Raw genomic sequence first — 144,179 nt, 5'->3', positions numbered from 1 at the left:
ACTGTGAGCTGGAGCTGCCTTCCAGAGGGATACATTATAGTCTGGTCAGATGCAATTGCCTGCAACTACTATTTCCTTTTCAAAAAAGTTTTGTCATCTTGATAAACTTTCATTAACAAGTCAGCCTAACTTGGGATATGTTATTTATAAGCCAGGAATTTCTCCTTTAAGGACATCTAGAGACAGATACTGAAATAATGTCAAAATAGCAATTTTCCATTGGAGATGATGAAAGTGCGTTTGCTTATGATCATTCCCCATTTCATTCCAGCAACATTCCAACTATAATTTTAATTCTCCTGTAAAGAAAATATTTTGACAACATAGAAAGACATCACTGATGTTTGAAACTTGCCTTTTCTTCCCTTTTCCTCTCGCGCTGCTGTTTTTCAAGCCGATGTGTCTTTATATTTTTTCAATATTCGTCAAAAAGTCCCTTTCTCAAGTGAGAGATGAGCAAAATGAGCCCAGAGGGAGGGAATCGGTGCAGCCCCCTCCCAGGTGGGAATAGACACTCCCTTGTATTCCCTTCCTTTGCCACCATTTTGTTCCAGCCCTGAAAATCAGCAAATGGTGGTTATTGTCTCTTTGCAGGGTATGGTTTTGTACTGGATCCATGTGCAAAGTGTAAACATGTCATCAGTCCTCATTTGCTATATCCAAAAACATTCCCCATGTCCATATTTGATTTTCAAGTGCATCTGTGCACTGATTGAAACCCTCCCAACATGCTGCTACGCAAATGCAAACCCACACATTGCTGATTTGGAATCAAATGCTCTTATGCTTCCACACTTCCATTTCAAAGTTTGCCTCAGAGTTGCAGTATGTGGCCTTTTAACACATTTTTTTCCCCTCTCACAAAGAGATCCCTGTGTTCATCGCAGGAGCCTGGTGCAGTCTTTTCCATTTTGTTCTTATTTATTCCTTGGAGCCTGCTTTTATTTTCACAGCTTATTTATCCTTTGTTTACAGCCCACATGTTCTCTTAACCAACAAAACCAATATTTAAACAAAGGAAGTAAAATGCTGAGTTATAATATAGGAATTTGCTATGGATAGAAAGTTGGATTGCAAATAGCAATACATTTTGTCATTAATGTGCAGCTTCAAAAAGGAGAGAGAAAAAGCTTATTGAGTTGCAAATTTTCTGAAAAAAGACAAATCTCTTATAAACTATGATGGAACATTTTCCTTTTAACACCCATCAGACTCTTAGTCCCAGAAAAAAAATTAAAAAAAAGGGGGGGTGGGGGGGAAGAGAAAAGTGCCAAAATGTGTAATTTTAAAGCAAGTTGTATTGCACCTAATTATTTTTTCCATCCCTCTCGATATACAGGAGTTACCTTAACTGCAAAGCTCTGTAGTACCCTTTGCCTGTCATTTTTAATCAGGTTGTTTTAGGTAATTTTTGTTATGCCCCTCATTACTGAATTGTTTATCAATAGGTGCACCAAGTGTCACTAGCTTTTCTCATCAAGCCAGGTCTGACAAAGAGCTGCAGTGCATGGGAAAGAGGCAGCTAGGTGAAACTAATGCCATAGATGTTTGATTCATTAGGAGCTTATTGTTAACGGGGATGTCTGATTGTAAAGGCTCAGTCAAGCAAAAGAGTGCAGAGTAATCAGTCGGATTTATAGTTTGCAGGGCTCAAAAAAAAAAAAAAAAAAAAAAGAAAAAAAAAGAAGAGAGAAAAAAAAAATCAACATAAACCTTTGGATATAGCAGAAACAGAAAAATCCCCTTTGGGCAGCCCTAACCTGAGACCAGCCAAATAAGGTCATGCTACATGAAGGTTGCCTGTTAGGTGATGGGAGATATAGGAGGATTACAGCCATATGGCATGGCCTATCATACCTTCTGACTTAAGATAACAAAGCCAAGCTTTGTGCTTAGCTGTTTTTGACTGACATCATCAATTTTATTTTATGTTGGTCACCTCCGGTAACAGGAAAAAATGGCCTAGGGTTGATAACACATGCCTGTTTTTTTAGTATTAAGATGCCTTACAGCCAGTTTTGCGCTGTAAAAAATTTCAAAGAATTAGTAGCTTGTTCTTCTATCAACCATCCTCCAGCAACTGTCAACTCCCCCCTCCCTTGTTTTCGGTTTGTACCTTGCAAATGAGAGACAGCCTTATTCAGAACCAGATGTAAGGCTCCTAGAGAATGAGCGTAAGCTGTTGTACTTTAAGCCTAATGGGAAGTTTTATATGCAAGGGCCTTGAACTGATTAGTATAATTCCCTCTTTAATACAGCTGTCCCTCCAGATTAAGGTAAACCAAATGTTGCAGTCAGAGATTAGTGTACCTTGCCAGTTATTAACATCCCCGGTTGCTCGCCGAGCACGTCAGACACTAATGCTGTGTATTTATTTGCCACTTCCACGCTGTAACTTGAACTTCTGCACCTGTCCAAGCATTCCAGGGAAGAGAGGGGTATTATTGGGAAGCAAAAGTTTTATACCTGTTCCACCTGTTTGGTTTTGTCACCGCCTGAGATTTTCTTTTTTTCCTGCCAAGATTGCCAGGTGGTTTAATCCGTTCCTCTGCCGGGTTTATGAAGAAAGACTTTGTCTGCTGAATTGCATGTGTTGCCCCTCGTCTGCTTTCCCCTACCGAATGCGTGCTACTCACCTAAACCAATTTATTTATTTATTTACTCACTTACCCGGCCTTCCCCTGTTTGTTGTTTTTTTTTGTGTGTGTGGTTGTGGTTTTTTTTTGTTGTTTTTTTTTTTTTTTTTCCAGAGGTTCTCTGACTGCTCTTTGTGTGCCGAGGATGCGGCTCCGGGCGGGGAGAGGCAGCACCCGCTCCTGCTGTGCTCGCATCAGCCCGCGGTGCCTCTCACCCAAGGTGGGTCACGCAGTTGTCCTCTTGCATTTGGCAGGATATCCTGTCCACCAGCTACACAGATGTCAAGGGGGACAATGTCCGGGTTATCGAGGCAAGATCTTTGCCTCCCCCCTCCACACCTGATCAGATTTTCTAGATCTAGATAAATGTACACCATAAACAGACTTAAAAAGCTTAGTGGGGTTGAGAGAGTCTTGTGCAGCATGGAGGAAATCGATAAAGTTAGGCCATGCTAAATAACTGCTCCTCAAATGCATTTAATTACTTTGGAAGGCTGTTAATTCACCTATAAGCATGAGAATCCTGGACAGGAGAAAAAGAGCCACACAGCACATAGAGGAAGATGCTGCTTAAATGGGGTTTATTTCTTTTACACAAGCAATTAATTAACCCTACAGTTTAAAAAATCATAGCAGAAAGAAAGGGTTTGCCTTTTCTAAACCAGAAATTGAGACAACTCCCCCAACAAAAAGCCCCTGCTTTCAAATACCTGCCCGCAGACCCTCTCAAGCACTGTGCTCTTCACAGGGAATGCAGCGCTGAATATCAGCTGTAGTTTTTGAAATATTGTTGCTTCCTAGCAAAGACCCTGCTAGGACTTTTTTTTTTTTAATTGAATATATTCCTTATTAAATAGATAATTGACACAAGGTCAGAAAGGGCCATTTCAGCACAGTCCCCCTAATACCAAAGTTTACCGCCGGCTGCATACTGCCTGCACGTTATGGCTTAATTGCAGATTTTTTGAAAAGACAAAAATATGTTCATATCTGAGGAATTATGTCTTGCAGCCTACTAAATATGCTAATGCAGTACTAAGCAGGGATAAAGTTCTTGCCATACCACCCAACAGTTGCGTGGGACACGCTGCCAAGTTATTGTTAATTGTAAAGCGCATGCAGGCTTTGCAATCCATCTTAATTGTCATACTTACTCCAGGTTTGGTGATAAGGCTAGATGGGCTGTTTTAAAGTGACAATGTTGACAAGGGGAAAGGGTGTGGGCCCGGGCTTGCGGTTCTGGAGGGGTTACGCGCTCTGACCTGCCGTAGGTTGATATGGACAGTCTGCAAGGGGATTTTAGTTGTCACGGGGTCCCCAGGCAGTTGAATAGAGTGACTGTCTGTCCTGCTTTTTCCTGTTAGGATCCTGACACGTGGAGCATTGATGAACTCAGCATAACGTTGAATAGGAGCTTTTTGGCAGCTGAGACACAAGGGCTAAGCTGCAGGTCAGAGATAACACTAGTGCAGATCTCCTCATGCACACAGTTAGTAGCATGCTTTCTTCCCTCCTGAGTGCAGGAAATAGCTCATGTTAAATACGTTCACTTTTCAGCTTTCCTTTCTTCTAAAACGCAGCTTGACAGATTGGGCTTTTCAGCTTCCCCCCCCTCCTCCTTATTTTTATTTTTTTTTTTTTTTCCACCACCTCTGCTTTCTACCTCAGAAATACTCCTCAGGAAGCAGGAGTTAATCTTGGTGAGGAAACGATAAGGTGATACTTGATTTTTCAGGGGAAAGCAGAAGGATATGACTGCCCGGTAACTGCAGAGAAATTTGCAGGGACGCCTTTTTTTAGGGCTTCCCTTTGCTTTTTCCTTTCTCCTCCTTAGAGCGGAGAATGGGCAGGTCTGGCTGGAGGTAGGCAAGGGGTTTAAATAGCATCGGGGGCAGGAAGGAAGTTCTGGGAAGGTACATCGATAAAAGCCGCTTCCCTGCGCTTCTCTATCAGCTCCCTGGATCAGGTGAATTGGGTCGTTCCTTTCCCAACTTTGATGCATCCTGGCTGGCACAGAAACGTGTCTTTGAAGTCGTTTTATATTCGGCCAAGTTTTTTTACGTGGTTCCCAAAGAAAGAGGGCGACCATTGTCTCCGCTAAATGATGTCAGGCCAGCATCCTGTGTACCGAGACAATGTCGAAGCCTCTATCTTGCTCTTGGCATTGCTCTTGAGGCTGCCTGGGCTGTTTGAAGTGTTTGTGTCAGCAGGCCCTGAACCTGATGGAGATCTGGGGGAGGGAGATCACTCTTAAACTGCCCTTTGCCTGTGCGTGCACACACGTGTGGTTTGTTGGGTGGTAGCGATCCTGAGGTCACCCAACTCATCATGCAGCTGCCCGGAGCCAGAATCCTCCCCAAAGTGAGTGGAACTGTGCTTGCGTTGGGCTTTGAGGTGGAGCAGCACCTCTCCATGGGAAGAGCCTGGCTGGTGAAGGGGGCTCTCCAGCAGGAGCAGGGCAGAGCCAGGATGAGACCCTATTGTGCAGGCCTGTCCGCATTACTGGATTCCTGTGCCTGTGTTTAGACTTTCCACGACTTAATTGGGCCTCTGCAGTGAATCGTTTGCAGCCAAGGGGCCAGGGCTATTGTTTGTTCCTGTGGCTATCACCACAGACAGGGAGAAGTATAGACATAAATACCGCCTTTGTTACACTCTGGATGCTCCTTTTGCTATCCTGAACGATTTCATGCTCGCTCTTGGGTGACTTCAGCAGCTTTTCCAGTAGATGCACTTCTTTCACTTTCTTGGAGAGGTGGGAAGTGCCTGGAAAAAGGACGGCAGAATCAGTTTGCATTAAACGGCCTTGTAGAACACTGCTGTTCCCTGTTTTCTGCTTCCTGTGTAAGCAAAGGGTCTGTGGGCACAGCCAGTGCCACTCAGAGCCTGGGGAACACTTCCCAGCTGCCACCGTGGGGTTGCACTTTTTTCCTGGGAAGACAGTGCCGGGAGCTCTGTGCATTTTCTTTGCTAAGCCGTGAATTCATTATGAAATTTATAGGATGAGATCTATGACTCTGCTAATACTTCCACACAGCAGTTTGGCATTTTCATTCCAGAGAGGCTTGGACAGGAGCTGAGAAGATCTGGCTTTTGTTTCCAACTCTCCTACAACTTCCTGTATGACCTTGGGCAAGTTGCTTAATCAAGCTGTCTCCAGCTTTCCTTTGTAGTAATGTTGCTCGCAAATGTTAGCAGAGTTGTGAATATGCAAGGTTGATTTGGTAGGTGACATTCAGGTACTAATTTGACACCTTGCAGAGAAAAAGCAGCCCTGTGAAACAAGAAAACTGAAGTCTCAGTATCTCACCTTGGCTTCAAATGCAGGATTCAATGAAACACCAACAGGAGCAAGAGGCTGGCTGGTCTGAACCAGAGTTAATTGCACTTAGTGCCAACCCTGGGCATAAATTTTGCTCTCAAATGGAATGGAATAAATCATGGAAAGTTATCTAAATGAAGGACAGAGAGCACGTGTAGTGACAGCATACCAGAAATACGAAGACAGGACCTGAAGATGAGGACAGAGATATCAGGGATACGGGTATGACATAGGAGGATTAGTCTGAATGTTGGGGTTGTTCAGCCTGAAGGAGGCTCTGGGGAGACCTTAGTGTCCCTTGCAGTGCCTAAAGGGGCTCCAAGAGAGCTGGAAAGGGACTTATGACAAGAACCTGGAGTAACAGGACAAAGGGAATGGCAGGTTTGGATGGGATATTGGAAAGAAATTCTTCCCTGTGAGGGTGGTGGGGCACAGGTTGCCCAGAGCAGTTGTGGCTGCCCCTGGATCCCTGGAAGTATCCAAGGGTGGACAGAGCTTGGGGCAGCCAGATCTAGCAGAAGGTGTCCCTGCCCATGGAAAGGTGTTGGGAATGAGATGGTCTGTAAGGTCTCTTCCAACTCAAGTCATTCTGTGATCCCATGAATTTCCTTGTAGGAGCAAACCTCTTGCTGGCCCTGCATGCAGAGGAGAGGGAAGCCTATGCTCTACATCCCCCAGGGAAAGGAGAACTTGTCTGAGGAGTGCAGCCCATGCAGTTCAACGCTGAGCTGTAATACAGCGACGGGAGCAGATGACTCTCGGTTTTGGGGGGGCTGAGTGATTTTCTTAGAAGTGCTGGAATGTGCACACACAGAAACTAAAATGTGCGTGAGCTACAGAAAGCTCACACCGCCTTCATTAAAGCCACGGACATCTGAGTGCCTGAAGATCTGATAGGGCTTGTTTTTTTAAAGTGGTAAAAGTATGTTATTAAAGACTAGCATATCTAGGAGCTTGATCACAGCCTGGTTTATTGGGAGTGGTAATATCTTTATTAAGCCAACAGATATAGTTGGAGGGGGAAAAAACAGACAAGGCCTCTACAGGGCTCTTGACTGTAATTAAAATAGGCTGCTTATATCTAGTTAAATAATATGTAAACTCTTAAGGCCAAATGCTGCAGCTAGTTACTATTAGTGAGAAACTGTAAACTACAAAATCCCAAACCAGGAAGTCCCATGGAGATAAAAAAATATCTAAAGAGCAGTCAGAAATGTGCCCTATATTATTGATGCTTCAAGCGGTATTAAGTTGTGAAGGGCTGGAATGTAAACAGAGTTACAGATGTCTGATGCCGTAGGTTGAATTAGGGAAGCAGGAAATGCACTCCTTCACTTGGGATGTTTGGAAAAAAACACCTTCTGCTTGGCTTTATCTGAAACAGTTAAAGGTTTGTTTAACCTACAAAATAATTCGGAGGAGAATACACCAGGCAAAGTTGTTTCTTCTATTTATAGCACCAAAAATAGGAGCTGTGCAAACCAGCATAACACGGTCCCATTTCACAGAGAGCTACGTTTTAGAAATGACCTAGTGAGAGAGGGTCACAGTAAAGGTAGGTTGTGTCACAATGGAAAAAACTACAGCTGTACACACATGTGGCTACTTGGGGTAGGGAAGCCTGATCTTAGAGAGACAATTATTGTATGTATCTTTGTAATGTAAAGCTAATGACTGTTTTCCTCCCTCGGGGTGAAGTGCAAAGGATCAGTTTTGTTTCTTAGAAGAGGGTGGGAGAACAGTCTCTATAAACCGCTCTGGTAATCCTGATACTTTATTTCCCAACCTTGAAAGCCTACAGCCTTATCTTATCTCCCTACGGTTGTTGTTACCCCTGCCAAACTCCGCTGATGGGCTGCTAACATCATTACATTTGCTTCTGATTTGGTAGGTTAAGCACAGAGCAGACATTGCCTGTTGCATGTTCTGGTGCAGGCCCTGCTTCTCTTAAATCTACCCCAAAGAGGGCAACCTGCTGCTTTGGAGGAGCGGTTTTGTTGTTGTTGTTGTTGTTGTTTCATTTGAAATAGCATTAAAAATCTCAGAACTCACTTTTGTGGGTCCAGCAGGAGGAGTGAATTGTGGTGGTGCAGGATCTGAGCTGTGTGGGGACAGGGCCTCACAGGAGGGTGATGTGCAGTGGTGGCTGGCTTGTTCCTCAGAGGCAGAATTACCCTCATGAAAGCTGGAGAGGAGCAATTTACAAGGACATGCAGTGACAGGACAAGGGGGAATGGCTTTAAAATGACAGAGGGCAAGTTTAGGTTGGATATTGGGGAGAAATTCCTCCCTGTGAGGGTGGTGAGGCCCTGGCAGAGGTTGCCCATAGAAGCAGTGGCTGCTCCTGGATCCCTGGAAGTGTCCAAGGCCAGGTTGATGGATCTTGGAATGACCTGGGATAGTGGAAGGTGTCCCTGTCCACAGCATGGGGGTTGGAATGAGATGGACTTTAGGATCCCTTCCAACCCAAACCATTCTACTATTCTGATGATGCTCTGGGACATGACAACCTCCTACTGCATTTACAATGAACAGTGGTTTGTGTTGCAGATTTCTGAGAATTTAAATTTCTCAGATCCTGCAAGTTCTATGCTGGCTGCAGCAATTTGTTATAACAGACTCACAAACCTGAAATAGTCTTTGTCCTTTTCATCGTGACTGTTGTTGGTAAACTCATATAAATGGGAAGTGCCATTTCCTTCGCATTGTTTGAAGTGTATTTGTTCAAGAAATAACTGAATAACAGTTTTCCATTTTTAAAACAGGAGACTTTTTCCCCAAGTGCCCTAACTCTAAATTAGTATTCTGGATATCCCAATGAGCCCAGAACAGTAGAGCAGCCAGGTTAAGGTCCAGGCATTAAGGTATTCTAGGAGTTCATCTTTCTCCTAATAATTAACTTTTTATTTCTTTTTTTTATTAGAAGTTTTGACTGCAATTTATTTCTTACTTCCAGCTGAAATGCTGACTTAGAAGAAAAAAGGGGTGTCAAGTCTCTGTTTCAGAACTGTTTTGTTTGGATGACACCTAGGTAACATCAGAGACACCTTTCCTGGGTGGGAGCTCTGGGGCAGAGCAGAATTCCTGTGGCAACATGGGTTTCCTGAGTTTCCCTTTTGCACACTCATTTGAATTAGTGACTTTAAAAGAAATGACTTTATTTCTTCTGTGTCTGCAGCGTGCTTTCCTCATTTTTTTTCCTCTTTATTCCTCAGTTTTTGCTATTTCATAAGCCTGAAACAATAGCAGTGTCTTGACTGATGGTAAGGGAATAGGTGAGAGTGTGGAAGATCATTATAATTAAATCATCCAACATAAAAAAAAAAAAGAACCAAAAAAAAAAAAAGGAAAAAAAAGAAAAATAAAGAAAAAGCACTGAATTTGTTTTTGTGAGCAGTGCTAGTTGCCTTGCCAGTCTGAAGCTGGCACTGTGGGTTTGCTGTAATCACTGAGCTGAGAAAAAGAGACACGGGTTTGTTTGTTTGTTTGTCATCGTGGAGTTGAGCAGGACTTAAGCACTTGAATGCACAACGCTTTTCTCTGCTGCTTCTCTGTGTTTCTGGATTCCGCATAAATTCCCCCCTTTCGATTCCTCCATTCTGTTTTTCTGACCCTCCTTAAGAATTAGGATTTATATATATATCTCATGTGAATATCAGCTTGGAAAATGTGCCTTTTTGATTTTAAAAAAGAAGTGTGATAAAAATCAATTACACCTGTGGCTCTGAGGGCTTTACTCGAGCCCTGTCTCCTAGGGGAGATGAGTGTGTGTGTGTGTTGCTTTGCTTTGGGGACATCCAAGCATCTTTCTGGCCTGTTGGTGGGTCTGTAGCAGGATGGCACCTTAGGTTTGTTGTGGCAGGTGGGCAAATGCTCAGAATCTGGATGCTGGACATGGTGCAATACGCTGTAGCGTAACATACAGACCTTTGGTTTCAACACAAAGTTGTTCAGAAATTAGGAGGAGTAATTAAACATTTAAAACGAAAGTAAACGTTTAAAAGGAAAAAAAAATGTTGTAATCAAACAAGATGACACAGAGCAATACCAAGGCAGTATTATTCCTCCCGTCTCCCAGTCCTGACTAGTGCACTTCATCACCAAAGCCAATAATCCTCTTTCACTTGGAGAGCAGATTCCAAAGGCTTGTGCTATGAAGTATTTTCAGTGTAGCTGGTGAAGATCAAATAGTGAGACCACAGAGCCTTCACCTCGTTTTGGGAGCAGGGACCCTGCCTTGCTGGGCTGCTCTGCTGCTGTGTGGAAGGTCACGCCCCTCCTGTCACACACCGGCTGTTCACTCCAGCCCTGGCTGTAAAGGCTGTGCCAGAGGCAAGGAAACTGATGGAAGGACATGTGGTGGAAAGATGTTGAGCTCTAGCATTCCTTGGCTTGCTGATGGCAAACTCCAAACTAGTACAGGCCAGCCAGAACAGCCAAAGACTCTTCTTATGTCCTTTCAAAGCCGAGCTTTAGGCACAGAGCTAGTGCTAATTGCTTGAACCCTACTGAGGTCTGAGGAGGTGGGTACAACACTGAGTACGAGTTATGGATCTCTGCTCTTCTCTTGGCTCTGCCACTTGCTCCTCGTGACTGCAAATCACATCCTCAGTGTGACGCTTTCTTTAGTTGTGTCACGCTTTTGGATCTTTGGCTGGTGAATAATTGAAAGGGAGTGTGCCACTCATTTGAGTGACAGAGCAGGCAAAGGACTCTTCTGTAAGGCAAGTGGCTATTTCCAAACCAGAGCATGAAGATCGTAGGATTATTAAGGTTGGAAGACACCTCTAAGATCATTGAGTCCCACAGTTAACCCAGCACCACCTTGTTCACCTCTGAGCCGCATCCCCTTGCACTACATCCACACACCTTTGGAACCCTTCCAGGAATGGTGATTCCCTAATTTCCCTGGGCAGCCTGCTCCAGTGCCTGAGTAATCACTTTCTGAACCTCATGCTATTGCCCATGCTTCAGTCCCAGTCAGGGGTTTTCCTCTGTCTTGCTTTCCAGCGGACCCTTCTGGGAGGAAGGAGAAAGTCTTGAGCTGTGTCACCTCCCCCAGCCGCAGAGACCGGCACGGCACATTGGCAGCGCTGCTTTGTCGTGGCCTGTGCCAGCTGCAATGATGAGGGTGGGCTGCAAGCCCCACTCACCGTGGCCTTTCCAAACTCTTGATGCTCTGGAGTTCAGGCTGCGTGGGAGTTTTGCCTGATCTCGTAGGTATGCAGTCAACATAATGTTCCAGTAAAGCTTACAAACTCGAAACAAAACTGCTTTGTACTGGAAACAGGCGAGTTCCAGCAGTAGGGAGCCTCCAGCACTCTTGTACCTCGTATTTCTTATTTACAGCCCTGGTGTTTTCTTGTTAACTCGGATAGGGCTTGGAGCAACCTGGTCTAGAGCAACGTGAGGCGAACTTCCCTCCCATTCTGGGATCCTGTGTTTCCATGAACTTGACCTTCTCACCTACTGCACACCGTGTGCAGACTTTCACCAGGTTTCCCTTCCCTGGCGCTGACTGAGGTGCTGGTTAGACCACAGAGTTCCTTAGGATGATACAGACAGTCTGAGCTCTGGAGAAACTCTCCAGAGCTACCCACCTCGCTTGACTTTACGCCTTGACGCATCTGTGAGTCAGCACAGTGGTGATACATTCTGCCAGATGCTTCCCAAGAAGAGTCGTCCTGGCCCAGAGGTTTTGGTAGTCATCCCTGACATAGACCTCAGCCAGCTTTCCACAGGGCAGTCCCATGGAGATTGCGAATGAGCCAGGATGAAGCACTTGCTTTTACACCGGCTCTTCCACTGCTGATGCTTACTGTGTCTGGGATGTCTCAGGCCATGGTGATTTCATGCTCTCATTTCCACAGTCAGACGGTTTGCTGCCCCTCCAACTGTTTGCAAGGATGTGGGTGTCTGGTGTTCCCTCTATCAGCCTCTTGCACCTTCGGTTGGCAGCCAAGCCAGTCATCCTTATTAATAGAAGGCTGGATTTCTGTGGTGAGACGTTGAGGTTGGTGTCACAGGGTGCAGCTCGGCGATAAGGACGTGAGTCTGCTGCCTTGGAGGATTGGCTGTGAGAGCTCCAACCAAGCCCAGCCTGGACATGTGAAAATGTCCCCATAGGACTCACCCTTCCAGACTCCTCCCAGGAGAAGTCTGGCAAATGTTTTAAGGTGCTGGAGTCTCCATTTAACCACCCAACAGTGTCCTGGCCAGCCCCACCGTCTTCTGCCAGCTCTGGAGATAAGCCCACAGCGGGTCAGGCGTAGGGATCATGGTGCCCCGTGTCTGGCCCCAGTAAACTGTGAGTGCCCGGGGAGATGCAGCGGATCAGGAGATGCAGATAGTGACTTTTCCCAGTCCTCCCCATTTGCAGTAGCTGTTTCCTTGTCTGTTTGGTGTGGTGTGAGCCCTACAGCCTCAGAGCATCCTTGCAGCCATTTAACAGAGATATCTCCAAGGAGCAGACCAGGGTTAGCCTTGTGCTGCCCTTGTGTTTTGCTCTTGAGATGGACCGAAGTATTTGAGTTTATTGTTTCATGACACTGGTGGGGAAAAGAGGGAAAAATATAAAACAACCAATCCTAAAGAGGAGTTCATGTCTTTAACCAATGCAGGAGGAATCATCATTTCTGGACCATTTATTATCTTGTTTTCAGAGGCCTTTCTAAAACTACCCATGAGCATGAATTATTGCATCAAGAGTGGAAATTATTAACACGCCATTAATAAATATGAATAATCATAATCAAAGGTTAAAATTGTTAACAGTCAGGGGGTTTTTTTTGCTGTTGTTTTTCTTAGCTTTTTGCCTCCCTCCTGCTGCAAGGCGGCCATCCCAGCCGGAAACCTCTGCTTTTAAAGAAGGCCTTGCTGAGGTGAAAGGAGTGGGTTTCCTAAGCCACGGGATCAAAGCAAAACCTCCCAGCCCAGCCAGCACACAGGTTTCCTCCCTCTCCCAGGTTCCTAGCTCATGTCCGGGCTGGGTGTCCAGCTCAGCCGCCCCCATGGATGCCATGAGTGCTCTCAGCTACCTCAAGACCATCTTTTTTTTTTTTTTTTTTTTTTTTTTTTTTTTTAATTTAAAAACAATTTGGTGGCTCTCCAGCCGAGTTATCTGCTGTTGCTGCAGAATATGCTGTGTGTCGGACTCCCACAGCCCAAAGCCTCTGTTTCCTTTCTGCCAGTACCTTGGTATCTGCCTTGCCCAGGAGCCTGCTGATGAAGATTTCCTGTTTGTTTTGAGTCACTGCTGGAGTGATAAATATACTTCGTCTCTCTCCTCCGAGAGGAAAGAAACCAGCTGCCCCGAACTAAAGGGAAAAATATGTCGAATTCCACCAAAGGGCCCTCTTATCACGAGGCTTCCCTGGAAGGATGAAGCAGGGTAACATGAGCTTTGACAAAGGCGCGATTTCCTTATTCAGAATGTTCCCTTTCGCCTTTTACCATCTGCCTTTGCTCCGTAACTTTAATTTTTAAAACAGGTTAGGAATAAATAAATAAATTCAACAACCTCCCCCCAGCTTTCCCCCCCATAAACTTACACTGCGGAGTAATGCTTGGCTGGATAAACAAACAATTATACTTGTGGTTTCTTGATCTGACCACAAGCTTTAAATGCTGTATTTTTGCATGAACCTATAATGCTTCTGGATAAACAATTGTGTTTATACTGTCAGGAGTATCCAGTGTGGTGTTGTGTAATTTCTATGTGCGATTACTGGGATATAGGATAAATTCCAAAAGAAAAGAAAGGAAAGGAAGATTAGATTATTAAGTCATTTTTAATAAAAACAGCATAGTTTGGAATCGCTTATAGCTTAATTTGTAATTTTAAAAGAATGCAGTGCTGGCTTTTAAGTTTCTACAATTATCTTTTCATCTCTTTTTATGCTTTTCTTTACTAGAGATGGGGCCCAACCCAAACCCTTGGATCTAAACCCAAGATCCAGGTTCAGATCTGAGTTCAGAGCTCCAGCCTCATTCCCAAAGAAGCGGAGTCGGGCCAGCGAGCTCCTGCTTGGGCTGCATTTGAATTTTGCAGCCCAGGTTCAGCAGTGTTCGATTCTCAGGAGCCACATGTGGGGCAAGTGGTGGTGGCCTTGGGGTCTTGAGGTGCCTGCAGCCCTGCAGAGCAGCCAGGTGGGGTGGCAGGGGTCACAAAAGTGCTGCAGGTCAGTGATACGAGAAAATGCTCATTAAAAATATCTCGGGGGCAGCTTTGGTCTGATCCAAACCTACCCAAGGCGAACACAACCTCTTGCCATGGCTTAGAGGAAGGTGCACTTCCAAAGAGGATTTGGAGGTTTTTTTAGATGAAATTTTTTCTAAAGGTACTGGTTTCAGCCTCATAAAAAAAGGAACAGAGCTAAGTTTTGCTTTTGATAGGTGTTTGAACTCCTGCTTATATGGGAAAAAAGTGGTGGTTTTCCTCCAGTTTTTCTACAGTTTTTGCTATATTTCTCCTTTTTTTTTTTTTTCATGTAAACGCCTTGAGCGGTGCCAAACAATATGTGCTTTTCTCTACTCACCAGCACATTCCCACTCCAACAGGCCAACCCAGCTCTCCTTTATATCACTGAGTGAAATCACATGGAACAAAAATAATTATTTTTAAGCAGTTTGAAGTATACTTTTTTTCCCGTGGTTTACCTTTACCATCCCCTAGTAAAATATAATTTCTTCTTTCACAGCAGATGAAAAAAGACCATTATAACTTTAAAGCATGAGATTATAAAAGACTGCAGCTAGTTTAGCTCTCACAGTTAGAAGTTAATTCTAAGTCACTGGAATTGAAAACATCAGTTTGCAACATTTACTGGCTTGCTATAAAAATGTATTCCCCTGTGTTATGTTAAACATGAGAAACTACACCTCGGTGTGTCCATTATTTATATATTTATTCATATCTTGCTGCTTTTGATTCAGCTATGTAACTGTATGCAAAACAGATAATTACTGGGGAACAGAATAATTTGTATTTTGAGGGGAATAAATACCCTGAAGGATTTGCTTTTGGGGAAAGAACACACTGCAAGGAAATTACATAGATTTTTGAAACAGATATGAAAACAAAACGAAACAAACAAAACAAAAAGGTGAGGAAATATGGGCCCAGCAGCTTTGACCTTACCCTGTTTGTGGTGGGGGAAGTAACTTTCCTTTCTCAGCACCCAAATCCAACTTGGAAAATGGAATGTGAAGCCCATTATTTGACGTGGCTATGTGTAAAGCAGGGTTTAATGGTAACTCTACCCAAATATCAGAACGATGTTGAGGGGCTGGCTGATCTTCATGGAGTGGTGAGATTGGGACCAACACATCCTTCTCTGTGGAAACATGCTGCTTAAGAAATACCTGCACCAAACTCGCCTCACACATGGCAATAATTTTAAAGAAAATGCCATTTTCCTCTCCCTTTTCAGCCCATGGGGTCCCTTGTGTTCACCACCCTGTGGTGCCATTGGCAGCAAGGGAACAGTCCTGGATGGGCTTCCACACAGGTAAGAACTACAGATCTCCCTCCTCCAGCTTTTTTCTCCAATTTAGCACTAGACAGTGGAAGAGAGATGCTGAAGACATTAATTTCAGCATTTCCAGTGTCAGAATTACTACTGGAAACATGGCTGAAGGACGGTATCACTGCTCATCTCTTTTTGATTTATTCAGCCCCAGCGTTTGCCTGTTCCATTCCTGTTTGGAGGAGTTCTGGCAGGAAATAAGATTTTCCCAAACTTTCCTACAGTGGGGGGTTTGTAAGCAAGTCCATGCCAAAAATGGTTGTCTGGTCATCTTAAAACTACTCAAACAGTTATGAAACCTGGGTGGTGCAAAGGGGTATTAAAGATGCTGTGTGGAGTATCCAAAGGATCCCTCTGCAAGGCCAGGTTGGATAGGGCTTGAGACAACCTCGTCTAGGGGGTGGTGTCCTTGCCCCACGGCAGGGGGTGGAATAAAGTGGTCTTTAAGGCCTCGTCCAATCCAAACCATGCTGAGATTTCATGATTCTGTGATCGGTCAACATCCTGACGCTGCCTCCGAGCATCTCCCGGGACCTAAACGAGCAGTTCATGCTTGGCTGCGGAAGGGAAATTTCTCACACACATGGGGTGAGCACTCGCTGCATCTGGCTGTTTATCTCAGGTATTTGGAAGGTCTTTGTGCTGTAGTTGTGGCCTGGTCTCTGGCACACGGATCCCACAGCACCTTGGAGAGGCTGCACCCTGGGCATTGAGGCGCAAGGAGGGGCAAAGGACATGGCTTGGGACACATGAGGAACCCATGGCAGGATGTGGGGTGACCCCCAGTTCTCCAATTCCTTGCTTAGAATGATGATTTCTTAGGGAGATGATTTCTGTGTTAGTCTTCCTCATGGGACTGTGCCTTTCCACCAAGAAAAAAATGTTAATATGAAGACACTCCACAAACAGATATAGTCACGAGTAGCAGCGCACGAAAAGCAGTTTAACACAGTGTTAAAGAAAATCGAAGTAAAAAATCTCGGTCTTAAAATCACAGCCTTAACACTTCCACCAGGACTGATCATAAGTTGTTTTTTTTTTTGTTTTTTTTTTTTTTCCTCTTTCCTTTTGGTGGAGAAGTTTTTGAAGGTATTTTTCAAACTTTCCAGTTTAGCAATGTGTTGGCTCAAATTGAAAAGAGAACTAGGCACTGGGTCACAGGCAGAATTAGGTTTGTGCTAGTGGTGGGGGCAGGTTGCTGACACAGCTACAATCAGACGAAACATTCAAAACTTCTGGCTTTGTACTTCTCAAATGCCTCTTTTAGAAAATCGCTTAAGTTGTTATTAACATCCACCACCCACCTTCCCTTTCTGGTCCTGACATTGTGTAATAATAGATAATGTTGACATATGTTCCCTGCTGGTCAGAAATACTATACTTCTGTGAAAGGTAACATTTTCAAGCAATGACAAAATGTATTTTACTTGGACAGAACATTAGTTATTGGACTAATCTCCCAATGTGGGATGTGGGGTAAAAGTTTTAACATTTTAGTTGTGGGAGAAAGTTTGTTGGGACAGTAAAAGCATCAGTATGGGGTGTGTTTAGTTTTCTCCATTTCTAGAGGTACTGGCTTGGTATCAAACTCTTGCGTCCGTAGGAATTTAAAAGAAACATTTGCAGTATGTATGAGGAACAGCTGTCTGTGTACTCCCAGCAACTTTTCAAAATGACTATTTGGACATTTTTTCCCCTGGAAGGATTAGAGAGCTAAGGAGTGTGTGCCTGTGTGTGTGTGTGTGTGTGTGTGTGTGTGTGTGTCCCCCAAGAGCACTGAAAATAATTTTTTATTTTACTGGATCAATTTTGAAATATTGAGTAATTGTAAAAAGAGCTACACTTTTGTTTCTATTTCCCACTAAACAAAGCTGTCTGAAAATAGAAAAAGAGGAAGAGACAGCAAAAGCTTCCAAACAAATATGTTGTGAAAAAAATACTTTTGAAAGTAATCTAGGGTGAGATTCTATAAAAACCTGTCTGCTTTGCATGTTACCCAGCTCAGCACAAGACTGCACAAGCCTGGGGAAATCGGGTTTTATTTTAGGTCTTCCATGGATCTCTGTGCTGGGGAAGCTGGAAATCAGTTCCTTTATTGAATCTGCTCTTTTTACGTGCTACAACAGGATCCAGAAACAATCACGGGGGGGGTCCTGTCATGTGGCAGATAAACATCTCTGGCACTGGGCTCCCTAAGATTTTTTTTTTTTTTTGCCCTGCACTAAGAAGCGGGCTGATCAGAAATGTGATTTTTCCTGTAAAATCAAGGAAGTTTTAGAGAACAACCCTCTGTCCAGCATCTACCCTGCGCCTCCCAGGCTCTGACACACCAGTCTGTGGGGAACAGGAGCTTTAACCTGCTCATCCCCAAGCTGCGAGCTGTGGTCCTGAGGACATCCTGGAAACATCCTGGGGCCTCCCAGCAAGCCCTTCCCGTATGGGAAGAGAGCTGCTGCCGTGTGGGTCCAGGATGGGGTGTCCCACGGAGCAGCTCCCCCGCCAGCTCCCCATCCATCTTCCTTCACCCATCAGGAGCATCCTGTTTGTTTTCAAACTCTCCCTGCATGTCTGTCGGGCTGCCTTGGGCTGGCTCTGTTCTCAGTTACACCCATTGATGTCAGTGGGGTTGCGTTGGTGGAATCAGGAGAAGAATTTGGCTCCTCGTCGTTTTATTCCCCCTCTCCTCTTTTTTTCCTTTTTTTTTTTTTTTTTCTGTTTGACACTGCTGAGGCTGAGCCCAGCCCACTGCCTGGCTTGTCCCGGGCTCCTGCCTCTGCTGGGGTGAGAGCTTCTCCTCTGCAGCTCCTGCTGCTTGGCACGGCTTCACTGCTTCGGATCCAATCTCGGCTCAAAACATATCTGTTCTGCTTTCTGCTTCCTCCCTCCCTCTTTGCTCACTGTAAAGCATTTTATTATCCAGACTTTATGGAAGGCTCTGTACAAAATGAAGTTGTGAGGTTATTTGTTTCGGTGCCGCCGATCCACTGGTATAAGCTACTTCCCTCCTTTAATCTTCCCCTCTTTAGATAGCACACAGGCTTTTATATCCATTAATTGTCAGAAATAAATGCTTCTTTAGCTATTACTTCCTGAAACAGAACAGCGATCTCCCTTACATACGGCTGTTTATATTATGCATAGCACAGCCCTGCCATAAGAATACATTATAAGTTTCTGTGAGACCTCGCACTCGCATTTAACAAAATTTCCAGTTTAACCTTCCTTTTTTCCAAAGTATCCAGTGGGCTACTGAGCAGCAATGCCTGCTGCGCCTCGGCTGCCACGACTCAGGAACAATCCCTGCAGAAGCCAGCAGGCATTAGAAGAAATAGAAGAGAGATAGTAGTAGGTAAGGTTAGTGGAGTTTCATGTTGCTGCTTTAAGACCTAATCATTATTAATTATTCACTTAATAGTAGAGACTTCATGTCCCAGCTGAGATTAAGACCAAATGGTGCCAGATGTAGTGCAAACACCTATTAAGTCATCGTCCCTTTATCAAACAATTTACAGTCTAAATAGACAAGACAGAGAAAAGATGGGAGATGAACAAAGAGGTGTCAGCACCGGAGACAGGAAATTGGAGGAACAGGGGCATTAGGGATAGGGAGGGAAACGAAGGCCAGAGTGTAATTTCTGGAGATAATCAGAGAAAGACCCACAACTGGGGTAAAAGCAGAGACACACTCCTCTGGAAACCCATTGTGACAGCTGAAAATGGTCCTGTTCATCACCACTGCCTGCAGGGAAAGAGGAGGTGGTGCTCATGGCCCACTTCCACCAACACATCCTGAGCTCCATCCCTGCTGACAGGGTACCTCTGAGCTAACCCAGAGGGAATTTCTGACCAGGGCTGGGGGATGTTCCCTGCAGCCTCCTCTGCAGGATGGTGACAAGGAGTGCACAAGGCTGGTGCTACCACTCTAGCTAACGCATGTCTGGAAGGAGAAATCCCCTCTGTTGGCCTTAAGGATTGCTTCTTTCTCTCCTGGTACCTTTCCCAGGCCCCTTGGTGTGTGAGCACCACCAACCCAGGCTCTCACACTCACTCACAGCTACTTACTCCTACTTACACCATTAATTTGCACCACCTTACAAATCACCTCTGGATTTGGCCCCCGGCTCAGTTCACCTCTAACAAACAGACCGATGTGCTTGGCTACAAATGGTCTGACCACTCGGGTTTGTCGCTTTGAGAGGGCTGCTTTGATTTGTGCCTGTTTCTTAAGTTTAGCTCTGTGCAGCAGCAAAGAGCTGACGACTTTTTAAAGTTCCTTAAATTCTCAAAATGCTCTACAAATGTTAACTCTCTGGCAACAAAGTATTTAGGACACTTTGCTTATGTCCTCATGAATAACTTTCGGAAAGGGTTGTGACATACTTGTACCATTATTTTGTATGGCAATTGAAGGGAAAAAAAATCTTGGAAGGATGTTTGTTTTTATTTTTCTTCTTCTGACCACTCTGTTTGGAAGAACTGCCAAGTTTGACTCTAAACTTGCAAGTATAGTAACTTTTTTTCTTTGAAACTTGGGTCTATTAATGTCTGAAGCAGCTTTTGGTTGAAAGCAATTGTTATTTCCCTGACTCTTGTGATCAATCGAAATCAATTTCATACAGAAGGTTAACAGAGAAGGTCCAAACAAATGAATCCATGTGCATTTATCTGACAGTATTTCATACACAAATAGCGAAAGCAGTACATTATCAATCCTCCGTAGTAAGAAGTATTCTTCATGTTTTTGTAAAAAGTACTTAAGAGCTGACTTTGAAGAAAGACTTTGAAAACTTGCCAAACCTTCTTTGTATTTTGAAAGTCCACATCAAGAAAGTAGTAAATAGTCATTGAGCATAGGAAAAAGGAAACTATTAGCATTGTTTTCTTTGAAAGATAAAAAGAAAAATGCAGTGCAAAACTTCATAATCTCTGAAATGTGTATTTGTTATTGGAATCAATTTAAAACAATTGTCACTATTAAGTTCATGTTAGCCTGCCTACTGAACTGTATAAAATGGTTCTGTATCTGCTGGTTTCAAGTATGTAGGTTCCCCCCTTTCCCCATCTCCTTCTAGTTTTATAGGCTTAAGCATTTCCATTTAACTGCAGAGTTAGAATTTATATGAAGGCTCTGCTTAAAGAAACCAACTTCAGCTCCCCAACTCTCTTCAGGATTTTTAAACCTATTTTCATTCCTCTAATGTAAGAAAGGATATTTATCTTTGATTTCTGTAAAGCAATAGTTCCTCAGCTTTTCCCTTTCTGAGGCCCCATTGCCATCGTGCAGAAGTTCTTTGTAATGTGTTTAGCTAAAATATCCTCTTTTTTGTTGTTGTTGTTTTTGTTTTCAAAGTAAATAGCTCCTGGGCGAAGCTTTCTCTTATTGTTAGTGTGATTTGGTGCAGCATAATTTTAAAAATTGCTGCTTGTCACCAGGAAACGTGAGACCAGGTGGTTTCCATAGGCTGAAAAAAAAAAAAAGAGAATCATGTCAGAGCAATCTTAACCACGTGTAGGGGTGGGAATATGTGCAGGCTCACGCAACATTCCACCTCTGAACAGGTACACCACATGCTTGCACCGAACACGAGAACCTTGGCATTATTTAATGACGTGTAATCAAGGGGCCAACTTGCCTTTTACCACCGCTAATGCAGGTTGTACTTATGCATATATTAATTGCAAAGCCATTAAGCTGTCCCATGTGTGAGGTAGTGCTATTGAGGAAATGCCTGTTCACTTCAGCTTCACTGAGTTCAGCACACGTCGGGCTAAAAGGGGATCCAAGCCGTGTGTAACCTGCGAGAAACAGAAGTGGAAGTTGGTACGTGGAGAAACATGTGTGTGCCATGTAGAAATGGGAGATTTCCCCCTGTTTGCCATAGAAGTGGCTGTGGGTTATAAAAGAGACGCAGCTGAGACGTTGCATGGCCGTGTGGGCATATTGGGGTCTTTGGTGGACAGCTACAAGCGCTGACCTTTTAAGAGGGATCGTGTCTTTATATAGAAAATGTATATTTGTGGATGAGATAAAGGTAGGATTACAGTAAGGATTTTTTTGGCAGGAGTTTCTGTGATTGTATTTCTTAAGAAGATAGTTGATGGATTAAACGATCATCTGAGATTTTCAGAGTTTGTAAAGACTTTCAGATTTACCAATTCATCATCTCTTGTCTCCATCTAATTATTACAAATCTGTTGCCTCTAAATATTTGTTGCTGCTGGATATTGACTCATGTCCTGCCCTAGCTTTGTTCAAAGTATCTATCCCATTTTACAACAAGCAATCAAGAAAACATAAAATAGATTAAACTGTGGTAAATGCCAAATGCAGGAAAATATCCTGCTGAAAAGTATGAGAATTTTTCATGCTTCTCTGCTTCCATTTTATTCATTGATAAAATGGATCTATTCACATTCACTTCTCTTATGACTTTTTCTTCTGTAACAAATAGTTTAAGCCTGGACCTGCTGGTGGCCTGCACGTGTCCCTTCTCCTTGTAGGGAGAGGATGACTGAAGTTTGGTGGGATGAGGTTTTGTTCTGGCCCTGCACAGGACACTCTCAATAATTCCACCCTGTAACTGAGAGCATTGTCCAAAGGAAGGAGAGAAATTTTAGAGGTTTTATTTTTCTAATAACCAGCATCGAGCAGGCACCCCCACAGCAGATGAAGAGAAACATCACATTTGTCCTCATGCCTAGAGTAGCAATGCAAATGATGATTCAGCATTTCAATTATTGTTTTTTTCCCCCTTCATGTTAAAAGGGTCTTTTTAAAGAGCATTTCCCATGTTCTCAATTGCATTGTGACGCTAAGATTTATCTGATAGCTGATTATATGCTTTATTTTTTGTTGGTGTGGACTTTGTGATATTTAGCAAGTGGCATGTAGCTTAAAATATTTTGAATTTTCTAGGCATTTGACTGAATCTGTAAGGCCAGGCCCTCATTACAAGCATTGCCTCAGCTTCATGAGCTGGATAGAAGTGGTTTGGATGTTCATACAAAGCAATAAAAGAAAAAAAATTACTTGCTTTTTTTCAGCAATGGCATTTGTCCATTTCTGCATTCCTGGTAAAAAATGTCTATAAGTAGTTCTTTTAGGGATGACTTTTGATCTAGTTGCTATTTAGCGATAATATCAAATGCTTTTTATTCTTCCAAAATGGAAAATTGATGCTGCATTATTCTACTAGTACTACCCCTGCAATAAAGTAGAAACTCACCAGCTCAAACTTTTTGGTTAGAAAGATCAAAGGGGAAGGGAGAGGGACCAGCTCTCCTCTGAGTGTTGAGCTAGATGATCCATTGGCCTCAAAGAAATCGGGACTTACACTAGTGTAATCAAACCCAGAACTTCTCAGATGGAATTTCTATAGATTTTCTCTTAATTCTTGAAACATGGAACCATAGTAATCCTCCTGCTCCTAAGGACACTCTAACTACAGCCTCGGCGACAGTCATGTTACACTGGATTGAGAAGGTGTGGTTTGCATTGCCTGTGTGAAAGTCCTAGGATAAGTGCAGCTGGAATGAGCAGAAATATGCTCATTAATATATAAACTATTGTAACTATGCCTTGTGCTTCCTAGAAACTTCCTGCCTGCATTTCTAAGGAGAAGCCCAAGTTATTCAGCAAAAATATCCTTGTCAGCGCTTCGCTTTGGTTCGCAGTTGCAAAAAAGTGCTTTTACAAAATTCGGTGTATCAGTGCAGACGATGCTGCTGTTGGGGCTCCATGTCTTTGGGAAAAGGGGTTGTATCTAAGTCCTTGGTGGGGTGTCACTGCATGGTGCATCCAGCCACCATCCCGGGCATCCACCAAATTTTGGGATGAGAGCATCTCGCTGCTGGCCCCCACCCTATCCCGCAGCCTCTGGGACATTCCTACAGCCGCTTTCCAGAGAAATCCCACGCCGGCAGGGTGACTCACATCAGAAGACATTCCAGAAAGAAGAATAATTATGCCGTTGCTGGAATTGATGTAATGGTGTTTTTCAGGATGCTTTAATAGACATGAGTGATGTTTTGGCAGGCAGTCGAAATAACCCTGGATATCTGATTGCATTACTGACTGCTACCAAGGGCATCTCTGGGGAAAGGGACATTACTTAAGGTACTTTCTCTGTATTTTTAACTCACTGGAGCTAAGTTTTAGCACAGCATAGGGTTCTTTTTCAGAAGACAGACATATTGGAGAGCTTAACCAAGACATATAACAACCCAAACTCTAAACATATACAGATTCCAAGAGACAAGTGTAAACAACCTCATAATTCCCTGGGTTATGTGCTGTTTAAAATAACATTCAGCTATGCATTCACCTCAAAAGATTGCCACTTAACGGCATTGTTTCTTTTTGTAATCTTTATTGTTTAGGTTTATTATGGCACTCATTTTTTTCCCCCCCTTTAGAAAACATAAACAATCTCCTTGTTCGCCCCGCGAGCGGGATCCTCGCGTCCTGGCAGCGCTTCCTCTGCGCCATGGCCGGCTCAAAAGATAACAACTAAGGGACTGCGTTGAACCTTCTCCTCCCAGAATTAAGTTAATTCTCCCTGCTCGTATGTGTTTTACTACCACGTTCCTCAGGATGGTGTTTCTCGTTATTAATGATTATTATCGGCGCTTAAACACATAGGCCGGAATCCTCTTGTTTAACACCCACGCGGTCCCGCCGAGGCCTCGTTGCCTTCATTTAGGCCATATATTAAAAAAAATGACAACAAAAGAAGCCCTGCACACTTATGTCCCCGGGTTGTTTTGCAGAGCCTCGTCGTTTAGCTGCTCTCTGCAGGTAAATAGGTCTTTTTCTTGGTCTGGCACGTTGATAAGCCTTCACACTTGGCTGAGCTCGAGGTGCGTTTGTGCAAAGGCAGATTGTTTTAGTTAACATAATCAGTGAACTCACTGTACTACCTGGATGTCTGGGAGAATTGCCAAGAGATTTCCCAACATTTCAATCAGAGGCAGGGGCTATAAAGCTGTCAGTTTTCTTGTAGGCCAATTTGCCTTTGCCATGGTTCTAACGTTGTGCTCATTTATAAAGAAATCAGCCCAGGTCTTTTGGGGTAATATTTTATGCTGGTTTCAATTTGAAGAAGAATGATTTCTTTTTCTTTCTTCCTCCTCTTCTTTTTATATTTTTTATTGTAGAGATACATTTTTAAAAACCATTTCCTGACACAGGGAAATGCCCCACTTTAAGATTCTGATACAATAGTAATTAAAAAAGGAATTAAATAATTAATTAATACTCCATTTTTGTTCCCAGCACTGGAGCCGAGCTCCTTTCACATATTGTACCAGCCTCAAGTAAATCTGTTCTTAAACAAAGAAATTAAGCTACTTAGGTCAAATGTTCAGAGTGATCTTGGTCTGCCTAGTAATTAGAAGCAGAGATATGTTAAACTACCTGAAAATAATTCACTTTCACAGGGAAAAAAAGTATACTTACAAGTTTATGGTTTCCAGGTCATTGTCGTCTACCCTACTTCCACCTGCCGCAATAAATTCCAGTGAAATATCTACTACTGAGTACTGAACATGGGGATTTTTTTCCCCAAGCCTTCAATATTTACCACCTTGTGCCAGATTGCATCATGCAACCTTCAGCAATGTTGTGACATTTTTTTAGTGGGTGGGATGCATGGAGCAGGGGACCACATCCGCTCGAAATTTCGTTGATGTTCCCCACAGGAAGTTTTTCAGCATTTGGCCAATTGGATGTTCTTCAAGTAAGCTGTCATTTTTAAGGCCTAAGACAACTGTTGGCTATTTTTGCAAGCTGACGATGGGAAAGGTGGACATGTTCCTTCTGCTCTGCAATGCCTCCAGCTGCAAGGAGGGGTGGTGGCAGGGGTGATGCTGAGTGCACGGACCTCTGTCAGCCTGCAGTACTCTGGTACCTGGTGCCATCAAACACATTTTTGCAAGACCATCCTCAGTAGGTTCATAATCTTGAAATTTAGGGTTCCTGAGGGTCAGCACCTCAAGAAATTGATGCAATGAAGGAGGAGGATAGTGACTCTGGGAGTTGGGAGAGATGGGGTAGGTTTAGGCTGAACATTGCTGTTGTTCAGTCTGGAGAAATCTCCGGAGAGATCCGTAAGCACCTTCTAGAACCTAAAGGTGCTGCAAGAGAGCTGGAGAGGGACTCTTTACAAGGCTTGGAGTGGCAGAATGAGGAGGAATAGCTTCATGTCAGCAGAGTACAGGTTTAGACGGGATATTAGGAAGAAATTCTTGCCTGTGAGGGTAGTGAGACCTTGGCACATATCACTCTGAGAAGCTGTGGCTGCCCCATCTCTGAAAGTGTTAAAGACCAGACTGGGTGGAGCTCTGGGAAACCTGGTCTAGTGGGAAATGTCCCTGCCCGTGGCTGACAAGTTTGGAAGGAGATGGTCTTTAAGATCCCTTCTAACCCAAACCTTCTGGGATTCTATGATCACCTGTCACGGGAGGATTTCACTCTTACCAGAAGCATATTAAGGCTTGACAAATTCACCTGTCGGAGGCTTCACGCAGCTGATTTATTTGCCAAGACAGGTGGAGAGCTGCCCGGCCTTATCTCTGAGCAAAGTGGAATGAGAAGAGGCACATTAAAGAAGTTCTGCCTCTGATTGCAAAGACAAGAGCACGACTGTTACAGCGCCGCAAATTAGCAGACGGCTTTAAACCAGCTCCCCAGCACTGAAATTAAAAGCACTTAATACAGGAATCATATTCTCTAGCTAAGGCACAACGGGACTCTGGTGAATTTAGTTTATAATGCTTCCGTGTTGTAACAGAAATTTGTCTTTTTGAGGCAATCAGGGGAGCCGCATTACAGCAGGACTTGCAAAGATTCGTGTTTGTGTCTGGCAGTTGCAAATGCATTAACTCTTTCATGTGAAACTCCTTTGCCAGTGCCATGATTCTTTCTGTGCTGAGTTCAGTGGACCTCTGAGAAATAATGTCCAGTTCCTGGTGAGTAACAAAACTGCCACATGCTCATTTCTTGAAGAGAAAAAAGGATCTTGTAATGGAATTTTATGAGTACATATATGTCAGACTGTTTACTCTTGGGGTATTTGTTGCCAATTTAACAACTAAGCTAGTCAACCTTTGGCGTTGTGGCTCAGCCACCAGCCTGATCCATGAACATTTAAATCAAGAATGCAATTTTTGGAGGATTATTATTGTCAAGGAAAAAAAAAAAAAAGTCTAACATAATTAACATTTTCCTCACACAAAGCGATGTAGACATAGAGAATCAGAGTACCAGAATCCCAGAATGGTTTGGGTGGGCAGAGACACCTCCTACTAAACCGGGACTCTCAGAGCCCCCTCCAGCCTGGCCCTTGGACACTTCCAAGGATGGGGCAGCCACAGCTTCTCTTGGCAATCTGTGCCAGGACCTTACTGCCCACATGGGGAATTTTTTTCCTAATATCCCACCTAAAACAACTCTCTTTCAGTCTGAAGACATTCCCCCTTGTCCTGTGACTCCAAATTCTTGTAGTCTCGCACCATCTTTCTTGTCCAGATACTGGATGGCCACAATCAGGTCACCCCCCAAAAGCCTTCTCTTCTTCAGGATGAAGAATCCCAGTTCCCTCAGCCTTTCCTTGCAGGACAGACTGTCAGCCTTTTTTCCCTCTCTCTCAAACGCTGGCAAACACACCACAATACCCAGCATTGTAATGAGATAGCAGAGGAACTGGCTGCCATGCTCATTACTGTTTCATTACGGGGTGATCGGGAGAGCTTTTTTCCATCAGGGCCTGATTTCTGTGTTATCAGGAAAAGGGCAAGATCTTTGATGTTTTGTAACATTCTTCAGCGCTACTAGAAAACTACTTGTTTTCTTCCTTTTCAAGGATGAATCAGTGGTTTATAATTGATCTATAGCAGATCTTTCGGATTTAACCTAAGGTCATGTATAAAATATTAAATATGGCCATTATAGGGAGTATGCTTTTTTTTAAAAAAAACAACTGTATGGGTGTTAGTCTTTATATCCTAGACAAAATCCGGCCTGGGTAATTAATTTTTTCCTACATTCATTTTCCATGCAATTTTAATTGGGTAGAATATTTTTCACTTCCAGTGCAGAGTAGAAGCGCATTGTCCTGTGCTGTGAAAGAGTTAATACATGTTGAGCCGGAGGTTGCTGCTCTTCAGTAGTAAGTGAATCTGCTACGTATGTTTGAAGAAACCAGCACAGAAAAATGCCAAATCTTGAAATAAGGTACCAAATTTGTCAGATGTTTTGGCATGCTGTAAAAGCTTAAAATTACATTAGTGGCGTCCAAGTTATCACACACATATCCTAAAAAGCAGATTTCATAGTGTTCAAATATTCAGCATGCGGCTCATCAGATTTCGTTAACCACCACTACAAAAGGGAAAGGAATCAATACATATGTAAATGTGATTCTGGTTTAAAAATCTATTTTGGGTTTTACTGTTGCCATGCTAAAAGGCATTGTAAACTGCAACAGACCCATTTCCTACGGGTTGGCTTCCCTCTGCCACCGGAGCACGTGGAGCACATGGCTCTCCAGAAGAGGAGAGCAGTGAAATGAGGGCTGGTGTTAATCATTTCCAGGAGATCTTGCTCCACGTTGAGCAGGTGCCTAGAGATGAAATCCATTTGAGAGGTTTTCCTGGACTTTGGAAATCACATAGATTGTTTAAACATTTATTATGGATTGCATAGCATGGGCAAAACATACTTTGGTTTTTGGATTAGGCAATAAGTGTTGTCATTAACACCAGGCTCTGTCTAATTTAAGAAATCTGAGTCACTTATCTGAGGCTGTGAGGTCCATTAGCAAATTTTTCTCCATCTGTGGAAGATCTTACAGGTCACCTAGAATTATACTTCTTATTTTTCTGCTCTGGAAGATCCAACCCGATTCAAAATATTCAGGAAGTCTGAAATTATATGTATAAAAAAGAGCAGACAAATAACATTTTCCCCAAGCAGTGGTCCTTGAAGTTGTTTACATTCATACGTATCGATAAAATCAAAAGCTGAGTGTTCTTCTTCATTCTCTTGTTTGTACCTTGTATTTGTTTCCTTTGAAAAGCGTTGGCACTGGAGAGAATGATGATTGAAATCCCAAAGGTGACAGAATTTGACCCAGACAGGGGGTGAGAAGTTTGTCTGGGCACAGCAAGGGAGCGAGACCCAGGAAGAGCTCAGGGGACAAGAGACACCCCAAGGGTGAAGTGCAGAAAGGTGTGGCACAGATGGGAGCTGCTCTTGGGTAATCACAAAGGATGTTAATTGCTCCAAGATGACATTTCCCCCATTGAAATTTGCTCACCTCAATGTCAGGTACAGAAACTTAAAAATAAAAATCTTTGAAAAAGCGAAGAACGTGAGGGGAATTTTAGATTGGTTTGCCAACCGATGCCTGGGAGCAGATCAAAAAGGCCATGTGGACAGACACAAGGATTTAAACCAGTTTAAGAGATAAAGAGGAGGTGAGAGAAGGCAGAGGTGAGACAGAACAGAGACATGCCCTGTGTTGGTGTAGGGAGCACAGGCTGCCTGGTTGAGTAGTGGGGTTGGGGAGAAAGAGTTCTGGTTCATGAAGGTACCTCATTGAAGGAGAGATCACTCCCAGTGCTCCCACAAAGAATTTTCCCACACTGCGGTTTTGCCCAGGAATTCATGTTCAAGAACAAGGCACTTTGTAGAAACAAAACCTCAGTGGACAAACTTCTATGCATTAAGTACAGGCAGGTTATCAGCAGGGAAAGATTTTCATAAAAATATGATCAGAGAATATGCTGCCTTTTAAGTTCATCATTGAATAGCCACAGTGGAGTTTTGGTTTGTTTATGCCCAGCATCCAAAGAGAAAGCTTCCAGAAAATCTGAGGGTAATCTGTGGGGATTTTTGCTTCATCTGTAGCTCTCCCCTTGGAATTTATTTTTTCTTGCTGTAATCTGAGTGTCACTTTAAGTCATTCAGAAATATTTATTATCTTATTAGAGGGAACTACCTTCACTGCTCCTGCAACAAGGTTTTTGGGAATCAGCCCAAAAAACCATCATGAGCAGTACTGTGCTTTGTGGACTGAAGCAATGTAAATGCAATTATACGTGATGATGCAATTTTAACCTTGCATTTAAGACAGTAACAAACATTCTGGCTTTATGGGGGTTTTGTGTGGTCTTGCATGCTCACTGATGCATTATGGCATATGTCACCTCACTGTGAAATGCCACACCATGGCACATGGCACTGAATTCTCCAGGAGTGTTGAGGAGGTGTTTCGGTGTGGAGAGTGGCCTTGCAAAGCTGCACACTGTTGGTCTTCCAGTATCAATATGGAAATGAGTGAGGAGATTCACTGACTTTGGGAAGTCAGCAGGAAATTGGTCTGTGCTGTCTCCAGTTTAGCATTGATATAGAAAAGTATTAGAGAGAGGAATGTTCAGTACCCAGTAAAGAGAAAGGGAAGCTCTCTGTCCTTAGGATCTTCCTTTCGTCTCCGCATGATTTGCAGGTGGAGTAAAGGCAGCGCAACAAGGAGGGGGCTGATGATTTCTCATCCTATGTTTTTACCACTGGGATATATTTTCTCTTTATATTTCCCCTCCCTCCACCCCAAATGCCTGAAAATCTTTTCTCATTCTGTTTTGAAACACTGATGTAGAAGGTTTGGAAAACGAAAATTTTCGATATGAAGCAATAGCCACTGAGAACTCGTTGAATATAGGAATTTTTTTTTCCTTTAATTACCACATCACATCTCCAAACTTACAATATTTCAGCTATTATGTGACTCCACCGTGACTCTATCCAGTGATTAATGTGGGATTAATAACTTTGTCCAGTGAAGGTTGGTATAAAGGAGTGACTGCTGCTGACTGTGCCCCTGTTAATGACACGTTTCCATCGTTCTGGAGAGCAAATTATTGTGTGCCTCACCTACTCAGAAACAGCTGTTCCAAGAAAAGACGGAGTATTACACTGTATCTTCAGGGACAATCTGTTTTCTGTCTGTAATTAATATATTCCGGATTGTTTGGCTACTTTGGTCAGTGCATCACAAACTGGACTATTATGCTCTTTTGAGACATCCAGTAATAGTTCCTCCTAACAGCACTGAGAGCAACCCCTGTAAATCACTGTGGGTTTGAATAACTATCCAGCTTTGCCTAAACCGTGCCAGGTTTCTGTAAGAAGTGATGAGCTATCACTGGGTAAAAAAAAAAAAAAAAAAAGAGTATCCTTGATTCACACCTCACCGGCGTAAATCCTGTTCCAATTTTAAAAGCACCTTGTTATAACAGTGTTGGACAGAGGAATTCTTGAGGCTAAGTGACATTTGCAGCCTATGATACTAGTGTATCTGTGCTGTGTATCCATCAACATTTGGCATTTAAGAAAATCTGCTCATCCTCGCATCGCCTGTTAAACACTCACTCTATTAGCAAAAAAAAAAAAAAAAAAAAAAAAATCCCCTTTGCATTTGAGTTTTTAATAAGCAAAAAAAAGGGGTCAGTGCCACCACAACAGTGTGAAATCAGCCCCAAATCATCTCAGGAATATGCACACCTTGAAGCCAAAGGTGGGTTAAAATGACTTATTTTTCTTGTCCACGAATCCATGCTGGAATAACTTGCGCTCTTTAGTGTGCACAGCTGTATTATCCCGGGGCAGTTTTTGGCTCGGTGTGAATTTACACATCTGTCAGATCGCTTGGAGATCCATAGGCAAGATGTAGTGCTGGGGAACATTGTGTGGATTTGGGATGTTTCCTGTAGGAGCTGGGAAGCGATGAAGAACGAAGGGCTCTCCTCCTCTCCTCCCCACCCATCACCCTCCGCTCCGAGGAGCAGGACAAAAGCACGTCTGTTCACAGGTGACTTTAGGCTCTGCTTTAAGACTTCATTCTTATTTCAAACCCACATTTTTTTAGTTCAAAACTGCTGATTTAAAACCGCTTGTGCAGTCCCTCCTGTTTATTCCAAATAGTGGTCCCCAAGGGGTGTTTAAATTCGTGTTAAGCACTAGAGGTTTTTCTGGTTTTTTGGAAGCACAAGCTGAGCGTCAGACTATGAATACTGAAAGCTGATCTAGGGATTCAACCACAGATCAGATTCCTCTTCTTCTAGTTTCTTTTTCCTCCCTGAAAGGAGGTTGATGTTGGATGCTATCCGGCATGTTGGTCTGTCCTCCCAGGTAACAAGTAATAGGACAAGAGGAAACAACCTCAGATTGTGGCAGGGGATGTTTAGGTTGAATATTAGAGAAAATTTCTTCACCAAAAGCACTGTCCTGCCCTGGCACACGTTGCTCAGGGCACTAGTGAAGTCCCCATCCCTGGAGGGATTTAAAAGCCTTGTGGATATGGCACCTGGGGACATGATTAGTGGTGGGCTTGGCAGTGCTGGGAGAATTGTTGGACTTGGTAGACTTTGAGGTCTTTCCTAACCTAAATGATTATATAATTCTATTCTATAATTATATATTTCTTTAGTCATTTCTATGCTGTCTTTTTTCCTGGACTACTGTCCATAGCTCAGCTCCCTAATTTTCTGTGTCTTCAAAATGAAGGGCATTTCCCCTGGCTTCTCAAGGCACTCTGCTTTATGCATGATCCTGATTTCCTCTCCAGAGCTCTTTATATCTTCTCACTGCTGTGCCATGGCCTGAGCTGGAGCCTTAAAGCCACTCAATTCCTCCACCTATCTCTGCTACCAGCTTCACAGGTGTCCTTTAGAATATTTTATTTAATTCCCTGTGGTGGTTTTACACCATTCTGGCCTCTAACTTGCATCTGAGATCTCTGCCACGTATTTTTGTGCATAATGAATTTTGGGGTACAGTTTCTGAGCTAGTACCCAAAATACCTGGGTTGCATTGTTCACAGAGCAAACCAATTGTTTAACACACAACCCCGGGATAAACCAAACAAACATAATTGTTCTTTAATTTTTATAGAGGGAGAGTGAACACAGTAGAGCAGGAGAGGGTTTTCCTTTGCAGGGTTCGAGGCTGCATCGTGTGTGTTGGCGGAGCGAGAGTCCAGGCGGACGTGCTTGCTTGGATTGGTTTTGGGGGAGGCTGTGCAGAGCTCACAGTGGAGCTGGCACAGCTTCCAGGCCTGGGGTTAAGTTGCTCAGTTTGGTTCAATTGGTAATTAATAAGAGCAATGGCCAATTTGACTTTATACCATGTGTCTGTCTGTGTGGAACCTGGCACACGCAATCCGCCTGTCTACCCGGCAAGATGGTCAGTGTATTTTCTGACATCCTGGGAGCTGAGAAGCATGTGGAGTTTTTGGTGAAGGAGAATAATCCTCCTGGCCCCTGACACAGGTTTAAAATGGTGGTTAAATGTGACTTTCAAAATGTTTCTGGAGTGCTGTTGTAGGCTCACCTCCTACAGCTTCCAGATTTTCAGCAGACAGGTCCCTCACAGTTTCAGGGCAGCATCACAGCAGTTGGGTTGTCTCGTAAACCCAGAAGGGGCCACCAACATTTTGGTGCAAGACTTCCCCCCACACCCCTCCAAAGAGGAACATCTGCTCCTTAGCATGCTGCTCATTTCCATGGCAGGACTCCAGTTGCTCTTCCAACGCAGAGCTCGGCAATAGTAGTGCTGGTGTCTGAGCCCTGGAACAAACCAAGGGGTTTGCGTGTGCTTTTGTGTGCCATGAGTTATTTCTACTGTGTGCTTATTTATAATAATGGGCATTCATTATTATGAGGGAGCCTTTTTGCTCAGGAATCATCACAGTACACGCTGTAAATGCATCCTGACAATAGTTTGCGTTTGTAGATTATGGACTCATAATACGTATTTATTTGTGTGTATAAAACTGTAATACCGAATGCATAGTAAAAAAAAAAAAAAAAAAAAAGAAAACCAACCCAAAAACAAACCTTAGGAAATTGCATGAACAGTAGTTCCATTTAAAATATCATATCTTGGCCAATTTTGTTATGTCCAAATATCCTAGTCACATTGTAGACTAACAGCTTGCCAAATTTCACTTAAAAGCACAGCCAATTTTTAAGTTACAGAAGCACAAAGAGCAGTGGAATGTTCTTTTTTAGGACTCCTCTAACTTAAACAAAAATTATAAGGTTTTTATTGTTTTGCTTAAATCCCGGGGAAAAAAAATATATTTGCTTCAACTCAGCCTGGATCACACTGCAGAGTTCAGCATTTGGCTGTCCTGCACGAGCAGAGTTTGCTACTTAAAACAAGTTGATTTGCTCCTTAGAAGTTCAAAGACCATGTAAAAGTATATCTATTAGTAAATACGAGACAGTCAGAGGAATTTTTATTAAAGGAATCTAGCTTTATTTATTTATTCCCACACCCTCCCCCCCCTCCAAGCAGAGCAGTTCTCCAATTGGACTATTAACTAGAGGTATTTTCCCTGCTGATTGCTGCTCTGAATTGGGGTCTTTTTAGAGGCTTTATCTTGCTCTTTTCAGATTGTAACAGGATACATTGTCTCACTCCCAGTGCAATAAAGAGAAAGTTCAAAAAATAATCTGAACTAAGAAATACTGACTGATTTTTTTTTTTTTTTTTCTCTTAACAGTGATGGTCAGGAACTAATATTAAAGTATCTTAAATGAAAGAAAATAATATTCAAATTGTGGACATAACCCCAAATGTTCCATGAAAGAATTGTGGGGGATTTTTTAAATTTTAACTGAGGTTTTGTTATCAGGAAAAAAAAAAAAAATCCACTTTTAAGATTTCTCATCTACATACTTAAAATCATTTTCCACTGGCATCAAAGGAACAAATGCATGGATTCATTAGAATAATTACAGAAAAAAAAAAAAAAAAAAAAAGAAAATGAAACCAGTGCATTAAAATCTTCATTTTAGCTCTGTATATTGCCTGCCATTCGGGGGGAAAACAGTTAATTAGGACAGCAAGAGGCAGCACAGACAGAAAATGCGCTGTGTGACAAAGGTGGCAGAACTCGCCAAAGATTCGGGTTGAGGGAGGAAGTTATAACCGCGTCCAAAAGGATGGCTTAAAAAATAATAAATACATATAAAAAAAAAAAATTAAAAATGTATACTTAAAAGCCCCCAGAGCAATCCCCCACCGCTTGGTTAGGATGCTCCCGAAGGGTTACGGCTGTAAAATAGTATTTATTTCTTTCTGCAGCGCAGGCGGCTGCTGCTCCCTCCCCGCTGCCCGCGCCGCCTCCAGCCCTGTGCCCCGTTCCCATTCCCGTTCCCATTCCCGTTCTTTATTCCCAGAACAGCTCCCAGCCCCCGTGGCCAATCGGGGCCGCAGCGCCGGCCCAGGACCGCGCTTGGTGCTCAGCTCCAAATGTGATTCCAGCCCTGACAGGGGGATTATAGGAAACAGATGACTTACGCTTCTAATTTGTGGCCTTAAATTGCAAACAGAATTTCAGGAGTCGAGCGGAGTAATAAATGGCAATAGAGAAAGCCACACACAGCCAAATCAGTATGTGGTGGTTGTAGGTTAAACTAAATAGGAAGAGACAGGTTATGATGGTTTAGTGTATTACAGAGAAGAAAGTCTTAAATTACTGGTGCTGAGAGGTATTGCGCTATGGCAGACAGTATTGCATTGTGTAGTCTACAGATATCACAAGCAGAACAATAAAAAAGCAGGTTTAGCATAAAACCTGTTGCTGGACAAATCTTTTTTTTCCTTCCCCTCGAAATGGAAGCGGTGTTTTATGTTTGTTTTGACCTTAACTATACGCTTGCCCCTTAACATCTGTTTTCTACTGTTGCAGTTTTTCACACCAAATTAACTGTCAGGGCTTCAGATAAAATAAAGTTGAAAATACTTCCAAATTTTTTTTTTTTTTTGGTGACTTTCAAGACTAGAAGAGTGTCCTGTTACTCTTCCTGTCCTTATCTCCCACAGGCATAAAATATATTCTGTTAAACATTTTCAAACTGTTAAAAATTAAAATGGCAGATTTTAAACTTTTTTCTCTCTCCCCCCCTCCCCTCCCCCCCCCCCGTTTTTGCTGATGACATCTCTGCCAGCCGATGCTTTTTTTGTGTGGTGGCATCGGAGTGTGTTTTGGAGGAGGTTTTTGCTCTTTCCTGCTGGATCTGCTGACTTCTTTTTTTATCATTCGTAGCTCCTGGTTCTGAAAAGCTTCAGTGTGTTTATTTAATGATGATTTGTATCAAAAGCTTGCTCCACAGTGTTAACTGGTGCATGCTCCTTGTAAGCCTTAAATTATAAAGATATATTCGTAGAGCCCAGAGTGGTCTCGGCTCTGATATGCCAATGACTAATGTGGGATTTGCTTTTTTTTTTTTTTTTTTTTTTAATCCAGTACAAGAGGGGAGGGGAGATGAGGAATATGCTTAAAGGTCTGGAGGAATTGCTGGTACCACAAAGGCATATGTCAATTGTTAGTATTTCTTAAGCCTCTTAATTTGCAGATGTATTTTAAAAAAATGGAATGAGTCTTGTCTTTAACAATATGTGATCTCTAGAGCCTCTGGAAGCTGTTAGAAAAACATTCCCACTGCACACTGAGTAACGTGCCAGTGTTATCCTACTACCCAGATAATATTGCCCTAAACTGACAACTGGCCAGACCTCCAAAGAGCATTAACCCAAAGGTTTAAAACAAGAGAGGAGAAATAAACCTTTGGCTCCCCGGTGCTTTGCATTCCCGTGCTGTACAAGACCCTAATATGTGCAACCTGTAGTCTCCATCCTGGTGATTTCCCACTCAGAGAAACCCTTCAGTGCTTCAGATCACTGTGGCAGGGCCAACGTCGACCTTTCATTCCAGAGCCTGCCTGCATTTGAATGAACATAACTGTTATTATTGCAAAATGATTATTGTTTTAAGCGGGTCTTTTGATTATCATTGAAAATGACTGGCTAAATACATTTTGATTAATCACTTGCAAAAATTATGCTTGTTTGAACTGTTTTATATTCTCAGTGGCCGTGTTCTCACTGTAGGTTGTAGCCATTTCTTTACAGATGAAGATTTTTTCCCTTTAAGTCACCTGGTGAGAAAGGAAAACAAATCTTAGTTGAAAGCTTTTGTCTGCGAGACAGACTCCTCTTTTCATCCCTATGTCCTTTAAAAAAATGCTCAATTATTGTCTGTGCCACGGAGGAAAGAATGGGGCCTACACAGGACCTGAACCTTTTCAGACAGGAGATGGCTTTTGTTTTTGCACCCCATCAACACCGCTCACCTAATTAAATCTGATATCTCTGGCTGAAGCAAAATGATTTGTTAATAGTTCTTTGGGAATTTCCTTAATGAGTTGAGATGTCTTTTGTATGGTACATGTGGGGGTATTTTGCAAATGGAGCTGAAAAAAAAAAAAAAAAGAAAAAAAAGAAGAAGAAAAAAAATATGGGGCAAAGAGAGAGGAGAAAGAGCACCAAAGCGAGGAGCAAGGTGTGGGCTGATGGCAGGTCCTGGTGGGCTGTCATTAGCCGGGGACAGGCGGCAGCAGTGCCGCGGAGGAGCCCTCCCCATCCCGCACAGCCAGGGACATCTGTCAGGGACTCGGATATTACACCTTGATCAGGCCGAGACAGTGACACCATTTTCTTTAACAAACACCAGCAGCTTTTCTTTCTCCTTTATTTTAACATTTCTCAGGGCTTGGATTCCCTTTCTTCCCCTGCTCTGCTGAGAGTAAAAGGAGCTTGTTATCTTGCTTAGATATTTTGACTGCTGATGCACTTTGGCCACTTGCCTGTGGTAACAGTGTCAAAGCATTACTTGGGATAATTGCTATATTTGCAGTCTGAAGAGTGCTCTGACTTACTGTTCAAGCGGCTGAATAAAAAATAAATTGTCATTTTGGAAGAAATCTGTGAATTACCCACCTAGTTAAAAAAGCGCACAATTTTCAAAATGTCTTTTCCCCTTGTGTTCAAGCATAATGTTATTCAGATAATTAACATTTTAATAACTCGCTTAAAATATGAGAGTGGCTTAAAAGGCTCTGGTTTCAGTAGGGTTTTGTTTTGTTTTTATTTTTAGCTTTGGGGATTAACCACTATGGGGCTCTATTTCTTCATTCTGTGCATACCCAAAAGTACCCACCGGTCCATAAAAACACCGTGAGCTTCCAGCTTGGGCTTTTCAAAGGTTGCAGGATCCAGCTCAGAGTTTTCGCCAAGTTTACTTGTCTTCCTAGTTTCACACTTTGAACTAATACTGCAAAATATCAGAGTTCTGGTAATTATGAAATAACTGTGATATTAAAAATATTAGTTAGGTTGTCAGCTGTGGCTCAGGCCATACTGCATATGGATAGCTTATGACAATTTTTTGATAGCCTTTCATTTAGTAAAGATGTGAATAATTCATATGCGCTCTTATGGCATCCATTTTCCATGTGGAAGTCGAGACTATAACAGAATTTAATTGTATGAATATGCCATAAGGAATGGCACTTTGTAACTGTGTTTGTTTTTCATTACACCTTTCTGAAATGTTTGTTGTACAATCTTCAATGTTTTTCTTTGAGAGATTAGAACAGGTACCTCGGACAGGCTTTGGTCTGGGAAAAAGTCCAGATTTCTTGTAGACTCACTGGATGTCCTTGAGCTTCCTCTGATCCGCCTTTAGCAGGGGCGCCTGGTAGGACCTGGCTGGAGCAAAGGGTAGGAATCCAAGAGCCATGGACTCCAGATCAGGTCAACACTGCCATCAGCAGCACAGGGCAAAGGCAGAAGATGATCCAAGCACCTATTGCTTCTTGTGGCCCCTTTGTTGACAAGTTTGAACCAAAACTCTAAAATAGAAAGTGAACAGAATGGAAAGATATTCTGATAGCCGGAACGGTGCTTCAAATCCTACTTATCAGGATGGACATTTTTAAAATGGCACTGGATCACTGTACCACAGCACCCAGGCAAATCATGGAATCCCAGAATGGTTTGGGTTGGAAGGGACCTCGAGGACCACCTCGTTACAACCCTCTTGCCGAGATCAAGGACATCTTCCAGTGGACCAGATTGCTCCAAGCTTGGTCTTGAATGCTTCCAGGGAGGGGGAATTTAGCAGACTAAACCTGTTGAGAAATCCGTCATTTATTATTATCTAAAGGACATCCAGCAGGAGAGACAGAATGATGAAAGGATTGAATGAACCTTTCCAATGCCCATCCTCATGCCCAAGTTAATCATCCTGGAAATTACCAGCTATCATCAGCCCTGTCACTGTTTCTCGCTTACCTGTGTTTGGTTTCAGTCCTGCTGTGTCTGGCTCCTGTCGTTTTATGGCACACTGATAAACAGCTATTGATTTAATCAAAATTACGCAGCCAGGACAGTGCTTGGCCCCAGGAAATCTTGCAGGGAAGCACCTCGTAAAATTACTCATCCTGCATTTTTCTGTTGCTCGTGGGCTTCAGCGCTCACCCGCTCTAATGCAAAGTGAAGCATACTTTGTTCTTCTGCCTCCAGATACCTTGTGTGGCTGCCTGATGCACTCTGATGTGCATTTCACCTGGCATTTGGAAGTATTTATTTAACACAGGCATGATTACTTCTCTCGCGGTGTTAATTCTGAAAAATGCTGAGCTCTTCCAAAAAGTGCTGATTGCTCTCCTGACAGACAAGGTGGCAAAGGGGAACTGTGCAGGGTCCCAGCTGATGTGGCCTGAGGCTGTTGGTGGGGAGGGCTTAATGTGCATGACAAATTTGCTGCTAATAAAATTGTTCAGGGGCCAGATTTTACTCTGGGTTATATGGATTTGAATTTGCAGCGCTTCCAGAGGGTTACTGGAAATTTCAGAGGTGGGGCGGGTCAGAATCTGGAAGCGTGTGTTTTGGGGTGTATTCTGCTCAGTGAGAGAAACACTTTATAATTGCCTTTTTCCTTTTAAAAGAACTTTTTTATTATTTTATTTTATTTTATTTTATTTTATTTTATTTTATTTTATTTTATTTTATTTTATTTTATTTTATTTTATTTTATTTTCAATCTCCTTTCCTAATCATTTACAGACTGCTTCTGTATTAAAAAATAAAAGCGAACCAAAACCACCCCATTAAAAAAAAAAAGAAAAAAAGGAAAAAAAAAAAATTAAACAACCTCTCCAAACACAAAAATCCCAAAAGTTAAATAGTATGAAAGAAAAGCTCCTTTCTGTTAAGTTAGGATCACCAGGGCTGGGATAAGCCCCTTGCAATATTATACATATTTGAAACATGAGAGTTATTGTTTTGAAGCTTTACTATGTTATTGTCCTGCTTGTCTGAGTAAGAAGTGTGTATCTCTGGTGGATGGAGGTTAGCTAAGTAAGTCATGCATAGATGGAATTTATTAAGTTTGCATGGTAGTGACAGCTGCGAGTGGGAACAGTAACTCTGAACGTGCCAGGGCTGAGAAAGGGAAGGAATTTTCATATGTGTCTTAAAGGAAAATGGCAGGGTAATGGTGAGAGCTCTTCTAATCACTCCATCTCATTACCAAGGGGGAAAGTCACTGAAATGATTTTTTTAAAGTGTAATAGTCTGCCTGAGAGCTGTCTTTGGACAAGCTCACCGGGCGGATGAGGACAGGGAAGAGTCAGGTTCTGTTAAGAACCACAGAAAATCAGCAATTTAATAAAAATCCATTCAGAAGGAGTTATAAATATACCTCACTGCAACGTAGGAACTAGTTAAGTTATCTGTTAAATTGGCTAAAAATGTTTTTTTTAAATATAGAATTCACCCCCAAATCACTTCCTAACCATCTGATCTTCAGGAGCTCCTCATGGAAACATTTTTTTTTTCCCCTTCCTTTATTTTGCATTCCCTCTCTGCCTCCTGAGATGAAACTCACCTTTGCTGCTGGATCATTAAAATGGCAGCTGTCACTTAGAGGGAGACAAATTCCAGTTGCTGGGGCTGATCCTGGCAGGGCTGTGCATGCAGAGAAAGGTCAGCCTGGCTTGTGAGAGCCAGGGATGGGCTGCCTGGGGAGCAGAGCGGACCCAGGCAGGGACGGAGGGAGAAACACTGGGAAAGGGGAAAATATTTATTAATGATGCACCTGATATTAATCCAGCCTGTCCTCCTCGTTTGTTGCTCTGGCTGTGGTGAATCAGACAAGCAAAAGAACCCGTCTGGAGCAGGGATGCTCCAACCCAAAAATAGCGAGAGGAGATATCTCCTTCCTCCCTATGCTGCCTGGAGCAGTTCCAGAGAAGAACATACTGACACAGCTCTGAAAAGTCCCTTTCAAACGCAAGATCCGTCTCCAGCACCCGTGGGGCTACCAAAATGAGAGGTGATCCCTCTGCCCCTCCTCTTCCACCCCTTTGTGCTCTTCTTCCTCTTGTCCTTACCTGGCTGCACCCAGGACCCCATCCCCGTACATCGTACGTGTCAGAAATGCCACAGGATGGGCTCTTCCAGTACATTTTCCTGTGGTTTAGGTATAAATCTGAGCAGCAGGGCATGATGTCTGCTTTGTTTCTTTAAAACAAGGCTTCTTCTTCCTTTTGTTTGATATTACATATATTTTTAATACAACACCCCTCTTCATAACTCTCAGCACCATTCAGGTTTTTGGATTTTATTTTTTTTTTTTTTTTTTTTTTTTTTTTCTTTTTTTTCTTTTTTTTTTTTTCAGGCAGATTAAAATTAATTCTAATTTTAGAGAGCTCTTTAGGTGACATCTTTTAATTTTCACCTTTTCCAGGGCTTTTGTTGCAGCCTAAAAATGAGCTTACGGTAGGTTAAATCCATGTTGTTAATGAAGCACTTTTTGCTCTCTGTTTTTTTTTTTTTATTCGTAGACCACATAGGATATGTGCTGTTGATGTGTGGGGACTTATGATTAGATGAGAATTTACCTCTGAGGAAGCTCAGATTATCACACATAAAGCATCAGAAATAGAAAAATGATGTGCACAACCATGAAAAAAACAATGGATCTTATCTTTAGTTCTTTTCCTAATCACCCTCCAGCATCACTACAGCAGTTAAGTTGCCTCAGGGCTCGCTAGGATTTATAGTTTATTAAAACATTGATAAGAGCAGCTGAGCGAGCAGTGAACTGGATGTTCGGTAAATATTAGTTTGAATTCGTGGCAGAATTTTGATCCGACGTGTTCACAGTTCTCCTGCACTTACAAAGTTCACTGCAAAATCGCTCTGCGTTGACTGGTTTGGCAAATTCTCTCAGTGTGTGATTTTTTTCCTGGTAGGGAGCTAACCCGTGTAGATCAAACAGCTCTTGCTGTGGCTGGAAACACAGTTTGAAGTTGACGTTCTGTCTGTCACATGAATTCCATATTTCACTTAATAAGTTATGCAAATGGTGGATTTCATGTTTTGCTTTTCTTTTTTGTAGTGTTGACTTTGAGTTTTGAATAACATCCAGGCTTAATAGTTTGATTAGTGAAATTAGAGAATAATTGGGAAGTGCAAATCATTGCTTTTGTGATCTGTCAGTGAATCATTTAGATGAAACTGTTCCCCGTGCCTTGTTTCCTCGTCTTATATTTTGACACTTGATGCCACATCACTCAGGGATTACCATGAGGAGTTTTCCCTTCCTTTACAGGGAAGTAAAACCAACCCCCCCACACACAATGGGAAGCCCAGAGCTGAGTGGGAATACCAGCACTACCTTAATGCTACCTAATGGATGTCACCTCCGCGGATTTATGGATCCCAGTGCATCTAAATAATGGAGGAGAAGTGATGCAATACCCTTCACCCCTCGTTCTCTGTGGCTTGCTGGCACTGGGGCTGAAAGTGTCTTCTTCTCATCCAAATTCTCTATTCGATGGGAATTTTAGCTTTCATATTTTTTTCTAGGTGTGCTCAAAGCTAAGAAATCCTGGGTCAGATTGTGTCAAAGAAGGACAAAAAATAATACAAGAATTAAACCAAAAGTTTAACTCCACATGATTTTCCTCTTAAACAACAAATGAAGACTTCTTATAAACCCCACTGTGAAGCACACAGGTACAATGGGTTGTAAAAATGATGAGTTACATTGGGTTTGCAGCATCTGCCTGGTAGAAGGAAGGCAGAAGATCGTGCCTGATGTAAATCTGAGCTCACATGTGGCCATGACCCAAGTGCCCAGCCTGCAAGGACTGTCTCTGCTCCCCAGAGCCAGGCCGTGCCAAGCTGTGCCACATCTGGACCTCACATCTGCACAGCAAAGAAACCTCCATTGCCTTCCTGAGAGCTGTTTGTAGGCTCATTAGAATAAATAAATAAAATACACGGAGGAAGAAAAACAAAAAAAAGCCTCAAATCTCAGCTGATCAGGTCTTGCTGGATAATTTAGCAAAAGCACACATATTCTGCCCATTTTAGCAGAAGGGAAGATTTTCTTCCAGGATTTTCCCGACTAAGAAAGTCTGCCGGGGCTGTGAACCAAAGGAGGAAGAAGCAGAAAAAAAACCCCAATTCATGCTTCCCTAAGTGAAATCACTTATCCCTGTTTTACCAGCCTTTATCAGAATTTGTACACTTCCTCCAATTAAATTTTTTTTTTTTTTCTTCAGGGGAGCTCGTGAGGCACTTACATAAATTCTCTTAATTTCTGAGTAATGCAGTCCTGACAATCACTTAAGACAGTGAAGTTGATACTACTGTCAGAGAAGACTCTTTTTCAAAAGAATGTTTTTATAGAATATCACTGTGACACTTCGCTTAGATGGATGTCTTTAGCAGAATTTGATTAATGTAATGTAATAAAAGAGATGCACACTAAAGTGTCTGTACATGTCTTGTTAAGTATGTTTGATTCATTATATGTAGTTCTCCTCACTTCTTTTCTCTTTCCTCAGTTCATTTTTTATCATTTCAATAATATATCTATAAATATGAAAAAGTTGGCACTTTCTTTGACATATATGGCTATTAATTCATAACTCTAAAAAATTGTATCTTTCAACTTGTCACTTTAAAGCTTGTACAGTTTATTACAGTAAGTAACCTGTGTTGGAAATTAGATTTTGAACTTTAGCAAGGAGATAAATAAGCTTGTGGACTTAGAAGTTATGGAGAAGATACCTAGATATAGTGCTAGAATAAAATTGCATGAAAAGATCACTTACTTGAAGATGATAATTTCAGAGCTCCCTGAGGATCACATTAAGATTGCATATAGGAAATGGGCTTCAGCTTGAATTCCAATAACTTTAATTCCTAGAAATGGCAATATTTCAGTTAATCCTTTTCCTTGGGTGGATGAGTCTCATTCTGTAGGACAATAATATGTATCAGCAGCATTCAATTTCACTAAATATAGGAAATTTACTTTAGAAAGACTCCTGAAAATTCTTTTCAGCCCAAGCTTTGTCTCTCCTGTTGTGGTATCAATCAATCTGAGGAAGAGAAAAACCTGGAAAATTTTAATATCTTTGCTACCAAGTGTACCATAACTTTTAAAGGGAATCAGGTTAGCTGTTTCCTGGGTGGCCAAGTAAGTCCTGGGGGAAGCAAGGATGGTCATTAATGCTTTCACGCTGTTTTGCTCTGATGGCAAAAGAGCTGCTCTGTTCCTTTTCCTAGTGAGATTTCAGCCTGCAAATTTTTCAGAGCAGGTCTGACAGGTCCAGTCCAAGGCTGGGGCACATCAGATTTGGGACTTCAGAGATTGTTCTCACTGAGGATTCTGCAGCTGGGAAGTCTTGTTTGAGAAAATGTTTCTCAGAAATTGTCCAGGATTGGGAAAGTTTCTTGAGGGGGTTAAGTAAGGTGGGAGACTCTGAGCTGGATGTCTATGGTGGTGCAGCCCAGCATATTGTCATCAGCTTTCCTGGTGTGGGGGATCTACAGGGGAGTGGGGAGGGGAACAGAGGAAGGATAGGGCCATTCTGCAAAGTTCTCTCCACCCTCCTGCCAGCAGGTTTATTTCATTTGGTCATGGCAGGGGATGGGGGACTCGGCAGGCAGAGCGAGCGAGGAGCTCAGGCTGCTGACATCCAGAGCACAGGGCATGTGAGGTGGGTGGAAACAGTGCCCTGGAGGGGCTGGCAATGGGTGTAAGGTGGGTTTGTTGGCAGCAGGAAATGCAGAAGTTGGGGCAGCTCGGGAGCGATGGGAAACCGCACAGCGCAACTGCTGCAGGATTGCAAATCACAGAGTGTCTGGGGAGCACTCGGCGAGCAGGGGAGATGTGGTGGGGAAAGATGTGTGAAATCAGAGCTCCCAAGTGAGGACAGATGGACCAGCCACAGGAAGAGGGAGGCGAGGAAGGTGGGGATGCCACAGAAGACGTGCCATTTGGTACGTGGTGGAGGAGCATTTTGCTGTTACTTTTTCTGCAGAGCGGGGATTTTATTACTAACGCTTTGCTGTGGTTTTTGTTAGACCAGGGCATGTGGCGGTGATAGCACGCATCCTCAGAATGCGGTTGTGTTAATTAAGTGCATGAAGTAAACAGGATCAAAAAAGCAGGCAGGGGGATCCACTTTTGAGAAGTGCTCAAGCTTCGGTGTTTTCTGAGGCTTTGGGGAAGTGTGTGTGGCTGCCTGGAAGCCACAGCTGATGGCAGCAGGTCTTCGAGCACCCTGCAAAAAAAAACAAAGGTAGAGTTCAAACACAAGACAGAGGCAGGGTTCTGGATGAACAATGGACCAGGAGCACCCAGATAATGTTCATGATATGGGGAAACGATGGCAACACCCCGCTGGGAAATCCTGGGAGGATTGTCATGCCCAGGAGCTGGGCAGGTGCTCTGAAGCTGATCCTCCATGACACAGTCACACCTTGAAAGATCAAGTTCCTGTTTCCCAGGTGGGGAAGATGATCCTGCCAGCACAGGAGGAGACAGGGAAGTCCTGGAACAGGGTGCCCAGAGAAGCTGTGGCTGCCACTGGATCCCTGAAAGTGTCCCAGGCAAGGTTGGATGGGGCTTTGCACAGCCTGGACCAGCAGAAAATGTCCTTGCCCATGGTCTTTGAAGTTCCTTCGAGTCATTCTGTGATTCTATGAACTTGTTGCTCAGAAGTTCCTTACTCATAGCAGTTGTTAACCAGGCAGATAAAGAAAACCCAGCAGGCTGTTCACCTTGAGCAAGCCATGTCCCAGCAGAGCCAAACCGGCTGTGTTGATTCCTGCCAGCACATTTGTCTTGGGAGAATTGTTTGTTTTATAAAACCAGATTGCCAGATCTGTACAGCAGAAGGAAAAGGGAGAAAAAACAGGTTTTGAATGAAATGGAACAAAACTTCTAAGAGTGAAGATCTCTTACCAGTGATGATCTGCAATGTCTGAGCATGAGCAGCTGGGATAGGCACCTGAAATAATGAGTGAACAGAAGGAGGTTGGACCACTGCTGTGAGAAAAAAACCCTCATGGGCTTGCTCACATCAGTTTGAACACAGCTCACCTCCATCCTGGTGTCTCTGGGGTGTTTTCATCAGAGAAGTTAATCTCATCCTTCGGGTGTTTCGGCTGTAAAATTAAGGGACATTATATGTGTTACAGAATCACAGAATACACTGAGTAGACAGGGACCCACCAGGATCATCAAGCCCAGCTCCTGGCCCTGCACAGCATCATCTCCAAAAGTCACGGAAAGTGCTCAAGAGGGTTGTCCAAACACTTCCTGGGCACTGTCAGCCTTGGTGCTGTGACCACTGCCTTGGGGAGCCTCTTCCAGTGCCCAACCACATTTGGGTGAAGAACTTTTTCCTGATGTCCAACCCAAACCTTCCCTGACACAGCTCTACCCATTCCCTCAGGCCCTGTCACTGACAACCCAGAGAAGAGATCAGTGTCTTCTCCTCCTCTTTCCCAAAACTGCACCCAATATTCAAGGTGAGGCTGCCCTAGTGCTGAATGGGACAGGGGGACATGGTTTAGTGGTGGCTTGGCAGTGCTGGGTTAATGGCTGGACTCAGTCTCAGAGGGTTTTTTCAATTTAAATGATTTAATTATTCCATTCCCTCATTGCCATGATTTGGGACAGTGAAATGACCAGTTTCTACTGTGAATCAGGCAAAGGGCTAGAATATATTCTCTAGAACATGAATCTCATCTAAGTAAGTAATTTTATTTTATGTGAATATCATGAATAACAGAGAGAGGTGTTAGGGTTCCTGCTCAGCCTAGCAGGAGGGTTATTACTGTCCCAGTAGATGTCCATGTGCAAACCTCACACTTGTCACTTGCCAGTTTAGGCTTGGCTTACAGGCTTTCATTCACCTCTTTCCTTGCTCCCAAGTGTGCTCTAGCTCTCCAGAAGTCACAGATGCCCTCACTTGGGCCTGATTGCAGGGAGGTGACTATATCAGAGCAGCTGGGCTCCTCAGTTTCTTGGATCAAGGACAGAAGGGAGGAAGGAGAGAAAGAAAGCAGACACTCATTTTTAAGGTAAAATCATCTCTGGGAGGTGGGAAAACAAAATTGGGGTTCTGCCTTGTAGTGGCTTATGAACTTTTTGTGTTTGAAAACTGGATGCTGAAACCTAAATTTCATTTTTTGTGTTGGAGAAGCTTTAGAGTGGTTGGTCTTGTGGATGTTTAGTGGTTGAGCCCTGGTCTTGCTGTTTGCTTTGGTTTCTTCAAACAAATCTCTTAAATGTATTCTTAAATAAAACAAGCAAATAAGGTTGTCTTAAGGGAATTATTGCATTTACTTGGGTGATGGTATTAGGTGTGTGCTTAATTATTCTTTTGGTACCAGCCAAAGTACACGGGTATCAGCTCTCAGAAGCTGCTCAGAGCAGCTGTCTTTGCTTTATGTTTGGGAGTGAGGACTAGTGGAGTTTATAAGAGGGAAACAAAATACTGGTGGAAAACTGTTGTACGTATAGACTGCCTTTGCACGCAGTTAGAGTTGAAGATGTTACAACCAGTTTTCAAGGTATTTTTATAGCAAGAGAAGTGTGTTTCCTTCTGAAAGATGCCTGGTCCCCAAGCAGTGCAATAAGGAGGGTATGGAAAATGCTGTGGCTGCTTCACACAAGACCCATAAATGCAACGAGTCAGGTATTTTGCCTATATGCTGAGCTGGGAGCTGAAGGAAACCTGTTAAAAACGGTTAAGCTGGCAAAATAAACCCTCTCTGCCAATTGTTCTTGAGAGCAGAGGGGGCTGAGGTGGTGTGGGGCTGGAAGGGGATGCCCAGCTGTGTCTCCAGGAAAGGGGAGGAAGGGCTGGTCTGTGCCTGTGGCCCGGGGACAGGTTGCTGAACGGTTTGAAAATGAGGAAGGGGTGTTGCAGGGTATGAAATTTCTTCTGGAAAGAAGGGTGTGTGTTGTGGTGAGAGCACGGGGAGGTCGGGCGAGAAAGCTGTAAACACCTCTCCAAGAGGGCTGTTTCCTTCCCTGTTCCCCCTGTAGCACTGGCCTCCCCTGTCATCCCCAGCAAGAAGAGAAGTGAGAACTAAAACCTCGTGCATTCGGGGCTGTTGGTGTCCCTGCTGCACCTGCTCAAGTGCTGAGCAGCAGGTGTTTGTGGCCGCACTGGTGCTCCTGCAAGGAAGGGATGAAGGGCGTGAGCCTTGGCCAGGGCGGCTGCACAATATTTGGGGAGGTGGAGAAACCTTGGGTGTTGCAGAGATGCTCTTCAGGTCCCAGCAGGGAGACCCTCGAGTGCCAAGTCTTTTCATGTGTTTCCTTGCTGTAGGCCCCAGTTTATTGCCCTGCCATCCCCTTCCTCCCCCTAGAATAAAACCCCCGTGGTTTATCAAACCTCATTTTTTCCAAGTGCCTTTCTAAGTTTAGTTTTCTCTCCTAATTGTATGCCAAGATGGGGGAAGGGGGCAAGGGGGGGAAGAAATTGGTTAATTGATTAGTAATTTAGTCTCTGGTGATATGCTTATTTAAGAAATCTGCTGGAGTTATATATGTCAAATGATTCACATGAAAACAACATCAAGTGAATCATATATAAAAATGACATAATTGCTATTAAACTTAGAAGCCATATGTGTGGCTGAGGAAATTACTGGCTTTAGCAACTCTTTTATATTTCTTCCCAAAGCCAGTTATACTCCTCTGAACAGAGAAAGCAAGTTTATGTGTAGGAAAATAGTCCCTATGAGCGTTGTTTGGAGATCTGTTAATTCAAGGAAGTAGGTGCGTATTCCAGCACTGCAGGAAAAGAATCAAAATTGGGAGTGTTGGGAAGCTGAGAAAGGGGTCTGTTGCTTCTTCTTTTTCTCATCAGTGAGATTAAATGCTGGCTCTTGCAATATGCACCATCTGAGATTTTATTGCTTTCTGTTATTTTTAGTACTAGGAGGGAGATTAAATGAAATCCGGGATTATTTCAGACAGTGTTAAACTTCTCATTGCTCATTTCTGCCATCAGGCTCGGGCTGACCCACTTGGATGGGTCACTATAGAACGTGGGCTCTCCAGACAATTAATTCCTTTACCTATATCCAGCCTTATAGGAAAGCCTCAGCAAAAGCAAATATAGCTATTATTTCAGCTACGCTTTTATTTGACATTACTCTCTTCTCAGAAGTCTGTGTGCTGAACTCCACACATGCAAAGAGTGTTTTACGTGTGGCTCAGCATCCTTGAGTCTCTGTGGGATCACAGGCTCATGTCACTTCCCTGGGTGTTTTGGAAGCTTATTTTTATTTATGTCTTTAAGGCCCCTTGAAATAAACTTCAGCTGATTTAATATTTTGCATTTCTTTATCAGGAGATTAATAAGAAGGCCGATTTTTAGGGGTTTTTTTGAGTGTGTGTTTACTTCAAATCTTTACATTAAAAAAAACCCTAGCTTGATACAGCTGACTTGCTGCTTGCTACCGATGGCTCCTTCATTTTTATTCCTTTTTATAGGGTGGTGCCTTTTCCATTAGTCACAGCCCTCGACACGTTGATATATGCGCTAAGGAAGGCTCTAGGTGCTGGTGGTGATGAATAGCTGCTGGAGCACTCTCCTGCAGTTAATCTCTGGAGGAAGGAGAAATTCTGGTCCTGCTTCTGCAGGTTGCAGAGGTCTCCCTTGTCTTCAGGGTGGGTTTTGTTGGATCACGAGCGTGCCTGCCAGCTGGTGCTGGCACAGTTTTAGCCCAGGACATTAACAAGTCCCCCTTGGTGAAGAGGAGGGGTCACTAGGCAGCTATTCAGCCCTGACAGGGTGCCTGTGTCATCGGCACTGAGGGATGGAGCATCCATTGTGGCCTGTGAGATGTGAAGGAACCCCCCTGTATTTTCTGTAACTTGTTGCCAATAAATCAGCTTTTAGAAGCCACGCATCAAAGACTACCTCAGTGCACGTCATTATAAACCATATTTTGTTATGTCTGGAGTTACATTCCCTATGTTTTGGGCACTGTGTGTCCCACGGTTTGTCCTCGGCCGCCAGCCTGGACACACATCGTGTCTCCTGCAGGCCTTTGGGCTACCCTGGCACAAACAAGTTTGTCAGGAAAACGGGGATTATACTGTCCTGAGCTGGATTTTTTTTTTTTTTTTTTTTTTTCCCCCCTGCTGCATGTCTGTCTAATCTTGCTGTGGAGTCACTGATGTCAGAGGAATGAGCTCGGGCTGGAGTGGGCAGTGAATGCGTCTGTGATGAGAATAACGATTTATTCCGTAAACATGGAGCCCTGAGCTCTGACTCAGCCCCAGCTTGGGAAACCCAAGCCTTTCCCCTTGCCTGTGCCTGCCAACCCCTTCTCTTCCCTCAGACCTTCAGCCTTTCACCAAACGCATCCTGGAAGCTCTCTCTGATGCTTATCTAGGACCGCCACTGAACTTGTCAGTCAGTAAACACAAAGGGCTTTTGTTTCAAAGAGTTAATGCAGCTGGTTTGCCTAATTATTCAAAGGAAAAGGGATGAACTACGTAGGGAGCCACAGAGTGACCAGCATTTCTAAAGAATAATCTGATTTGTTGTAAGTTTTCTAAATGGATCTGGGTGGAGAATTGGTATCAGCAGTCAAAAAACTTGTTTTTTTTTTTTTTTTTTTTTTTTATTATTTTTGATTTTGGGAGCTCTTAGTCACTTTTGTCTGAATCCAGGTTCACAGCTGACTCATTCCTTCTGCTCTTCTTCCCCTGGTGACTTTTCCATGCTGTTTCATTTTTCCCAGATAGATCTTACTGGAGTAAGGCTATGCTAACCACGCTGCAAGTAGTGAAAACAGCGTGTGATTTCCTTGGGAAGCAGAGAACATCCTCCGTGTGTGTTTCTGGGACGTGTGTCCCAGATCACATGGGGGTCTGTGCAGCAGGGAAGTGCATCAGGATAAAGTGTGGGAGAGGCAGATGTCATCAGTGTCATTGGATTTACCTCCAGCTCTGGCTAAAGAGGAAATTATGATTAAATCTGTTGCAATCTTCACTCTGGTGCTCAGTTTGGCAGTGCAGAAAACTGAAGAGGTGCTGAAGGAACCAGTGTCAGGAGCTGCTCTTGCAAACTTTGTATTTTCACCTTGTTTGGGATTGGCACACCTTTGGGATGGCTTGAGAGAGAGCAAAATGCATTTCAGAAGAGGAAAAGGGTCTCCATGTAATGAAGAGTTCAACTGAAATAAGTGTGGGGAAAAATTATTTCTTTGCATGCCAGATTTCGTGCCACTTTCAAGCTAATCCTTTCAGTTCACTTCAATACAGCCACTGAAGTAGCTTAGAAAAAGAGAGAAAAAGATCTTTGATATGCTAGATCAACCAAAGTTTAAAAAATCTCTCTTTGTATATGCCATTTATAATGCAAATCTCAAGTTGGCATTTTAGTTTCACTTACTGCCGTTACTGAAGTACCTTGGAATACAAAGGCTGGAGATGGAGGACGATCCCAAATGACAGAGAGCCTTTAATAGTTCAATAATAAGTGCAAAAAAAAAAAAAATTACATTTCCTCATTTCTGTAAATACCTTCTACCTCCATAGAGTGTGAGGCACAGGGAAAAAAGAGAATCTCACTGTACAGAGGCTGAAGCTATTGGTCTGAGTCTTCTGGGAATTTGAATTCAGCTTTGGTAGTGTGTGTCCCCAAAAGGATTTGACCCTGGCTGGGGTGTGACTTTCCTTCCACCAGGAGAAAATGTAAGTGTTAACTCTGTTTGCTCAGGCAGTGAGCAACTGGTTAAGTTTTCTTTTGGAAAGAAGCCTAATTTCTAAGAGTCGCCTTCCCAAATATATAACCTGATTTCTTTCCCCTGTGTTCCCAACATTTAAGCACTGATTAAATGTCACCAAAGATAATAGGAGAAATGCTCATGACGGCCAGGCTATTTTAAAATAGCATGGGCATGCTTAAAGCAATAAGTAATTTTGCCTCTGCTACACAGTGTGTTTAATGCATATTTAAATTAAACTGTAGACAACTTTGAGCAGGCTGGATCTGGAAATGAGTTATCTTTCTAATTGGGGATATTTTGGGATTTGCCCTACTGGATTTCGCACAGCCACTCTGCAGAAGGTGACTCTTAAATGGGCTGATTGCAGGCTCCTGTCACTCTTCAGAGCAGGGATCTTGAGATTATCTCATCTGACTTTTGAATCCTTGTATTTTGGTATTCTAGGGACAGTAGGGGAACTTGGTCTGTAGTTCATAACCCAGCCCTGTGCTCTGTTTCCAAACCAGAATTAGTCTTCCTTTTCACTCCCTGCTTGGTGCCAATGTGCCTTTGTCTCCACTGAGAAATCGCTATGGCATCAGAGCTGAAGCACAGTTCAGGGTATTTCCTGGGAGTGGAAGTGTCAAGATCATATGTTCATTTATTAATTTTCCCCCACTGTGGGTTTTTTTGGTGGTTTTTATTAACTGCAAACAGCACTTAAACCTCGGCTATAGCATGCGTTGCACTGTATCCACCAGAAGTGCCAGTCTGATTTCAAAGGTTTAGAAATGTTTCCTAGAATCTGGGAAATGATGGGTGCAAAAAAAGAAAAAAAAAGTGTCGTCTAACTAAGCTGTTACTGATTATCTGAGTGCAATGCACAGATTAAAGGCCTGATCTAAAGACCACTGGGGTCAATTGACTGAAGTGGACTTTGAATCAAGTCTTAGGAGCATTCAGTGAATGCTGTGGTGGAGGGTGCTGGAGATGAGCACAGCACAATTTCCTCTCCAACAAGCCTGAAATACTCCAGCTGAAATTCTAAAGCAGAGTTGGTTTTCTGGCTTGTATTGAAAAGCCCTAAATTTATTGCATAACAGAGTGTTTTTAATATGTAATGTGAGAAATATTCAGCTGGGAGCAGAGATTTTTTTTTTTGGTAGCATCTCAAGAATGTGACTTTCCAGGTGTAGGAATGGGCATTTCAGAGGCTTTTTTTTTTCTTTTTGGACAAAAGGGTGTTTCATCAAACTTTCTGCTCTTCAAATTTCTATGATCTAAGTACTTTAGATTACATGTTTTCCCACATGGCAGCGATTCTATTGCCTTTTTTCAGTCTGCTATGGAAAAAACTTGAGAGGGAAAAAAATATAAATAAAATATGCCCAAGCATGCAAGTCAATGATCTGTGCGTTAAGCCTATTGGCACATACAGGACAATTTTATTGCATGACCTACTGGTTAAAAACATCAAAAATATAAGTCAAGTCATTTGAAGAACTGCTGTTTAGTGAGTTAGAATGAATGAAGTCTTTATTGAGTACGCGCTTCCAGATTCATCACTGGTTCTGTTCTAGTCATGCCCTATCCTAGTCTTGACTGCCCCAGGCAGTCTTTTTGAGGCCACTTGACCTGCCAGTCATATTTCAGAAACTACTGATACGGTTCCTGATTTAGTTTAGATTCCAAACAGGCTAGCTGCGGATTACAGACTAATGACCCATCAGATGCTAAAGGCAAAGGCTTTAAGTGCTCTAGTGAATTAAGCCTCAACATTGTCTGAAGGGAAGAATTTATTATGTCATTAAACTTGATTCAATAAGTTTCATTTCTTTAGACGCATTGCACTAAGCAAGGAGTCAGGAATTAGCGGCTGGGAGAGAGAACCATTTTAATTCTCTTCAGGTAAAGCATTGGTGTTCAAGTAGAGCAGCAAGGAGATGTCATTTCGCAGGATTTTGGCTGTATTGCTAAAAACAATAGGTTGAGAAAACTCTTCATAGCTGATTAACTAACCATGGACTCCTCGAACTGGGTTCACTTGAATATATGCTTCACTTGGTAAATACACAGCAAAGTGAGGCTTGCCTGATTTGATGAGACCCTTGGTGAGGTTTCGGGGGCTTTCCATCAAATATCAAAGCCTCAGTGGTGTAAAGATATTAGTAGCAAGTTATAGATGGCACTGGGATTTAATGCAAAACTTAATACGAGCACATAATGTGATGAGTCAAATGGGGATTGCAGCCTGCCTCGGAAGACTATAACAGTGATCTGAAGGAAAAAGCCTGCATAATGCAGAGATCACTTTAAAACATAAAAAAACACCCCACAAATTAAAAAAAAAAAAATAAATAAACATTTGGTGTTTTATCTAACTGCATATGTCTCCTAGTTGTGTTACAGCAACAGGAAAAAAAAAAGTGTTTATAAATAATAACAAAGATTCTTCAGGAAAATGTTAGGATTTCTGCCTGTAGCTTTTGTCACTCGTCTCTCCCAGTATCTGAGGGAGTTTGAGTCCTTCAAGATGTTTTTATGTTGTAGAGGTGGTCACACAATCAGAAGAGAAGGGCTAGAAAATGTGATTTTACTGTCATTCTTTTGCATGAGAGAGTAAGATGGTAAGACTGTATATTTTTGTCTTAAAATTAATTTAAATGTGGTTAGATTATGATTTTAATAAATTATGGACCTTATTACAAATGTTAAGTTGCACTGAAATATTTTGAACTGTATATATTTATATGACAGTAGGTCTGGGATTAGGGTTTTTTTTATTAGATGATTTTAATCACTTTAATACAATTCGTAATCAAAGGGAGTATTTAATATTCTGGTCTTAAAATGAAAATTGACCTAATGAGCTGATTGTCTCATTCTTTAATGGAGACTATTCTTTCCCTAAAATGCAATAGCTTTTCCTTGGGAGTTAAAGAAGTGGTAAAGGTCGCTCTGATTTATGTTCATACACAGTTCTACTTTTTTCCTTTCCTCTAACACACTGGAAAGGCAAAATTCACTGCTGTGTTAAAACCACTTTCCACTGTGATCTGAATGATTAAATCCTGCAGATATGTCTGTATATACACACATTTATGAATTCATATTTATCTTTAGGTTTCTAATGAAAAACATATATAATTCAACTGACCACTGCAAGATCTTAATCTATAGGCTGGGCTTCTGAAGAACTAAAACCGGGAAATTAATACAACTCCAGGAGATTCAGCAAAACAGCCAAAGAGTTTTCCACCTTCTCCTGCTGTTAGAACATTCTTAATTAGCGTGATAGTACTGAGTAGGTGTCCCACAAGTTGTCTCAGACCAGTACGAAAGTCAGCTTTACTGGTTTGTGGTGGGTTTGGGTTTCATGCTGGTTCTGCCTGCGTGTTTTGGACAAAAAGTTCTTCTGGGAATCAAGGAAAAGGATGTACTTAGGACATACCAGCCCCAACAAAAACTCTTAAGACTTTGTGCTGGAACTTGAATGGGTGCTTCAACTGCCTGATGTTAGTAAAAGAATTTTGGAGGACTTTGCTTAGTGGTTGTACAACGAATGTTGGAGTCTTGGAAGCTGCTGCGTAGTGGTGTTGGAGTGAGCTTTTCTTCCAACCCTTGTGGTGGCATTTTTTTTCTGGGCCCAGAGTGATGTCACCTGCAGTGCTCTGCGTGGGCATCCTCAGCCTTGGTCGCCTTGTCCTTCTCCACTGAAAATGTCAGGAAGATCTCAACTGGCAGTTTGAAGATTAAACAGATTTCAGTATTGTGCTGAAAAGGCAAAATATGCTGGTTAAATATGAAAGGGTGTATATTTATCTTCAGGCGTCAGCTGTGGCATCTTGTGCTGGTTGTAAGAAAATGTTACCCCCAGCTGGTGCAGTAGGACCCTGTTTCTCAGCATACTCTCCCCATTCTGCTGCTCCTGGCCCAGTATGTGTAAAAACAGCTTGCTGGAGTTTGAATCAGGGAAAATTCACATTTATGGGACCTCCCAGATATCCATGGTGTTGTTCTTTGTAAGAAGTTCCCTCCAGGAAGGACGGGAAGAGAGGGATGAGAAATGAAAGAGGGGAATGTAGTGCCACAGGTGGCCTCAGCATGTGCTCCTTCTCCTTTTGTGAGCCAAAACTCTTGACCAGCCCTATAGCTGGTGTGGGGAAGGCCATAAACACATTAGAAGCTGCCCCTCTCTCCCCCAGAATATCTGAAAACATCCATTTCCCCCTTTTTTTTTTTTTTTTTTTTTTTTTTTTGGCGTTGATTATGAATGTGAAAACAGGGACCTGAATCCCAGGAGATCACACTCCACATCTGATGCATGCAGCCTTGGCACAATCTCCATTCGTTTTCCCAAACTACATAACAGGGATAATATTTAACCAGATTGTGGGGGTGTTAAGTGATTGTTGCCTCTGTAGAACTGTGTTTTATCATCACCCCTGTGCCTGTTCCTGGCTGATCTGGGCAACGTGTCCTTGCCTGCTGCGTGGTGTGGCCGGAAAGTGTTGTCAGGTGGATTCCTCGGTGGCAGGGATATGGGACAGGTCTGGAAGTTGGGGTAGTAGAGTATTAGCAAACAAGATGTGCAGTAAGGGAGGTTTTTCATCAGGTTTTGGCTTCATGTGCACCTTTACTTATCTTTCATGGGGAATAGATGCAATTTGAGGCTGCTGGAAAAATAATAACCCAAAATACCAGATTTTTCAATGAATACTACTTGGGTGGAGAAGTGAGCAGGCCACCTCAAAGCCTTCTTTCTCTTTTAAACCTGTCCCATTTCAAACTGCATTTAGAAATTTTAACCCAGACTTGAAATTTTTCACAACATTACAAATATTCATTTCTCCTCTATGACTGCTAAACATGTGTCCCGCAAAGGAAATGCACTGAAGGGGAAGGAGAAAATTTCTTTCCAGTTTAACGCTGTCATCACTCCGTAGCTCAGGCTCTGTCGTGCTAAGAAAACACAGAGTATAAAGATTTCTGCTAACGAATACGAATTTGACTTCTGCAAGCGATGTTGTTCTTTATGGTGTTTCTTCAGCCTGTTCTGAAGATACTATTCCAAAAATAACTTCAGGTTTGGAGTGCTTTGAAAATGATAGCTTTCAGGAAAGGAGATGAGATTCAAGTTTTCCCATTTTTATGGAAGGTGGAATTGAGGCACAAAGAGCCACAGCTGGCCAATTTTTCTTTTTTTGATGTTTGATAACAGAAAAGGGTGTACTTTTGGAAATTCAGTTTGTGTGTTGTTTGTATAGGAGAAAAGTATGGATTTACTTGGTCTCCTGTTTAAAATAGGTTCCCCCTCCCTTTTTTTTTAACTGCTTCAAATTTGTAGCATTGGGGTTTTTTTATGTATATGATTGATGTGTACGTGTATTTAGCATTTGTTTGGTAAATTTGTGTGTAGTATTTTCTATAGTTTACTGCAGCCCTTTGTTCTTGTTTCTGATTTTTTTCTACAGTGTCTTCAAATACCTAATTAAAACTTATATAGCTTTACGAAGTTGGACAGCTGGTTTAAAAAAAAAGAGGGGGGAAATCCCTCCAAAACATTAGCCAGTGTCAGGTGGGTTTCCTTTCCCAGCTGTAGCTGATAGGATTATCATCAGATCTTTGCACTGGGAGGAAAGTTAACCACAAAGACAACAAGTTACAATGACAAAATGTGTTGTTCCTTTTTGCAGTGGATGACTTTAATTTCCAAAAGGGAGTCTCAGTTACCTATTTCAGAACGCTTCACTTGGCCCCAGGTATTTCAGGTAGATTAATAGCCTGATGTAATGTGCCCAGTGTGAAATCAGTGATGCGGTGGCGTTACCTTGGATGTCGTAGGTACAAGGTACAAACTTCATATTCCTGTTTTTCCCTTGCTTGCATTCCATCTTCCACCTTTTGGTAAATTTTAAACACACATTGCACCTTGAGCAAGGTTATGATTGGGTTTGCTTGGAAAAATTAGTTCAAACCAGTCACTGACAAGGGGAAGAGGTCATTATTTTCAAGACTAGAATGAAACATCAAGCAGTTCTTTACTGAACTTTCTTCTGATTTTTTTTTAGTAAAATATCCATTAATCAGACACAGAGCTGGAGTATGACATGCATTTTGTTTATCTACACATTGAGCTTAACTATTTTTTTGCCTCGCCTGTTGCCTTTGCTTCCTGACACACCCTCCCTCATGGATGGCAATGAAGAAAGGCATTGGACTGATGGACAATTCAGTGAGCATAACATCCTCATGGCAAAGGAGTGTCTGGAAGCTTCTAGATATGGCCTTCCAACCACAGGCTGGTTTAGTGTCCACAATGTAGGTGCAAGACCATGAAATGTGGATTTGGACCTGAGTCTGTGTGATCCTTGCTCAGGGGATGTTATGGCCTGAGGGTGTTGCTCTCAGTGAACGCTGTGAGATGGTAAAGGGGCTTCACCTCACAGGGAGGGTAAGGGGTGGAGGGACTCACATTTTTAGGTGGATTTGGGTAGATGAGTAGTTTCATAATTTAGAAGTGTAACTGAAACCCTTGCATAAAATCTGACCCTCCAAAGGACCTGAGTGACTTCAGCTGGCACATGCAGTTGCAATTGGGGCGGTCAGTTTGTCTGACCCAGGGCGGGCCAGTTCAATTTCTCTGGCTGTCCCCTCCCTCTCCCCCTTGCCCCTCTGGGCAGCAGCTCAACACTGGAAATCACTTCAGAAAGTAACACTCCTAGAAGGATATTTCCATTTAAGTTCATGAGATCAAATGCTGGTTTTGATTACAAAAGAGCAAACCTATTGCCCTCCACGGGGTTGTGTTGATGTAATACAGCCATAAAAGAGCACAATTTGTTTAGCCTAGCAACAACGAAGACTAAGAGGGGTCATGATTGCTCTGTGCTTAAAAAAAAAAGGGGGATGTAAACACCAAGAAGGGTTGAGTGGTCTCAGCTAAATGACAATATTGGCACGAGAACAAACGAGTATTCAAGAGCCATAAATAAAATCTGGCCCAGATTAAGTCTTAAAATTATCTCAATTCTGGAAAAAAACTTCCCATAGAAGTTACGGGGTTGACAAAGTTAACAGGTTTTAAGATGAAGATAAGCAGTTCATGAAGTATATCCATTCAGCATTATATGACGAACTTTCCTGGGATAGCAAGGCACAAGGCTCTAACCCAGAACTGAGCAAAATCTCCTGTGTTTCTATTAGCAAAATTTAGCCAATGTTGCCTGCAGTACTTCCACTGCAGAAGATATGTTTGTGAGCCCCTTTTGCAGAGCGTGACTGAGGATGCCCAAGCTCCATTTCCCAAATAAAGTGGTGGATTTGCTTTCTTCAAAGCCTGTCATCCTTCTTGGGTACAGGTGTGCTGTATTTGATGAAGTGAAATAATTTGAGCTTTGCCCCTTTCTCTTGAGAGGCAGATGGGTTATCCTGGTATATCCCACTGGCAGGGCTGCCAAGCTCTGGCTGAGGTTAGGAAGCCACTGCTCCCTGTGTGGTGGGTGTGACCCCCAGGGTCCTCCCTGTGGGGCTGGGGCACCATGTCCACATTCGTGCCCCGCTGGGGACCTGGGAATAGATTAGACAGTTTCAACTTTTAAATTTCCTTGCTCTCTTGGGGGTGAAATATAATCCTTGCCCTAGCTCTAACACATCCTTTGTGGTTTAATTTAAATGGTGATTTTTACCGTGACATGTGATGTTCATCTGCTAACCCTTTCCCCAATATGTTCAATTTAAAGAAGCATCAAATCTCAGAGCGCGCCTCTATCTATAGACACAGAAGCGTGCTATGAGGTAGTTTACCTACTTAGGTTGGTACCTAGGAGCTTGTAAACAAATTCATAAATTTGTCATGATGATTGTAGTGTTGGCAAACACAATGGTTGATCATGTTATAAATGTTTATCAACACCCGCACTCACCCACCTGCTAAGAGGTGCTACGCTTTAATGAAATTGTTTGAATATCAAGGCTGGTTGCTAAGATACAATGTTCTTGTTACCAGGGATGTGATGCTTACAGATTTCTGTTATCAAATAATGATTAGAGATGTGCTAACCTCAAGGTGCTCGGTGCAGTGGAAGGCTTACTGAGCCACAAATTAGTAAACTGTCTGCCTGAGCAGACACTTACAGAAGGAGCACATGTGCATCAAACTTACCGAGCTGACATTTTTAAAGAAGACAAGATCTGGCAGTGTAAATGTTCCTATAGATGATGAAAGACTGTCATAGGAAATGTTTACATGATCTGTTGCCTAGCACAATGTCTTCATGCCATTTTCCCTCCCGGTGCAGAGCAGTCTTGAAATCACCAAGTCAAATAACTGCTTTCCTCTTGCTCTCTAAAAATGTCCCTTACTGCTCACCTCTTTAAATTGCACATTCACAAATTCCTATTTTCTGGGGGCCACACAAAGATGGAAACAAAGAAGTGTAAGAAAATGGCCAGCACATGGGTCTGCTGGGTAAAAGATGGCATTTGTGGGAACTGCAGTGGATCCAAGGTTGAAAGTTTGCTGTTGTTAAAACCACAGCTAGATGTTAAAGAAGACAAACATCAAATATTGATGACGTTTTCTTTTTAATGTAGGTGCTCTGAGGGCTCTGATTTGCTAATGCACTTTGTAATAAGATATAAATATTGTACTTCATTTTATTCTTTTACCAAGTGCTTTTCAGTGTTATTAATCATCAAAGAAAATAATGAACAGCACAATATAGGTGATCAAAAGGATTTTGCTCATACTGTTGCAGTGCTAAGCAACCTTTAAGAGTAATTGTTGATCTCATTATTGAATTAGGGCTCAAGGTGTGTTTGCAGTCTCTTCATTAGCATGAATTTGAGTTTAAAGCCAGTTCAGCTGAAATTATCTCAATTGTAAGTGGGGTTCATGCTTGCCTGTGAGATTCAGTGTATTTTTACATCAGCAGTAATTGTTTGTTTCAGTGTAAAGGGATGTTATTTTCCTGCTCCTGTAAGAATCCTTTTGTAGCTACTCACAAGACATTCCTATTGCTAAAAGTAAAAATCTGTTGGCAATTAAATCCAATTCAGCGCAGCTCTAGCAGAGAAGTAGACAACTTTAAAAATATAGAATTGCAAAATAATAAAAAAAAAACCAAACCAGCAATAACTTACTACGGGTATAATTCATGATATTAAGCTTTACCCTATGGATGTAAAATTCCTACTTTATAAAGTGATACAAGACTGCATCCTACAACAGGCTCTTAACATAACCCATGTTCTACCTACGCTGTGTGGGCTGTTCAGACAAATAATCGCCTTCAGCAGATGCCTTTGTCATAATGAGTGTGATAGTTTAATATTTATGGAAGAACTGCTGATTTTCAATGCCTGCTTTGCTTTAAAACCCCAAGAATAATTTTTTTTCCTGGCTCCAAGGGCTGCACAGAGATGAAATGTGGTGCAGAGTGAATGGGATGTAGAAACCTCTCCATGCCACTTACAAGGGATCGGAGTGTGTCTCCTGCAGGGAATAACCTGCACTGTGGTCCTCTCTCCTCCTGGCCCCCCAGTTTTACATATGGTGCTGCAGTGGTAAAAGAGGTTGATCTCTCAGTTAGGTAAAGCTGATGAAGTGGTGCAGAATTACTAATTTCTGTTGCTTTGGCTGAGGTGGGGAAACCTGAAATCTGGCCCTTATGGGAATGGATTTGCACCGTGGCTTGTGTTCACCTCCTGGGACAGCTGATCCCCTTTGCCTGCTCTCCCACCTGTTCCACTGCTGGTTTTCACCGAGCTGTGGACCTGCATTGAATTTTATGGCTCTGCTATAATATTTCTGACATTTTTACTTTTGTTATCACATATATTGGCCATGAAAATATAAAATATTCTCTAAAACTAAGTCCTGAGACTTCCCTTCCTTTCACCACTAGTTATCAACAAGCTGGGACTGTAGTAGCTGTGGCCACCATGGAAATGGAGATGTAGTGAAATGCCTTGAAATAACCTCAAAACACAGATGCTCACCTGGCCCTTTATGAAAATATAGACACTTTATCTTCTGCAGCTGCCTGTGAAGTGGGAGAAAAGTTGACTTTTTTTCCACTTTTTTTTTTTTTTTTTCCTTGGGTTTATTGTAATGAATGATTTACATGGCTTTAGATTATGTTGGGATATACTGTGTCAGGTGGCATGACCTGATATAACCCAACTTAATGCAACACATATGTTTAGATTGTATTACATGTGAAGCAAAATTCCCTGAGAAGCTGTCAGGAGCAGGTGATTCCTGCAAATGGAAAATATTTGCACAGTGATATTTTATACCAGTCAAAATTGAAAGGTGTGTAATACTTCAGCATGGATTTAGGGGCCTTAGCCCTGCTGACTTTGCTGGGACTGAAACTTTTTTATATGCCACTGTTCCTTTTGGAAATATGATTTAACAGCTGAAGTTGAGATGGAAATTCTGCAAAATCTTGCTTTTGTTAGAGCTGATGGAGTTGCAGTGGTGTAAGAGACTGCAAGTGAGATCCAAATCAAATGACTTGCAGCTAGCAATAAAGCAGGATGTAAGGAATTCACACAAGCAAGTCTGGATTATTATTTTCCTTTTAAAATATTGCATGCTTGATCGCTTCCCCTTTTGGAAATCAACTTGATAGGAATGTGGGCCGAAGTGCAAGGTTTACATTTCACTCCGACATGACTATGTCGAGGTACCCAGCTCTAAATTTGGAGGCTCATATGGATTTTTTTTTCTTTCCTTTTTTTTTTTCCTATTCTTTTTTTTAATTTGGTGTCAGAAATAGGAGCCTAAATTTAGGCCGCCAAGTTCATTTAAGAGTCTAAATATAAACGTTCTGCTTTTCAAAAGTGCTGAGCACCCTGCAGCTCTTGCGGGCTCCATTGAGGCTTTGTCTTGGTGTAGGATGCTGCTCCCAAATGCAGCCCGTCCCAGGGGAGGTGAAGCTCCTGGCTGTGTGCACCCTATGTTTGCACGGCCCAAAACGTGTGTCCAAGAGTCCAAAGTCAGAGAAAAGCCTGTGTGACCCTAATTGTAGGCACGTGTGGTGCCCTTCTCTGTGTGTACATTATGATAGGGTTTGATCGTGTCCTGTGCTGTGCTCACTGGTGTCTGGGAGTGTGATGTGAGCGAGGCAGGGGTTGCAGGCAGACAGATGTTCCTGTGAGGACAGAGAAACAAAAAGCCTGTGGTTTGAGAAGCCAAACATCAACACTCTGAACTTTTTCATGTGGGCTGCTCTGTGGATGAGCTGAGTTTAAAACCAAAGCATTATCACACTTCCCTTGCTGGGTGGTTTTTTACCTGTAGACTGGTCGCTGTTCATCTGTGTTGTGGATACTCCTGTTTCTACTACACCAGAGCCTTTTCCATCCTCTTGGTACTCAGAATTTCACCTCATCTTGATCAGGTTTTCTTCTACCTTTATCCTCTTTCACAGTTTCCTTTTATCCAGATATCCCCTTAACCCCACTTTTACCCAACTTCTGTCTGAAAAACACTGACAGTTTAAATTTGTGTTCACTCTGGGTACCCAGCCTGAAATCCAGGAGCAGCATTTGCAAGTGGTAAATTCTCTTACTCCTGTAGCCCTAAGCTCAGCACAAAACTCTCCCATGCTGTGTAAATGCCTTTAGAAAACCCCAAGAAAGGATAGGTTTGGCTTGTGAGAAAATATATCTCAACTTTAGAAGTTTGTGGGTTTTTGTTGTTTTTTTTTGTGTGTGTGGTTTTTGTTTGTTTGTTTGTTTGTTTTGCTTTTTTTTAAAAGAATTAAAAATTTGCACAAACTTGAGATGTAAATAAGAACAACCTGGCCAGAGGGAAATGGGTGATCCTGGACAAGAGCTACCCCCATTTCTGCTGAATCCCAAGTTCCTACTTGGAATAGTGATAGGATCTTTGGCAAGAACAAGCCTTGCTGTTATTCTGGGCAAGGCAATGCATTTCCTTTCCCCAGCCCTCATCAAAGAAATGCCTCAACTTTTTTTGAGCTGAAGTGTCTCCAAAGCATCTGTCTCTCAAACAGATACCTGGCATAGCACCGCCAGCTCAAACAGTTAAAATTGGCTAGACAAAAAGTGACTGAAATCCGTGTCTATTAGTAAGAGGAGTTTTCAGGCAAACGATTATATGTGTTGCTGCCACTGCCAATAACGCCGATATTTATTTTTGTATTATGCACAAACCTTTAAACAGGATCATCCTCGTTACAACACATCATCAGGGGCTACTCTGCACTGAGCATATGGCAGGGCTGGAGCTTGGAAAAGTGGGTAGTAGCTGGTAAACGCTGACAGCTGAGAACAGACCATTGTCACTACTCTGAGCGTGTTTGCAGTCAGGGTGCAGAGGCAGCAGTTACCTGCTTTTGAAGGCTCCAGCTTCTCCAGAAAAGATGGGAGCAGATGTCAGGAGCCTCAGATTTGGATCCGATAAGGACTTGGATCAAAATATCAAACAAAAATATTTTAGGGAAAGTTTCTGGGAGGAAGTGAGCTATATGGGGAGCATGGCTTGCCAGGCTTTTTAAAAATAAAACGTTCTCACTCTGTGTTTAGCTCTCCCACAGTTTGAAACACTTGCGGTGATCGAGCCTAGCAGCCCTTGTCAGTCTACAGTATATCATCCCCCTTCGGTTGGCTGGGAACATCTCTCCTGTAAGGGCAAAATAAAGCTGCTCATTTTGCACACATGCTTTTAAAACTATAGGCAAGGAATACCTAAATATAAAACAAGGGCACCTTGGACTGAATGCTTTCTGACCAGGGCTGTTATCGCCCTTTCCCCTTGCAGTCACACATCTGCTTCTCCTGCCTTTTCTTACACGCACCTGGAGCCTGCTGACAATCACAGGATGGTTTTGAGTTGGAAGAGACCTTAAAAATCCTCAGGCTGCAGCCCCAGGCCTTGGGCAGGCACACGGACAATGCGTGTGAGCTGCTCAGGTTCACATCGCTGTCACACCTCGCTCACTCCAAGCTCAGGAGCTCCTCCAATTAAACACTAAACCGCGGCACCACATCCACAGAGGCAGCAGGAATCTGGTGCATGGGAGGAGAGAAAGGAGCCTTCTGTGCCTTCACAGGACAGTACATTGCCCTTAGTCCTTTGTTTGCAGGAGGGGAAAGAGATTTGGGGGTCAGTGAGCGCTCTCAATTTTTTCTGTGTGTTTTCCTCGCAGAGCTACATAAGCAAATTGCCTTGGGGTAATTGTGGTAGTGTGACCAGGAGAGATTTTTTTTTTTGTGCCTTTTTAAAATTGCTGTTCATGTGATACCTAAAAATATCTGTCGTCGACTGGCTTTCTGAACTGTTCTTTTTGTTGGCACTTTGAAAAAAGTAAAATTAATGAATTAAAAAAAAGCTTATTAGTAACTGCTTCCAAGCTGAGAAATGGGCAGGTTTTTCTAGTGGTGTTTTTTTTTTTTTTTACTTGAAATTCCCTGGGTAGGGAAGACAGGATGCTTTTCAATGCATAGGTTATGAAAAAGGAGATTAGCAGACCTTCATTGAAGAACCATGAGTTATGTTAATCCATGAGTCTCTTTATGGTAATTGCAAACTAAATCAAACACCACAACTGTTGAAATGCGCTGTAGAATTTTTTTGCCAATTAACAATCAGAAACAGCAATGTTGATGTGCCTATGATAAGTCATAATATGTCAGTTTGCAAAAGCAAGTAAGTTTGCTGTTTCATGGCAAGATTTTCTTTTGTTGCTTGGTAAGGAATTGCAATGTAGCTGCTTCCCATTCACTGTGAAGAGGTAACCATCACCACTTGGTGGGCTGGGGGTCTTCTCAGGGGTGAAGAGTGCTGTTTTGGCTATAAATGTTGTGCTCAGTCTGTGAAGACATTGTAGAAAGGTTTATTCACCAAAATAAAATTCAAAATCTACCCAGCTGACGTCCCTTCATACACCAATACTTGAATACTGCCTTGCAAATTAAGATGCAACGTGGCTCATCGAGGCAGGTGATTTCACTTTTTACAACACCATAACACCCAAATACGGAATCATCTCAACCAACAGCCCCCATAAAATATTTTTTCAGGGCTATGTTTTATAGGGAACAACCGAGATGGAATGAGCACATTGCAGAACGTTGTTTTGTATACTAATTATCTCCCTCCATGGCTGCGCGGGGCGGCTCGGAGCGCCGTACCTGCTGTGCCCAACAACTCGCTCGTAGTCATGGAGTGTATGCTTCCTGTGGGCACCTGCCCGCTCTGTGCAGAGCATCACGTTGAGCCATGTCACGTTGTGTCACATCACAGATGAGATGTGACCCAGTGTAACCTGACACAGCGCAGAGCTGGCGCTGCGGCGGATCAAAACTCGGTGGAACCGCGCGGTTGTGTTTGTCAAGGGCAGAGAAATGCAGGCTGGCTCCCCCCTGAACCTGCAGGTCTGCCCTGGTTCTGTGTGGGTAGTTTGGCATATCTCTCTCTCGGATATAAATACAGGAATTTCCCTGCTTGTGCTTATTTATGGTACTTGTCATTTGGGAAACAATAATCTTCCTACTTTTTAATCTAAATTGAACTGCGGTGAGCACGCCAATAAAACACGTCACGACAAACAAAGGAAATTCTCCCTGTATTAATAATAAAATCTTTAAGATTTATCAGTCTCCCCCTCTTTCTTCCCTTTGTGTGATGCAGTCTAGAGGAACTGTTACATTTATAGATGTCTGATAAAATTTTAATAGAAGAACCCATTACCTTTGAATCTGGAGTAAAGAGTCTATATCAAAACCAGGAACGTTGAGCCTGAGCTAAATATAACTTGTTAACTTGAAGGAGCAGCCCGTGAGCTTTATAATGCTGATGGATTTACTTTACATTGCTACAAGCAGTGGGACAATTAATTTTGTAGCAGGTGAGCTGCCACCAAGGAAGAGCAAAAAGAGTTTCCAGCTACTGAGCACTGGGGTGTCGGTTGGGCTCTTTTTTGGAGGTCTTTCCCGACCTTAATGATTCTCTGAGGAGGCAGTATGAGACACCATTGAGGACAACGCCACAAAATTAACATTTTGGAGTATGCCTCCTTGATTCTGGGGTGCACTGAAGTCTAAATAATGCTCGTGCTCTTGTCAGAGGTGGGGTCTGCCATTTATTAAGTTGAGCATTGACACAAAATCTCAATACAGGGTTTATCAGCCAAATCCAGAATTACATGGTGGGGGGAAAAAATGTGCTGCTACCTTGTACCCAATGGGGATTTTTCAGAGCTGTTTGCCCTCCAACATCCAACTCTGACTTGTGGATGCTCTGCTCACCTGGCATTTAGTGCCTTCGTAATAACCTTTTAAAGGGCAGACTTCAAATTTTATGGAAATGTTGAAATAAATTTTCACTTTTTAAATTTTATTTTATATACTTAGTGGTATTTTGGGCAATTTTTTTTTCTTAACACTTAAATCTTTAGCAGAATTTTTTAACACTTCTGACACATTACTAAATGAAAATTGATGATTTTAAATACACACATGGATATATATATGTATGCATGTATATATATATGTGTGCCATAAAATAGGACCTTTTCTGTGTCATTTAGAGAAGAATCACTTTTTCCATGGGAGAAGGAGTTGCTGTTCAGGATGGATTTTAGCTGTGTAATTACTGCTGATTACTAATTAGCAGGTAGAAAAGAGCATTTTTAGTCCTAGGAACTTGCACTGTCCCGTTTCTCCTGTAGTGAGCGAGAGAAATAAAACTCTACTATTTGCTACCAATTTTTTTTTTCTCCTGTTTGACTTGAAATGTGCTATTTTCTGAGTGTTTCATTAGCAAAAAATCCAGATATTCCTCTGACAGGATGGAGTTTAAAGACTGGGTGAAAACATGAAGTCAAATGAGTCTTATCTGAATCCCTATCTCAGATGGGAGGGTTTATTACTGAGCTAATAGTGTTGTAACTAAAGTTGCACGATGTGGCAGGCTTCAGACAGAAGCTGACGACCTCTATTATGACACATCCACTTTAGAACCAAATGAAATGTAGTAAAATGTATTTAAAAATATTTCAGGAACATATGTAGCTACCGGAATCTGAAGTCCTAAATGCGTATAGCCTCTATTTCCCCACCAAAAATGAAGCTGGTAAATACAGTAACATCCTCTCTCTCCTCGAGCTGAGCTGAATTTAAACTGTGAGCTTCATTTCCACAATTCAGTGTCCAATATGCAATCTGATCACACCTCCACTTTTGTGAGTTGTAGCCATGGACTTAAATTAAATTACAAACCCTACATTGGACTGACATAAATCTGATTTTGGGCTGAACTTGAAGTGTTTGAAATACCAAATCACTACTCCCTGATCCCTAATGAGAAGTAATCAAAGAATTTAACCAGCAGTACAAACACTTACACATCACCACAGATGTAGCCAAATTGACTCAAAGTACTCTTTTTCTCTATGAAAAAATTGTGTGCAAATACGCCTTACTGACACAGACTCTTCCAGCAGAATTGCTAAAGAGGACAGAAAAAACTCTTCTGCTTTAATTCTCAAAAAGAGAATCCTAATAATTTTTACTCCCTTCCCTTCTAGAAATCTGTTTTTCACTGTTCTGTCCTGTTCTATATAAATATTAAATTGTAATAAGAAATAACCTAACCTGCCTGGATGTGACATGGACAGTCCATGATCTTGACACCCATAAATTGGCTGGGGTGCCTTTCTCCTGTCTTTTTCCCCACCAAAAAAACCCAACCCTGCCTTGGCAGCTCAGCTCCCCAAACAATCCTGCTTTATTTGACTGCCAAATTTCATTGTTGTCTCCTTGAATTTTCCACGGCAGTTCAAAATCTCAGTGCATGGGGGCAATTATGATATTATATAGCCTTGCATATGATGGTACTGACACAGAGTAAAAAAGAGAGCTAAAAATCAATAGTGCTTGTATCCTTCTGAGGAGAAGCAGGACTAAAGCTTGCCCTGGTGGGAATGTGGAAAGGTACATCCTGAATTTTAGCCTTAAGGTGATGCAAAGCGAAGGAAGCTGTCTTTTCTAATGAATTGAAGCCTTTGCCTTCTGACCCAATGAAGGAGGTTTGGTTTTTGTTGTTGTTTTTGTGGGGTTTTGTTTTGTTTCTCCTCTCTGCCTTTTTGGGGGGGGGTGTAGATGTAAGAAAACAGTTGTTATTAATGTTACTCTAGGCAACTTATTATTATTATTTTTTTTTAATTCCTGAGCAAAGGATGGATCATGCCAGCTGCTCTGGTAACTGCAGAGTGCGATTTAGGGTATTTAAAGGAGGCAACCAGACTTTGAGTCATTCTGTGGCTGCTGGAGAAGTAATTTTACACCTGATATTTAAGATAATCTGTCTACATCATGCATGTCATCTTTCTCCAGTGTGTATTTTACTGCCCAGGAAAGCTCGTGTTCCTGCCTCAGTAAAGAGCTGTGAGTTATGTTTTGTCTGATACACCTTTTTAGGACATACAGTTATTGCATGAGGGGAAAGGGATGGTGGGTGATGTGAGCAGCACTGCGGGTGCTGACTGATGCTCTTAAGGTCTCCTGTAATAAATTGTGCTGGTAAAGCTGCACCTGCTGCCAAAAAACAGTCCATGAAAACCCAATACGTGACCCCAAGAAGAAATTCTTCCCTGGCAGGGTGATGAGGCCCTGGAGGGGCTGTTGGTTCTCCATCCCTGAAAATGTCCAACCCAGGTTGGACAGGGCTTAGAGCAACCTGGTCTAGTGGAAGGTGTCCCTGCCCGTGGCAAGGAGTGGAATTGAAAGGACTTTAAGGTCCCTTCCACTTAAACTGTTCTGTGATCCTGTTTGTAAATATTCTATGAATACAATGTGCATCCAAGGGAGCTTCTAATAACTTCTGAAGCAAAGATGATGGTGATGATTGATTTATTTTCTATGCAAGGTCAGAGATTGCCATCTCTTAAAACATCTATAAAGAATCAGATCAGTATGTGAAAGACGTTAAATGTGGACTTGGTGTCTGGCTGTAGCATCTTCCACAAATGAGCAACGCTTTGGCCATTGTTTTTATCAAGGAGATATATTTTTGTCTCTGCATTGACCAGTTATAGCAGCGTCCTCTCACGCCTCCAGGCGCGCAGGCTCGCTCAGTTCTGCACTGCTACTATGAGGATCGGTCGGGGTTACAGGCGGGGCGAGTAACCTCCTCCCGGTGGGTTCTTGGTTCCCCACACCAGCGAGCGGACCTGATGGAATTGCGACTGCGGCGACGGAAAGAGTCATCTCTTTTTAGGCAGGGTAGAAGGTAATTTATTAAGGGGATTCTGGCAAGGAGCTCCACGTCAGACCACTGCTGCCCAGAGAGAGCAGAGATCAAAGCTTGACAGCCACTCATAAACGGGGGAGGGCTGACAGCGGGTCAGCCAACCAGGGAACACGGGGGTGTGACAGGGGTGTCAACCTCTGAACCATTAACAAATCACAGGAGGGTAGGAGGGGATTCCCAGGGCACCAGCCTACCACTCGACACCTCTCCTGGATCTTTCCAGAATCCAGGGAAGGGCCTTGACGTGACAGACAGGGCAACCACGAGGAGAGGGGGGGAATTGACAGGGACAGGTGCAGGGAAGGAATGACTGACATAAAATGTCTGCTTAAACAACCAACTTATAAGGGGGGAAAACTATTACAAAACACAGGGGGGTACAGTGAACTGAACCATTACAAAAATAACTTAAAAATCTTACAAAAATAACTTAATAACTCAATAAAACAACTCTCACGCCACTACAACCAGGGTTGATTTTCAGGATTTACATGATAAGTCAGGAATGTTATGGCTCTCTTTGTAGGAAAGATGAGGCTGACACACCTTGATGGTTGTTTTCTATTTTTTTTTTTTTTTTTCATTTGTTTATTTGACTGTAAGTTGGTAGAGAATTATAAATCCTGTGATTCAGGAGTTAAATTTACGGACCAAACGCACTGAATCACAGGTTCTCCATGTGCACGTATCTTTCCTTATGCACTTGCAAAATCTAAAGTCATGGGGCTCCAAAGGAAAAGTTCAGAGAAAAAAAGTTTCTGTTCCTTCTTTCTAAGTGTCCTGGATTCTGCCATCCAACTTCCCTTGAAACAGACCTCATGGTCTTGTATTTTGGTGTGGCTGCTTTGTAGTGACCTTGTTTTTGCAGAAGGTCAGGACATGTGAGTTGCAGAATGTCCATGGAGGAGAGAAGATGTGCAGAGCTCTGTGCTCTACTGGGGGAATTGTGGGAATACGTTCCCTGCTAAGGTGTCAGACCCCAGGACAGGGCATCCCAATGCTTTCAGAATCATCTTTCTGAGGAGTTCCCTCAGGGAACATGCTTAGGTGCTTGAGAATAAATAGATATCTAAAAATATATGTTCATGCCAGGTGGGATTTTTGAGATTTCACAGGTTTTGGCTGTAGGAAAGCACTTGATCTCAAGTGTCTATCTGGGATTTGCCCCTTGAAATCCAAAACCTGGACCTGGGTTCCTCATCCTGCTGCCACCTAACCTTTGGAGAGACCTTAAAGGCCTCAGATAAGAATTGTGTGCTGATGAACTGTAAGTGCTTCTGAGAACTCCAGAATTGCTCAAGCACTGCAGGCAACACCAAGCAGAGCTTCCCCTGCCTCCCTGTGTCGTGTCAGCCCAACTGGACTTCTCGGAAACCCTGAGTGGGGTGAAGGGAAGCAGATGGAGTGAAGGGAGGTTCAAACCCTTCCTTCTGAAGTGCTTCCCTGTCTGCTGTGGCTGCTCCATGGGGAAGGACATGCCTGTAAGCACGTAGGTTTGGAAAACATTGTGGGAGCACAGCTTCCACGAAGAAGGAAAGCCTATTTCTGCCCCAAATGATGCTTTATTTGAATATTTGTAGGGACCCACGTGGGGTGTTATTGTACGTCGGGCAAAGACAGCAGCACTTGAGGCACCAACTCTTGTCTCCATTGGGAAGCAGCTGTTACTACCTTTTATAAAACAAAGTGCCTGATGTATTTGCAGACAGAATTTGTGAAGACATAAAAGCGAGATGTGTCTGATGTCAGCTTTCACAATTTCAGCTCTCAGTGTCGTCTGACCTCCTGAAGACCCAGATTTTTCCACACGTTTCCTCTTATTTACAGTAGTGTGCTGACACTTAGGTGGGCATGGGGACCTAGGGAAGGAAAATGGAGGTTACATTGACAAAAAAAGTCAGGAGAAATTTGGCTCCGTAAGTTTAAGCTTTTCCTGGTGTTATGTTGTTTATTTATTTATTTCTTTTCCCCCACAACTCTTCATTTGTTAAAATGAAGTGAGAAGACCTCAAATGACAAGAAAATTAGAGAACGGGGAATTGCAAGAAGGAGGGGAAGTCAACTTTGTGTCACATTCTTTCTTTTGATTCCAGTGGAAGTATGGACTCACCTAAATGTGGAATAAGTTTGGTGAGCTCTGGACGAGTGTCCCTTGCAGAACAATCCCACAACATCAAAAAGTGTTAGGCTACTGCCAATTGTCAGTCAGGGGTGAAGGAATGAAGGGCATTTTCATAGAGCCCAATGAGGATAAAAGTTATACAGGGAATTTTCTGCTGTTATAGTCTGCTCTGGGCACGCATAGGGAGATTTTTCTCTTTAGTGTTCAAGGTAAATTTCTTGATTAACAAGGAAACTCAGTTCAGGAGAGCTGGGGGGAGGAAGAGATGAAAATGAGGAAGTTCTTTGTACAGTACCAGAAAAAAAAAAAAGTATTAACGATAATTGAAACTCACCTCCGCGAGGGCAATGAATCATCAGAAACAGCCTGTGGAAAACAAGGTTGTGCAACCTTGACCAGTGTGTGTCACTGGCTGGTGGAATTTTTAGAAAAGCAGCAGTTTGGGCTCATCGCTGTGGTTCGTGATTGCACACACCTGTTCGGCTCGGAGGTTTTGCAACCAAATTTAAAAAAAAAAAGGAAGCTGAACTTGCTGCTTCTCCTGAGCAGTGCAAAAAAGCAGAAAACCACAGCTGTTCTAGCTGTTAACAGATATCAGCAGAACACCTCCTGTTACATAATTGAGGATAACGTTTTTGTAGCATATGGGCTGAAGGTATTGTAAACTCATTAAAGCTTGAGGTGGGAAACATTCTAGCACATTTCTAGGTTTGGTATCTTTAACAAATGTTTACAATTAGAGCTCCTATAGGCAATTTATTAAATAATAAATGAAGGGAAAGCTTGAAAAAGAAGCGGAAAGTCAGGAATTTCTGTGCAGTGACACGCGAGTTGCAAGTGTAATTGTGCAAGATTGTTGCCCATTGATCTGATAACTGGTCACTTTGGGTGGCTTGAGCTGCAAGATGCAGTTTTACCGCCTGGTATGTAATCTGAGAGAAATGCAGTTTTCAGACACCCTGAAGTTACCAGAGTTGCTACCTGCTGTTTGCAAACTTCCAGCATTTGACTAAGAAAAGCCATGGAAAATTAGATGGTTACAAAGTGGATCTTGACAGCCTCTATAGTTCTGTGGATCTGATCCCTAAGAGGGAGGAGGACAGAGGTGTTTCCTGTTGCAATTCCACTGTCAGGGCAGAGGTGAATTTGGCCCATTTTTGAAAGCCCCTTTGTCAAGAAAAACTAAGTAATGTGACCAAACTTGGAGGATTAACACATGGGCTTTAGTGAGTATGGGTGGTTAAGGGCTGGAAACAGCAACAGATTTTGGGGATGCAGCTGCTGGGATTGGTGTTTCTGATGTTCTACAGCCATTCTTATTGGTTCAGGAGGCCCCACTGATCATGGTCTGTGAACTCTGGGTACGGGTCAAATCCAAATCAGGTCAGTGAATGAGTCTGGGCAGTGCAGCAGCCTAAGCATGGGAAATACTCGGTCCATGAGTGTTTTTACCAGTGAAGCTTTACCAGCTAAAAACAAAACATGATCTTAGTTTCTGCAGGAGTGACGAACTTAGCCAGGCTACAGCAACTTCTGGTATCATTTTTATTGTCCTAATGCACAACCATAAGTGATTCAACATTTACGGAGAAGTAGAAAACATCCTGTAATTTTCAGGGCATGTTGTCCCTCCAGATGAGGCTGAAGGCCAAGTTTCATCTGCTCTGTGTCCTCCCACACCTAGGGTGATCCAACAGGGCCTTGGTACCACATGGAGCGGAGAAGAAATGTGGCAAAGCCAACAGAGTGCCCTGTGATGAGTTAATACAAATCCAAATCTCTTACCTCGTGCCCTACTCTCCTCTCATGACACCACAGAGTGCTTAGAATCCATTGTCCTGGTTTGCTTTCAATGGCAGAGGAAATTTAATTTGTTTAATATGTATTTCATTTGGTTGGCATCAAAGTGACAAGAGGGCCATTGGCTGGCACGATGCAGGTTATATGAAAAACATGCTCTTGTTTTGATGTATTATTGTTAAAAGACCAAGATTTTCTTTTATGACTAAGGCTTGGCTTAAGGCTTGTCTTGTTGCTGGCTGGCTGGCATTTTCCCACAGCATAAGATGTGAGGTTATCCTAAAAAAAATCATTATCAGAACCTCTTAGATAAAACACATACTTGTTAAGGATCGTCATGATGATTTTGCAGCTATACGTCCAAAAATTGTAACTTAAGAAGCAGGCATAAATAAAAAAGAGACAAGTCTAGGATCTGACGTTCTCTCATAACTGATCCAAATATTGCTGAGCCTAGAACTTCATCCTTCTTTTTCTGAGGAATGCTAGAATAAGACCTGACCCTCAGGTACGAGCCTAGTTGTTTCCACAGGTGATTCAGAGGGAGTGGGATGTTTTCTGTTACATATGGACTGTGTAAAACTCTGCTATATTTATCCAATAACACTTGGAAACTGGAGACCTGCATTCCATCTCTCTGGGCTTTTGCCAAATTCTTAATGTGATTAACAATTTTTTTTTTTTTTTTAAACGCAATCAGATGGTCTTTAGAAACACAAATGTGTTTGAAAGATCTCTATACTGGAGAACTTATGTGAAGATACCTATATGCTCTTTTCTTTTTTTCTTTTTTTTTTTTGTCCCTACGTTGCTTACAGTTAAAATTTTTAAATTATGCATTGCATATTGTTGTTCTTCAAACTATTTGGGAAGTATCATGTTCTGGAGAAAAAAATGGGAAGTTATTGTCTTGGTTAGGGACTTACTAATTATTCAACTAGATTACTTTGAGGAAATACCCATTTCAATATAAATGCACCAAATATTTGAACTGGGTTCAAGCTATTCATCAGGGTTTTTTCTCTGCATGAATTTCAGATCCCTAACTTCAGTACAATTAGAGGTTAACCTGATCCTTTTGTTTTAATACCAATCCAAAGCAACACAGCACAGCTCTTTGCAAAGCCAGTAGAAAAAACACAATGCAAATGATAGTCTGATTGCTTTGGTAAATCTCTGGTATTCATAACAATTGAGTGTATCGAGTTCATATGTGGCATTAATTATACTGCGCCATTATGGATGGAGAGCAGCTGAAAAGGAAGGACTTGCTGGGGTGATGGGTAATCCATGGAATATTTGTGAAAATTTGGCCATGTGTGCCTGGAGTTCTGCACATCATCTGAACTCTGGCCTGATTAAAATTGGACTAATTTGATTTTTGGGGAAGCTCCTTATAAAGTTGATCTGACTGGTCATACCCTTTGGAACCACGTTCCCCAGTTTGTCTTGTTCCCAGATTCTAGGTGGTCTAGGAGCTGATTGTGTTTAATTTCAGCTTGTGTTGTTTATCCACAGGGTGGATAATGTTGGGGTGTGTTGAACACTTTTTTGTTTTGTTACAGCTTGATGTGCAGTGCTTTAATCAAGGTGTCTCCCTTACACGCTATATTCCCATCAGCATGGGTAACTCTAGGACACAAATATATTTTGGAAGAGGGTAATAAAAATTAATGTTGTCAGTGTCTGTGGAAAATGAGCACTGGATCTCCAGCTAATCAGGTTATTTCAGGCTAGTTAAGCATATTTCTGATTCCAAATTTGTTTGCATTCGTTAATGTATTTCAGTCTAAGATGCTTTATGTGATGCTTTCATGATGTTAGAGATTTTGGGAATGGGATATTTGACCTGTTCTGCAAAGAATGCATCTGTTCACTAAATCAAATTAGAAAATGTTTAATCTGTAATTTTTACTATACCATCAAGGAAAGGAGAGGGTTTTATTGGCAGTGGAAAAACTATTAAAATTTTTAGCCTTATGCAAATATGTAGAATAACTCTACATGGAGGTTTTTATTAGTGAAATAGTCCTCCCTTCACTAAAACACTTTACTAGAAAGGCAGAGGGCAAAATTGGCCAGGCATTTTAATTATCCCAAGTTTTCCATGCAAGCTCTCATCTTGTGGAGTGGGTGTTTTCTTTAATAACCTCCCAAATACCTGTAAGGTTTGAAAGCGGTAAAACTCCCTGTAAGGTTACAGAAATCCATTCCAGCCTCACCTTTGGAAGTGAAAGGTCAGTGCAAAAACATTGACTTTTCATGCATGCCGTAACTGAGACTTTTGCCTCGTCATTTCTGTTCCTTGCTTTGGAGCAAACTCACCCCCTTACACCTCCCGTAGTTCCAGAGCATTCCTGCTTAAGTGAGGGACACTCAGGTAAAATATTTGTTATTAAAGATTACCCCAGTGAGCTGTAGTCACAACAGATTGAAACTGTGCATATCGCCAGCAAAAGCCAAGGGCAGAGAGGAATTAATCCTTTTGGAAAATTAAATTGCAAATATCAGATATCCACTACAAAGAAAAACCTAGCCCTTATTTTTCAGCTAAGTTTTTTTTTCCAGGCTATAAAAAGGAGCAACTGTGTTTGTTTTCCTGAAGAATACTTCAAACCCTTTGTTGAAAGATACTGCTTAATAGTGAAATACTGGCAATTCCTGAAAATTCAGGGCTGTGGGAGAGCTGCTGCCCGTTATTTGGCTAATCTGGGCACACTGTCACACTGTTCTTTTAATAGGTGTGTTTGTGAAACCAGAATAAGGCTTGCGTGATCACTGGTGATGATATCTGATACCCAGTTTCACAGCAAACTGTGACAGTAAGGGATTGAAACAATTTTTTCCCTAAGTTATGCTGAGATTCTCACGAATCATCCTTTTGTCTGTCCCCAAAACGTGGGTGCCACTGCCTGGGTGCTGAACACTGCTGCGACTGTGTAGTCTCTGTTTCTCTATGAGAAGACAGAAACCATCTGGTCTGAAACACAGCCCCCTTTGAAAATACATATCCCATTATGTTAGCTCTGAAACAGCCTGAGCAGCTCTGCCTCTGAAGAGGAGATGGTGTCTTAACATGTTGAAAACTTTTTTTATTTATTTTTTTTTCCCTGTTACTGAGGTTGGGGGGTATGGGGAGGAATGCCAAGAATATTCTTAATTATTATGATTTTTATCCCGAATCTGTCTTGCCAATGAAATTGCTCTCACAGAGGCCATGCTTGCAGGATGACTTATTCCCTCATTTTGCAGTGGGGGGTTGTGGGTCCCCGGCGATGCCCTAGGGACTGGGATTCTGTGTGCTGGGGGTTAACCCAATCCTTTTCCAACCTTCCCTTTGTCTTCTTGTCAGTGCCAGGCAGCTCAGGCACACGAGGGCAGCAGCCTGTGTGGCTTCAGGCCACCTGTACACTCTTCCTCTTTCTCTCCATCCTCCTCCCCCCGTAGCTCGCGAGGTCCTTGTTGCTCCTGTCCCTTTGCCTCTCTCATCAGAAAAGCCACGGTGCTGCAAGGGACCTGGCCTGGGCACCTTCCTCAGCCCTGCACTTGGAGAAAAGGTCAAGCAGGCAACTAATCTGATTTGGTGTCTACTCAGCACTCACAGCTCCTTCTGCAAGGAGAGGAGGGGGAAGGTCCATGGACCCCATGTGATGCTGCAGCAAGCCTGGTGCTCTCTGGCTGGGAAATGTTCACTTCTGATCTACAGCAGCCAGTACAGAATTAGATTTACTTTGTTCCCCCTGCTTCTATTTTTTTCCTGACTGGTATTCATAGGACTAGCAAGTTATGCTGGTTAGAAAAAAAAAATTATATATAAAAACCCCCTAATGTTCTATAACTCCCGTTTAGGGAGATACAGACACAAACGGCTGTGCAGAAGTTGCTAAATGCAAATTTAGTGTTATAATTAGGTCTCCAGTATTGTTTTCCACTTTTTAAAAAGCCAGATTTGGGGGTTTTTTGTATACTTATTTGCCTTTTTGCTCCAAAGGTGCAGGTTTTGCTTAGCTTCTGCAGTAGGCCTTCTGATGACAGCAGATTTGTGAGTTTGGTTTGATAAACCGGTGCTTGGGAAGCTGATGTTCTCAGCCGTGCAGAGCTTTAAAAAAAACCCCTCACAAACCCAACAAGCACAACAACTCAACCCCCTCATTTTGAGCCCTTCATTTGGTTATGACAGGCAGCACTCGTGGTTCTTCCCTCTGAGGATGTGAAGTGCAGGCAGCCAGGAACGTATACGAGGTAACCATTACATTTAAGTCAACACAAGAACACGCCAGGAATGTTGCTGATGCTTTAAGAATGCACCTAATTAATTTAAAAGTAGTTCTGTGGGTATTTTTCTCTAACTTAACCCTGAAAGAAAATGCCATTTTCATTTTAACGGAGGTAAAAACAAAGCAGCGCTGCTCTGTTTAGGTGGGAGAGCTGCCTGATTTTCAGGGCAGGTAAGGCAGATTAATAACAGGCCACTCATAAGAAGGTTTCAGATCTCACTGTCAGAGGGTAATAATTAATGATCAAATGTTAATGGAGATGCTGGGCTGTTGATGCCATTAATTCAGCTCAGTGGAGCCAGTCCTGCCCAGGACCTGCCACAGCTGTCACTGCATTTGCTTAATTATTCCAGCGCCTTCAGGCTCTTTTTCCCTTTCTCCTGCTAACTGCAGGACAGTATGTTTCCACTGAAGCAGAATTATGAAGAACGCCCCGATTCCCGGGCACTGCCTGGCCGGCTCCACACGCAGACCTACAGGCAACAGAGGCCACCACAAAGTTAAACAAATAACCTCTCTCTGCCCCTCCACAAAGTCACTTTTTTATTTATTTTCTTTTTTTTTTTCCCCCAGAAAGAATTGGGATGATTAAAAGTAGCTCAGGACAGGAGGGTAGCGAGGCTGGAGCTGCCTCAGCATCACATCTTGGGTCTGTTTTTGGAATTGTGGATGCTTCGGTGGCCTGGGGGGTTGGAAGAGCTGCTCCATACTGGCAGTTCATTTATAGATCTCTACATATTAGTAGGGACTCCCTGCCAGCTTAGATCTGCTAGTAAATCCATAATTCCCACCAGTTTAGAGTTCCTACCTGCTGGTAGGCATCTTGGACATTCCCAAGGACTTTTATAACAAAACATCAACCAGTTCTTGGCAAAAGATTGGGCAAGAATAACTAAATTCCAGTGAATTCCCAAAATCTGGTAAGTGGTAATTTTTAGAGCAGCAGACCATGGCAGAAGATCTTGGATTAAAGGTGAAAAATTTATTGGTTAAAAGGATTTTTTTGTCAGACTTGAGGATGGAGAAATGGGAGTTTTCAGTATTTAACTCTGTATAGTCCCTTTTACACTTGAGAAAAATCCTGATCTAGTCTTTCAAGCAGATTTTCAGACTTTTTTTAAAATGTCTTGCCTCTTTTTCTGATGCAGAACCCCCTGATATTTCTCCCTATTCTTAATGGACATGTTAATTATTTTAATTGCCCTGTCTCTACCACTTCCATAAAACCCCAAAAAACCAAAAACCCTATAGCCACTCCCCCCCCCCAAAAAAAAAAAAAAAAGGCAAGCAGAAAAGTTTTTTTAATTTAATTTCTAATTCTGAGGACTACTTCATTTTAGAACTAGCCCAGTGTGCCTTGAGCTGCAAGGCTGGAATGCTTCTTGACTCACTTCCAAACTGAAGTGCTTAAAAAAATGTGAAGCACTACAACAATTTTAAATCACTCTATACACTGCATATGGTGATTTAAAATAATTGAAGCTCTTCAAATTTTTATATGCCCTTGAATTTGGAAATGATCAAGGTTCTGAGCATGTGCAATACACAATGATTTAAAATTATTAGAGCTCTTCAAATTTATCATAAGTGTTTCAGCTTGAAAGTGATAGGGAATCTGGACTTCAGCGGTGTAAAGTGATTTAAAATTATCAGAGCACTACAGATGTTATATAGGTGCTTTAATTTGGAACTGATCTCAGTTCTGGACTATACCAATGTATGGCATATTACTTTTAAAATCACTGAAGCGGTTTCATGTTTTTCCAAACCGGTTTTCTTAAAGTCAAACGTTTTTGACAATTTTAAAATGCATTTTGTTGCTAGTGGAACCCTTTTAACTGAGTATTTTACACTCCGTAATGGTAGCAGAAGTGATTGCAGACGGGGTGCAATTTGCCTCTGTGGCTTTTTTTGGGGGATCGAAGCTTCACACACGGATGCTTTGTGGCTTCACCTTCCCAACATATCTGCTGTGGAAGTGATGCAAACCTGGAGCTGGAGATCCACACAGAACTCGTGCCCACAACCCAGAGACGCAGGTTTTGCCTAAGTGTGCATAAATTAGGTAACAGCAAGTGCAAATGGGCTTTTGACCATGTTATTGGAGTTTGGGGGTGTAAATTAATGAATTAACCTGCTGCTGGTTTCACCGGGATGAGTCTGGTGTGTGTCTTGGGGATTTCTTCTCTGATGTCTTAGGAGGCTTAGGAAAAGAGGATAAAATAGTCTGAAGTCTGAAATATAGAAAAAAAGGACCTTTTAGAAGAATTATTGCTGAATTAATAGAATCATAGAATGGATTGGGATGGAAGGAACCTTCCATATCTGCTAGTTCCACCCTGTCAAAGACACGGGTACCTTCCACTAGACTTGGTTACTCCAAGTCCAACCTGGTCTTGGACATTTCCAGGGATGGAGCAGCCACAGGTCCTTTGGGCACCAATTCAGTTGAGATCAAGGAGTCTGGACTACATTATCACCTACAAGCTAAGATAATTGCATTAAAAACTCATTCTTTCAAAATAAAAATGTCATATAAATTATACTTAAAATAGTTTTTGAAGCCATTAGTGCTTCAATGCTTTGATTGTTTGGAAGAGTTGTTTGGTCCTGAGATCTTTGTGGGATGCATCTGTATCCCTTATAATCCCATTTACACTGGAGCTGAGTCTTTGGTGCTGGGATGAAGATAGGCAAGTGCTTCATGACAGCCCCCTTTTCCTTTGGGGTTGCTGTTGACAGCATTTCTGAAGATGTTTTTGTTGTGAGAGCAGTGAAGAAACCTTGTTTGCTGAAGAAGAAATAGATGTTTCTGGAAACTCGTGGTTGTTGGATCCGAGTCAGGGACTAACACAGTGATCACTGTCACTTCAGCATTGTGAATGCTCATGGAGTGGTCATTGCCCTCCTTTTCCTGCTTCTCAAATATTCCCTGATTTTCACCTAAGGCTACTGTCACAGAGGTAAAATCTCAGGTGGTTTTTTGGGTTTTTTTTCCCCTTTGATTTCCTCTTCTTGGCAAATACTTTTGTTTTGATTAAAGGGGAAGGGAAAAAAAGTCGAGTAAATGAAAATTAACTCACACACAGAAAAGAACAACCTCCATTTGAATTAAAAATTTCTAACACAGAGGAGTCATTTGACCTGTGCTCTAGTTCTCTGACTCTCCAAGTCACTGTGAGAGTAGAAATTTAACAGGATTAGGAATAAAAGATTCTAATAATAGCAAGTATTTTACATTTAGGATTATGATGGAAGATACCATCATTAACCTTAGCCCTAGGACTTGTTCTAACACCATTAACATCCTGACCTAGAGCTTAACACCATCCTATTTTCCTGGGTTGGTGAAATACTTTGTTTTTTCTTAAATTTTCCTTTTTTTTTTCTTTTTTTTTTCTTTTTTTTCCCCCCCTTATTACAAAAAGCAAGCGGAACAGTTTGTGTTTGTTTAATGTTTTAAGGTCTTTCTCTTTTGATGTTTCTCCTTTGGGATAAGAAGCTTATGATGAAAGAAGGGGAACAGTAGTCGTCGTTTTCAGGTTTAGGCGAGGGACATTTAAATGCAGGAGGTTTAGTTAGGTGGCCTATTTCTGCTGCAGATCAATGGTGTTGAGGGCTTGGCTGCCCTTTGTACTTGGAAAATCTCTTGCTAGATGTGTGAATTCAGGAACACAAAGCCATACATGGGCAGCAAAGTAACTTGCTTTGTATTAAAATATCCTCTGTGATTTTTGTCTCCAAATGGGCTGATTTGGGGTTGACAAGCTATGGGTTTTGGAGCTGAGCCAGTGTTTTGAGCGGGGTATACTTCAATTCTGTTTTTTGTTTAATTTTGTGGGGGGAAACTGAACCCAGACTTGGTGCTAGGGCCTCTCTGTGCTTTTAAGGGGTAAGGAAGTTGGGGAGAGGGATGTCTGTGTGAGGGGGAGTAGAGCAGCCATAGTTGGGTACAGCAGTGCATTCAGCACTGATTTCTACAGCATTTTTCATGTACCATATCTGATAAAAAGATATTTTAACATCAGTTCCGTCCTATGGTACGAGTAGGTAAAGCAAACAGCTTAAGAGAAGGCTGTGTAATTTATGCTCTGTCAATATTTCAGCATTTCAAACCAGCAAACTTAAGAACTTCATTCACAGCATTCACTGATATCAAGAATATTCAAGTCATGTTGACCCTTTTTTACTTTTCCACTGATTACTAGGTTTGCCAGGACTTATGTCTCTTTCTGGCAGAAGGTGTTAGGGCTTCTCAAATGGTACCAAATGCAGAGATTTTATTCCCAGCTGAAACCTGGTGTGACAGAGCATCAGAGTCCTCCCTTCCTCACCGCTGGCAAGCAGTGGCTCAGAGACAAAAGTCACTCTTACAAGTTAAATCCATCACACCCAATACACTCAGCTTTGTCCCAGGTTACTTGTCATGGGCCAGATTCACAACTGCTTGATTAAATCTAACTCATGTCTGGAGCCATATGAAGAACCCAAGTTAAGAACCCAGCTCTGCACAGTGCTCTTTTCTTGATCTCTATGAATCGCTACAAAGATTTTTGTTAACCTCAAAATTACCGACCAAAAATTTTGGGCTTATTTTTTTGTTGTTGATGTTGACCTGCTTCTCCCCACCTTGTGAGTACAGTGATGATGGCCAGTGGAGCAGAATAATTGCTCTTCAGGCATATAATGCTGTGAATAATTTGTATTTTAAACTAGATCCTGCATAGGGAGGATATAAAAGTAATTTTAATACACAAATCATCTTTAATGGATATTGTCAAAAAAATTGTGAGAACTCAACTCCTCCCCCATATTCCTATTCCATTTACAAAGTGCATGAGAAATTACAGTCTTAATAAACACAGAAAATTGACAAATTGTTGCAGCATGAAGTGAACGATGATATATGGATACCACAAATCCTTAATTAGGTGGGTTTTATTTAAAGTTGACATAACTTCCATTTTTCTAATTAATTTTTTACCTGTTCAAAGAACTTGATCTCTTTTCTAGTTGAAAGGACACGTTTCTTGTCCATTACTTTCTTTTTTCCCCCCCTCAAAAAGAGACAGAGTCCTAAAATAATATGAGGCACATTATTTTTTATACACAGTGGTAAGAGATTTGCACTTTTAATTTGACTGTGTTAAATGTTATGGAGGAAGCAGGTCACATGAGGGTGAACTGTCTTTATTGTTATCCTAATATGTTTAAAGGGAGACATTCAAGCCATACTAATTTGTGTGATAATAACACCCTCGTCTGGGCGGTCCCAAGCCGAGGAAATCACTTCATCTCATTCAGCCTTTTGCTGAGTTATATTACATGTATTACCATGCATTAGCAAGCTATGTAAATTTGCAGTCCTTTGAGTGACAGTTTATTATTATGGTGGCTCCTCATAGGTAGAGTGGTGCAGGCATCTTAAAGCAGGTTTTCCTCTTCAAAATACGCAACTTTTTTGAATCTGAAAAACGGAAAGTAACTATTTTGAAGATGGCAGTTCTTCCACTTGTGGGGGAAAGATGTCAGTTGTTATTAAGAGGGCTTCAAAGGTCTGTGACAACTGATTTTGTTTTCCAAGCTGGTCTCTGTTTCAATCTCAGCTGTGGATCGTGCCTGGTGGTTTGGCTTCCCTGGGAGAAGGGAATTGGGAAAGTGAGGAAATTCAGTCACTGGAGCCATTTTGGCCTAGTCCCTGCATGATGAACGTGTGTTTTCTCATGCAGCAGCTCCGTCCTTGCAAGAGTGTATGCTCATGGTGAAGTCAAGCCACTGAAGTTTCCCCTAAAAATCCATTGAGTGACCCTCTTGCCTGTGTGGGGGAAAAAATGGTGCAATGGCAGTGAAGCAGCATGTTGGTTCTTCTGCTTGGGTGACCGGAGAGGATATCTGACCAGAAACACCTGTAGTCCAGTTAATTGTGACATCCTTAGAAGTCTACTATGGCAGTTGTAATTCTGACAAAGCATTTCCACCTGGTTTAGCAGGGCTTGCTCATAAACTGAATTATTATCAGATGAAGACTGCTTATTTAACTTGGCTTGCAATGGTTTTTTTCCCTTTAATTTTATTCTTTTTGTATGTGAAAGTTTCAAAGGCTGACGGGCATTGTATTTCCATGAAAAACTCCAAAATTTTTCTGTAAGTTAACCTATTAAAAGGAAACAAAATAATTTATAAAATGCAAAACACCAGTCAATGCCCCCCAAAAATCCCAACAAAACCCTTAAACTCCTTCATGCCTTGTAAGCATAATATTTAACAATTCATGCTTCAAAAAAATGTCTATTAAACTATGTTTTCATGAAACTGACGTAAATTTGGTGACAATTTTCTGAAAGCTGCTACTATGTATTGTTATTTTAATATTCTTCCAGAGGCTGAGTACATCATCGCCTAGGTTAAAGAGATGTTGAATACATTCTTAAAAGTTGGCAAACTATTGAATTCACAGGTTAAAGTACTTAGGAAGTGCATGAAAAGGATCTCAAACATATCTTAGAAAATTGTGAGCTTTTTTTTTTTTTATTGTTTGAATAAACTAAACAAACTGTCCCAGGAAAAGTGCAGTGCCTAAAAATTTTATTTATATGTAGAAAATAATAAACCCAAGTCAAGAAGCAGTGACCATTGGATGAACTTCCTAGGGGGTGTTATGATCTGGTTTGTAGGAAGCATATCCATTGTCTGTTGAATTTTTTTTTTTTTTATGGTGAGAATTTTTTTTTTTTTTTTAAATAATGAAACAAAATTTATCGTCTCACAAGCTCCTGGCCCAAGTGTGTGAGTGCAGAGGAAGCAGAGGACAAGCCAGTCGTGCCCTGCTTTACTCTGCTGTGCTTCATGGGCTTCACAGCTCTGACTGTTCTGTGTGTGTGTTGCAGCAAAAAGCCCACGAACAAGCCATGGATGGAGCATTTGCCTCTTGAGTTTTTTGTGCTTGTGTTGATTTGTCACATAAATGTTATATAAATGTAGCTTTCTATGTGTTAATATTACATACTCTTGAGGTGCTTGCAGCCCCCTCAGCATTCAGAAGGATTATTTAAATATTAACTAAAAAGCAGGTTCCACCATTTTATGGCATTACCTGGTTTAACGTGAGCACATGAATTATTAATTGTCTGTCTTGTTAAGTACCAGATCAGTTCCTTTTGCTGCAGATGGGGAGAAAGAAGCATGCAATGTAGGAGCACTCTGTAAAGCAGTAGTAAAATAAAATAGTAATAAAAAAACAAGTTCAAAAGCAAATATGAGGTGTAGGCCTTGTGTGGCTTCCTGTGAAGGGCCTTTCCTCAAACTAGTTGAGCCCTCATTGCCAAGGTGCTCATCAAATAAAAGGCATAGGAGTTTGCATGTTTCCAAACTTATTTGGATGATGAGCTGAATAATTTATGCAGAGCAAACGCTGTGAAGGCCTGTGAACTTTATTTCTGCCCTATCAGTAGAAATGATTCGATCCCAGCATGGTGCATTGACAGTGGTTAGAGCTGCTTAGAGCTCATCACCTCAAGTTCCTTGAACAGAGGTGAGGGGCTCAGCTTTCCCATTGATGGTGTCTGGAAAACAGGTATCTGTCTGTTCCAAGGAAAGCATGCTGCTTGGAAATCTACAGTGTAAGGCAGGCTCTACAGTGTGAAGCAGTGTTTTGGTGTCAGTCTCTTTGGAGTGAGAGAAATCAGCCCAAAAGTGAAGAAACAAAAGGATTTTTAAATCCTTTTATAACTAGATTGCCTCTTAGACTGGTTCAAATTGTCTCCACATCATGAATAAATGTAGGTCTGTCGCAAAACTGCTGTAGCCCAGTACTGGATGTGGGGAAGTCTAGTGGTTTATGACTGGCAAAGTCCTTCATATGTACTGGAAAACACTGGGCATTTCTACTTTTCTCCTGATACATGGAAATAGAGGAACCAGGGGGATGATAAGTTTCTGCTTTCTGAAAATGAAGTGCCAGCATCATTCCAGGAAGTCAAATAGGTTTTTTTAAGGTTTTGAAAAAGCTGAGTTAAAAAGCCCTATCTCTACACAGTGGTATTGGTACATTTGACCTGAGCAAACATTTACTAGAGAGCTGTTGAAGCAGTGGAGTTCAGAGGGAAATGAAAAGTGTTCCTGGAGGGTCATTCCCAGTCAATCCTCAGTTCAGCCACTGCCCTTTCCCTTTATCTTCTGCTCACCAAACCCTTGCCTGTGCACACAAATACCTGGTGAATTGATAGTCCCCCTGTCCTCAATATTACTTTCTTGAGCTTTCCCCTTGTCATTTCATCACTTCTATCCACCCCATCCTTCCTTCCTTTTATTTTTTTTCCTTTTTTTTTTTTTTTTTTTTTATTTTTTTTAGGTGTTTTTTTAAGATTACCTTAGAGTCCCAGCTCTGTTAGAAATGGTCACTTCTTCCCCCTGTACCATTTAAAAATCACATGGAGACAAAAATTTGCAGTATTTGCTCATCAGCAGCCTGAGAGATGGAGAGCAGCTGTTCTTTTATTGTGAAAGGCAGGAAAAAAGTGAGATCAAAATATTAACTATTTTCTCAATTATATGGACAGTATTTGTTGTGACTTTTTTAGTTGCTTTTTTTTTTCCTTTCAAGTTTTTTCCGTGTTCTGAACTTTAATTTTCTTGTGGAGAAGATACACTTTTCTTTCTCCTTAGCCATTCTTGACCTATGACTCATGAATGGGGCTCTTGATTGCCCAGATGATTTTAAACCTTTGTGAGTGTGGAGCAATACTGTGTTCTCAGTGATCTGGATGGAACAAGACCTTTCTCTATCCTCACGTGAAGTTCTGTGTTTAAATCACACCATATAAAATCTACATCTCAGCAAAATCTTCAGGCTGCAGCAGTGCACAACTGCAAACTCCCCCAGGAGACCAAAGCGTCCCACAAACTGTGGCAAATTTCCCACAAAGTCCTGCAAATTGCAACAAAATTCATGGGAAAGGAGGCAGGAAGTGATTTTCCCTGCCTGGGGAGAACTGTTGTAGAGGTCTGACCTGCAGGTTCTCACAAAAGTTGTAGGGAAAAAAAAAACCCCAAACATTTTTAATGTTGCACTGTGGAATATCTCTTTTTCCTATTTCCTATTTGGAGGGGAAGCACTAAAAATCTAGTATGTGTTTTAGATGTTTATTTTTCACTGGTGTGATAGCTACAGGTACATGTACAGCAAAATGCAGCGATCCTGGATAACAGGACTGCTGCTGATTGCGCCAACCCTGTTTCACCTACAACTTGTCGACTCCCCAAAGCGGTGCTGCTTGAACCACTGCCATTTCAAATATTAGCAGAAAGCCACACATTCTTTCATGCTTCAGTTATAAAGGGAGCGTATAAATTATTTAATTGGGAGAAAGTATTGCATTAATATATTTACACTTCTAATGCATTTACAGAAACGTGCTCCTCCTCCCTTGTGAGAATAATAAAACATTGGCATAAAGTTGCACCGGAGACACGACTGCGGATTGCGAGGAGTTCTACCCAGGGAAGCAGCCCCTTTTCATCCTCTTTTAGAAGGTGGCTGCTGCATTTTTAGAGCAAGATACAGCTGCCTGCTGTACCCTTGCTGGAGCTCTGCCAGAGCCTACTTTTCCCTCAAGAAACATGTGGTTGTTATACATCCGTCTCTTTTGCCTCGCTGCTCCCTTCATCTCAAGGGCAACTGCTCTCTGCAGATCACTTGTACCCTCCCAAACTGAGTTTGGGATAATGGCCCCGTGGATGCCATGTGTCTTAATCTGATGGCCAATGTCAACTCAAAGGAATGTGTTCTCCTAAATGTCTTCTAATTTAAGTGCACTGAGGCTTTTGCACTAGTCTGGTTAACTAGCACCCAGGCTTGTGATCTGCTTAGGCTTATGTTTCACAGGTACAGCTAGAATTCTGAAATATTTTAAACCATATGCCTGTTTGCCTCAAAGAAGAGGCTCTGTTTTTTAAATTTCATTTGATCCTCTCTGGTTTTCACTTTTAGGCAATGGATTCTCAGCTGCTGCAAAAGCATTGAAATTAGAGTCCAGATTAACCACAGACTTCAAGAATAGTATCAATGCCGAGATTGGTTTTGAATGGGATGTGGGTGTTTACTAGGAATGTTCTGCTGCAAAAACCCAACTCTTGGGTTGGATAGGGATTGAGTTAATAAAGGAGTGAGCCAAAAGGACCAGGGAATACTTGTAGGCTCATGTGTGTCCAGTGCCTGTGGCCACAGTTTAGCTGTCAGAACAGAAATGTGAATAGGAAATTAATAGAGATCATGTGTGTTGTCCATACTCTTCCACAGAGCCAGTGGAGTCACCTGGCAGGGTTGTGTGATTGTGGCCAGTGGGCAGAGTGACAGCTTTCTGATGTGCTTTCCCACCTTCCTGCTATTGCAGCTCATGGAATTCCAGAGGTAAGGATTTATAAAGATGTAATGGATGTGTTGAGCTGCTCCTGGCACAAGGCTTTGGTGGAAAGGAGCTGGTATAGCTGTTTCATCAGGAAATCCTTCTCAGATCTAGGTTAGCGGTTTGGATCAAAGTTGGAAAAGAGGAGGTTAAGGGACAGGTTGGTTCCAGGTTTGGTGTCCTGACCCATTCATTTGGGAATGGAGCCCACCACTGTGCTCTGTGCTTTTGCTGCTGTGGGTTTGCAGAACTGCTCTGGTGGAATTTAGAGAAGGCTGTTAATTTCCTTTTATACTTTCCCCTACATTTCTTGTCCTGTTCTTTGCTTTCTTTGTGGCTAGACCCGGGCAGGTAAATAAGGAATGTGTTTCAAGTGTGCTGCTGGCTGCAGGAAAACCACTCAGCCTTTAATTTGTACTCTAGGTGGAATAAACTCTTCCAGTATGAATTCCATCATATATTTCTTTAAGTCAGTGCTTGTCAGAAACCAAGGCAAAGCGATTCTGTGGATTGACTGCTGAGAGCTGGAGACTTTCTCTTGCTGCCCTGACCTCAACTTTTGTTGTTGACCAAGCCCTGAGCAACCTGGTCTAGTGGAAGGTGTCCCTGCCCATGGCAGCGGTTTGGAATGAGATGAGCTTTAATGTCCCTTCCAAACCAAGTCTTTCCATGATCTGTGACAGTGCATCTGTGTTAGTACCTAAGTTCTGAGGGGACTTGCCAACAGCTCTTGGCAATTTTATTGCTCATGTTATTTTGATCACACCCATATAGCACCAAAAAGTACATATATTTACTAAAGATATTAATAAAAACTCAAAAAAAACCCACTCAAAATTAAGCCGAATTAAAACAATTAAACCATCTCTCTCTCTTGCCTGAAATTCAGTGGAAACATTTCTGATGCTGTCTTTTTAATAGAATAAAGATGTGCACTAAAGTGCAACTGGATTTATGACAGAATGACCCTCTGTTCATTTACTGTTTCCAGGAGAGCAGCAGCTTTTGGCATGCTCTTCCCAGCTTCCTGAAAGGTGTTGCAGCTCTGCCTCAGAGGTCTCATATCCAGGATAACAGTGATTTACCTTATTTACTCGAAGCTGACCTCCCCTTTAGTACACTGCTCCTTCACTTAGTCAGCTCGATGGGCGCCAGATATTGTTCTCCTGCAGGAAGTTCTTCCTGGAATTCTGCAGCAAACCAAAGGCTGAGAGAGTGGGAAAATGAGAATAAGGTCAACTTTCCCTTAGGACTAGAGAGTAGAAGAAATACACTGACACCATTTGAGACCTCCTTCCCAGAAAAATAGAAGCCACAAATACAGCCAGATTACACAAACTGATTCCAGTACATAACTAGTTCTTACCATTCCTTTTTTTTTTTTTTTCCCTGAGATGAATACCACCTAACCTGTGTTTAAAGGAAGGAGTAAAATTATTTGCGTCGAGTAAAAATGCAGTTGGAGATTTGTCTGATTTTAGTATGTAGAAACATTAATACGTACTGAGTATTACTCAATACAATCAAGAATTTGCAAAATCAGGGGCACAGCAGATAACTTGCGTAAGGCAGAGTAGCATTATTTATTTGTGCTAAGAATTGCACTTTCAGTCCAACTTCAAATAAGCAAATATTCCTGGTGGATCTTAGCTAACCACCCTCCTTGCTGACCAGGGAAAATGTGACACATCCCTGACAAGTCCCACAGTTTGAGCCATGCTGCACATGCATCAGTGACAGGCTGAAGGCATATATGTATTTTTAGGATATTTATAGTTCCTTTCACCCCACTTGGCCCCAGTTTCCAGAAATTATGAATCATCGTTTTTGATAAAACAGAAAATAGCAGCAGCGACGAAAAAGAAGTCCTCCATATTTCCTAGGAATTGTTGCTGAGAGTCAGTTTGTCAAACACGTCTCCTCTTCACATCTATCTTCACTTTCTCAAAGAGGGCCTGGAGAAAGATTTGGGTCTGCTTTTTAAGATACCGAGGTTACAGGCAAATTGCAGAACGGTGATAAAAAACCAAGATGAAGATGAGGAGGACAGGAATACTGCAGAGTTTGGGCAATAAAAAGAGACAGAGCTAAAAAGTTACCAAGGAATGTTTCAGAGAAACAAAGGATGTGGTCTTGGGGTCTCCAGAGAGTGCAGTTATTTTATTATATTCTGTTCCTATTATCACTTTTGTTTCGTTCCAGGGAGATTTTCAGTAACTTAAGGAATAGATTTTGGGGCCAGCTACGTATGCACACAACTCCTCTTGAATTCCACTGGGGTTATTTGTGGGCAACAGCGGGCAAAATGTGGCCTTTGGTGGATGATTTCTGTTGCCAGCTTGTAGTGTCACTATAGCCACACAAAAACACAAGTATTCAAAAGCAACTGCTTTAATCTGTCATTAACGTGAAAGGCTCTGAAAGTCATGCGGATGTGTTACTTACATTTTTTCCCTCAATAACTCCAATTTTGAGGCCCTATCTATCCCTTATGTGTCATAATCACAACTTTTTTATTTATTTTTTTAGTTCACTGAACCAGCAAGCACACACAGTCCCTGTAAAACAGCCACTAGCTCCCCTGTCAGGTACTGTTCCAATTTTACTTCAAATTTCCTGTTTTATGGATTCTTTTCTGAAAAACTCCTCACGGTATTCTCCAAAGAATGTGAACTTTCCTTTAAAACAGAAGAAATTGCTGTCCTGTAAATCGTATTTGGTTCAGTCCTGAGATAGTCTTTATTTTTAATCTCAACAACATTTGTTATTACCTCTTAAATGTTTTGATTCTATTTTATGTTTCTTATTAGAGTTGCTTCTTTGGATTTCTTAAAAATATATATTTTATTGTGTTCATTTAATTACATAGATGTTCTTCAGATATGAGAATAAATCTTATTTACAAACCCTTCCCTCTGCTCAGGCTGTAGTTAAAACACATGTACAGGATACCACAATTTGAAGTGTGCAAGGCATTTGTGTTTTAATTAGAATCTTAGAGGAGAAACTTGTTCACATGAATTACTAGCTGGATTTTTAGCGGGTTGTATAAATGGTGACAAATTACATCTTTGTATTCAGGGAGAGTGTGGAGTTACTTGGTGGAAATCACTACATATGTTAAATCTTCTCAGTGTCTGCTATAAATATTGAAGATATGTGGGTATGAAATTATATGAGCACCAACGACCCAAGAGTAATTAAAATATTTGATCTGCTTCTGTTTGCTGCAGAAAGGAAAAAAAAAAAAATCTGATTTTTAGACTTTCTTTAAAAGAAGAAAGAAAACAAAGTGAGGAGAAGAGAAGTAACTTCCTCTTACAGCATCAGTGTTTGTGGTGAAATAGGGCAGGGCAGATAAGGTTCAAAGTAGTTAAGGGAAATCCTTGCAAACCTTGAAGGGCAGCGCTTGGCTCATACTCTGATTTAAGTGGTGAGGAACCTGAGACACTTTCCCTGTAAAGACATGGATTTATCCCAGTGATTTTTGTGTATATTTATTCTCTACATTTGCTTTATGTACATATTTATTTTAAGCAAGAATCTGTCCTGCTGAAAAATACTTAAAATTTTCCTCCTCAAGTAAGAGATACTGCTGAAGGTGGTCCTTGTAGGTGAAATGCTAAAATTTGGGGATTGTGAAGGTCTGTGATGTCGTAGTAACATGAACTAGAGCATTGGAAGACTGTGTTTTTTCCACCAAAGAAATTATTGCCTGTCTGTGTGTTTGGTGCAGCCAGAGAAATTAAAACTGCTGGCAAGAAAGTGGCTTTTGAGAAAAATTGGGGGTTTTTTTTGATTCAGTGGAATCTGCAAAGGACACTGCATAGTTATTGGTGAACCTCTCATGCTTGGAAAAATACCCTAATATGTCTGTCTCAAATACAAGCTCTCATCTTCCAAAATGATACCTCTATTAAATTAACTTGTTTCTGTCAGCCTCTTCTTTACTTAGGGCTGCTTTCAGTGTTCCATAAAATGCCAATAATGGAGATGACTTACGTCATCTCCTTCAACGTGTGCTCTTTGATGGGTTTGTATCCCATATGTACAAGAAAGTATTTGGGTCTTCTGATTAGCTCAAAAGACTTGAGTTTTGCTTTTTGCTTGCAAGTCCTCATTACCTCCAGCTCCAGTGGTGCTGGGTATTTTCAGAGTCAAATTGAAGAGAAAAGCAGCAGCAGATACCTGCTTGCTAGGAATAAGTTTAGGCATATAAGTGTGTATGCACCTATAGAAGTAGATTCATATATATATACAATATATAAATGTATGATCCACTTTTAGTTTTTATAGCAAGTGATATGATTCTTCTTGAAGGAAATGGGAATTAGTTTCATTTCTAAGCATAAACTCAACAAGAGCTTCCACTGGTAAACTTTTATGGGAGTTGTTCCCACGGCCTTTGGACAACTTTAGGCAGCAAATCTCTACTGCTTGAGCTAGCAAATCTCTACTGCTTTAGCTCTCTTCTGAATAATTTTGACTGTGCTGAAGTGCTGTATGCCCAATATGTGGAGTTAACTGTGAGAACATGGAAATTAACTTTGCTTATGACACATTATTTTTCTAATTTCATTTTTGTCTCTCAGCTTCTTCAGACTTCCCCATGTCTGACAGAGTGCCTTTAGTGAGGAGTAAAACTTAAGGAAGTGCTTTGCATGTGCCTTAAAAAAATCTTAGGTGGTGGTAATGATATATTGAATAAAATATCAAATGAAAATTCAACAGGGACAATCTTTTCTTATTCATTTGAGCAACCTCACCTTGAGGGTAAAGGTGTCTGCCAAATTATGGTTAATGGTTTAATGCGATGAGCAGTGGAGGTGGGGCTGTGGCCTCCAGTGCACACCCTGGATGCACACAGGGATTAGAGCAAAGAACTTTTTGACTGCAGGAGGCACTGAATTAATCCCAACACCAAAGGAATTTCCCTGGACTTCTCTCTTTTTAACTTCTTGATCAATACTTGTAAACCTACTTAACGATTCTTGGTAAACCTACTTAGAGGTTCTTTTACCTTTTTGCTCCTGATAAGCTTGCCCTCTGTGTTTTCAGCAAGTTTTGTTTTCTTCAACTATTTAGGAATGTTTCCCCCTTCCACCATTCCACTAGGGAGGCAAGTGCATTTACTTCAGTATTGTCTCAGGAGCTACTGAAATTCAGAATGCAGCACTCAGCAATAACTCTAGGAGAAAAAAGAAGGAGTTTAAACTGGGAAGAACAAGTACTAGAACAGTGACTGATGTTCTGTAGGTGTGACTCTGTGAGGTGTTGGTTTTTTTTTTGTTGTGGATAAATAACTCCTGAATATTTCCATAGCAATTCCCATTGCTTGAGTAGGTCGCTTGACTCTGTGCTTTTCTGCTTTCTGGTTTGAGCGTTTAGAGACAATCTTGGCAAAACCCTTCTCCTACACTGGCTCCTCCATGAACATCTCCCTCCAGATATCATGCAGAGGAGGAAAAAAAATTGGTGCCTGGGTTTGTTTGTTGTGGTTTGGGTTCCACCACCACTCGCGCTGAGCTGAGACATGAGGCTCATCACTTTTTGAGCGCCAGGAGAAAGGAAGCTGCTGCTGCGGGGAAATCCAGGAACTTCCTCTTCCTGCTGGTCAGCCTCTTTCTTCCCGAGGTTGGCCCCTTTCCCAATGGGCTGCTAAGAGCCCAAAGCTCACTGGCTGAAATCCTGGCCTAATTAAAACCCGTGCCAAGCCTCCCATTGACTTCGAGGCTCTCGCCCAGCGCATCATCGAGTCCAAGGGCCGCCTCACTCCATTGTTTATGGGATTGTTCCGATGGCTTTTCTTGGGCGACGCTCAAACGGCTCACAGCTCTCCTCCCCTGCGGACAGGCAGCCGGCTCCAAACCCAGTTCATCATCAGGCAGCATTTTATCAGTTTTAACACAATATCTTTGTAAATTAGGCCAAAACAAGTCCCAGATTCTCAGCGGTTCCTCCGTAGCTGCAGTCTGGAAGCGTGAACTTTTCTGGATTTATTTTGTTTTGCTTGTGCGGAGAGGCTGGGAGATCCCCGTGTGATGCCTCCTGCATTGTAATTACACGCATGCAAATTTTGGCAATGGGAATACATTAAAGAGCCAGTGGAAGTGGTAGGAGGATAGAAAAGGAAAGGGTTGACTCCAGAAACTATCAGATGCGGCTTTGACAGAGCAAAAAGTATCCCAGTTCTCATATGGTACAGTACAGGTACAATGTTTATGGTGATGTAAGAATTTTGTAGGATTTTAATCTTTGGAGGTGTTGATGTGAAAAACAATTAAAAAAACCCCAAAACAACAACAACAACAAGAACTTGAAGAAATTTGTAATTAATAACTGAAAAAGTGTGTTGGTTTCTTAGAGCTTTTCTTTTTTTCCCACTTTGACTTTCATAATATGTCCGTGCTGGTTTTTTCTTTGTTTTGCTTTGGTTTCTTTTTGTGAGGAAAAGGAGTTTTTCATTTGATTAAGCCATCTACTTGAACTTGTTTAGTGCCATGTGTTATAAAAACAAAAGCAGATATAAACATAAAACAAACTATTAAGCAAGCGAAAAGAATCCTGAAATGAAACATTCAGACTTGATTTGTGAGTGGGTCACCCTGTGGTCCCTCTGACCTCAAACACAACGGCAAAACACACTCTTTAAAACCACTGGGAAGTAAACAGTGCTCTTGGCTGGTGGTGGTGAGGGACTGGGTCCTGCTCATGCCCTGAGCATCTACACTGACCTCTGCAGATCCCTTGTCAGGTTGTGTTTCCAGGTTCTTCCTCCAGGTAAAATGATTTGTAAACCTTTCAGTTTAAACCTTTTAGTTTAAACTCTTAACATTCATTTCCTACAATTGTTTTACCAAGGATTGGGAGAGAGGTGTTTGATGCGCAGCATTTGATCTGCATCAGGAGTTGTGTGCTAAGACATGTACAAGGAGTGCTTCTGAAAGAGACAGCACCAGGTCCTGCCTTCCCTGAGGATCTCTAAAGCAATTGATGGACTTTGAGATGTGCAGGAATGGTAGTACCAGTAGTACAAACCACCACCCATTCGAGAGTTGGCGTGCCCTTTGATTTCTGTGCAGGAAAGCAGGAAATCCCTTTAATTTGTCATTTACTCTTGGTCCTACAGCATGAATCTGAGCGTGCCACAGCTTTTGTAGAGTAATTTTTGAACCTTGCAGTGCAAAAAAGCAGGAGGAGGGAGCATCAGGAATTTCCCTGAAAATGAGCTTATCTCTTAAAAAAAATAAAAAAAAAAGGCAAGTGAGAGAAATTATTTCATAGATTTCATAAACAGTTCAAAGTCTCCTTCAAGACCTCTCATACTATGCATGTTTTTCATTGTTCTTTAATGAGTAAATGACCCACTAATGTGCACAAGAACATATCAGAAGCACATGGCAGTGAAGAAGTTTGGGTGATAGTAGGTTTGATCAAAGATTTTTCAAATCTGACCTCAAGTATTTGATGAAGAAGATTAACATGGAGACAATTTACCAAACAAATACAGCATTGAGAGCCAAGAGACAGGCTGAGGGAATTGGAGGCTCCAGATTGCCCACATAAAGAATATCATTAAACATAAAGAAAACAAAGCCAGGACAAATGTCTGGGATGTGGAGTCCCACGGAACAGGACTTGTGCTGCCGATTGACTCCCTTTCTATTTTTAAATGCAATTTTTAATATAACATGTAATTCTTTTCTTTTCATACCAAATAATAATAATAAGTTCTTCCTGTGACCTGGGTTCTAACCATGTTACTCTAAGCATTTAAAAAGATTTCTGGAGCAGAATTGGTTAATTAGTGCTTTGTGTTACATATGACCCAACCAGAGATAAAAAGGTTTAAAGGTCTCTTGTAACCCTGCAATGCCATTTGTAACACAAAAATAACCCCCTTTCATTACTGGCATGCCACTGTAGCAGGCAGGTTATTTTTTCCCTTCGCTGCAATGAGGGCAGCTTTCGCATCAGAAGAATTCTTGGCAAATTAATGCGCTACCTCTTGGGCTAATTAAATTAGAAAGGATCAAAAATACAGAGCAGCTTTTGTGGTGGACACAATGTTGTGCTTCATGCATCTTGCTCAGAGAGGAATTTCTGCCATTTAGCCCCTTTTTGCCTCTAGCAGCGTTCTGGACTCTCTAACACAGTCAAGTTCCTAATTTGCCTCAATGAGAGAGAATTATTAACTGATAATAAGAAAAGGAGCATTCACAGCTCCAGGCTGGGCTGTGTGGAAAAGGGTGAGCTACACAGCACCTGAAGCGCATGCAATTTTTATTAATTCCTGCCTAAAACAATGCATTCAGGAGTAAAATTGCTGTGCAAATGACAAAAACAATTATAATTTTGATTCTTCGGTTCTGAAAATATGAACGGCTTTATCTTAAATATGACTAGATTAAACTAGTAATAAGTTCGCCTCTCCTTGAGCCTACACAGAGCAGTTTTGGTTGTGGCAAGTGCATTTCATTTTGAAGCTGGTTCCACTTAAATTGATTGTTCTTGTCTTTAGAAGTATTTTTGAAAGCGAGAGAGGTGTAGTTTTTCATTTATGCCAGCGACGTGAAAGGCAAAACTGCTTTTACTCATTGCAAATAGTAATTGTGCTGCTTGGAGAGAACAATCTATGCAATAAAAGGTATTAAAGTGGATCTAGGATAATTCAAAGCAATGCAGCAAGAGTGCCCATAGATGGACATAAGGTTACAGTAGGATATTCTCATATTTTTTTATCCCAAAAGCCATTTCTTGTTAGCACAGAGAGATGCTCCCTGTCAGAGTTGGACTGGGCTGTGCCCCTCTTCCAAATGCAATTAATGGCCATGACCAAGCAAGCCTTGCTGTTCCTGCTCTTAGACAGGGGAAACATTTATTAAACCTAATGGGAGTCGGCTGGACAGGGAAAAACAGTATGAAGACCCTTCACATAAAGACATAAAGCTTAAAAAATAATTCTTTTTCCAAGAACTTCTAAACTTTCTTTGCTTTCAAGATACTGAAACCTCTGCTTGTTTTTTCCTATGCAGATACTGGTTTTCTGTGGTCAGTATTTTTGCCCACTCACTACCGTACTGGAGTCTGTAAAACTTTCCAGGCTCATCTCTACCTGCTTTGTTTTCAATTTCAAACATACATGAGTTTATATGTGTCTGAAACAGATAAATTCCAAGATTTTGAAATAGTCAGGAGGGCAGGTATTGCAAGTTCCAGCCGCTTCAGGGTAACAGTAGCTCCTGCACAAATGATTCGCATGGAGTTTGGGAATAGAGAGACTTGGATTTTCTTTTCTTTTCCAGAAAAGCAAAAGTGTGCTGTTGTAATAACTTGCATTTCATCAGCATACTCAGCATATCCTCAAATGACCTTTGCATGTATTTAATTTGGAGGGGGGGGAAAAGCATAAGTGAAAACCTGGAGTTTGTGTATTTTTTTTTTTTGGGAACACGTGAAACATGAACCAGTGTGTGGCACACGTGATTTGCGTGACTTGTGACTCTGTCTGCATTTCTATAATAATTATATTAATAATAATAGAAATACAATGAGTAACCACAGTTGTAAAGACAGTGCCTATCCTGGAAAATTTTGCGAACTGAAATATTTTGGAAGAGAAGATAGTAGAGGGAAGAAGAGCTGAGGGAGAACCAGGCTTGGCTGCAGGAAGCAGGAGAGAAGCAGTGGGGTGGGAGCAGGATAGTACCAGGTACCCAGTCCCACCCCCTGTGCTCTGCTCCTGCTCCTCATCCAAAAACTCAAAAATCTTTGGACAGACTGGAGAGAGGAGAAAAAACTCTCTGAATGAAAGGACTTAGAAACTGATCTCATGTATTCCCTATTTCTTTGAAGGAATTAAAAAAACTCGAAAAAAACAGTCCAAGAAACAGTGCAGAGAGCCCAATTATTTCAGTTAATTACTTTTGAAATAAACTATTCTTGATATGTGTAAATGCAGGAGATTATGATGCATTTTACAGCTTTTTAATTTGTTTTTTTTTCTTCTTTTTCTTCTTTTTTTTTTTTTTTTTTTAATTTGTATTAATGAAACAGTACTGATTAAACAGGCCTCATGGAACCTTTAGGACTGCCAAAAAAACCTGGAGGTGTGTGATACTGTGCTAAGAGCACTGGGCTGTGTTCTGGGGTTGTTCTTGTTTGTTTGTGTGAAGAGGAGGGGAAAATGAAACCCGGTGTTGTTTGGGGCTTGGAAGCAACCTGGTCTAGTGGAAGATGTCCCTGCCATGGGCAAGGGGCTGGAATGAGGTGGTCTTTAAGGTCCCTTTAACCCAGACCCTTCCATGATTTCCAGCTGCTCACTGAGACATCAGTGAGGCTCTTATGGTGCGCTGTGGTGGAGTATAAGTGTGAATAAAAGGCAAAATAAAATTCTAGGAAAGTAATTTCTTAACTAGAACTGAAAAAATATTTTAATCAAATCATTCAGGAGTGGGAATGATCTCTTACAAGTCTGTAGAAATCTTTTGAAATATTATTTCCTGTACACTCATGAGAGCAATCTGGTCAAAGGAAACGATGATTATGCACATAATTTAGGAAAGAGAAGAAAAACTTGGATATTTCAAGCAAAGCTGAAAGGTTTGTACTAGTCAATCATCATGAAAAGAGAAACTCCTGACTTTGCATTTATGCGTTTACATGAGATCATTTTGTGGAATAATCACTTTCTGATTCTAGACACTTACCAGGAAAATTGGGAAACTTGTGCAAAATGATGGCCTGACTGCAGTTAAATTTTATCTGAACTTCACTTTCCAGGAACTTCCACAGTGCATGGATGGTAGAGTTTTGTATCCAGGTGACTCCCAGTAGTGTAAGACTGAACAAGAAAATCTTCTCATGAAATATCCCACATACATGCAGAAAAATGAAACCCTGACTAGCTTCTGATTGCTTTTTATGGTTTGTGAGTGAAATGAGGCTTTTAGCAAAGAAACTCTTCATGAAATTTAAAGGAATAGGGATCTACCTCTACTGATCCTTTATTCCCAGATCTTCTATGCTTGGTGCTGTCTCCTTTTATGTTTGGCTCACACTGTAAGAACAGCTTCTGGGATATTTTATTACTAAGTTTTCAATGATTTAAAAAAATATCTTACACATCAGGTTACCACATGAACAAAAAGTGAAGCAGCCCCCTGAAAGCTGCAAAAGTACCACCAATATGCAAGAAATTGTCTCCATAATGCAAAATATTAGGGATTAAAAAAAAAAAAATTATGGAAGGTTATAGTGGTTTAAGTTAAAAAAAAAATTAAAAGTTTATGTGCTGATGCAACTGCATCTCCCTGTTAGTTAATTGCAATGAGGTGCTTGAGATTGTAAATGCATCCTTCCTTGGGTAAATCTTGTGAGAGAAGCAGCCTTGGGAGACTCAGGCAGGACCAAAGGCACTCAGCACTGCAGGGAGCCTGGATCTTCTTCTCCAGAGGTCACTTCCTTACCCCAAACATATGCAGACTTTCCTTGAGCAAATTTTGTTGGTGTCTGTTTGCTAAACAAATGTTGTCCTAAACACACAAACTGTTGCATGGTTTCAAAGAAGAACCAGTTTGGTACTGATGATTCACTCCCTGAGGCTCTGCCCAGGCAGAGTGATTCCCTTCTGATTTTCTTTTTCTCTCTTTTTTTTTTTTCCCTTTTTTTCTCCCATGAAATTTCATTTCCTGGCAGTTGCGACATTTCTGAGCTCTATTGTTTGCAGTGGGGACTCCCTCTTTTAGAGGCTTGTTGAAGTAAATTCAGTTGGTGGCTGGGTGTGTTGGAGACGTGGGTTTAAATTTAAGTTTTCCCTCACTTGGAGGCCAGTAACGAAAAAATGCGCTCTGAGTCTGAAAGGCTGGATCTTGTTCTGGGTGTGGGTTAATTGAGGGCCCTTATTCTCTGCATGGGGGAACTGAGGCCTTGGAATCTTGGAAAAAGGCCTGGTTGGATGGAATTCTGAGCAACCTGGTCTGGTGGAAAGTGTCCCTGCTCATGATAGAGAGGTTGGAATGAGATAAGATTTAAGGACCTTTCCAGAAGTTCTGTTTTGTTTCCAGTCCAAAGGCATTTTGGGATGATGTAAATTGCTGTAAAAGGAAATTCATTCCATAGTTCTGCTCTTGGATCCTACTGCAAAGTTCAGGATTGTGTGAGGGCTTTGCATCTGTATCTGAGCTTTGTGTATTGTTGTTCCGGCAAGGCGCTGGGGGGGAACGCTGCCGCTCTTTGGGTAGAAGTTTATCACAGGGATATTCTCCCTGCTGCTTTTTCTCGTCTTTGTTATCCTTTTGTGAAATAAAGCAGTTTGCAAGTGACACAATTTCTAGAGGAACTAAGGCGACGGAGAAAATTTTGGTGTCCTGACACCACATTTTGGATTATTTTTGACTTTTTTTTTTTTTTTTCCCTCGCCATCTCTGAAATCGCTAATAACAGATGCTTGAATTCTAGTCAAGTGAAAAATTCCAATTGATTTCAAAAGAAGTTGGATTGGATCCTAGCATCAGTTTGGCACCTATGAAAATACAAACATATGCAAGGGCCTCACTTTCAACTGCACTCAAAAACAATATTAAAAAATCCTAAACCAACAGCAAAAATTTTGAAATTACTGATTTAGAAGAAAAAATCTTTGAAATTTGCAGACATTTCCGATAGGAAATGTAAAGCATTTATAACAGTTCTGAACAAAAATTTGAATAGAGGCCATATTGTCTATTTGTCATGGAATCACCTTTGACGTTGAGATCCTACTTTTTTTGTGGATTTTATGTTCAGTACTCCTTGGTTCTGAAGGCACCACACTTTGGCTCAGGGTTCCTGTGTAGATATTTGATTTGGGTTTACTCTTGGGGTGTTCTGCTCTTGCTGGGCTCGAGCATATGGTTTGATTTTCAAGTGAAGTGACACCACTTCTTACATATGCACATTACTCATTCGCCATGCAAGTTCAATAAAATCATGGCATCTTTTATTTTTTTATTTAAAGCTGACAAAGAAGTCATACTTAAAAACCAATCTAGGAAATTACTTCATTGTCAAAATTATTTCCTCTGATCATTTCCATGCTTTAGTTTTTATATTATTCTTACTGTAGCTGTGGTGGACTTTCACCACTGGAATGAATGGGAAAATGACATCATAGTAAAATGTCATGTTTTTTCAGCTCTTAAATGGTTGAACTACAATTAATCAAAATTGGTGTGATTTTTATGAAGTGATATGACCAATAATTTAGGATTTTTAATTGCTACATGAAAAGTCTTATTTTTTTTTAAAGGCAAAGGCATAAACATTTAGGAATACTTCTTTCTTTTTTTTTTTAATAAGAACAGTACGAATTTAATATTATCATGTGACTCCAACATCAAATGTTGCCTGTGTGGTGTGAAAGGGTAAATACAATGTTGTTAAAAGATGTCTACTTTTCTTTCCACTGTCTGGGAGGGTGATGTGCATAACTCTGTGCAAAAGATAGCTTGCTTGATGTAAAGTTGCACTGAGCAGTGTATGGGATGGCAGCCTGCCAATTAGTGACCCATTTTCTAGAAACCGAGTTTGAGGCCGTGCCAACCAGTCACATACATCTTATCTTCAGCATCGTAGTGCAGCCTCGTAATTCGTGCGAAATTATGTTTGACGTTAAATTATAAACCCTTAGTGTAATAATAAAAAAAAATAAATAACCCTAAAAGCAAATTAAAAATTATGTTTTCACTGGAGCAGGTTATAAGCCCACTAGAAATGCGATATGTAGCCATCAGTCTATGGGCAAAATTCCATTTCTCAAGTGTTGCTTTTTTTTTTTTTTTTTTTTTTCATTTTTTTTTCCTTCCCTCTCTACTTAGCAAAAAAAAGCTGAAAATCAGAAAATTAAGCTTAGTTAGTGCAAAGAGGTACTTTGTTTTTTAATTTCAGCTGATGGATAAGACCCATTTTTAATTAAAAAAAAAAAAAAAAAGATGTGGTGCAAGGGGGCTATTTCTGCTACATCCTTACCTATCACAAAATCTTTAACCTTGTTCCAAAAAGTTTGGGTTTTGTAGAAAAAAAAGTAGTGAGGAGGTAAAGCAAATTCTTTCCAGATGCTGTCCTGGGACCAAAATATTTTTGTGTGATCACTGCAGTGGTCCAGTGTTGCCAGTGGCAGGTTTGGGGAGGCAAAACTTCTTTCTGCCCATTAAAATCTTGGTGATCTTTCTGTACACAATTATGAAATGTCAGTCATATAAACAAAAAATAATAAAAAGAAGACAATTAAAGTACTTCTGAACAGCCTAAGATTGTTGGCATGTAAAATTCTTCTCATTAACTAGAATTCAAGCTCCAGTGAAAACGGTTTTAGGATGCCTTCAGTGCCCAAACATATGAAAATTTATCCAAAATCACTTATAATGTGACTTTAACTTACTTTACTTCACTTTACACTTGTATCTCGAAGATTTCTTAGCACCTCTAAGTTCATACTTATCACTATCTTCTCACAAAGCTACTGAGGTGTTCATGTTTATTTATAAAGATCTGAAAAGATCTTACTCACTTTTAATTTGTTTGTTTCTAAATTGTTCCTTTGTGTGGCCATAAAGAACATACTGTGTTAACACCAAGGTTCAGAGTTCACCCATTTAAATGCCCCAGCTTGGTCCATTGCAGTCTTCTCCTTGCCTGGCGGTGCCCATCATTCCCAAATAAAGGTTGGGATAAGCTCCATTCTTTGGGGGCAGGCATGGGACAGCGCAGATTTCCATGGCACTGGCGCTCCTGAGCCTCCATGAGGTGTCAGACGCCTCTTCTCTGCATCCAAGACAAGACCTCAAAATCACTGCCAGGTAACTCCAAACAATGCTTACGCATCTTCTAGCGCCAAATTAATTCCGGCAATGGGAATTAATTTCCTAGCGTGTTTTGGGCAGGAAGAGGTGAATTAATCACTGTGGACACCACGACACCCTCCAAAGCCTACAGTTAGTCGTGGGCTCAGATTAGCATGAAACCGGTTGTAATTGGGTTCCGCTTCTTTATCATTCAAGAGCTCTTTTACATGACAACAGGATACTCACATCTCCAAGGGATACCTTTGGCACTTCCACCGCTTTCAATTCTTTGCACACCCCTGTTCATTGCTGAAACCTTGGAACCAAAGCAGGACGCAGGGAGGTCTGTCCGTCTGCTTTATTTCACCTAAGCAAACGCTGCGCTCCCTCGTTGGCACAGGAAGCATTTACAAAAGTTGTTTAAAGAGCAATTGCTCTTCTTCGCCGGGGATGCCGGTCTTTGCTCAGAATTTAAATCAGGTTTGTGGCTCAGAAGGGGAATGTGAGGCTTCTGAGCTGCGTTTATGAGCCCAGTGATGCTGATGGGCCTCAGGGAAGGAGATGTCATTGGACTGGCTGTGTGTTTAGGCTACTCTGTAGCCCCATATTGCTCTTCACTGTTAAAATTGTGTGCAAAAGAAAGAATTAGGAGATTTAAAAATGCATAATGTAAATAAGCTCTGAACACTGTCAAGTAGATGCGATTGTATTGTTGAAAGTGGAGATCCTAGAGCCATACTGGTGTAGAAAGCAGGCCCTGTGTCTCTGGCAAGAAAATTTAACCCAGATTGCAGGTCCACAAGTGGGGTCTGCACTGCCTGCACTTGTTTTTGTTGCTGCCTGTATGTTTCCTAAGTATTTAGCTATGAAGTCTCATTCTCTTTATCTGTCTTGACAGATGGAATCAGTAAATGTTACATTATCAAGTTTTATCTAAAAATGTCTCCCATTGATAGCGCATTTATATCGTGTCATAATAGCTCTTTGTACCAGAGCAAGGAGAGCTGGGAAAATCCTAACTAGTGAGTAAGCTTGCATTTTTAAAGTAGTAAAAAAGTCCTTTGTTCTATAGCATCCTATTTTTAGAGTGAACTTAATTAAAGTGAGTTAGGAATTTTGAAATCTGGAATAGGAAAAATTGGGTCATTATTAATTATTATGTATATAATAAATCCAGGGGCTGTGGTCTTTTTTCTTCACAATGCACGTATGTCTTCTCCTTCCTCACAGGCATTTTTCATTACCAGAGGAATCAACTTCCCTTCTCCAAGGCCCTGGCTTAGCAACTTGCTGAGCTGAGAATCGAGCTGTAAGCGCACAAGGAGGACTTTTTTTTGGGGAGGTTTCACTCCAGACGTTGTCAAGGGCATTTTCTGTGCTGAATTTCACATAGTGCTCTGTCAAATCCCAGTTTCTCCAATGCATCTCTGCAGCCGCATTTCCTCCTCCCAGTCCTTCAACACCTTCTCCCTCTCACCTGCTCCCTGTCAGTCTGCAGTCAAGGAATTCAGGTTTCTGTAAATGGGAAGGTGAAGCTCTCGGGGCCACGGGGACTAATAATGTCCCCAGCTCATATTATTTTCTAGTGGTGTTCATATCCCCTAATCAGTATAACTCATGTTGGTTTTCTCTCCCCTTTTTCTGCCTCTGACTCTTTTTTCAGAGTCAGCATCCCTCTTGTCAACTGTTTTTCCCGTCCTGTTTTCTTCCTCCCCATCACCCCCCAGCTCCTGTGCTCCCCTGTCAAGTCTCCGACTTGGATATTGGGGTATACTGACGTATTGTGCTTTCCCATCTACCAAATCTGCACCTCTGCTGCTGCTACACATGTACCACAACAATGTGCCCTGGGGTTGGTCAGGACAGATGTGGCCTGTCCATGTCACCTGGGCCCCTCTTTCCTTCTGAATCCCTGGGGAAGGAATTGCCCAGGTAAAGCAATGCAGAACGGCCTCGACGCAAACAGCTTAAGTGGTAATTCCTCGGCTTGGGGTAGCAAATAGGATCTTTTCCAACTTGTACCATGATTGCTATTCCTGTGTGAGCTAAAAAACTCTGAAGAATTCCAAATTACTTTCTTTATAAAAAGTTGATATAACTAGAAATGCCTTTCTACCTTTTTTTTTTTTTTTTAAGTGTAGTTTTAAAAACTCTTAAGGTTTTATTGCATCATCTTTTGAGAAATGAGGAAACACTGGGACATCAGTGATTTTTCTCTCCCCTTCTCTCAAACTTGTCTTTACATTTCACTTGGAGTTCAGTACTGTTAGAGCTTTCCACAAAAATTTCCTAAATAATTTGTTCTAACTATGCCACGTTGGTGAGAGGTTCTTCTGGTTTTACATTCATTGCTAAACTGCCAGGGCTGCACTGGTTTGTGCTATTCAATATCTGTTTTTACCCTCATAATTCTTGGATTATTCCCTGTGACATCCTGTCAAATCTCTTCAGTTTGGACTCTTGTAAATGATGCCCCTTGGGTTTCTCTGAGTGCCTACAAACAGACAGGAAATGTTCAGCAGTGATTAAAGCTCATCAATATACTCTGTCAAGTAGCTGCTGTATTTAAAACCATAGGTGGATGGATCTTAGCAGTGGAAAAATTGGTGAGGTAAAGTAATTATGATGTTTACTTCTAGGCTGCATAAGAGGACACAAATACCTACACACATGTACCTATATATTTATGAAAAAAAATGCACTTAGAAGACTAAAAATATAAAATAAAGACCAAGACCAAAAAACAAGTAGCCAAGTAACTATTTCTATTTTGCCTCATAAACCTATACTTTAGTTTAATTGTAGGTATTAATTACTATATAAATACTAGAGTGTAAAATGAGTATGTAAATAAATATAATGAAGATTTATTGCAGCCCAACATTATTGTTTTTCGCTTGAATATTTGTTTTTCCATATGTGGCATGCTGTTGGAATGCAGTAACAGGTAGGGAGGTTATTGTTATTATTATCAGCTTTCCAGTAAAAGGTAAATGGTAATTCTTTCCTAGGCCAAAATTTCCCTCTGGCAAACCCAGTTTTGAACTGCTGAGCTGAAGCTTCAAATTTATACCTTGTGGACCCAGAGAAAAGACTTGTAATCTGCTCTTACATGGCGCTAGAAGAAATCCTTCTAAAGTACCACGTGGAGATCAGCTAAGTGTTGAGGGAAAAAATGGGGGAAAAAAGTAAGAAAAGTTGGTTTTCTCTCCAAATCATGCCTAAATTTCTTGATAATTCCAGTGCTGAAGGTCATGCTTTGCACATGCAGCAGCACACTCTGTATAATGTTTACAACCTATCAACAGATATGTTGCACACTCTAAGGAATCGTGTTGAGTTTAAGAGTTTTGGTGCTCTGGTGGCAGATTTTCAAAGAAGAGGCATGTTTCTTGTCCACTTGCCTCCGCTTTGGGACTAAGAGGGCATGGCTTATTTTCAAAAAGCCTAAACTTTGCTTTGAAAGGCCTGTCCAGGAATGAGTTAGCCACAGCCCTGCCTCTAGTTAGGTTTTTTTTCTCACTTTGGAGGTTTTAAACATGGATGGAGAGGTGGTTGAAATGTAAATCATGTTGCATTTCAGGTTTCTAGAGCCTTTTGCAGCAGCCCCTTCCAGAATTGTGTGTCATCTCTGTGCTGGAGTTTGAAGCCAGCTCTGTGTTTGGGGCTGTTCTTTAATTCAGTTTCAGAACCCCATATTTTCAAACTGCTCTTAGAGCTGTTCATCTTTTCAGGCAGAAAGTAGGTGAGAGGACAAAACTGAAGTGATTGCACCCAACCTTTAAAACCAGAGCCAAATTTCAAGAGTTATTAAGTTCAATGGATGTGACTTCATGTGCCCGTTTATTTTAGTGATAGTGGCTGACAACAGACAAGATTTCGCTCTCTCAGACTCCCAAACTTTGGGATCAGGGCTTGGATTTGGTCAGGAATTCAGACCTCTCTTTTTTCTTGGTGCATTACACATACATAAAACCTCTGCCTTTTACTAAGGCCTTAAATACCTGCTGCAGACATTCCTTGCTGCCTTTAGACATCAATATTCAGTTTGCCAACCTTATTACTCCCATCTAGGCTTCACAATGAGTGCTTAGATACATTTAATTAAAATGATAGACTAGAGTTCAACCAAGAAGTGTTGAGGTAATTCCATAAGGGAAGAAATAAGATTAAACTCCAGAAGGGGCTCCCCCCTCCCTTTCCCATTTCTCCAGAATTACCATCAGCCATGAGATTATCTCCAAGGTTTCCTGGAGATGCTTAAGCCCAAAGCATGCCAGGAACATCTACCCTTCAATGGAACGATCCATCACTCATTCAAACAAACAAAACCCCTTCTGAGCCTAATATCCTTAGTGTCATCGTTAATTATAATATGCAATCATAATCATTTTGGAGGTAGACCTGGGGTTAATTTGGCCAATCAACTGCTGATCATTAACAGGGGCCTATTGAAGTGTGTGAAAATGATCCCCTGTAGTTCCTACACGTATGACGGAAGTAATACATTGTGTTCTTTCTTTCCTACAGGCTGTGTGCCAAAGCATTAGTTTTCCCAATTCACAATTACTGGATACTTTTAGCTCTTATCATTTTTTTTATGAACAGGTGGATAGGAAATCATTTTGGCATAAAATAAACAGGGAGAGGTGCTGCAATGGGTTGTCTCTGTTTTGAAGGCTCATTGCCAGCCTTTTATTTATCCTTTTTTTTTTTTTTTTAAAAATCTTTCCACTTTTCTTTTTATAGCAGGCTTTGAAATAATATGCAGGTTTGTTTTGTTGAAACAAGGAAGGGATTTTGTGGCATTCAGTTGTGTCACCCTCATTCTACCTGCGCTGACACTGTGCTGCTCCTCAGGACCTTTGCTTCATTGGACTGGTAAAAACTGATCTTAGCAAAACCCCAGAAGTAGAAAACGATGTGTCAAAATCTTGAATCTCTTCTTTTGTGTTTGAGTATCCACCTAGCATTTAGGGGCTGTTACCATAGGTATGTATATGGTACTATACCTGTAACATAAATAAATACAAAATATTTTTCCATTTCACATCACCACAGAATACACAGTTGCAAAGGCAGCGGTTTAAAATTATGAAACTTTGAAATATTCCTATGGTATTTGAGTGGATAGGCCTGCAGGATGCATCTTAATTGAATTAATTGTGTCTCCAGTGATTTGATCACCTTTAGTGAAATCACAAAGTAAGTTGTTTGTATATGAATCTATAAATTAATACAAGTGAATGTAAGAGGTCTTTTTCCAATGATAAATTAGTAAGGGGTGGCCAAAATGACTTTAATAAAAGAGCTGATTCTCAGATAGTGGGAGGCTGAATAAAATTCAATGTCTACAGCAAACATCTCTTTTTCCTGTACATAAAGAAGGATTTCTCAAATCAAGGCTGCCAATCACATTGTTTTAACTACAATGAATTGAACTAGCTCAAAGTAACAGAAGGAAAAAAAAAAATGAATGATCACATCAATTCTTTCTCTTCTCTGTTTCAGGATTATGGTCTGGTAAAAGGGATGCTGTATCTGAATTGGAACAAGGTAGTGGTATGTTTGAAAGGCAGAAAAAAGCTATAGTCAGAGGATATTTTGATTTAAAAAAACCCTTTTTACCCATGTACTAGCACTGAGGAAACATGAATGGGCACAAATGTCTATTTTTAATGAAAGAAAAAGAGTTGATTCACTCTGAGGCAGCAGTAACGTAACTTATTTTACAACAGCAAGAGCCAAGCATATGGTATTCATCATTAGCAGTAGCAACAGAAGCCGTTTCTGCGGGGCCGTGGCTGCACAGCACCGCTCCAGCGGCGAGCCCTGCCTCGCTGGGCTCCCCCTTCCTCTGCCCTGCCCTGGCACCACTCCTACTGATGCCTTTTTGGGGCTTCTGAAAAACAGAGGCCAGACAAGATTGGGAGAATAAAAGCAGATATGTTATCAAAGGGCCTTCAGGTACGTTAAGGGCAGATGAAGCCTCCCCGAGGGGCTGCACCCCAAATGGACAATGGATCACGTGTTTTTCACGCTTTTATAAGGTTTGGTCCAATTACAGCTTCAGGTAACAAAGTACCCCCAGTTTGCTCTTCCCTTCGCTCACTTTTGTTTGTACTTTTCCAGGCCTGAGACAGAGAGTTGTCCTTGATTCCCAGGCCTAGAGGGGAATTGTTTTGTCTAATCAAAATGTGAAGACAGTAGCTAGCACTGTATATGGAGTTTAGAGTTATACACCGAAGAATTTCAGGATTACAAATATGTGAAAAATATAAAAGCAAAACTCTTCTGGCATCGCTACCAGTGCCCATGGTCCCAGCATGTCATCTAAGATTCCAACCCCATCAGCTGCTCCTGCATTTGTGGCCTTCTCAGTGAAACCGGTTCCATAATTAATGGTCTTTTACCTTTGTTTGCCTCTGTTTTGTGCCACTGGTTGTGAGCTGTAATCATCTGCAGGGCTATCGGGGTATCTGAAGAAATACTATGTGACAAGAAGAGCTTTTTTATTTATTTTTCCCACCTCCTCTCAGCAATTGGCTGGGCAGCTTGGAGATGTGAATCAAAGCTGGAGCTGTCAGTGAGCAGCTTTTAAAATGTCCTTACCATTCCCCATTATCATTATGCTTACACACTACACCAGCAGCTAAGCTTTGGCTTGATAATCACAGCCATCATCTCTATCTCTCTATAGCTTTCAAAATGTTCCTCTAAAACAGAAATTCCTGGCAATGCATCAGCACGGAGACAAATGTTTAATATCCACGTTACTAATGGCAGAGCTGAGACACAGCTTGTTCTAAGTGGCCAAACCCAAGCGTGCTATGCAGTGAGAGGTCTCCACGTGGGTAGCAGCCCTGCTAGGTCCCTGTCACCCCAGCCCTTGCTGCTAACACAGCCCAACTCCTACCCCTGCAGACACCTCAGTTCACTCATTGGTGACCTTGGGTGTGCTCTCAGCAGTTACTGTGGTGCTGTGTTAAATTCCACTAGAGATGAGAGGAGTTTTATACAGCTGTTTGTGTTCAGATGTCAAGCTGGATGGCAAAATTTTTGTTGCCTTGCAGAGGACTTTGGAGTGGGGAAGACTTGCATCCTTGGCTTTACTGTATTTGTGGATACTTGGTGATGGGAGATTAGGTGCATGTAAATTATTTATGAAGGAGTAGAGTTGCTAAATTTGCACATAAACCACAAAAAAAGGTGTGCTGAGACCCTGGCACAGGGTGCCCAGAGAAGCTGTGGCTGCCTCATCCCTGGAAGTGCCCAAGGCCAGTCTGGACAGGGCTTGGAGCATCCTGGGATAGTGGAGCTGGTCCCTGCCCATGGCAGGGGGTGGGAACAGGATGAGCTTTAAGGTACCTTCCAATCCAACCTATTCAACTATTTTATAATCAATTGTAACCTTTATTACCTGTTAACAGTCTCCCTCACAACTTTTATTCTTTTGAAAAGTCACTTATTCCTCAACATCAAGCTTTTCTCTGTTCTTCTTTGTATTCATTTAAACTGAGAGAGATGAATCCAACCACGGGCTGGCCTGCGAGCACTCTATTGTTGTTGTCCTCAAAATTCCAATTCAGTTTGTACTTTGTTTTCACAAAATCCCATGGCATTGCGTAAAACATTGTTATGTCACACTGTTACTAGATTGTGTCAAATGAGGAAAAAATTGGAGGCTACCATTCATCTCAGAAAACTTTAATTAGTGGATTTCTTTATCTGTCTTAGATTACACCTTCCTCCTTGAAACTAGAAAAGTATGGAGAGCCTCATTAGTTCTGTCTCTATATTGCACTTGAGCACTGTTAGAAATATAAGTTTGTGATTGAAATGTGAGTTTTGCTTTCAGTACATTTATGTTCTAGTCTCCCCCTTCCTCCACCATCACCCAGTTTTCCATATGAAACACAATGCTTCCCTCTTTCCTTTTCTGTTAAAGGCTGGCTTGCAACGATGGTAGGATTTTGTGAATACTAATACAGGTATTTGTATTCTCTACAGGGAAGGCAACATCAGTTTTGGTCTGTAAATATGAACAGCAGTTTATGACTTCCATGAAATATTGGAGGAATGCAGAGATGAGAAGTTTAGTAGTATGGTAAGAAAGCCAAAATCTGAACAATGCTTCAAAGACTTTTAAAATAAATCTTTATGTTGGTGTTGACAAAACTGAAGTAATGCCATTTGAGACAGATTTTTCCATTGAGAGGCAATTTCAAAAGCACAATTATATTCATATTTGGCCAAAGTGGTGTCCTATCTAAGGCCACCTAGATGCAGAGCAAGCTGAATTAATGTGCCAGCCTCTATCCAGAGCCGAGGGACCTCCGTTGCTTCCAAGGAATATTTTCCTGTCACATGCAAACTTGTAGAAGAGCTGATGATTTATTCCATAGTAAAAAAACCTCCCAGGTACTCTGAGATTTAAAATAAATAAATAAAATCTGTGCTTCTGCTTTGGACTATTTTGCTCACCAAAATTTGGGTATCTGCTTGGCTGAGGCAAATCATTAGCCCTTGTCTGAGACCAAGGCCTTAACCAAATTAATAGTTTAGGGTAAAATGTAGGTGGTGTTTTTTTGTTTGGTTGGGTTTTTTTTGTTTGGTTTGTTTTGTTTTTTTCTTTTTTTTTTTTTTTATGATAGGTTATTTTTTTTTTTTCATTCCCTTTGAAAATTTTTCCAGTCTTTGTAAAAATTTGTGAGAAAACTGAACTGACTCAGTTTTCCACTTGAAAAGGAAGATGTGATGGGTCCAGCCTCTGTGATCAGGTGATGCTGAATGCCCATCTAGGACAACCCTTGTCCTGTGATCCGCCAAATAAAGAGGTAACTTTTTCCCGTCAGCCCCATGGCTTGCAGAAAAGCAGAAGCTGTTAAGATAATCAATGAGACTGGAACATGGTAGAAGGCTGAGGAAACAAAATGTGGGAAGAAGAAAAAGAATTTCCCTTGCAATTCTAAGGATTTCCGTCTTCACTTGCACCTCGTGGGGAGAGGAGGAGGAGGGTGATTAGAGCAGGTGGCTCTGCTCTGCCCTTTTATTCCCTGGGGAGGAGGGGATGCAGCATCATGGACCTTCAGGCTTGTGGCTGTTCTGGGATGGTCTGAGCACTTTAGAGGTTTGGTAGGAGCGAATTTTTACCAGTTTCTGTTGCCAAGCTGCGCACCACAAATGTGTCTGTAAGCCCTGAGAAATAAATATGACTGCAGCTTTGTTTATAAGTGGCATAAAAACAACAGAGACAGCCAGTCAACCAGCTTTTATAAATTATAGTTTTAAACTGAAAACATAATTTGAGGTCAAGAATGTTGCTCTGATTTCCAGGAATGTTTTTTCTTTTAATTCCCTGATTTTTACCTCTTCCTCCTTCATGCACTTTTAACCATATTCAAAGAGGAAATAAATGAGGAATAAGGAGTACTATTCTTTGAGGGAAAAAGATGAGGATTTCAGACTAAATTGTAGGGTATTTTAGCTCTTTGAGCAACTTCATGTTTTCCTGAGGTAAAAAGTGTTCAGCCCTTCAGATTTTTATTGTTGCATTTTGGGACTTCAGCAGCAGATGTGCTTGTGAGCAGTCAAAATGACCTTTGCAGCACATTGGGGAACACAGATTTTAAATCAATCATTTAAATTAAAAAAAAAAAAAAAAAAAAAAAAAAACAGCAACAAAAAAAACCCCTAACAATTCCACTACTGCTGGAAAATTCTCCCAAAGTGAAAGGTGCAGGGCTTGCATTGCTGATATTGGTAGTAGATACAGGAATTTGTATGAACTTCTAGTAATTAATCTCAACTGTTTATTTAAATAGAACAATATTTGCTTTTTCTGTTTATCATGCAGATGTCCTCTCTTTAGTTTTTGTGGTTTTTTTTTTTTTTCTTTTCTTTTTAAGCTTTTAAGGCTTTTTATTGCTGCCTAATCCCTTTAAATGTACCGTATATCACATTTATGAAATGTATGGGTACCAGAGAGAAGCAGACAACTTTGTTTTTTAAACAAAGACCCCAGGATAAGGGGCAATGTTTTTCCCCTCACAGGTGATGGAGTACGTACAAAGAATGCAGCGGATAATGGCAGTCCTGTCCTCTGAACAGATGGTGATGGTCCTGTTGCTAGGATAAGGTCTGAAGAATTTAGTTTTTAATTCCACATTATTTGCCTCAGTGCCATGAATATCCCTAGGTTTCCTCAGGCAAAAATACAACAAATACACAGAAAGAGAAAGAAAAGTGACATGCGGATAGAAAAGGAGACAGAGCACGGGAAAGGACTGGAGCCAGGTCAATAGAAGCTTTTGGGAAAATGTCTGCTCAGCTGTCTGCAATCACCTGGGTTTGAAAGGCAGGCAGGAAGGAAGATTGGTTTGGCATGAGAACGAGGCCTTTGATGCTTTAGATACCACAGAGAAAAATACGCATTTCTTCCCATTAGAAGTCTGTTGACTTTCCTAATTAAGATAAACATGTTTCTGAAGAAGTTAGCTCTCACAGTACTACATTTGTAAAAACAACCATGCTTTTAAAATATATACACAGACAAGGACGTGTGCCAAGAACTAGTGCTGGTGTGGTCTTACAAATCACTTTACAGGAATATTTTTAAATCATTGCTTTATTTAAAAGTGAGCGGATTTCATTCCCTCCAGTCAATTAAATATCTAATTTCAACTCAAGTAGATAATAACCAAAGTATTTTTATATAAATGAATGAACAGTTAGAAAACTGTTAAACACACAGCCCTCAAGCATGAAAAATATATTCGTTTAACTGTTTTATTCTTTTATGACTAATTTACTACAGAGATTTTTGCACTTACATCATTTTCAGTTTTGGCACTGAGGGAAAGAAATCTTATTTAAAAAAATTAATTCAGATTGAAATTCTCAAGGTTCCCTGTGCCACCTGAATTATTCCATCAACCATATTAAGGATGTGGTGGATGGTGCTGGTGGAGTTGCGATTTTTCCACAACGGCAGTTTTGAGAAAAAAACCCCAAACCGTGAAAACTTCCAGTGAGCCAGTCTCCACAACAAAACGCATGTCAAAAGTAAAAAAAAACTGTTGAATTTATAAAAGGACTCAGTGTCTGTAAAATGTACAATACCTGAAGTTTGGGGGATTAATTGCAATATTTTCCCCTTTCTAGGTGCCTGCACAAAGCCATACTGTATTAAGTGATTTAAAGGAGCCCCGTATCAGATGCTGTGGGATTGGTGAGTGTCTGGTTCAAATTGTTGATTTTTCCTCCATAGTGATTCTGGTAATTGGGGTGTGATCCAGGCCATCCTCGTTACCATTTATCACACAACAGTGTAGTGAGAAGGAAATTGCATGGTGCAAACATCTCATATTTTGTGCTTAAAAATAAGTTGAGGAAAATTTAGATGAGATTATATAGGACAGAAAATGCACTGTGTACCAAAATACATCATATATGTTATTTATATGTGTGTGTTTATGCATATAAATAAATCATGTTTTGTCCCTGAAAATAGACAGAATTTAATTTTATCAGTAAAAGGATGTTATGTTTCAGAAAGGATTTCAAAACCAGCTCATTTGGAACAGAAATTTTCCTGGTCTTCAAGCAGTTTCTGTTTTCATTATCTATCCAGAAATATTATTAAGTAAGATAAAGTAGATCAGAATTTATTGATATACAGTTCTCTGGGTATCACATTGTCTTGGAACATGAAACACAGCAAGAAAATATTCACTGACACTCTCACCATATATTCTATTTCAAAGCACTCCTTTATTTTTACCTCAAATTTTGGTGAAATTGGTGATTGGTTCATAAACTTTCTTCTCCCTCATCTTCATCATCTTGAAAAGTATTCAACCAGCTTGTTGAATATTTGTTTTCTTACTTATCACCTCTAGATGTTACCTGGCTGTTCTCAATTCTCTATTTTTTCATGGCATAGTCACTTGTTCTACCACAATCAGAGGATTAATATAGAATTTTGCTTAATATTAGATGTTCATCAGAGGGATGTCTTGTGTGCAGATAACATCTGATTACCCGAGGGACACAACTCCAACCTCTACGTGTCTTGGCGAGGCTGCTGAGTAGATGCATTTTTCAATTTACTGTACAAAATGAGGAGGTGAATTTGGTTCACAGCCCTTCATGTGTAAATAAATAGAGATACCTCTGGAACTTGATCGGAGATGAAAGAAACCATTTCCGTCGGAGAGCGGGAGAAGCGGTTTCCCATGCCGCGTGCTCTGGGGTGCACACAGAAGCCTTTGTGGCTCATCTTGTTTATCCTTCATATTCTGAGCAGGAGTCAGACACATGCCTTAAGATGGGGTATTGTGTCACTTCTGATATTGTTCTTTTTCTGGAGTTTGTGTTCTTTCCTCAAATGCTGGCTGTTCTTTTAGAAGCGAGTGTGAAGAAGGACGCGCATGATATTCTTCTCGATTCCTGGTTCATAAAGTATCATACTCTATGGTCATTTCAGACTGTTGGAATGGAATCCAGATTAGAAAATACTATATGTTTTAGTCTCGTTACAATGGTACATGAATATCCTTAAAAAACGAGTTTTCTTTGCTTTCTAATCTTAGACCACTTTTTTTTAATACAAAAGTAAAAGGTGCCAGTGGCACAGCTACCTCACGTAATGAAACACATAGATTTCTCTTCTACTTATTTTATTTCTCGCATTCATCATTCATATTTAATGCCACAGGCATTTGACTTCCTAATTCCCTATATTGAATTGAAGAGGCATGCGCAGCATGCACTCCAGTTTAATGACCTGTAATTCTTCTTCGTTGATGACACACTTTTTCCACCTGGAAAACTTGTGGTGCCAAATTCCTCTCATATGTGTGATGCAGTCAGTATCCCTAACAAGGTGAGGAAGGCTAGAGACTGGAAGGACGGGAAAGCGTAAGGTCCTAACCTTAAATGCCTCTTGGTCTGAGAGAACTTTGGCCTAAGGGTTTTTTTGGTGATATATATGAGGGTGTGTGTGTGTGTGTGTGTATATATATATATATACATATATATATATATACACACATATATACACACACACACACATATATATACACACACATATATATATTCTGTAATTGAACCTCAGTTGTTGACTTCTCTCCTGCTGGCTCTAGGACATTCCTCTTTGCTCATTCCTTCTCTTTTTGTGAGCCAAAGTTCAAGTAATGTACAACTTTCCTACCCTAAGCTAATTAGCATTAATCTACCGAGTGGGTCTGCCAATAATATTTCCAATTAAAAGGTTTCGTGGACTTCAGCAGGACTAGAAGACCATACAAATGATAAATTACAGTGTCTGACGCCAGTATTTTGGACTAAGATATGGTGGACTAAGCACTATCCTAAATGTTGTTGTTTATTTACAGACATCTCATAGGACTGTCACAGTTAAGGTTAGCTACTTGTAAAAGCTGAAGATTTTTGAATGAAATATTCTGCAGAACTACAAAGCATTCAGGCCAATGTAAGAACATTGCACCTTTCCAGGTTTTCAAAGCACTTTAGAAACATTTGCCAACCCTCATAGCACTGAAACATGGGAAGTCTTATCTTTTATTGATTTCCCAAGTGGGTCGACTGAGACATTGAAGAGTTCTGGTTTGCTAACTGTGAGCACTCCGATAGCCAAATGCAACGTCTGAGGGAAAACATAAAATGACACTGAATTTCCCTGCAAACTATTACAGGGAAACCTTTTGCAGTGCTTCCCTCAGGAAAACAGAGGGAAAGAGACAGAGAGGAAGTTTCCTGGCTGTTCAGGTAGACCACTCCTGAATGGGAACAGGAGGGTGTGGAGGGATTTTGCAATTACAGTCAGCTGCAGAGTGGAGGAATATCCTTCATTTAAAATTGATCAAGGCGTATGTTCTTCATGAGGATAGGCGGCATGTGGATGGAGGGGGAGAAGATTTTTTTGGGAGTGTTAAGTAGGAGAACAAGTTCAGCTTGGTTCCTTATATCCCAGGAAAGGTGGATGTTTCTGGTCCTTTTCAATCTAAAATCAATTTTTCAACAAGCTCCAGGAAGTGAAAGAAGTTATACTTGAGTGAGTGCAGAGATCACCAGAAAATGAGTGTTATTCTGTTTGTTAAAGGTGATTTAACTGCAGTCTAAGTAATAGCCTTGAAGTATTCCTTTGGAATATATCCTAAAAGATAAAAAAATAAATTAATGATACATGTTGGAAAAGGTGTTCAAACATCTCAGCATAGAAGTACAAAGCTTGTGTCTGGGAGGGATTTCATAGGTCATCCAGTTCTGACTCTAACATCTCTCCCAAAGCAGTAGCTGCTCTGCCTAAAATGTGCTTTGGTTATCAGGTGGATTTTTAGCCTTGGAAATTTTTCATTATTTTCATAACTTTCCAATAGTTCTCCCTTCCACCTCCCACCCTTGAAGATCCTAATATATTTAGTGTTCTGATTTCTCTTTAGCAGTTAGAAATGTCTGAGAAAGTGGTTATTAATAAATCATTAAAGGTTTGCATCTCATTTAATTTCCTTGCTGCTCTACTACTCTTTATTTTCCAACCATAGTACAAAGACATTTTGAAAACAGCAGAATCTTTCACAACTGAGTCAAATCTCAAAAATGGGAGTAAACTCGGAGATTTTTTTTTTTTTTCAACCTGGAATGCTCTTTGTTATTCAAGTTATTTGTTTAGATTAAAGATTTCTTAGCCTGATCTTCTTTTATCTGGCATTGCTGAGGAGGAAATAATCTTGCATGCAAGGCTTTACAAGCTGCATATCTTGAACGTGGAGTCACTTCACCAATAGGGCTTTCCTGGGAATAGGGAATAGCAAGGTTGAATATAAGGCTTGATAACTACAGATATTTTCAGTAGCACCAAAGGAGGTATGGGAAGTGATGAAAAAACTTATGAAAGGTAAACGGACTATAATTCATACTAAATATCTCCCCTTGTGCAGAAGCTCTTTTTAAATTACTCAGATAAATGAGCTCATTTATGGAATATTTTGTACTGCATGAACTTATATGGGCACCTGTCATGTATATATATTTTTAATACTGAACTCATATAGATGGCTTAAAGTCCCCCTTGCCCTTTAGTAAATTTAAATCTCCCACAAAGCTGCTGTACAGTAGTCATAAAGAAACATTTATGGTTCAACATAATTTCCCTTCATTTCTTTTTCTCTTTCTTTGAAAAAAAAAAGGCAGTTTAAAAGTAATAAAGCACTTCCTTCTGTAAATCTTTGATCTTTTTTCTTCCTAAGGGAAGATTAATTTGTAAATATGCTAATGGATTTGTATAATATGAAACCTTCATAAGAAAAACTACATTAGTTCATATGAATGAACACATCTATCTTATTCAATTTATAGACTAATGGCTGAGAGCATCAACAATGCATTCTGCTCAGTCTCGTGTCCAAAATCACTGCCTGTGATTCAAAGACAACACAAGATTTTGTGAAAAAAATGTAAGTTTGACCAGTTTTATTTTCCCTGACTATTTTTTTTTTTTTTTTTTCTAATTATTATTATTTGTTTGCAATAGTGAGATTTGCTGCTGCTCCAGCCAGGTGAGTACCCTGCTCTGAAGAAATGGAGTTGCATTATGTGGATGTAATGCATGCAGCTGCATGCTTTCCTGCTGAATCCTGGTGGTTTCCAGCAGGGTGCTGAGCCTGTAAGCACAGTGATTCCCCCGACAGGCACCTTCAGAAGCTGAATGACAACAAAGTGTTCATCCAGGTACCTTACACAGCTGAGAAGTTGACCCTCACCAGCTCCTTGCTGGGATAGAGATCCTGCCACTTTCCTTCCAGCTGGCAGCCTCGGAGGGCTTTGGTTCCACCGCTGCAGGAGCTGGATGCAGTGATCCTTGTGGATCCCTTCCAGCTCAGGATATTCTGTGCTGTCTCTCCACTGCCCCAGGCACTGTGGCTGCGCTGGGCACAAAGTGCCCTTTCTGCTCCACGGCAGGAGGAGAAGGGACATGGGCAAGGGCTTCTTGGGGGGATTCAACCCAAGGCAAGTGCAGAGAAAAGTGGGTCGCTGGAAAGTGTAGAGCTCCTTCCTCTTTCCCCTTTTCTCCCTCCAAGCCCACGTTTCACCTCTTCCCATGTTTTTCTGCCTTTATTTGATTTATTCTGGTGCTTAGCTCGGCAGCCGTGGAGGGTTGAGGTTTGCTCCAGCCCTGCCTGCCAGTGAAGCTGTGGCACCTCTTCTGAGAAAATGGGGCTGCAGTGGAGGACATGTGGAGAGGCTGGGGCAGAACCTTCTGTGTCCATCACTTTCTTTCTGCTAAGGTCTCTTGGCTATTTAATTTTCCTCGTGGCCTTTTTCTCCCGGTGTTCCTTTGCCTCTTTAATTTTCTGAACTAAACAATCCTTAATAGAAACTTGACATTATGGAGTGAATGTAAAAATCAGAATCTGTGTGTTGATTCAGTGGGGCTGTGCTGTGTCACACCCCAGCCCACAGCAAAACACATCTCTTTTTGGCTGTGGGCTCATCTCTCTGCCTCTCTCCACAAGGAAGGAAATCCACACATTTTGGTTGTATTCCCTTATCAATATCTGGCATATTTTTAAATGAAAATGTGTGGGGAGTATTTAAATTGATTTTGAATTTAGCCCTAATTTTGATCCAATTTTGTTTGCAGAACGAAGCCCAGCGCCGGAGGAGTCTAAGTGATGCCCTTGTACCTCTAAGCACCTCTAAGCTTTATACGGTGATTTTTCAGGCCTGGTTTATTAAGGTAAGCACAGATATGTTGAACTTCAAGCCAGCATAGCCAATGAAGGATTGTTTGATGTGCTCGGGGTACTCGGCACTGCCGTCGTTAGCAGCTTCTTTTCCCAAGGGCTGACAGATTTGTGTCCGGCTCCAGCTCATGGCTTTCATCCTGCTGCCATAAACAAAAGGTGTGCATTTCTTCAGGCGTGGAGCTTACCCTGACTCCATCCCTCGTTTGATGCTATCGTGCTCTGGATAAGAATAGAATTGTAATGCGCACCTTGAGGCTGGAGAAAAGGAGCACAAGGAGGCAACCCACGGCTGATTCCTAATAGGGGTGGGTGGGAAGGAAGTGTCAAACGCTGCTTGGAATAGATGATTATTATAAAGGGGTCTGGAAAGATCAGAAATAAGAGCAATTCAGATTTTTTTTTTCTTCTTCTTCTCTTTCTTTTCTGTCCAGGAAATTCTTTCCAGGGCTTCTCAATAAGAGTGGGGATGGAGGAGGAGCAGAGAGAAACTGGTGGGAGAGACGTCGCTGCAGTAATGAACAGAGCTGAGCCTGCAGTGCCAGAGAGTCTGTTCTTCTTAAAATAATTAAAAAAAAAAAAAAAAAAAAAAAGAAAAAAAAAGGCATGGGGTGGAGGGAGGTTTAGGCTTTTCTCTAGCAAAGTTTTCTCCCCAACAGTCAAAAATAATAGAAAGTAGACATGGAAGAGATCTGTTAATTGATCTTGTCCATATCTTGCCCAACACAGGGTTATTCCCTGCAGCATATTTACTAGTGCTGAGTTCAGCTTTGTTTTTAAAACCTCCAGTGACAATCTCCCGAGGGAAGTGGTGAAAGCCTGACTCTACAGCCTGCTACATCTCCTTGTCGATCTGCTTTGCAGAGGGAGACACTCACAAACCAGGAAATATTTTCTGACGTTCAGCCTACACCCCTCACTTTTTTTTTTTTTTTTTTTATTTCTGTCTTATTAATTCTATTTATACTCCTCTGTATCATGCAAAATAACGTCCTTCCAGGAGCACATCACGAGTTCTAACACCAAAAGGTTATGTTCTTGAGAAAGAAGAGCTTTGCCTCGTGTTGATTCTTTCTCAACCAAAGTAAATGCATAATTTAATTCCCTGATCCATTGCCGGTTCATAGGTGGCTGTTAAACAGCTGCAGGTAGAATTTTAGGTAAGCCTCTAATGTCAAGATATTCTGCATGAAAAAAAGCCAATAAATCAATAGGATTTATCCTTAACACTTTTAAAAATTTAATTTCTAATGTCTATATTTTTTGTTGTTTCATTTTATCAGTAGAAGCCTTTCTGCAAAGCATGTCCCTTCTCATTGCCTTTCCCCCACTCCTAATCTTAGATCATGATTTGGTCAAGGTCCTATTTAAATAGTTTTGGGGTTGCCAACATGGTGTGTTCTGATATTCAGATCTCATAATCCAATTTTGAAATTAAAGAGCTCGGGGCAAAAACACTCGCACAACAGAAATGCATGTTTTTGAGCACTGTGCCAGTGTTTTCTTAAGAAGAATATACCAAACCTCTTCTTTCTCTTCCCAATTAATATAACAAATGTCATGCACGAAATCTCCCTTTTTAACTCGTGCCCCATGTGAGCACAAGAGACAGCGTAAATGGAAGCTGGGTTATGATTTCAGGGAAGGTATCTGAATTCCAGCTGAATGCAGAAAATATGCAGAAGAGCAACTGATTTATAGTGACTCATTTGCTGCCTTAACAGAACGATGTTCTCTGTATTCCCAACAACAAAAGCAACTGCAAGGGAAAAATAAGTCAGCATGTTCCCCCCTGCCCCCCCCCCAATACCAGGGCTTTTTCTCCCCTCTGCCCAAGTCATTATTTCAAGTTTCTCAGTATTAAATCTAAAGGTTCATCAACTCACATCTTTACAGCTCTGTCTTTCTGTATACAGGACCCTGTCTGCCTGTTTCCTCTATTGCACTATTTTGTTTGTACTACTGTAATCATTTTGCTGGCCCAGATCTGTGTGGGTGTGCTGGCAGCTTTACAACAAAGTTACATGGGAACTGAGTTAAGGTTGAATATTTATTAGAAGAAGCCATCTGGCGTCAGGCTGTCTGTACAGGGGGGCTTATTTCTTTAGTAGTCTCTCCTTTTTCTTTCTTGCTCTTCCTCCCTCTCTCTCCGCTTCTCATTTACGTGCCGCATATATGTGAAAAGTGGAACACACATCTTGACATATTGATTTGATTCTCGATATTTATAGCAATTAACCCCTCTCATGTGATTATCCTTGTCGCCTCACCCCATACCTCTCCCTGTCCCCCTCTGTTCCCGTGCTGGGGGATGCTCGGGGTCTGTTCCCATGGTGGCAGCCCCCCGGATGCTGCAGGGCTCCCACCGCAGCCCCTTCCCTCTGGTGCTGCTTCCCACAGGCTCCCAGGCAGCCACAGTTCTGCTTCGACATCCCTCTCTCCTGCTCCTTCCACACTTTCCCTCCTCCAGCTCATGAGCTCATAAAGAGAGCGCTGCGCTCCAAAAAAACTCCCGACTCACCATGTTAAACAAACTAGCCAGCAGAAGGGTGTCCGTGCTATTTCACCATTTGTATGACATCGCCAGGCTTCAAAGTGCAGCGCTAAATTGCCAAAAGATGTTTACTTTACTTGCTTAAGAGCTCCTCGTAATTCAATTGTTCTCTCTCCCGCAGTAGAAACACATATGCATCCTGAGCTGTGCTCTTGTGAGCTCCCACTAGTTATTTACCCACGGGCTTTCCTCCGTGGTTTTTTACAGTCTGCTTGACTTTTTTCCTTTTTTTTTTTTTTTTTTTTTTTTTTTTTTTGGGGCTTCTGTCTCAAGGTAATTTGTTTTTTCTGGGGTGCTCAACTGCAAGGACCTTGAAACATGCAGATGTCTGGCTGCCTTTTTTTTCCCCTCAGTGACGGACATTTACTGTTTCTTCCAAAATAATAATTTTTTTTTCTTTTTTTTTTGTTTTTTTGTTTTTAAACATGCACAAATTTGGACATCCAAAATTGTTGGTCACCTTGGAAAACCTTGACCTATTTTTCCTAGCAGGCCAGGGAAGCTGATGCAGTCACGCTGGCAGCCCTTTCCCACCATTCCTGACTTTTGTAAGTTAATATTCCGACCTCGCAGCCTTGCATAACCTCCTTGCTCGTCGGTGTGGTGGTTTTGGTGGCGATGCCAGGTGGGAGAAGAGGAGCGCTGGGCAGCAGAGATTCTTTCCGCTGACAGAAACAGTGAGTCACTACTGTCCTGTGATTATTCCCTGGCCTCTTTTTTTGCCAAAAGTTGCCTGTGGGGATGAAAGGAAAGTCCTTTCTCCATGACCTGTGCCGGGGGTTAGCAGCCTCCCAAGCTCTGGCAAAGCACAACACGTGGGCTGCTTTTGAGCAGTGCAAAGCAAGGAATGAGGGCTGGGAGCCACGGTGGCTCCAAGGATGTAAACTGGGAGATGTGGTGGTTCCCAGCTTCAGCTTCCCACTGCCTTTCTGCTGGCTGGGTGATTGGCAGCCTGTTGTCTCCTCCCACAGGTAGTGTTGCTGGGCTTGTCGTGTCTTTCTGTTTAATCTGGGAAAGGAAAAAAGAAGGATTTTTCCACGTGGTGCGATAGGATGGATGAGCAGCAGCCCTGCTTGTGGGAAAGGGATGGGAAGTGGAGCAAGGAGAAGGTTGTGAGGGATGGGTGATTAGGGAGGCTGCAGAGAGGAGCTGCTGAGCTCACCTTCCTTCCTCTTTTCTGAGTTTAAATGAAGGAGGCTGCTCATCTTCACTAGCCTGTAGTTATTCTTTCATCTGCAGTACGAAAGAGGGCCAAGACAAGCACTCTGAGTGCCAGTGGTCTTAGCTCCTGATTCTCCATCAAAATGGGACAGAGTGAATCACACAGGCTTTGTTTTCCATGCCTTGTTCACAATGGCATGAGTCAGCCCTGGATCTGAAGCCCACCAAAGTTCCCTTGCCCAGCAGACTGGAAGGGTTGTGCTTAAATCGGTGGGCAAGAGGCGTTGACTTTGTTACTGCTGTTAATTAACTCGTTCTTTGGTAGATGAAGTCATCTTAAGCCATCCTGTCACATTTGCGAAAGCAAAATGATGATTGTCTTCTACAAGCACTGCAAAGCAAAGGCTGCTGTTGGAGCTCTGTGAGATGCTTAAGACAAAAGTTGTGTCAAGGTGTGTAGCTCAGTTTCCTTTGTCAGGCCTACGAGTTTGGCAGTGATACTTTCTCACTGATATTTTGTGTAAAACCCTGTTCTATGTACCAAAGAACAGGCAGAACCCCTCATTACTGGTGTGAACAAAATGCATAAGAAGAGGGTTGAGTTTGGGTTTGCTTTAAAGCTTGTAGCACTTATCAACTTCCCATGCTCCCTGGACAGGCAGCCCGAGTATTAATCTCTGGTGAAATATGTCAGTGCTTGCCCTGGGCTGGTGTTACACAGACCAGACCAGATAACGCCTGAGCAAGGACAGTGATGGGGCAGCAGCTTCTGACAGGGATGAGAAAGCAGCCCTGAGACAGGGTGAGTGCTCAGATGGAGCAGGACATGGGAGAACCTCAGTGTGCCAGATTGAGTACTTTAAGCAGTTGAGTACTGTCACCAATTAAAATAGCTATAAAAAGCCAGACATTCCTCACTGGAATAATTCATAACAGATCCCCAGTGCTGCGTTACCTTTCAGCAGAGCTCTGTGAGGGAGCCCTGGTCTCTGCAGTGTGTAGATCTGATTAGGAAAAGAGGCAGAGAAGAGGTTTTTTCCTATCCCAGACCATACCATCTCATCAGCGTCACTCTGTGATGGCCCTTCTCAGGCTCCGTCCCCATTTCTAAAACCAGCACAGCTTTCCAGCAATCCTTTTTTTTTTAGTGTTCCTCTCCTTTCTAGGACAGACACTCATGGAGAATAGCCCTTCTGGCTGACCTGGGGGTAACTCACAAAACTGGTGACTGGCAGCATCACCTGTCAGCTCTCCTGTCCTATAAAAACATCAAGTTTGGCCCACTGTGCTCCAGGCATGGATTGGGAACTCCCCCAGAATAAAGGCACGGGAAGATAGAAATGCAGGGCAAGAAAGCAGGACAACTGAACCCCGTTAGCCCTTTGTTCAAAAAAAATTACACCCAGAAATCCCCAGAGAAGTTAACCTACTGTGTAAGCACAAAGTAGAGGAGTGTGTGTCTAATGTGTGCCTTCAAGCTGGCAGGCAGCTTGATTCCCAGTACCAGAAGTGAGTAAATACTTTAGGTTTGTCTGTTCCCACCTTTCCAGGTACTCATTAAAAAGTTTCCATGGAGCCTTTTATTCTGTTTGATCAAATTTGCCTGTAGCTAAACTTGGCTACTTTTGTTTTCAAACACACGAGTATGAAGGCACTGGCACGCATTTGAATGAAAAGTACAAGCTGAATAATAGTAATAATAAAAGCAGCAAAGTAAAACACAGGCTTCAAAACATGAATGCAAGCACTGTGATTTGTCTTGGAAGAGCTGAGGCTCTGAACTGTCGCAGGACCACGTGGCCCCTGTGGTGGAGCAAACCCTCCCAGCCCAACGGTTGTTCGGGGAGAGAGCCAAGTGACACAGTTAAATAACAACTGTGCTAAAATCCTCACTGCTCCAGCGCTGCGCAGAAAGGGACGAGGCTGTGACAAGAGTGCCTGGATTCTGAATTTCTGCGTGTGAAGTGTTTCGGTACCAAACCCAGTCCATGCAGTATCCGCATTCCGTTCTGGTGGCTGTATTTTTACAGCAGCGAAGCACCCCCGGGATCCTAAAACTTATTTTTTTCAGATGTCAGTGTGCCCAAAGGGGCCAGCTATAGATAAGACCCTTTTATTAGAGGGATTTTTGCTGTGTCCTCCGTCCCTCAGAGCACCCTGGCTGCTCCCATGGGGCTGCACCAGCCCCAGATACTCCACTTATGAAACAGAGCAGGGTTTAAAACCCAAACTCTTCTCTCTACTGCTCATTTAGTCCAACCAAATGTATTTTATTGTTGTTTCTTGACTTTTTCTTTGCAGACACAATTCCTCTGGGCTATTGTTATTCCAACAAAGAAGGGGGAGGATAGGCTCAGCAAAGTCACTCTGTGGCTTTCTGGTGAGGAATTAAGAAATACTCTAACAGTTTAATAATGATAATCTCCAAATAGTTCATAATGGCATTAAGGGTAATTAATGACATTTGAACAGCAAGAGTACTTAATCCCTAGGGAAATATGATAGCCACAATTTTATTTACATCTGAAGTTGTTTCAAAGTTAAAGTGAAAAGAGTAATCTGTTTTTTAAAATGGTTTTGTTCTTGCACTCTTTCAGATTTTATCTTAATTTATTATAAGCAAATAAAAATAATAGTTCTTTTTACGAATAATAAAAACTGCCTTCCATTTTAGATCCAGCATTAGGTTAAAAATAAAGAGGAACTCTTATATGTTTCCCGTGGGATTAAGATTTTCTGAAAATTATAAATCACCAGTGATACTGTGGCTTACAAAGAAGGATAAATTCTTCTAAAAGACCCACATATTTACATTTTAAAAACATTTTTCATAGCCTTTAAAGCCATTAAAAGAACTTAAATAATTTTGAGGATAAATGCTGTGTGCTTTACCTTTTATGTTTTAGCAGCAGTTCTTATTTTCCCTCCGTGCAGCTGACCTCCCTAAACCTTTGAAAAATGCTGTTACATCCTTTTACGTTTTCTCAACTTTACAATGAGGGGAAAAATAACTCCTGTGATAGTTTTCGAGATAATACTCGAAGCAGCCTGATTCAGATGTTTAGCTTTCGAAAGTCAACAGAAGGAAAAGGGTTTCGTTGACCTTGGGTTTTGAGAATAAATAGGATAACACCTGATTCGAGACAGGAAGCTTTAGTTGGGGTAAATATGCAGAGCAAAGCAGAGGGTGTCAATCCAGTTTAGCATTTGAATGCAGCCTCTGCTCTTTTGGTTATGCTCTGGAGCCTGTTTCTACTTTTGGCTCTTAAATTCCACAGAACTTCTGTAAAATCAGCAGGGACAGTGCTAATAAATTTATAATGTTGTTTTGTATTTCTGAACATAGTACCTCAGTAATTAGGTGAAATATTTATGATGAATATAAAACAATGCAAATTCATTTGTTTGCCTGAAAGCCAGCTTGTTATTTATTTAGATTTATCTTTGAATGATTCTTAAATTGAATCACAGTATGAATGAGGGTGATATTTAAAGCAGAGAAAATTCACTATAGTGTATTGATGCATTACACTGTATTAGCAAGTGTTAAAGCTATGCAGAGGATGACTAAAAAAAAATGCAGAAAACAGAAAAAAAACACTTTGATGTGAGAATAATTCCTTTTTTGTCTTATTTTTGGTAGGAATTCCACAAGCTGACTTAATTCCCCTCTGCTGAAATATTTAATAAATCTTGTGTTTCATTATAGTGGCTATACATATGTGAGCTGGATCCTGAATCACAGGACAGGTAAGAGTAGGTTCAGCGTAACGGGATCCAATTTTCACCTCAGCTGGCTGTGTTTTCCTTCATGGACTACTACTTCCAGTTGTTTTTGTCATTTACTATTTTCAATCTTCTAATTAATTCCAATCCAATGGATGCAGTGACCTATGAGAGGAAATGTCTGTGCAAAGTGTCCCTGTGTTGATGATTATGAACTAAATTGTTTACTTTGTTTGGATTTTTTTTTCCTTCCCTAAGTGAAAAAAATCTTCTAAAAATAACTTCCTTTGCAAACATAATACTGTTGCTCTCCTCGGCTTTCTATTTGACAGTCATCATTTTCATATCATGGCTAAAGAAGGTTATCTTAAGGTAAAAAATAAAAAAGGAATACATATATATATTCAGTTTGAAAAGGATGTTTTATTTTGAAGCCTTTATGTGAGAAAGTGTGCATCCACTAATAGGAGCAGCTACAGATTTTTATGATATTTTATCTAATTTAGGGTGTACTGCTAATGTGCTGAAAAATTGTAGAAGCTCACAGCTGGGAAGACTTCACTAATAGACACTTTTAGCAGTGTGGGATATGAACATATCTGCTGCTTCTTGCTTGATCCTGGTTTTGGCAAAACAGCCCTGAGCGATCAAAGTTGACCATCTCTTACGCAAATTAAGCAAGAACAATTTCCATAAGTTTCTGTCACTGTCAAATCTACAGCCAATACCTGGATGTTTAGTGAACATATGGCCAATTGGGAGCTTTATTCCCCGGTTTTATCATCATTTTACGCTTGTTTTGAGCATATAAATAGATGTTAAAATAGCTTTGCCTCATTACAGGATGGCATCTAGGCTGTGATGTTCAGACCGAGAGCAGGGCTCCCGGACAAAAGCAGGGAATGAAGCTTCTACCTTATGGTGTCTTATGTCGCCACCAAATGTGCTGCCACCGGAGCACAGGGACTGCGATACATGAGCAGGTGGGGACACAGGAACGAGCTCGGTGCTCCAGTGCTGCTCTGTGACATGTTCAGCCCAAGGTGGAGGTGGGCACCTGCCGGGATTTGCAGGTTGGTGTTTCTGCTTTTTTGTTGTCTTCCTAATATCTTAAGAGGGAGAGGAAAAGAGAACACGTGTGCCCTCTCCATAGGGAAATGGGAAATCTGTTTACCTGGGATATGGAGAAGGCCAAGCTACCCCAGGAGTTGTTTATTTTTGCCTGACTTTTCACTGGGAAGTGCTCCATTCACACCAACCAAAGTGCAGAAAGCAATGGCAGGGACTGGTAGAATGGAGAGCCACCTGTAGAAGATCAGGTGTGAGATCATCTAAAGGACAAGAAGCTGCACAAGTCATGGAACCTGAGGAGACACGTTTATGTGTGTCCTGAGGGAACTGGTGGATGAAGTTGTTGGGACCCTGTCCATCATGTTTGAGAAGTTACTGGCTGCAAAGGTGAAACAGAACTCTCTGTTTTTAAAAAGGGGGAAAAAGGAAAGTGTTCACCTGTGCCTAGCAAGATGATGGAGGAGATCCTCCTGGAATCTGTGCTAATGCACATGGAAAATAAGGAGGTGATTTGTGACAGCCAACATGACTTCACTGCTGGGAAATAGCGCCTGATGTGACAGGGTTAGAGTGCTGTGGGTAACGAAGGAGTGACCGACACCGTCTACCTAGAACCGTGCAAAGGACTTGACTCTGTCCTGCGGTACATCCTTGTCTCTGAACTGGAGAGATTTAAAGGACTACGTTTTCAATAAATCACTCATGCCTGCTGCTCACTTTCTGGGCTCTTAAAAATTATCTGAAACACACCGAAGACATAGAGGAGCGCTCAGTAAATTTAGTTGGCTTGAAATGTGCTACTGCGTGTTACTATGAGAATGCTGTTCGGAGTCTCTTACTGCTACATGCCTCTTTTGGAAAACAATTTCCTTTTTGGAAATGCAAATCAGGCACCATGGTTTGATGCCATAGTAGGACTGGGAAGTTTGGGTCTGATACAGAGATATTAGTCACAGAAGAGGTAATTCAGTGCCATGCTATAACATTTATTACCACAGAAATTCTATTAATGATTCTGCCTTGGAAAATTAAATCCATCCATGATGGGAAGTCCTTGTCCCTTTTCCTGCTCCTACGCTAAAAGGTCTTGTTAAAATGTCCTTCTTTACAGGCATTCCCAGGAAAAAGATGAAGTTGTCAGCTTCAGTAAGTGCAACAATGCTCCTCCTCTTCAAACCTCAGTGGTATGAAATTTTCAGCTTTTTTATCATTTTTAAGATATAAAAAAATTATTTCTCCTGGTGAGTTGCCCATATGGAGAGATTTAAAGAAATATATGAGGCATATTCATAGCAAAGAACAAGCAAACATTCCCACTCTCTCAATTACTTTTGATTAAAAAAAAAAAAAAAAAGGTATTCTTGAGCAAATCTCATAATTTTAAGGCTGTCTCAAGGCTTCAGAGCCTTGAGCTGGCAATGGCACAGAGGTGGGGGGTGTTCTGTGGAACGGTATGGGAGGTGAAGTCCCGTGATCATTTCCATCCAGCTCCAAAAACGAGGCTAAAATACCCCTCATTGAAGGAACATTTTGGTTAATGTTATATTTCCTGATATTCCCGGATCACATGTGCCGTAGAGTCACAAGATTGTTTAAAAATCTAAAGATAGAGCTCAAAATACTCAAAATAGGACTTTGAGTGGTATAAATAACAATTTAAACCAGGGTGCAGAAATAGCTCGTGCTCAGCTCCTTGTCTCTTGGCAAGGCAGTGGTGGCAACAGGGCTCCAGCCCACGCTGTCACTCCTTGAGCTATGCTGCTCCCCTGGGCTTCCCCATCCCACTCCAGATCCCAAACTCACCATGACACCCATGGCTGTGGTTGGAATTAGTAGAATTGTAGCTTGGTTTGGGTTGGAAGGGACCTTAAAGGTTGTCATTGCAACCCCCTGCTGTGGGCAGGGACACCTTCCACTGTCCCAGGCTGCTCCAAGCCCCATCCAGCCTGGCCTTGGACACTTCCAGGGATCCAGGGACAACCACAGCTTCTCTGGGCACCCTGTGCCGGGGCCTGCTCACCCTCAAAGTAAGGATTTTATTATTATTATTATTATTATTTTTAAATATCTAGTCTAAACCCATTCTTCAGTTTGGAGCCATTCCCCCTTGTCCTGTCACTCCAGGCTCTTGTAAATAGTCCCTCTTCGTTCTTTCTGTGGGTTCCTTTCCAGTTGTGGAAGGCTGGAATTAGGTCACAGTGAAGATTCTGTTCTCCAGGTTGAGCATTCCCAACCATCTCAGCATTTCCTCATCGAAATCCACTCCTCTAATTTGCTCCTCTAGACTCACTCCAACAGCTCCGTGTCCTTCCTGTGCTGGGGACACCAGAGCTGAAGGCAGCCCTGCCTGGACTCAGGGTGGAGCAGAGGGGCAGGATGACCTCCCTTAACTGTTTGGTCGATATAAATAGTAATATTTTACTGAGCAGACATGCTAAGTTTTTAGCCTTGGTTTGCTGATGTCATTTTAGAAAAGTAGTTGAAAGTGGCTCATGAGAAGTTAAAAGTGCATTTGTTCTGAGAAAGAAAAAAAAAAAGGAAATTAACAATATTTTTTTAATTATAATGACTTAAAATATCAGATGGGCTTTGCTATTAAATCTTCAGTACGTTTTTAGTAAGGGGACTACTCGTTCTCCCTCCACCCCCACAAGAAACCCACCCCAAACCCACATTTATGTTGTTAATAGCATAACTGCCTCAGCCCTAAGATGTGATTCTCTGCTGCAGTTGACAGTGCTGGGGAAATAGCTGGCTAAGTGATTCTTGGATTTTAAACCACAAAATGCTGATCATGAGTCCAAAACTCACTTTTCAACTTTGGGAGGAACAGGATTTTGACCTCAGAAAAGGCACAGTGCCTGTACTCATTAACATCCTTGTGGATATCTCCTTCTTTAAAGGAAGGTCCACTGGAATAGACCATAGGACATGAAGAAAATAAAAGTCACAGACTATGGGTTTGTAGTGAAGTCATGGTAATAATGAAAAATGACAAAGAAGTAAACATGAGAACTCGGAAACCAAATTTTACCCAGAAATTGAACTGCAGTTATTTTCACTGCTCTTACTGGCTTTCTGAAAGCCCCTTGTGCTAAGAGTTTTATGTCCATACATTTAAGTGGAGATCAGATACTATACCAGTAGAAAAATTTGCTTTAATTACAAGATGAAAATAATTTTTAATGGAAATTGAAGTCGTTTAGGTCTCAATCGTGCAAAGAGTTTCATTCTTGTGTTTAATTAGTGTTAATGTCTCTAAGCAGTCCCATGATGAATCCTATTGATGAAAATAGTGCTGCTCAATTTGGGTACAGCTAAACATAAAAATGTGTCTTTGCAGGGTTAAAGGCTTGGTTTGTAATTGCACAGATTGATTTTTCACTCGAGATCTTGAAAAGAAAAGCTTGAATTCTGTGTTACAAATACATTTTGGTTTCACGATTTTATTGCCCTGGTCACTAAGACGAAGGCTGGACATGGTAACCTGTTGACTTAAGCTACACAGAGTCCTTGCTCTTGTCCCTAAGAAAAGATTTAAAATCCTTATCATTTTCCTAGTCTGATTTCCACCCTGTCTTAGCCTGCTGTTCCCACTAACAAAAGTATTTCCACCATCCCTCAGAGCAAAGCAAAGCAAGAGCAAATTATTCAGAGTAGCCACCTGCTTCTGCGGTTTAGATCATGTAATCAAAGAACAAGAGCACTACAGTGATGGAACATTCATTTCAGATAGCAAATAATTTATCATTTATTGTGAGGAATAGTGTCCTCAGTGTTTTAGGACACAGTGATCCCTGCTTATCAGTTGGTTACCACAAAAAGGTCAAATATTCTGAATTTTTGATTGCACACTGTACTTGTTGTAACACAATACTTCTCCCAAATTAAAAAAACAAATGAGGCCAGAAGATGTTTGTCCCATTAGCAATGTGTAACTGAAAGTCTGCAAATAATTAGATATCTAGGATACAGTAAACTGGTAAACATCTTAAATTATTAAAGATATTAATAAGGAGCACTGAGGAGTTATTTTTCCAACTAAGAAATGATTTTCTGATGAAAGGGAGAAAAAATATTCTGTGTCAGTGAAAACTTTGTACATGCTGATGCTGAAAAGCCCATGAAATTAAGTAAATTTCCAAGAGATAAAACTTTATTGTCCTGGAAGAACATATATATATATATATATATGTATGTGAGACATCTGTGTACACCTCTTCTCATAATCTCTCAACGTTTTGAATTTCTATTACAATTTTACTAAAACTTCAGACTATCAAAGAGACTCCTTTCACTAGGAAAATGGGGATTGCACACATGAGGTTGGGAAGCTTTGAGTGGGGATTTGTGTCCGTGTATATTTTGTCATGAGTTATGCCAGACTAAAAATAGAGTTTTTCCCAGTCTGGTGTTCTATCTGCCTTTGTTCTGTTATGAACATAAGGAGTAATATTAACTTCCTTACAGTAAAAAAAAAAGAAAACAAAACCACATTATATTCTTGTTTCGCTAGGTGAAGGAGGCTGGAAAAAGCTTTATTTTATTAATTTCCCTCTCAGCATCTTCCCAGTGCTATTTTACCATCAGCCGCTAATGTTGATTATTTTTAACTACTTGCTTCTCTCTCCCCCAACCACATCAACCAAATCTTCAGTGGTTCTCCAGAATAAATCCTTTAAAATATGAGCACCTTTGTTTCACTGAGACCCTCCTGATGGGCCTGCCCCAAATCTCCTCTGTGGTGAGGAAAATGAATTTCCTTACAAAACTGCAGTCCTGCCACTGCACTTAGTGCCAAAATCTGAAGGTTTCCTGGCTCTTTCATGTGATTTTACTGTCCTAATGTAATGTGTGATGGTGCTGGAGACAAAATGTGGATGTGCTGCAGAAACTATTGCAGCTGACAGAAGGAGAAGCTGGTGAAGAAATGGGTGGTGGTATCTTCATCAATAGAAAGAAAAACATAACTGGAATTAAATGCACGTCTGCCAGTGGTGGTTGAGGTATATGTAAAATTATGAATATTGACAGGAGAGACCATGTCCTGCCTTGGCTGGCAGGTGAAGTCACAGAAACAAGAGTTACACCCTCAGCTTTGGTGAAGATATTTCAATGAACCTGGTGAAAAGGAAGAGGTGAAACTTACTTCAGTGCTGAAGACAAATAACCTTTCTTACCCTCTCTGGTTACTGGTAAGTGGGAAAGGAAATTTCTTTTTAGGTAACTTCATCTGAAGTGTGATATCATCTGTTATACTTTTTAAAATTTCTTTTGTAGTTAGAATGATGTAATACATTATACACATGATCTGTACTTCACTCTCTATTGCCTTGTTTTAAAATACTGAGTTGGGTTGAAGAGACCTATGCTTCTCTTTTAAGTCTCCAACCAAGATTTTAAACTGAAATCAAGGTTTCAAACCAAACTTCTAGATTTAGTTCTTGTGTTTCAGGTATTAACCAGCGTTTTATGGGCCATATAGAATAAGTTGACTGAGAATTGTTTGCCCTAGTTGTCAGTTTTCCATGGTTTCTACAACCATGAAAAAAAAATCATAGAATGTAAGTTTTTTCAGGTTTTAATTCCCTAAAGTAGTGAAAATAGTACCCTTTTCATCTAGTTTAGAAGGGCATTGAAAAGACAAATATCTTGAGTCTTGTTGAATGTTATGATCCTTCCTTGTGCGAATAACCAGCGTGTCTTCAGAGAGAGTTTCTGCAAAGGCCTGTGACAAGGCTTTATCTCTCTTGATTGCTGCTCTCCTATCACATCCTACACATCCTGCCCTAGCTTTGCTGGCCACAAGGTACCTGAAATGTCTTTTTAAAATCATTGCCTGACCAGTCTTCCTTTGTTTGTATTTTTGTGCAAGAAGACTCCCCACCAAGGGCTGAATTTGGTGCTCGGCAAGGTAAGGTAGAGGGTTTGAAGATTCCATTGTGAGACCATTTCCTTGCGAGAAGGGTGAAACTCTGGAATAATTCTGCAAGAGATTCAGGTTGATTTAAGGGAAAATTTGGGGAGATGAGGAGTGACCACCTCTGGTCTGCAAAGAGAGGGACAGAAGGGGCAATGAAATGCTTTGAGCAGGAGGGCTAAAATGTGAATCAAAGGGGTCAGAACCATTATATCTCGCAAGGCTTTGTGTTTAACCAAGCATATCAAAGGCTGTGTCTCCTCCAGCACACTGTGTGCCCCCTCCCTTCCCTCACTCGGTGTTTATCCTTTCCCTGTGATGGTGACTGCACTGCCCCAGCCTGTCACAGACAGTGTGGCACCAAAACGGTGGCTGCTCCTCACCCTGTGACTCCCAGCTCCTCCTGGCCTTAGCTCAGTGAGTTCCCTCTGATCTCGATGTCGTCAGCTGTTCTCCACACAGGGCACCCTCGTGTTTGGCAACCACTGCTGGATCAGGCCCATGGAACTGCTATTCTGGCTCCTCTCCTCCAGCTTAGCTCCAGGTTGTCAATCTGGAGATGGAGTCAAAGGTCTTTGATCCTCATGGAGGAGCAGTGCACGTGGCACATGCATTGGCAGGTAGAAGGCAGAGGGGACCAGGAGAGGAAAGAAGCTGAGATGTAGAGAAGGAAATTGTTGCACTGCTGGTTCTGAGACAAAAACACTCTCCAAAAGACAAAAAAAAAAAAAAAAAAAAAAAAGTTCTGCAGTTGATTTATATTTCTATTATAGGCTTATCCTGTTAGCTTGTTCTTAGAGAAGAGCTGTTCCCTGAGGGACAATTCATCCTTTTTAGAAACTCTCCTCCCCCAAGAAAGTTGCAGCAGCGGAAAGAACAAAAGTTGGGACGGTGCTTGAAGGAGGAATCTAGAGAAAAGTTGTTGAGCAGCTGGATTCAAGGCTGCATGCAAAGGAAAACTCTTCTGGGTGCAGGCACTCAGTGTAAATAGTTGAGAAACCCTTGTTTCTCAAAGAGGAGGACTTCATGAGAGTTCTAGTGGTCATTTTAGAGGTTTCCCCAATGACAGCATTTTGCCCAAGTGCTATTTAGGTGGTGCTTTAAGAACTACAAAAGGAAAACTACGAATGGTTCTAACTCGTCAGATCGTTCTGGTTTGCTTCTTCTCCATGGAAGTCATGGGGAATGCAGAGGATGGAAATGTAGCAGGGGATTAGATGGGTGCAAGGGATATGAAAGATAATGCTGAGCGAAGAGCCTGCAGAATACAGGAGACCTTTGCATCTCGTGGCTGCTGAGTCAGGCCCGTGGCTACGTGCACACTCAAGAAATACTTGTGTGCTGATAGAAAACAGATTTAAAAGGTAATCATGAAATTGCTTTAGAGCTCTGGATGTGTTTGGAAGTTTGTGACTGGTTGTCAGTGATGTCATAACCATATTTATTATAGCTCATAAATGGATGGGTCTGACTGTTTTCCTTATTTTAATGTATAAATTGCAGTTTATAATGGTAATAAAACACACCAGGCTGTGCATTTCAGGGTGATTATTGCATTTCTCAGGTGGTTAAAGTTACTCTAACTGCCTTTTAGCTCAGATTTCAATAGTACTTGCCCGGTGCTCAGGCCATTTTTACTTGTATTTTTATGTACAAACCTCAAATTAAAGTGTTTTATTGCTTTTTAATTAAAATGTTGAAGTGCAAAGAAGGAACGGTCACAGGCAGATAGAGAGGCACAGTAGTAGGTGTTTTGATGTAAGAGGGGAGTGTGTGAGAAGGGATATGGAGAGAGGAGAGGCTGCAGAGCCCGTCACTGTGTTTGGGTATTTCACAGGTACCCCACTACTGGTTCCAGTAAACACAGGGCTGAATGGAAACGTTTGTGAGCCAAAGGCATCGGGTGTCTGCCTCGTAAAATCTCAAACTGAGAAATGAGGGATTAAATGGCTGTGAACCCTTAATTAAGTGCTCAGCACCAACGTGCCCTCCTGCTGGAGGCTGAGACATGCTGGTAGTCCGGGACCTAGAGCTTGTGGTGCTCCTGATGTTCAAGGAGGAGAAAATTCCTGCGCTCTCCCTCTTTGAGGCACCACCTCGTGCATGGCCGATTCACAGGGCAGACTCCAAAAACAGTGACAATGGTGGGTTTTCAGTGGAATGCAGTTATTCTGGAAGAAGTGAATTCCTGGGTATGTGTGTGAATTAATTTGCCCGTTTGGGCCGCGTGCAGGGTGAAAGATCTGCTCTTGAAATCCTTTTGGGTGATGTCATGTCTAAGAGCCTGCAAAGCACCAAAGTCCTGGTGTCACGTGTGTCTGTGGAGTGGTGGCCTCTGCCTCTGTGTGAAGGGAAGGACAGTCCCACCAGGATACTGGGACAGGGCTGCTCCTTGTGATGGGTCCACCACCATTCCTCACACCCTTATGGACACGACCTCGTTGCTCCTCTTACACCGAGTCCTGGAGCAGCCCACCAGTGTAAAACTGGCACTGCCAGGACGGTCTCAATGGTCTAAGAGGTCTTTTCCAGTCCAAATAATCCTGTGGTTCTGTGGGATGCTGCCTTGCTGGAGGTGAGGCCGAAGAGGCCCCTTCCTCCCTTGGTGCTGTCAGCTTTTCAGAGAGTGTTGGAGATGTGTGGCACAGCAGGACACTGCATCCACGAGGCTCCTGCTCCTCTGTAAGACTCCTACTCTGACAAAAAAATTATGGCTGTGTCTCAGGTCTGTGGTTGTATTTCAGTTTTAGGAGTTTCTTTCTTGAGGCTGGGCTACTGTAACACTCTAAATGTCTTGGGTTTTGCAGTCCTTGAGAGGTGAGGGGTTGGATATTTGTGTATAGAATTACGGAATCATTTAGGCTGGAAAAGATTTCCATAACCACTGAATCCAGCCTGTGACTAATCCCCACCTTGTCACCCAGACTAGAGGGCTGAGTACAACATCCAGTTGTTCCTTGGACACCTTCAGGAGTGGGGACTCCTCCACCATCTCCCTGGAGAGCCCCTTCCAATGCTTGAATGCTGCAGACAGTCCAAGGTCTTTAATTGGGATTATCTGTTCTGGCACATCTTTACAGGAACGAGCGTCAGAAGGCTCTAGTTCCTATCATACTGGTACAATTTTAAATAAATTAAAAAATAAAATCATGACTATTCACGTGGGTAAGGGCGTGAGTATTATAAATTTAAATTAGGGCTTGAGCCTTTCATTAATGAGAATAAAACCCTCCACTTAAACAGACCACAACCCAACTGGTCTTGCTGCCTAATTTTACACAAAAAATTGTACATAAAATATTTTTTTTCAAGGCAGGTTTTTTTCCCCCCCATTGTTTCCCCCTTTTTTATTTCTATTTCTCCTGTGCAAAATATCCCTCTTGCATACCTCCCCTCTCTTCCCATGCAAGAATGGAAGAAATGTTTAATGGGAACCAAAGCACATTAGGAATATTAAGGAAAAATTACAGTATATACACTATGAAATGAAATGCATCTTTTGTGAATAAATCCCCCCAGAAATCTTATATTTCCAGGCATCCACTTACATACCTTCATGTAACAACTTATACATTCGTAAAACATTCATTGAAAGCAGCTCTGCAGTTTTATAGAAAACAACATGCCAGGGATGCAAGAATCTTGCCAGTTCTGTGAAAAATGACACCAATTAAAGCTTAAATTGCTTGTTTTCTCATAAGGTACATATTTTCATAACTTTGAAATCAAATAATTGCTGCTTTTATATTAAATACAATAAAACAAAAAGGATGCTAGTTTAGAGGAACTGCTACAAGCATTTTAATATAATTTTCCCACCATTTAAAGTCACAAAATATGGAAAACAAGTCAAGTATGCAAAGTTCCAAGGAGATAGAGAAACTCCTTCAGATTATTACATCATTTGTCTTTTGTGTCAGGAAATGTGTATGTGATTTCATTGTTTGATTAAATGCCAAAAAAAAGAGGCATATTACACTTATCTAACTGATTACAGATTTTATTCATCTGAAAAAGTATTTGTTCGTACTTTGACATTAGAAGGCGATATTTTTTTTAATGCCCCAAACAAGCATTTTCAAAAAATTATAATCCTAACTTCCCAGGCTTGCTTTTTATTTTGTATTAACAATGCACTGTACTAAAATTTCCCATACTGGAACACAGTCCCTAGTGGTTTTCAAGCTATAAACTGAGTAAACAGTCCCTTTCTTATTGAGTGTCTGTGTGAGTGCATGTTGTTTCTGGAATACATCATATTCATTTGCAGAAACCCCGTGTATGGATCTTTAACACTTTTCCCCCCGTTTTTTTTTCCTGGGGTACCTTAAATAATAGTTTTTTAAGACAGTAATATAGCCATGTGACTTGTGGGGAAAAGCACACTGTGGCTCACAATCTGAATTAAACGTGTGTCATTGGGGGTAAGTTCAATTTAAAATACCTATTTCTGCTAATTCAAAATGCTAATGTTGTGCTGCTGTACTAGCTCTGATTTGTGTTAGCATGTTTCTGGCAATGCTCTGCTAAGAATATAAGAAATCAACTAAAAATATTTCCATATTGAGTTCCTTGGGTTTTTTTAGTAAGAGCATAGAAAGGTGGCACTTATCGGTGACATTTTTTGGACTCTCACCATATCAGGGTTGACAAACTAAGCTTTTACATAATGAAGAAACCTTAAAAAAACCTCAACAGAAATAATTTGAGGAGAAACACGAAGCTTCATCTGGGGACTTCAAGGTCAGATACCATTGGCCTGGCCTCCATTAACCCCCACAGGAAATCTTCCAGAATCCTTATTTTATCTTGAGTGGGTGTTCCCAAACTATCAGTCTTTTTTTTTTTTTTTTTTTTTTCCCTCCCCCCAACCGAAATAGAGACACAGTTTCCTTTAAAAGACATGAATTTCATCTGGTAGAACATTTTAACAATGTTTACATGCAACAGAGAAATTTGCAGGGAGAATGGTGATATTTGAAATTGCTCTATTAACAAAACTCTGCCTAAATTTGGAAAAGGGAAAAAGATTCAAAAACTTAGCAAGTGATTAATAGTAAGATATTAAAAGACAGCTAAGCGTTCTCAGTCACTGGGGAAAATAAACTGGGATGGTATAATGAGATCCCTACAGCCTTGTGATCAATCCAAAGTAGCAAGAATGTAATACCAATGGGTTAACTAATTATTTGTATATATTTTAAAAGTCTCTCAGTAGTCCGAATCATGTCCAGTGTGAGTGCTGAGGATTACATGATCTATTATTAACCCATTAGCATTGCTCTTTCGGTGTTCTTTGGCAACAAAAAGCTCCAACAGGAATAAACTGTCTAAAATATGTGTCTTTTTAATAAAGTGTGTGGGGTTTTTTGTTTTTTTTTTTTTTTTTCTCTTTTGGTGGGTAGGGAGAGTGTATCTTATTTATAGTGTCATTTTAAACTCAAGTTACAACGTCTTAGATTTAAGAGACAGGCCAGCAATGCAGGCAAGGGTGTCTCCTGCAAGGAGACAGAGATTAATGCCATGTGTACTGATGATTCTCCACCACAATTTAGGATTCTGGTGGCGCCATGACGCCCGTTTTTTTTTATGGTGGTTTGCCAAGAGAAAATTACTTAAACCAATTGTGAATGCATTCCTGTTATACTTTTTACACAACCACATTTCTGTACATAAATAGCATAATGAGTATTTTTTAAATGATCTCCCCTTCCAGATTCACCTACTTTGCATAAAACGTCAAGCACAGGATGGAGAGGAGTTGAGGCTTTTTTTATGTTTTTCTTCTTTTTTTTTTTTTTTTTTTTCCTTTTTCCTAACTGGGAAAGGTTCTCACAGGGGAATATACTTTTTTCCCCCCTCCTTCTTTCTCCATGACAACTGACCACAATTGAAGCAGATTCTTCTTAACATAGTGTAATGTGAGAATTTTCTTCAGCTGGAGGGTGTTTTAGTCCCTAAATTGAGAGCTGTTCTACTTCACTGCATAAAATGTGAACATGAATGTTAGGATCAGTACCTTTGCCAGGTAAGAACTGGTACAGGGACAACTTGAAGGCCCTCAAAACCAGAAGTTTTTAAGACTTTACACATCTGAGGTTGAGAAGAGCTTGTAAGCTGAAAAGTTCTAAGCCCAGTATGATATCCTAATGTCAAAAAGAGTGTACATCAGGCAAGCAGAATATTTTAAAGTGCTTTTGCTAATTTCACAATTGTTTTTATCAATTTACTTGTCTCAAAATTTTACAAAGAATGTATTTATTCTTTTTTTTTTGCTCCAGTCTGTGAAGAGGGGTTTGTGGAGCTCTCTATTTTATGATGTTATTTCTGTGAGCTTGCTGTAGGTCAATAAAGCAAGATTTATTAGTGGCTTTTAGAAATGCTGGTATTCTAATCATTGCTATATTTTTAGGAGTGAGTCTCTTTTTTGCCTGAGCCGCTTCATCTGTCCCCACGAGTTTGATCCTTGGTCATGTTCCTATTTGAAGACAATTCTCAAGTACAAGTGTGCTCCTGCTGGGTGAGGGAGCTCACAGGGCTGCTCTGGTCCCTCTGAGGGTTTTGAGATCTCGAAATTAGGTATCTAGCGTGATATTTAATGGGAGGAGGGCTGTGTGTGAGGATGATGGGCTTGGAGGCTGCTTCTGCTTCTGGTTTTGCTGTGCCCTGAAAGATTTGTAATTCTTTTAAAGTCAGTGGCTTCCTAGTGTGACTGTGAGAACTATGGTCATCAAGCCTGGAGCATTTGAATGACAATGTTGTCATGTTTAAATATTAATCTGACTGGAGCAGATAGAGATAAAATGCTGGGAGAGAATAATTTGTGTTTATAAATAAGATCTTTGTCCAAGGCCCAAAATGAGCACTGTCCCCTCATCTTTAGGCATGGAAAGTTCTTCCTGGTCTGCAGAAGGCTTGGAGGGGTCTGATGAAAAATAATCAAAATAATGATGAAAAATAATCAGAGTTGTAGTTTTCATGAAGAAAATGTCAATGTGTGTGCTGAGGAGAGAGGGCTTTGCTTGGTTTCTTACAAGCATTGTAAGAAATGACAGGGAGTTCACACAAAACACAGCAAAACACCTGATCTAGCCATATTTCCATTTTGGTGGTGCTCATGGCAGAGAGGTGCTTGCTAAGCAGAACTCTGTCAAAAAAAGGCCGTCTCCAGTACATCTCTGTGCATTCATTAACATAGTATTTTGCTTTGGAAATTAGAGATTAACTTAAAATTATAACGCTTGAAAAATAACTTCCTCTCGATGTTCAATTAAGTTTGGCGTTAAGGCATAACTTCAGTGTCAGAATAACAGATTTCTACTGCTCTATATGATTCCTGCAGTTAATACATCCAGTTGTAGCAATATTGGCTGTTACACCGGTGCAAATATGTGGGGTAGTCTTGGGAGCACACTTGCTCTGAAAAATGGAGAAATATTCCTGGGAAAATGAAGAAGAAGGGCTAGGAGATTAACCAGTTTGGTAGTCAAGGCAGAAGAGGAGGTTTTCTGTCAATTTAGGGGTGATTTCAGTCACTGGAAATTATGAAGGTCTAGCAGTGTGGAAGGAGAGAGAGAGAGAGGACTTTGAAAAAGAGATGGAAGGGCCAAGTACACAGGACAGAGAGGTCAAGGGGAAGATTGGCAGGACAGCCAAAGCGTTTGCCTCCAGAGAGAAGCAGAAAGGGATGACTTCCTAAAATAGAAAGTCCAAAGAGTATCATCAAAGGATTCAGCTGTGGGAAACCTGTCCAGCTAAAGAGGCAGCAAGTCTCAGATGTTTATTATTTTTTGGAGAGCTGCAAGATGTAAAGCAGTAAATTTCAATTAAAATAAAAACATGTTTAGATTCAGACTAACAAATTTGCCTTTCAGATTTTCTTCAGAAAACTTCTGCTGCAGTTCAAAAAGCCCCAAGTTATCTCAGGGTCTTAACATGTCAGAAACTGCCCAGCTATGTGAAGCACAGTTGAAAATAGGGGTAGGGGACAAGTTTACAGAAATATGGAGCCTTGTAATAAGAATGAAATAAGTTGAAATTTAAATTATCAAATATAAAGTGTAGCCCAACGTGACTCTTATCACTGGGTGGCATTCTCAGGCTTACTCCTTTTTTAAATGCTCAAGTACCTTTATAGTCTCCTGTCATTTATATGTCATTTCTTGTGTGAGCTTGAAAAGACAGGACTTGCTGTTGGAATTTTGCAGCAACAAAAGTAGTACCTGTGACTTTTTTCAAGTGTATGAGATAATACAGGGTACATCACCTGTTGCTGCTGGAGAAACATTGACGTGTGATATAGCTATGCTTGATAGCTTAATTATTTATTGCTTTGTTACTTTTAGCTTTTATAAAATTGGTTCCTGTCAGGTTTGAAGTATGTCAGCTCAAGACCCAAACATGGATCATACTTGCAAAGTCAGCTGTACAAAAGTCTTCACTTAATGAACGTGTTTACTTTACTTTTGTGCTTCTATAAGTAATGTATAATGTAAATTTCTGAGGTCCAGGGTCCCTTTCCCAGGGGAGGTAGTTCTAGTGCAGGAATTGAGAAAGTTAAATTGTTGCTGCTTCTGCTGAAGGCTCTGCAGATTTATACGAGATGTTCTCTAGAACACCTTATTCAAGAAAACTTCCATTTTTGGCTTCCAAATGTATGGAGAGGGCAGATATATAATAAGCAAGGGTTGGATGTTTGTGGCAGTTATATCCATATCTATCACAAAACATTTTTCTATGGGCCTCTACCTTGTACCCTGGTTTAAGGAGAAACTAAAAAAAATTCTATCTCTAATGCACAAATATTTGTTTGACACTTGTCATATTATCAGGGTATCCTTATAAAAACTTGGTGCTGTGGTTTTTATCAGTTTTATATCCAGAATAAAGACAAAAAAAGTTACCATTTTGCCAAGATACACACTTAAGGCTTCAGCCTTTTGGTGAGAGTTGTGGCATTTCAACTCTGGTACGTAAGAAGGAAAAGAAATTCAAAATGCCCTTGTAAGGAAGCATCTGTTTACTAATGATGTTTGGCTATCCCAAAGTCAGCCCTGTGTACTGGGCTGTTTATAACAGGTTTTCAGAGGAAGAGAGGCAGAGTATTTGAATGAATTTACACAAATTTACCAGAAGTAATTTTTAGTAGTGAAGACTGACATGTGTCTGAGTTTCTGGGAGCTGTATGAGAACCGTGTTGTAGAGCAATAATCCTAGAACAATGATACTTGGGTTGCTTTCAGTGGGACCAAAGCCCACATTTGCTTAATTAATCCACACCTTCTAGTTAACCGTGAAGTTTTGCACACCATCTCCCCACCAACCCAACACAGGTGATAACCACAGGCATTGGTTATTTCTTGTTCGAGGAGCAGAGCTTTCAGGGAGGGCTCTGGGAAAGGAGCAACCGAGCCACACTGTCATGTTCAGCTGACACAGCTGTTTATTGTACAAACTCTCCTCCCTGCCTGGACTATTGCCATGGATGATTTAAGCGTGTTTGGAGTCCTGCTGGGTGCAGGAGCCTTGCTGGGCCGTCTCTGCTGGGACCAGTGACAGGAGAGGGCATCAGTCGTGCTCGCTGGTTGGCAAACCCACGCAACGCCAAGAGTGAGGAAATTAAAATCTAATGCTCTTCAAACGGGCAGCCCTGACGCATAATGGAGATGGGGCAGTGAGCCTGGGTATGTCAGGAACATCATTTTAACCCAACAAGACACATGTAACCAGGCATGACGCGCTGGTGTGCTGGCACAGGGATGGGCGCATCTGAAACAAAGGCAGTTTGCTGAAGATCAGATTCCCCTCACCCTAAACAA

General features: G+C 41.5%; 2 long non-coding RNA genes across 4 annotated transcripts; both read left to right on the top strand.

The window, feature by feature from the left end:
* The first annotated feature begins 46,742 nt into the window (after positions 1–46,742).
* On the top strand, positions 46,743–120,474 carry LOC120755181 (uncharacterized). 3 transcript variants are annotated; one of them, XR_005701657.1, is made up of 8 exons: positions 106,249–106,348; positions 108,672–108,716; positions 111,171–111,267; positions 113,214–113,298; positions 114,324–114,390; positions 118,542–118,639; positions 119,827–119,922; positions 120,364–120,474. It is a non-coding gene; the product is annotated as an uncharacterized LOC120755181 (long non-coding RNA). The 3 variants fall into 3 exon arrangements; XR_009208041.1 differs by lacking the exons at positions 106,249–106,348; positions 108,672–108,716; positions 118,542–118,639 and adding exons at positions 46,743–46,791; positions 118,717–118,741; XR_009208040.1 differs by lacking the exons at positions 106,249–106,348; positions 108,672–108,716 and adding an exon at positions 46,743–46,791.
* A 5,471-nt stretch (positions 120,475–125,945) lies between these two features.
* On the top strand, positions 125,946–128,411 carry LOC120755182 (uncharacterized). The gene is made up of 3 exons (XR_005701659.2): positions 125,946–126,024; positions 127,354–127,394; positions 128,214–128,411. It is a non-coding gene; the product is annotated as an uncharacterized LOC120755182 (long non-coding RNA).
* Positions 128,412–144,179: the final 15,768 nt, after the last annotated feature.

Source organism: Hirundo rustica, chromosome 7 (genome assembly GCF_015227805.2).
Source record: "Hirundo rustica isolate bHirRus1 chromosome 7, bHirRus1.pri.v3, whole genome shotgun sequence".
NCBI classification, from domain to species: Eukaryota; Metazoa; Chordata; class Aves; order Passeriformes; family Hirundinidae; genus Hirundo; species Hirundo rustica.
This window is presented reverse-complemented; position numbering and strand designations above follow the sequence as displayed.